Genomic DNA, 140,808 nt, shown 5'->3' with positions numbered 1-140,808 from the left:
CACAGACTCTCAGATCCTGGGCTGGTGTTTTCTACTCTTCCATCCCTTGGCTGGTTTAGGATAAATTCCCTTGTATATCTAGTCTACTGGGTTTTGAACAAGGCCTCTGTTGACATGGATAGGGAATAGCTACCATTGTGAGGCCAGGTTACTTCTCTCTCCTGCTCTCTGTCTAGCTCTTTCTCCTGACCCTGAACTTTTTGTTTCCAGGTAAATTCACCTTCAACGTCATCATGAATGGCTGTGCTTCCCAACCCGCCTGTGCTGCGAAAGTGGGCAAAGTGGCTACTGCAGGGGTTTATATTGATATTACAAAAGCTGAGTGCACACCAGCTCCCATTTCAGCTTGAATGAATCATCAGCCACCAGACTTCCTCCTCACTATTGATCCTTATTAGAGATTGTGTTATATTCTTCCTGTACTAGGTAGCAAGGATATTACTTCTAAGAAGATAAGAAGAGCCCCACTGAATTAGACCAAAAGCCTAGGGAGATGCCACAAGTTGTTCCCTATGTGTTTGCAATCTTCTCTAATGTAATTTCCTCCCAAAGAGGACATTGACTGCTGCTTTGTGATGACCAACAAAAACTAGCTAAAGAGCAATGCAAGATAATTTCTCTCTCTGTACACCTCAATCAGTTTATATAGGGAAATCCATTTCAGGCCAGCTGCATTGATATTCCTAATGACCTTTTTATAACAGTGATGTACCTTCTTGGTTGGCTTTGGGTAGTGCAACCTAAGGCATTGACTATCATTGAATACAAACTATGGCTTCATAGGGGTCCCTTGAAAGTGGACTGTCTGCACCAATCAGCTGATGGACACTAATAATGAGCCCTTCTGAGGTTGCCATCTGGCTTCATAATGATGGCAAGTGCTGCTATGATTTATTGGGCTCGAGACGTGGGTCATAATATAGAAACAGAATCATGGGGGAAACTGTGGAAATCAGATTTGGAATTCCCAGTGAGTTATGCTTCAAAGGAAAACTACATGAAAATGATTTTTAGGTGGTACCTAACACCAAACAAATTGGCAAAGATGTATAAATCAAAATCAAAATTTGCTGGAAATGTAGAGTAGCCAAGGGTTTTTTTTTTAAAAAAAATTCAACGAGACTCCCCCCCCCCCCGAAAAACCCAGAGGCTTTTCTTTTAAGGATAACTGGGACAGATGTACAACCCCCCCCCCCATATGAACTTATTTTTATATGTCACAACTGCAGTGAGGATAATATATGAACAAAAATGGCAAGATGAGGCAGTGCCCACTGAAGACGACTGGCAGCTTGAAGCTCATGGAATATGCTGAATTAGCAAGTCTAAGTAGTAAAATTGGAGATCAAGATGATACTGTGTTTAAGGAGGATTGGAAAATGTTTGCAGATTATTATTATTTAAATGTAAACAAGCTAAAACGCAAGTAGGTTTGGTGTAAGAACAGCAGTAAAATACATGTCTGAGAATGCTTTGGAGGACATAATGTATAGAAGAACTATAATATGCCGCGATATTAGAAAATGTGGGGAAACCATGGATGGGGATAGGGGAAGTCGAATACGAACTGAATGTTAACTGGAAAAAGTTGTATAATTTTTTTTATTTTCCTTTGAAAAAAATCTCTCTATATAAAAAAGCATAATGATGTCAAGTGACTGACAGATAGGTGGCCCTGCCCACTTGTCACTTGACACCTGGAGGGCCACAGGATTCCCTATCTCTGCTCTAGCAGAACAAGGGGACATCTTTCATCCAAGTTATGATTTATTTGTTTCACTCAAAGAGGGCATCATTCTACCCTTGGGAGGTAGAACTCATTTTTGGATGAAGTTGCAGATAAGTGATACAGCAGCACACAGGTGGATCAGAATAGGTTCTTCAGTGGCAGAAGCCCCCTAATCCTGAGAAGGCAGCTGATGAAGTCATCATTCTGGCCGCGAGGCTGGCACACATTCAGCTTTTGTGACGTGAGAGTAAAAGCCGGATATGGTGGTTTCGCCTAGTTTTAAGCCATCACAAAACCCCTTAGTGGCACAGCCCTTCTGAACAACCTTGACGATGACAGTTCCTGGATATGGGAGACAAGATGTATTTGATGAGTCCTGGATTCCACGAACAACTGCCCTCTCTGCCCAAGTCCCAAGACATTTTCCATCCCTTGCGCTATAAGAATTTGCAGATGTGGTCTGGCCTATAGAATTATCACAGGCTCTCTTTCTATCTCTTACGTTTCACAGCCACTTGACCTCAGTTGCAACAGACTAGCACAACCACACCTCTGGAATCTGTTACCTGATATTGCTGTTATTGATGCATAGCAAAGGCTAATTAATGAGTCTATTAACAGCAATCCTCTACATGGCTGCTCAGAAGAAACCCTTATTGAGTTCAGTGGGGATTATTCCCAGATGTATTTACAGCATTGCAGCATAACAGTGCAAAAACAAAAACATAAACAGACCAAAGGAAGTCTATATAAACTTAGCAATGTAGCTGGCTTTAGACTATGTGATCCCCATCTAGCCATTTTCTGAAATCAAGTGGGTCTTCTGCATCTTTATGGGGAAAATACATCTTTATAAAGTGTATTCTATATAAAAATGTATTCTGTGAACTGTCCTGAGACCTCCGGGTATAGGGCGGTATATAAATTCTAACAACAACAACATGCCAAGTCAGTTGCTGAAGGACCCCTGACACCCCCTTCCAATTCTCATGTATTTTACATATATTACAAGAAGAGATGTCCATATCCACTGACACAGATAGGTAGCCGTGTTGGTCTGCCATAGTCAAAATAAAAAAATTCCTTCCAGTAGCACCTTAAAGACCAACTAGGTTAGTTCTTGGTATGAGCTTTCGTGTGCATGCACACTTCTTCAGATACCAATTATCTGAAGAAGTGTGCATGCACACGAAAGCTTATACCAAGAACATATCCACTGAGTCTTTGCTCTATAATTTACTTAACCTAATGAGTAATTCAGTCCAGTAACCTAATAAGTAAGGAAGGATATCTCAGTGGGTAGAGAATGAGACTCTTGACCTCAGGGTTGTGGGTTTGAGCCCCACGTTGGGTAAAAGATTCCTGCATTCCAGTGGGGTTGGACTAGATGACCCTCATGGTCCCTTCCAACTCTACAGTTCTATGATTCTATGGCTTCTTTAGTCTCAGAGAGTGTATGTGGCATGAGCTCACTGAATAGGACAGATAAATGTTTTGGAGGGGCAGAAATCAGTGGCAAACTGTTCAGAGGGTTATGTAGCACCATGTAGTGCTGACTCCACCAAAGTATTTTATGCATATTTTTATGTGCATGCAACTGATTCCATCAGTCCCTTTGCAACCTGCATTTCAGTTTGCCTGAAGAGAATAGATATAGGACATTGACCCTCCTTCAATGGCACATTGTGTATGTGAAATTGGAATTACCATAAGAAACTGTCACAGCCATTTCAAGACAGTCGTTCTGTGGTCCAACACAGTCCACCGTCTCATTGGGATCACAAACACCAGAAAGCAAAGAATAGCAGGCTGGGCACCGCTTCCCATTGGGTTGGTTGATGCGTGGAGGCACTGAAACCAATTAGTGAAAGCCCATTGGTTGGGAGAGCAAAGAAAGCAAGGAAACTGATGCAGAGGAGAACATAGTTTTGAACTAGCAGTCCTCTATTTTACTAGGAAGTTGTAATAGTCCTGGGTCACACACCCACACCCCAAATGTCAAGGGCATGGCATGATGGATTCTGAGAAGGTGGCAGAATAGGCGAAGGAATTAATATCCTCATCAACTGCTGATGGCACCACTTTCCCAGAAGCCCTGGTGCATGAGGAATCCATATTGTCAGCATGTCCCCAGCCCAGAGGCATTTGAGCTGCCCGTTCCTCAGAGCCAGAGGGTTCCAGGCAAAAAACCACAGAGAACCCTCAGTCCCCCCATTTAGAGTCTACAGGTCTATTGCAGGTAAGGTCCTTTCAACAACTTCTGGAAACAGACATAGATAGCCACCAGGCTGAGCTACATCACTGTCATAGCATCTGGGCTGAGATTTCCAGACTTTTCTTTCCCCTGCCTCTTTCCCCAGGAAATCACAATACTTACCACTGAACTGGAGCAAATGACAGTCAGTGGAAAACATGAATTGCTGTTTGCTCAAATTCAGCAGTAAAGATTGTGTTTTCCTGGGGAAAGAGGCAGGGGAAAGAAAGTGCTCAAACATGGACTAGGAAAGTGTGGACCTGCATCAAGAAAGTGTGGGCCAAGAGCAGAGCACAAGCAAACCTCACATTTTGGAAGCGTAGACACAATTTCTGGAGAGTATGCAAATCCCTATTCCTCCCTTATTCACAAGTGCAAGGGGAAATTTTCTACATCTTCTCCTTCTGAATTCTGAGCACAATTCAAAGTGTTGGTGATGACCTTTAAAGCCCTAAATGGCCTTGGCCCTGTATACCTGAAGGAGCATCTCCAGCCCCATCATTCAGCCCAGACACTGAGGACCTCCTGGTGGATCCTTTACGGCAAGAAATGAAGCTACAGGGAACCAGGCAGAGGGCTTTCCCAGTAGATGTAAAGGAGATGAGGAACTAAATAACCTTTAGAAGACATCTGAAGGCAGGCTTGTATAGGGAAGCTTTAAAAAATTTAATGTTTTATTATGTTTTTATATACGTTGGAAGTCTCCCAGAAGGCTGGGACAACCTGGTCTGATGGGCAGGTACAAATAAATTGACATTGTTATTGTTCTGTCACATTGTCTTATACATGGCTTGGTTTGTTCTCCTACCTTCTGTCTCTGAAGAGCTGACCACTACCATGAGCCTGAATTCATGCCCCTAATTGTTAGGAACAGATGTGTGTGTAGAAATTTTTTAAAGGGAGGCTCCACTACGAAATTTCTTCATCAAGAGGCACAATTCATTTCACGTTGTTCTTAATGGAGACAATTGTTTCCTATCCTGTATTGGTGTTAATTAACCCCAAACTACCAAGTTGATAGTTTTATCACCTTTGTAAAGGATTATTATGCTCGTTTTGTATATGTTCCAGCTCTAACTGAATTGCCAGCACCTATAAAAAGGTAAAGGTACCCCTGCCCGTACGGGCCAGTCTTGACAGATTCTAGGGTTGTGCGCTCATCTCACTCTAGAGGCCGGGAGCCAGCGCTGTCCGCAGACACTTCCGGGTCACGTGGCCAGTGTGACGAAGCTACTCTGGCAAGCCAGAGTTGCACATGGAAACGCCATTTACCTTTCCGCTAGTAAGTGGTCCCTATTTATCTACTTGCACCCGGGGTGCTTTCGAACTGCTAGGTTGGCAGGCGCTGGGACCGAGCAATGGGAGCGCACCCCGCCACGGGGATTCGAACCGCCAACCATGCGATCGGCAAGTCCTAGGCGCTGAGGTTTTACCCACAGCGCCACCCGCGTCCCTGCACCTATACCTATACTTAATGCATAACCCAGCACCTATACCTATACTTAATGCATTCATTTCCCTCTGACCTCCCTGTTTATTATCCTCACCATATGTTAAGGGTAGCACAAGTTGAGTGCTTAATGTGTACAACAACCAGACATTGTGCACATTCACCAGGCCACCTCACCCTTCACCTCAGGAAGTACAATTTCTTGGGCTAGCCGTGGTGAAATATGCCTTACCTTGAGGAGTTGCAGTTTTGCAGGCATCCCCTACACAGCAAGCGATTCCTGTCCTTAGTTCTTGCCCTCGCCCAAAGTTGAGGAGTTGTGTTCTGTCTTTGCAGATGTTGGAGGAGTCACAGCTTTTAGCTATTATCTGAGCTTGCATTCCACCTGCAGGGGTGGGATGAAGGATGAAGGGTTAGGTTTTGCCTCTGCTAGTTTCCTTAGCCAGAAAATCCCAAACCCAGTTCTAATTTTAAAAGAAGATATAAAATTCTCCTATATTTAATGCATTCACTACAACCATTTACAAGGCTCATTTCCAAGCTCAAGAGGGCTTAAAACCACAGCTGAAAAAAAATATAAGACACCAAAAATAAGGGTTGTAGCTATCGTGGTTAGCAGCCATTGTTAGATGAAGATAAGGTTATCATTCACTGCTAGCCATAATGGCTCTGCCTCTGAGAGCCAGCTGCCAGGAATCAGAAATGAGAAATGTGTTGTTGCATTGAGGTTCTGATCACAAGCTCTTCACGGGCATCGGGTTGGCAATGGTGAGAACAGAGTGCTAGACAAGATGGTCTTTTGGCCTGACCTGATACTGCTCTACTTATGTTCTTTTTTCTCCCCATAAGATTTTTATTAAAGCTTTTTCATAATACAATGCAATTAAAGAAACTAATCTAAAGAAAAACAACATCAGAGAAAGAAAGATATAAGAAAATGCAGAGTCCTCTCTCAAAGGTAGTTCTTGATCCTTGTCTCGCACCGAAAATGGTGGACCCTTCCAGCTCTCACCGGGGAGCTTTCCTTTCTTCTCCCAGTCTCTCACATGAGGAAGTCTTTCCTTCTTTGCCTCTTAAGGTCCTTCCATCCAGCCATCCGCCACCTTCATGTGTGAGTAATCCTTGGACCCCAATAATGGCCCAGAGCAGAGGATACCAACAGAAAACAAAACAAAAGGAGAGACAGAAGAAAGAAGATAAAAAGAAGGGGGAAAGAAAAAGAAAAGAATAGAAAGGGGAAACAAAGAAAAATAAAAGGACTTCCTATTTTCCATCTTTCACTTGCATAAAAGAAATTATTCACTCTAGCCTGACATTCATCTGTTCTACTTTCTTAAGGTCTTAATGCTTGCCAGGGGGGTAAAAGCTTCACACAATTAAAAAAAAAAAGTTGCCACATGAAAGATTATTTGCTTTTGGAACTGAACCGTATGACTTGCCGCCTTTGGTACTGCTGCTGCTGAGTAAATATAGTGTTGCTTAAGTTATTCACAGGCTCAGATTTGCGGTCCTTTTCACTCACCTACAGTGGTTTCAGATACAGAGATGACGCAGGTGTCATTGTCACAGGTCTCCATGGGGCCAGAACAGTTGTTGCCGCTGCCCATACAAACTTCACACTTCAAAGATGCACCTGGAAAAGGGCCAACAGTTCATGCCATTCAGGAGGGTAGTAGCAAATTCAGAAGTGAAACCTCATATTTACGCCTCTTCTAAGGATGTACAACCTTCTATGTTTATACAATAATCTTATAACAATGCAACTTTTTTTTTTTTTAGGGACCCATTACAATGATCAATGCAGATCTCCAGGTGTTCCCTTTCAGCTGTGTGTACTATTTTCTGTGACACCCATGGGCAAATGATTTGGAGTGCTCCTGTATCTTTTTGTTTATAGTGACTTAAGTGGTCTTGAAGTTGCACTGTATGTAACAGAACTTGCACACCATTCTCTTGAAATTGAAGCACCAATGCTTAGCTTTGGAGTGGACAGAACAACTCCTCTTCAGTTTTCTTCCCATGTGCTTTCTCCAGAGTGACCATAGGAGCCTGACCTCAGTGACTGACAGAATAGAGACAGAATAGAGCAGGACTATTACTTTCCTTGATCGGGACACCATACTTGATGCAGCCTAGAATAACATTAGATTTTTTGCTGCTGCATCACACAGCTGATTTGTGTTAAGCTTGTGGTCCACCAAAACTCTTAGACCCTTTTCACTTGTACTACTAGTAAGCCAGGTGTCCCCCATCTTATATCTATGCAGCTGGTTCTTCCTGTCTATGTACAGAACCCTACATTTGTCCCTATTGCAATTCACTTTGCTAGTTTGGACCCAGTTCTCCAATCTCCTAAGGAAATTTTGAATCCTGATTCTATCTTCTGCGTCATTAGCTACCCCTCCCAGTTTGGTGTCATCTGCAAATTTGATGAGCACCTCCTCAATTCCTTTATCCAAGTCGTTTATAAAGATGTTGAACAACAATGGGCCCAAGATAGATCCCTGTGGCACCCCACCAGTCACTTTTTTCCAGGATGAGGAGGAGCCATTAATGAGTACTTTTTGGGTTCGGTCAGTCAACCAACTACAAATCAACCTAACAGTAACTTCATTCAGTCCACATTTCACCAGCTACCTGCTGGTGGAAGGGCAACAAGGAGGAACAGCTTCCAAGAAGGCCCTCTCCTGAGTCCCTACCAAGCTTGCCCTTCCACTTGAATAAAACATCTCCAGTTTGAACTGGTCCTACCCCCTCTTTGAAGGGGATCAGACTCAATTGTGGGGCTTGCATCAACCTCTCCAGTGACCCCCCTCTTGGTTGGAAGCTGGTGGAAAAGGGTCTAGCACTAGGATGGAGTGTGTGGTCCTTCAGCCTCTTATCAGCCTGAGCCAGCATGGCTGGAGAACCTCAGGTTTCTACCCCTGCATTATGTAAAATTCTCCCTTCCCCATCACACAGGAGCTATACTGGTTCCCATAACAATGTAGCACCAGATGGCATGACCACGGGAGCATTCCTGACCTTCAGGGATGGGAAAGAAATTTGCTTCAGTTCACTTTAAATAAAAAAAATGCAAGCCTTCTTCATTCATCACAATACACAAACTGAAACAGCTATCCTTCAACACTTGCACATCTCCAAATGTTGCAATGCAGTTTCCAAAGAGTGCGTACAGAAATGCAAGCATAAATATGGAAGAAACTGAAATGGACACATTCAGAACTTGGGAAAAACTGAAATCAACAGGTTCTCCCATCCCTACTTACCTATAGTCACAAGCAGAAAGCCAACGGCGAGTCCCAGCAGGAACTTCATGGTGATGCCAAATGCTGGTGAGTAGCTTCAGACAGAAACTGCCCCTGTAATTTAATTTGTTAGGTGGTGAAGTGTTCCAAATTTAACAAGCTTTGCGGGGGGGGGGGGGCAGGATGGGGAGCACATTCTCAAGTTACATATCTCTGAATCTAAAAAAATGATATCTGCTCTCTGTCATGAAATGTGATAGTGACATTGGGACAGTCACCTTCTCTCAGCCTAACCTATCTCACAGTGTTGATGAATGAGGAAAATTGGGGTGGGGAAATATTTATGTGCACCTTCTTGTGATTCAGAACACACATGATTCAGAAATAATAATTTCAAAGCATGTCCCTTTCATTACAGAGAAAAAACCAGAGGTTTTTTTTTTAAAATCCACAGAAGGCTGCATGACTTGTCTAAATTCCACCAGATACAGAAGTAACATAAAAGCATAAGAAGAACATCAGGTTTCAAAGGCACAGCTAGTCCAGCATCCTGATCTCACTGTTGAACATTTACAATGCCTGAACATGGCTAAATTAGATCAAACTGGGCAGATGACCTAGGGCTGTGTTCAACTAAGCATAGACACATTGAAATCGATGAACCTACATTTGCCATGTCCATTAACCTCAATGGGTCTACTCCAACATTGAATGCGGCCTCCAGACTCCAAGGTTCCATTCTACTTGGATGCTAGCTTAGATACAACTTTTGTAAGCTTAAATTCAAGGATTGGACTAGGAACATATCAGAGGATGATGGTGGCCTTACCAAGAGTTCTCAGGTGTTGTCAAGATGGTGTCTGTAGGAAGAGGAAGAGAAGACAAGCTTGGGATGTTTTCCTCTCTGTTTTCATTTGTTGCTCTCTTTATAAACAAGAAATTGAGGACGTATTTCCTAAGCTCCTCCTCCTATTACAGATTTCTGAATCCCATTCCTTCAGTTTCTGGGCCGGTGTCCTTTCACTTCCCTATTTTAGTAGTGCTGAGAATCAATTAAAAAAACTTGTAGTCCAATCCTTCCTTTACCTATTCAGCATCCGAAGTAAATATGCTTCTGAAAGCCATCTAAGCCACAGGTAGCAATGGATGCACCTGCTAATTTCAGTATCTCTTCTTTTCTTTTTTCATTCTAAAGGTCAGTTTTCTAAATTTTCAGCTCTTTTTTTTTTAAGAAGTCCTCATGAACCTATATCAACATTTTAGTGCAAATTTCTCCCAAGATACACGTTTGTATTTGCTTAACACACATTTTTTGCAAAGCCTTGTTCTGCAATATGATGCACTTCTGCCTGCTTTTAATTATTTACTGAATTCCTTAATTGGCAGAGCCTCTAATTTTGTTATATTTCAATAAATGGAACCTTTCTCTCTATCCAATAAATTGTGTTGAGACTTCTTTCAGGGTATGGAGGCAATTTGGGTTTCTGTGTTTTCTGCTATAGACTTCAGTGTTTTCAGACCATATTTTTTTAACTTACCTCATGACTCGGGTAGGAGCTTCAGTGTTGCGCAATGAGAGAGAATAGGGAAATGAATTATGTAAAGGCATATTTTTTTGCCAATTTAAGTAGACCTCATCCAGATGCAGGGTCAGCACTGGTTGTCCTAAAGAAAAATAGATTTGTTTTCAAGTATCTTACTTCCTCTTCTGATTTTCTTTTTAAATAGTTAGAACATTAGATGAACCTGCTGGGTCAGGTCAATAATGGCCAGCCAGGTCAAGCATCCCATTCTCTTCTCTGCCCTCCCGTAATTCCCAGCAATTGATCCTCAGAGACATATCGCCTCTGACAGGGGAGGTAGAACATAACCATTATGGCTGGTAGGCATTGGTAGCCATGCCCTCCATGGTTGTGCATGAAGGAAGACCTTGCAGGTCTTGGGAGAGGCCATGTCCCTCAAGCAGGGAAGGGAACTTAAGAACACAGGCCATTGGTTCCTCTAGTTCAGGGACGTCCAACTCCCAAGAGACTGTGATCTACTCACAGAATAAAAAACTGGCAGTGATCTACCACTGGGGAGTTTCAGGTCAAAATTGTTGAGCTGTTTTTAGGGAGGAAAGCCCCGTTTTTCAGAGGAAAATGTCAAAATAGAGTAAAGGGGAAGGGGCAAAAGTCACTCAACAAAGGATCACTAAGGAAAGAATGTACCTCACAGCGAAAACTCTGTCTTCTGTTCTAGCGATCAGGTGGAAATGGAGGGCAGGTCGAGAGGGTGGAGCAGGATGCTCTTGTGACACTGCAAAGGAAAAGGAGCAATCGACCGTGATCGACCAGAACCTCCCGGAGACTGACCAGTCGATCCCGATTGACCTGTTGCACATCCCTGCTCTAGTTAAATGTGTTCTACGCTGATCTCAAAGCAGATGCTCTACCACTTAGTTGAGGAACTTCCAGACTGGGCAGGGTAAGTCCAGCATAAGGCAGTCTTCTTTTTAAAAATTATTTATTTATTTATTTGGTTTTTCAGATTAACATTTTACAGTCACATAGCCAACATACAACATATAAACTAGATTCCAAGGAATCTCTTGGCCTTCCCTCCTCTTTGTGGGTCCTAGTGTTAATCATTTCCTCCTGCATCTTTTATGACAATGCAAATCTTTTACCTCTCCATTGTGTCCAAAATTCACCATTAAACTAAAAGTGATATTCTAATCCTACTAACAACTTTAACTGTTTACAATGGTTTTTAATATAAGTTATAAATTTATTCCTTATTTAAATTTTGGTCTTCCTGATTTCTGATTCTTCCAGTCATTTTTGCCATTTCAGCATAATCCATCAACTTGATCTGCCATTCTTTTCTGGTTGGGACTTTATCTTCTTTCCATCTCTGGGCCAATAACACCTGTATAGCCGTGGTCACATACATAAGTCTTTCCTGCTCCCTTTGGATTTCGGCACCTAGAATTCCTGAAAGGAAGGCTCCAGGTTTTTATTTAGAAAAGGTTATTTTAAACGTTTTTTTCCAACTCATTATATACAGTAAAGGTAAAGGTAAAGGGACCCCTGACCCTTAAGTCCAGTCGTAGATGACTCTGGGGTTGCGGTGCTCATCTCGCTTTACTGGCCGAGGGAGCCGGCATTTGTCTACAGACAGCTTCTGGGTCATGTGGCCAGCATGACTAAGCCACTTCTGGCAAACCAGAGCAGCCCATGGAAACACCGTTTAACTTCCTGCTGGAGCGGTACCTATTTGTTTACCGTACTTGCACTTTGACGTGCTTTCGAACTGCTAGGTTGGCAGGAGCTGGGACTCAGCAACGGGAGCTCACTCCATTGCGGCGATTCGAACTGCTGACCTTCTGATTGGCAAGCCCAAGGCTCAGTGCTTTAGACCACAGCGCCACCCATGTCTCATTCCTCAAAATTATTTTACTACCTTACATTTCCACCACATATGATAAAAAGTGATAAAAAGTGCCTTATTTTTCCTTACATTTCCAGCATACATTTGACCCCGTTTTATACATTTTTGCTAGCATAAGGCAGTCTTCAACATGCCCAGCTTTAGTTATGTATACCACAGCCCAGAAAATAAACTTGGTGCTGGAGGGCTGGCTTTCTCCGCTGGGCTTCAAATTAGAGATCATTGCTGCAGACAATGCCAGCAACATTATAGGTACATGGTAAAAGTTGCAACATGTAGGGTGCATTGCCTGCTATCTTCTAAATGTGCTAGTGCCATCGTGCTAGCAACCATTGATAGACTTATCCTCTATGAATTTGTGCAATTCTCTTTTAAAGCCATTTAAATTGGTGGCTATCATTGAGTCTTGTCGGAGTGAGTGCCATAGTTCAACTATGTGCATTGTGAAGGACTTTATTGTATCTGTCCTAAATTTTCTGTCATTCAGCTTTCAAGACCACTCGTGTACCCCACATGCCCCAGCAGACCATTGTTTGAGAATCAAGATCCTATTTTATAGCTCTGTTCTTTTTCTGTTGGTAATGCTTCCTTGCAAGCAAGAAAACTACTTGCTCAGTAATTTCACTAAATTTCGCTGTCAGCAATTTGGTTATTTTTTCCTGCTTGGTGTTTTGTTCCATACAGTACAATTTTTGTACATGGCAGCCACAGACTTTTTCATATCATGTCCAGTACTTCCCCATTATCCCCCTCCTACTTTTTGGTGTGGTGTGTGTGTGTTGCACATTTAGTACAATCAATGAACATTATCAGTCATATAGACTCAGATATTTTGTTTGCTACTGGGTTAGGGACAAAAAGGTGTCTGGAATTACTTCAGGAATGGGATGCACAATTTCAAGCTTCCTGCCTTCAACAACATAATTGTGAAAACTGCTTGGAGATGTATTTATTTTTAACTAAGCGGTCTGTACATTTTGTTAAATAAAGATTGTTCAGATTTTTTTTATTGACAAAAAACCCAGGATCGTATAAAGCTTTTTTTTTTATTCCAGAAGCATAGTTATTGAAACCCAGACAGCACTCACTCCAAACATTTAATGCACTATGATACCACTTTGAACAGTCACAGCTTCCCGCAAAGAATCGTGGGAGCTGTGGTTTGTTAAGGGTGCTAAGAGTTGTCAGGTGACCTCCTATTCCCTTCCCAGAGCTACAATTCTCAGAGTTCCCTGTGAGGAGGGATTGATTGTTAAATTGCTGTTCCCTGCCTTGACTTTCTGAAATAATGTGAGAACAGAAACACAGCCGTTCTTTGAAATTTTCACTTTACCAAATTTTGTGATGCAGTTCTTCAGTCAAACGATGTTTACAAAATTGCAGAAAGTGAGCATCAAAACGAATCTATTAGTGAAAATTAATAAATAGTGATAATCACATGCAGAAATGCATTATATTCTGGGGAGGGGGCGGTGCTTGCAAAATTTTGCACATTAGTCCAAAGTGCATACAAAAAGATGTTTATAAGGATAAATTTGCACAAAGGTGCAGGTGAATTTTCACAAGGATTTTAAAATAGTAATAACAAATTGGTGCAATATGCAGAGAACTGAACAAAAGATGGGAAAAATGAGAAATTGAGAGAACCTCAATGGACACATCTATCCATTTCTACCTGTACTGTAGGGTGGGCTGAATGCATCAGGGAATGCATGGTGCCTGTAATCAATATTAATCTACAGTAGCTTTGAAATAAAGGTACCTATTAACTCTTCTTCCTGTGTACACAAGGAGGAGCCAGAGCTTAATGCTGGAGTACATGAGGTTACTGCTTCAACCTGTAGCTAAAGCAGGACACTCTGTGGTCTTCCACACATCACTGAGCACCAACTCCCATTGTCCTTGCCCACTGGTCATGGTCTTTAGGGCTGACCATCATCTCATTTACAGACAACCTTTTTGTGCATAGCATAGAAACACAATGCAAAACCAAAAGGTTCCACCATTTGTAAGGCAGTAGTGCAACTCTATTCAATACTGATGATATCAGGCAAATCCTGATGTATGCAAGATGGTTGTTGATTGTCATACAACCTCCCCACAAATAAATTAGAATGGATGCTCCAAAATGGTTTAATAGTCCACCCCTCTTCCCAGGAAATTCTGGAAGTTGCAGCTCTGTTTGGGGGAATGGAGCCTCCTAGCTACTCTCAAAACCTTTAATAAACTACAGCTCCCATAATTCCTTGTGGGAAGTCACTACTGTTTAAAGTGGTATCATAGTGCTTTAAATCTATGCTGTGTGGAAATGGAAAGAGGGTACAACTCCAACCAAAGAAGAGTGGCAGACAAAATTGATGAACGCTGCCAAGATGGCAAAACTTACAGGAAGAATTAGACACCAGGAAGAGGAGGTCTTTAATAAAGAATGGGGAAAGTTTTTAATTTATTTGTATTGTAAACAATTACATACATGGTAGGATTGTCAGAAAACTTGCAGTAAAAATTAGAACTATGGATTGACAAAGGATTTATAAAACTAGAGTTATGAAAGAGATGCAGAGGGGAAAATCATTACATTAAAATCCACAATGAGGAGGGGGGAGAGGGAAGTCAAAAGGGATTACAGTGGTACCTCTAGATGCAAAAAGGATCTGTTCCGGAGCCCTGTTCGCATCTAGAAGCAAACGTAACCCGTGTCTGCGTGTGCGCAGGTCACGTTTCCGTGCTTCTGCGAATGCAGATGATGTCATTTTGAGCGTCTGCGCATGCACAAGTGGCGAAACCCGGAAGTAATGCGCTCTGTTACTTCTGGGTTGCCACGGAGTGAACTCGAAAGCGCTCATCCCGAAGCACATTCAACCCGAGGTATGACTGTATATGTTTATGTATTCATTTGCTTATGTAAAATAGAAAGTGCAAAAATAAAATTTATATATATTTAAATAAAAATTAAATGTATGGTGTGAAAGTAGCTTAAATCACACTGCCGCAGAGCAGTCCTCATTCTAGGATGTGGGGGACCCTTAGGCAAGTTGTCCTCAGTGGGGGGCCCCAAACTTGTCAAGACATTGCATGCCACCTTACTTGCCCTTTCTTTTTGAGCCCAATCTGTGCCCATTGGTGGCTGGTACTCCCTGGTACAGAGCCCAACAACAGGCGGAGCCAGAACCAATTCCCGAAGAGACCAATTCTCATTTTCTCCCACTATCCTCCTTGCTGCTAAGCTCTGCAAGGGAAACACTGAGCTTAATACTAATAATAATTTATTATTATTTTTTTTATATAAAATTTTTATTGGTTTTACAGAATTTTTTAAAGACAAACAAACACCTAAAAAGACATACAAACACGTATAGTTTCATAACATTTTTTTCATAAACCTCTTTCCCGGGACTCCCCCATACCCCCCCTTTCTGCATCCCAATGTCCATAATTTTTTAGCAACTTCTAAATATTCCTTTCCAACCTCTGTCGTCTTAATCTTTTCTATAATCTGGTCTTATATCACTGTATCCCTTTTTTCCTGAAAACCTCAACATTCTAGCATTCCTCAAGTTTATAATAGTCCTTAAGATAGCTTTTAAATTTTCTCCATTCTTCTTCCGCCGTCTCTTTTCCCTGATCACGGATTCTGCCTGTCATCTCAGCCAATGTCATATAGTCCATCACCTTCATCTGCCATTCTTCCAGAGTGGGTAGATCTTGTGTCTTCCAATACTTTGCGATGAGTATTCTTGCTGCTGTTGTAATATACATAAAGAAAGTTCTGTCCTTCTTCGGCACCAATTGGCCGACAATGCCCAAGAGAAAGGCCTCTGGTTTTTTAGGGAAAGTACATTTAAGTACCTTTTTTATTTCATTATAAATCATTTCCCAGAAGGTCTTAATCTTCGGGCATGTCCACCAAAGGTGATAGAAGGTACCTTCAGTCTCTTTGCATTTCCAACACTTATTATCAGGCAAATGATAAATTTTTGCCAGCTTGACTGGGGTCATGTACCACCTGTAAACCATTTTCATAATGTTTTCCTTTAAGGCATTACATGCCGTGAATTTAATACCGGTGTTCCACAACCATTCCCAGTCAGCAGACATAATGTTATGACCAATGTCCTGTGCCCACTTAATCATAGCCGATTTAACTGTTTCATCCTGTGTATTCCATTTCAGCAGCAAGTTATACATTCTTGATAAATTCTTAGTATTGGGTTCTAACAATTCAGTCTCTAATTTTGATTTTTCCACCTGAAAACCAATTTTCCTGTCCTGTTTGAAAAACTCCATTATTTGATGGTATTGAAACCAATTTTGTACTTTATGTTTCATTTTCTCATGACTTTGTAATTTCAATTTATCTCCCTCCTGTTCCAAAATTTCCCAATACTTCGGCCATCCAACCTCCATATTGAGTTTCTTCACTGCTTTAGCTTCCACTGGAGACACCCATCTAGGGGTTTTGTTTTCCAACAGATCTTTATACCTTATCCAAACATTAAACAATGCTTTTCTAACAATATGATTCTTAAAGGCACTATGCAGCTTAATTTTATCATACCATAGATATGCATGCCAACCAAATGCATTATTGAAACCTTCCAGATCCAAAATGTCTGTGTTCTCAAGGAGCATCCACTCTTTCAGCCAGCAAAACGCTGCTGCCTCATAGTACAATTTTAAGTCCGGCAGGGCAAAACCCCCTCTTTCTTTAGCATCTGTCAATATTTTAAATTTGATTCTGGGCTTTTTGCCCTGCCAGACAAATTTCGAGATATCTTTCTGCCACCTCTTAAAGCATTCCATCTTGTCGAGAATCTGCAAGGTTTGAAACAAAAATAACATTCTAGGCAATACATTCATCTTAATCACTGCAACTCGGCCTAACATTGACAATTTCAAATTTGACCATATTTCTAGATCTTTTTTAATTTCTGACCAACATTTTTCATAGTTATCCTTATACAAATTCAAATTTTTAGATGTCAAATAAACCCCTAAATTTATTATTTATACCCCGCCCACCTGGCTGGGTTTCCCTAGCCACTCTGGGCGGCTTCCAACAAAATATTAAAATACAGTAGTCTGTTAAACATTAAAAGCTTCCCTAAACAGGGCTGCCTTCAAATGTCTTCTAAAAGTCAGATAGGTGTTCATTTCCTTCACATCTGGTGGGAGGGCTTTTCACAGGGCGGGCGCCACCACTGAGAAGGCCCTCTGTCTGGTTCCCTGTAACTTTGCTTCTCGCAGTGAGGGAACCAGCAGAAGGCCCTCGGAGCTGGACCTCAGTGTCTGGGCAGAACGATGGTGGTGGAGACGCTCCTTCAGGTATACTGGGCCAAGGCTGTTTAGGGCTCTAAAGGCCAGCACCAACACTTTGAATTGTGCTCAGAAATGTAAGGGGGGGGGGGAAGAGAAGCTGACAGCCAGTGCTACCCCCTGCAGTGGTTGTAAGGTATGAGGGCAGGCAGGTGGAGAGCTGACTAAGGGCAGAGTGAACCCCTTATCTCATCCTCCAAATTCTGTTCCTGCTCAGTGAGTGAAGCAATATTGCTTCATTACATCAGTGAGGGGCATAATTCAGAAGCCAAACAAGAAAGGAAAGGAAAGGAAAGGAAAGGAAAGGAAAGGAAAGGAAAGGAAAGGAAAGGAAAGGAAAGGAAACAACAAACATACAAACAAGGACCTCCCCAACACACACACACAAATATTGGGGTTTCCCCTTCTGGTCTTTGGTTCTGATTAGGAGCAGACATAAAGAGGCTATGAAGTAGAATCTGAGAGGGGAAAAATCATCCTCTCCATGAAAAATCCTTTAAGGTAAGATGGTTCTCTGTGGTGGGTACATGGATGGGTTCCTCTTATGGCATCTTGCTCCAGAAGCCTCTCAAATCTTCCCTATGCAGACTAATAGAGTAGAGACAGGGTGGGAAACCTCCTGAAGTGCAGCCTGCTGGACCTTGATTTCCACATCAGCCATACTACTTCTCTCTACGATACACATCTTCCTTGAGATATGTTTTGGCCTTGCTTGACTGTATCCTTGACCTCCAATAATGCCTCATGTTCACCTGGTTAGAGCACAGAGAAGGGTGTGTGGGAATGTGTAGAAACTAACCTGCTGTACAAAGGTGAAATCTGCATTCCTTGTTCTGACCACTTTTGGCTCTGCTCCCTCGCTTGCCCCTGGCATGTGGCCCCTAATATATTGCTCAGAGGCGAATGTGGCCCTTGGTGGAAAAGTCCCCCACTCCTGGAGTGAAGTATTTGAGCTGGATTTTAATCTGAGCTGGACAAGAATTCAGGGGTCTAAAAGGCTTGTGTCTCAGAAGGAGACTTAAAAAAATATATTTTTCTGTACTTGAGGAAGATTACAGATACTCCTGGAGAATAATTTTACATGGTATGAAAAATGGGCACACCCTTCCTGCTTCTTGATAAAAGAACCTTGTTAATAATTGTAATAGTTTTTATTGTTCACTATCTGCTTTGGAAATGTGGTTTATTGAGGCTATCCATGGCCAAAGTAAATAAATTCAAGCTTATGTCACTTACAGCAACTTAACCACACCTCCATAGGGCTAGGGAATTTGAAAGCAGAGGAACATGGAAGGAACTAAATTCAGGTTTGCTCCATTATTTGGCACAGTTTTGTCCTCTAAAGAGAAAGAAATAGCTCTTAAGAAGAAGAAGAAGAAGAGTTTGGATTTGATATCCCGCTTTATCACTACCCTAAGGAGTCTCAAAGTGGCTAACATTCTTCTTTCCCTTCCTCCCCCACAACAAACACTCTGTGAGGTGAGTGGGGCTGAGAGACTTCAGAGAAGTGTGACTAGCCCAAGGTCACCCAGCAGCTGCATGTGGAGGAGCGGGGAATCGAACCCGGTTCACCAGATTACGAGTCCACCGCTCTTAACCACTACACCACGCTTAACTCTTCATGAAATGGATCCAAATTTTAACTCTTCATGAAAAAGAAATGGATCTAAAGCTTAACTCTTATATGGAAAAGTGCTAGGAAGAAGCTCTGGAATTTATTGTTTATCGTGTTCTGTCCATGTTCTCATCCTTTGCATGTGGCATTACCAGGAACATAAAATTTTATTGCATTGCGATAATAGAGGATTATTATATTATTCATCCTGCAGCATGTCTCATTTCCTGAAATGGAGTCATAAAACAGCATTTGGGATTAAAGGTCAGCCCTTTTACTTGCAGCGAGCAGCAGTTGGTTAGCCATATCTATCTTAATCTCCCTGGCATGGGCCTCCTGGAAACTTAATTAGGGAGTTGGGAGGACCTCCCACTGTCTACTGCAGATGACATCTGCCACTGGATTAATCTGTCTCACTCTGGCAAGGCAATCTTGGATGTGGTAAAACTGTCAGTCATGACGCATGGGAAACTTTGTTCTCAGAATCCCCATGAAGTGATTGATAAGTGAGAGATAAGTGGTGTAACCAGAAGGCTGAAAAAGTGCTGGGCAGCTTATCTCAAAGGCTCTCTGTGGCAACCTCCCTCCATAAAGGTGGGAATGAGGTAACATGGCCTGATATTGGTTTTAAAGCTTAGAGTCTGGGCTCATCCCCACTTATGTTTTGCCCTTTTTTTCTAGGCACAACTCTGCACTTTAAAGGGATGCACCCAAGTGCCTTTTCTTTGGTTCCAACACTTTCCCCATGAAAACCCGCTCTTTACTGCTGAATCAGAACAAACGGCAATTTGGATTTTCCATGAATTGCCATTTGCTCCAATTCAGTGGTAAAGAGCAGATTTTCATAGGGAAAGTGGTGGGGTGGGGTGGGGGGAGGACAGTTGGCAGTGCAGCTAAATTGCAGCCAGGAAACCAGACCCTTTTCTTAAAATTAAAACAATATCCAAATGCTTGTCAAAATATTCAAAAGCTTTTGCTGGCAGAACATATAGCTAAATAAGAATATATGCCAAGTGTTTACAATCACGTGCTAATCCAAGCATGGGCTTAGTTTTACTTAGTTGAAGATTGCAGCTTCTTCCTTAAATATTCAAAACCAACTGTGCAAGAATAAGGAGTGTCGCCTTTCAGGGGCACCAACTATAGGGGGCTCTGGGTGCCCGAGCAGCCACAAAAAAATTGTTGTGGGTGCTCAGCACTCACACCGCAACCCCCCCCCCAACTTCCAAGGTCTCGTGAAGTCTCGGAAATCATATCTGAGGCCTCGCTTTCTGAGGTCTTGGGAGGTCTTGGAACCTGACTTCCAGAGGCACTGGAAATCAGGTTCTGAGGGCAGGGGTGCGTGTGACGTCATGACATCACACACACTGCGCACCCATAACCTGGGGCCCAAGTCGGCTCCCCTGTCCCCTTTTTCTTCTACAGACACTGGAGAAAGAGATGGTGAAGTTGGAGGAAGGGCTTTTCTCTTTTTCAAAATGTAGTAAAGCATCTCTATGGGATGAGAGGTTAAGTGAAATATTTCCTCCCTTCCTTCATAAATAAGGAGCCTCTTCTTCTTTGAAGAAACTGGAGACAGGAGGAGGAGAAATTACTTTCAGAATATATGTGTGTGTGTGTGTGTGTGTGTGTGTGTGTCTGCAGAGAGGTTCAACTTTTTAAAAAACAGCAACAAACCATTCTAAATATAAATATATAGCATCCCCATGTTAGGTGGCTGGAAAGAAACCCAAACTCTCTTCTATGTTCCATAACTTGCATTTTTTTAAAAATCATAATTTTAAAAAATCAAAGTACGCCTAGATCAGGGGTCAGCAAGGTTTACCTCACATGGGCCGGTTCACTCCCACAGAGATCGCTCCTAGGGCTGAATCATGTTTGCGCAGACACGATTTCTGGGGATGGCTCAGGGGCCATTTAAATGACCCCCCGTGGGCTGCTTGTGGCCCATGATCTGTAGGTTGCTGAGCCCTGGCCTAGATAGCCTTTTCTTAAAATACAATACATCCGCTGGGGGAGTGGTTAATGGGTTCAATACTGGATTGAAGGAAAGGACTCAGGGAGTGCTAATGGTCCACAGGTTAGGAGGACACAATACTTGCTTTTCTCGGACTCTGGCAACCCACACTACGCCACTGCAGGCTGCCAACACATGTGACTCTTAACCTGCTATAGGACACTACATTCCAGCCACTCAAAATCAGAAGAGGAGGGGATTTCTTTTGGGGAGAGGAGACCCAAGGGCCAGATTCAGAGCCATGTGTCTAGGTGCACATATATAATAAAAAGCAACATAAGATGTATGAGGTTTTATTTCGTTTTTTTTTTTTTAAAGAAAAGTGTTTTCCTTACTGCAGTTAAGAGAAGGAGCTGGATAAGGAAAGCTCACTGGGTGCTGTATTAGTTAGCAGACCTGGCTATATCTTATCTTGCATGCAATAAATTTGCTACCACACAAGTGAAACCTTCCATTTTTTCCGTGTCCAAAGTTCTTTAGCATCACAGCTAGAGTGCATCATCGCAGAAAGCAGAAGTACGAGAATATTCAAGAAGTCAGGGAACTGGTGACTTGGTGCCTTTCCTTACTCAGTCCATTAGTGACCATTATTTGATGGCTCTATTTCCTTCCTTTCCTTTTCATTCCCCAGCCCCAGTGCTGCCTTCTGCCTCATCACTATGAGTTAGATAGAAATCATGTACAGTGGAGAGTTTGTTTCTGCAGGCTACCTGCAAGATAACCAACCCCAACACTACTCCTTTCAAACACACACCAGCTACAGGCGGTTGTCATCCACCAAGGGGGCGAGAGGCAAGGCCATTCGGCAGAGCTATAGCTCACTTGTTTGCACTTTCCCCACTAACATGCAGAGGTGCCGTGGTCCAGGGTCATGGAGGGGCTGAAGACCTGTTATGCTTTCTACAGCTGAGTCCCAGCAGGGTCCCTGTCTCCAGTATCCAGTCAGAGTGAATGGGGAGCTTTTTATCTACTGAGCAAAAAGTCTTGTCAACCTTTGAACTGACTGGAACCAATCAGAGATGAGTCAGCCACTGAGGATTGGCTCCTAGGGTCACTCTGGAAAATGCATGTGAGGACTACACAGTGTAGGAGTTATGTAAAGGTATGTAGGGATGCGGGTAGTGCTGCGGTGTTAACCACGGAAGGTCAGTGGTTCCAATCCCCACAACGGGGTGAGCTCCCATTGCTCTGTCCCAGCTCCTGCCAACCTAGCAGTTCAAAAGCACACCAGTGCAAGTAAATAAATAGGTACCACTGTGGCGGGAAGGTAAACACTGTTTCCATGTGCTCTGGTTTCCGTCACAGTTTTCTGTTGCTCCAGAAGCGGTTTAGTCATGCTGGCCACATGACCCAGAAAGCTGTCCGTGGACAAATGCCAACTCCCTCAGCCTGAAAGCGAGATGAGCACCACAACCCCATAGTTGCCTTTGAGTGGACATAACAGACCAGGGGTCCTTTACCTTTTACCTTTACCTTTAGAAGTTATATGCTGTGTTTCAGTTTTCATCATTTTTCAGAAAGTGCAAACTAAGTTGTTTGAATGTGAACTGAATCAAATTTCACTTCTATTCCTTCCACACACATATAGACATCTGCTGCTGCTCTCTGCTGTCTTCATCGGTTGCCTTGCATGAGCTGCTGGGGCTTTGTGTAGCTCAAAAGCGAGGACCGAGAGGAGTGAAGGAGCCTAGGAACTCCAGCTCTCAGAATGAGAATGTTCTTGAAACTTGGTAGAGCCAGCCTGCAAGAACACATTTTATTTTTAATACAACTCCTTTGTGCTTGACTCCACATAGGTGGGTCTCAATCCTCATGTAGGTGAAGCTTCAACTCATCCTCCTGAGGAGAGGAGGAGGAGAAGAAGAACTCCCTTCCACATCTCTGTCACCCTCTTCCTATCCACCCAGCCCTTTCCTGGAGGTTGCTTCTGCCTACTGCTTTTCTTCCTCTTTTGCTGCCATCTGTGTCCTTGCCCACCACGACCCACCAATTCATCAGCAGCAACCTCCACTGCCACCACCTCCTCCTCCTCCTCCTTTGCTTCCCCTTCCTCCTCCGGTAGCAGCTCCTTGGTGCCAAAGCATTATTTCAGGGGGAATTGGGTGGTGGCACAGCCAGCTGTGGCTGACAGCTCTCCCTCCCTGTTTTTCTCTGTCCCCGGCAAGTGTGAGGGAGGAGGGAACAGTTTTGCTGTCATGCCTGCAAGTGAGAGAAGGAAGCAAGAGAGGGAAGCGAGTGAGTGGGCTAAGGTGGCCTGAGCAGTGTCAGAGTGTATGCAAACGCCACCCTCAGGAATGGAAGCACCAGCAGCGTTTGGAGAACTCCTTTTGATGATGTGCACACCTGCAAACTTCTCTTGCTTGCCATCATGCTGGAAAATAGCTCTGAGCAAGGATCAGAATGCAATTCAGCTGGCTTCTATTGCAAGCCAGACTCAGCTGATCAAAATCTATCAGAAGAACAACCCTTTTTTAGTTTACGTGACATGTTTTATTGTCTGATTTTCCTCTCAGAACAGCAGGGTTTCATGAAAATCGGTCAAATCTTGAATTTACAAAAACATTTTCACCTCTATTTTTTACCTCATAGCATGAAGGGCGAGTAGAATAATAGCAACAACAAAAGCCAATTCCATTCATGGAAATGCATGCCTCTCACCTCCAGATTTCTTTTTATTTGTTTTTACTGAAGAAATATAAAACAACAATTTCCTCTGGACAGACACATGGTCAGGTCCAGGGAAGGTTGCATGGATATAAGAATGAAACTCTTCTTCAGTGCCAATTCACTGCATGTGGTTCATTAAAGGAGGATCTTCATCAACAGGAGCCCAGAGAGTGTCAGGAAGACGAATGGAGCTGCCTCAGAGGCCTTGTTACATTCAACCTTTATAAGAAGTCCCACCTTTTCAAAAACCTTCCCTATGTCTTCGGTTGCATTTCTGCATCCTGCCTCTGTAAGGCATAATTTCCTGAATGTTGTGATGTTGATGTTTGGTGCTGGATATACAACAAAACAGAAGGAAAAATAAAGACGAGTGATAGGTTGTCACAGTTCACAGCCATTATATCTCAAGAAAATTCACCCATTCAATTTCTATTTAGGTATGCTGGAGGTTGTCATTCCCGATTGTCACTTTCTGGGCTGATATGGAACTCAGAACCTATGGATCTTTGGGTTGTTGTTTTTTGCAACAGCTTTCAGCTCAAAAACAGGACAAAATTCATAGAAAAATGTGCATTTTAGGGTAAAAGGCAAACAAGAATGATGGTGCAACCTTAAAAAATGCTGAATCTTTGGAACCCAAATTAGTGCTCTCTCACACACAGGAGCCACAGGAGCCCTGTTCAAGTGATCATTTTGAATGTCTGAAAGATTAAATGGGAATTTGTGGTTTGAGCTCCTCTGGCTCAATGATACTATGCAAACTGGGTGCTCTCCTTGGCCAAAAGCAGAATTGACATTAGTCTGAAGCAGGCTGCATGACTAGTCGATTGGGGACTTGGTCCATCAAAGTGCCTGTTCATGTCTTGGAGACCTTACCCATGGTAGCCCGTTTCGGACCAGCACTCATCAGAGGACTTGGGCAGGGCACACAGTCCTCCTTCACATGTTCAGACTGAATGCTCTGCTCTCCCTCCACGACATATTCACAAAGAAGGATCTCAACTTTGCAGCTGAGCACATGCTTTGAAGGCTTGTTGTTTAAAGGGTCTCGGGCTGTAGGGCTGGTAAGAAGCTGCCTGAGACCTCAAGAAGGGGCTTTCAGTCACAGCAGACAGTTCCAGGCTGTGCCATATAAAGAGAGCTTCATATGTTTGTATGATTTGTGCAACTAGAATCATATAATCTTAGAGCTGGAAAGGACCCCAAGGCTCTTCTAGTCCAGGCTTCCTCAAACTCAGCCCTTCAAATGTTTTGAGACTACAGTTCCCATCATCCCTGACCACTGGTCCTGCTATCATAGGAGTTGTAAGCCAAAAACATCTGGAGGACCGAGTTTGAGGAAGCCTGCTCTAGTCCAACCCCCTGCAATGCAGGAATCTCAGCTAAAGCATCCATGACAGAAGGCCATCCAACCTCTGCTTAAAAATCTCCAAGGAAGGAGAGTCCACCACCTCTTGTGGGAGTCTGCTCCACTGCTGAACAGCTCTGTCAAAAAGTTTTTCTGAATGTTTAGTCGGGATCTCCTTTCCTGTAACTTGAAGACATTGGTTTGAGTCCTACCCCCCCCCCAAGAGCAGGAGAAAACAAGCATGCTCCCTCCTCCACGTGACAGCCCTTAAGATAGTTGAAGATGGCTATCATATATCCTGAAGACAGGAGTGCCTGGCGTGCTCTGGTCCATGGCATCACGAAGAGTCAGACACGACTAAATGACTAAACAACAACAACAACAACAATCATATTTCCTCTCATTCTCCTCTTTTCCAGGCTAAACTATGGAGCTTATTCATTCATCTGGCCTGGGTTATGATAATTCTCACTCACGTGAAGGTGCATACGAATAAGTGGCACAGGTATCTTCTCCAGCAGGGCAATCCACTTTATCACTGGAACATGTTTTCCCAATGGCACTGCAAACTTCACACTGCAAGGAGGCACCTGGAAGAGAAATTATGTTCAAATGTCTGTGTTATTTATTTGGGGAATAGGAGTAAATCCCACCTGCGTGGATAATGAGAATACCCTTGGAATTTTACTTTACCCACTGTGGAACAGGCCTTCAATTGCTCCTTATCAAAATATGAATGGCGCAGGAAGTCAGGAAGATCTCCTTTGCCTTAGATGGCCTTGAGTCCTTCCAGTTCAAAACATGCCTTTGTCAAGACAAGCTACTCCTTCGTGAAGAAGTTATACTTTATTTTTTCCTCATGTGAGAAAATGAGGGCTGCCAGCTTTGAATTTATCCCAAACTGCTAAGTCTTCCAGGACAATTCCTCTCTGAGGTGTATGAAGGAAATTCACTAGCAAGTCCTCACCTGTAGTGAGAAGCAGAGAGCAGAAGAAGAGTCCCAGGAGAGGCTTCATGGTGAAGGATGTACGCAGTCCAAGCCTCATGCAAGATGTCCCTTGTCGATGAAACAGATTTTCTGGGCTGAAGGATCTGCACAAATATTCAGAGAATCAGCATGTAACAACTTCCCAAGGGGAATTCATGGGAGTTTCTAACATGCCAAGATACTTTCGAGGTGATGGAATCAGGGCTGCCCAACTGGTGTTGCCCATCCCCCCCTTTTAAGCTGTAAAAGCATTGACATGGTGCAGGAATGATGCATGTCATTTCCTAGTAGAACTAAGGAATGGACAGTAACGAAGACTTACTCTTGAAACAAGTAATAAAACCAGTGGTTGTTGGTGCTCATTGGGATTGGTGGGAAGGACGGAAGGGATACTAGCAGAAGGTGGGGGTCAGAGATAAATACAAGAATAGACATCTCCTAACTGGGTGTAAGAAGGCTGGAAGGTGGCTGAGGGCAAAGTGAACTTCGTCTTAATGGACCAGCTTCTACTGAATAAACATTTGCAGGTGAAGGTCGCTAAGTATGAATCTGTTGCCCCTCCCAGAGTGCCTCAGAAAGGCTCATGAGCACCAACTCTACCTATCACAGTATTGTCCCTTCTGAGATGCCATGCTTCTCCAGGGTTTTTGGAAGAGAAACGCATTTCCCATCATCTGCTGTTTGATCCTTTTTACTGGAGATTTGAATTCTTGAGTGTGGGACTTTCTGCAGATTAAGGATGTGCTCTAGCACTGAGCTATGGTTTTTTCCAACTTGGGTGGATAGGTTTGTTTAAAAATGGAAAAAAATAGCAGGCAGACCAATTTCTGGAACCAGCAAGGCTCATTGCAAACTGAAATGGTATGTGTCTCCACATAGACTGAGGAAAATTTAAACAGTTTGTGATGGAAAGTGTTGGAGATGTGGACATGAAATATATTTGCTTGCGGATCTGTCCAATAATACAATTATTTTGGAGAGAGGTAGCAGAGATAATGTCATTCATAACACATTACACTTTGCCACTGGACCCCCTGATAATTTTTATAAGGTATTCAGACCTACAAATAAGCTGTAGGAATTAATGGAATAGTAACTTGCATACTTTTTGTGCAAAAATGGAAAAACAGATGATCACCAACAGCGGAATAGCAATTAACAAACATTTGGAAGGTAGCCGTGATGAAAGAAGGCAGACCACAAAGAGAAAATATTAAAGATAAGTGGAGTCCACTTATTGAATTTATGAAATATAAATATCATCTGAATATGGATGAAACAAATAGTTTTTTTATGTAATGCAACATTAAGTAGAATGTGATTGTAATGTTTTTATTACATGTAGAATGTTGCTGTTTCACACAATTATATATGAGATTCAATCAAGCTTGTTTTAAAATAGGGGAGGATGGTAGGACTTACCACAATCTTGCAGGGACTTCTGGTGGGGTGTTTGACAGTGCAAGGCACACGGGATGTCCTTCTTTAACTGCCTAATGGAATTTTGTCAGGTATGGCGCTCAGAAACCCACCTTTATAAAGGGCTCTGTGTGAAACAGGAACCATCCTCATCTCTTATCCACTCCATGCCTATTAATTATCCTAATATATTATTATGCCTATTAATTATCCTTATCCAGGTGCCTCAGAATGACAACTGCTGTTTATCACAAGTGCTCTTGTTCTCAGGTCCTGGTTTCATGTATCCAGCCGGAGGCTGCAAGGACTGGAATCTGGACTAAAATGGACCTTTGGTTTGATCCAGAAAGGCTATTATTGTGTTTTTATGCTAGGAGGGCTGTGGGGCAGGGTGACGAGAATGCCACAGAGTGGATCCTATTCATGTGGGGAAGTGGATGACGGCATAGATTTCTAAAGTGGGGTACTTGCTTTGGTGCCAGCCCACAACATTCCAGTAGAGTATATACGCCAACCTGCCAAATTCTTTTCAGTGTGCTTCACCCCGTTCCAAACCCTCCTCTTTAGCATTTCAGATCATGCAGATAAAAGGAGGCAGGAGACAAGAGGAAGACAGTTTAGATTTACAACAGGGGTTTGAGGGAGGTCACAGCTCAGAGGAAGATGTGGGGAGAAGTTGGGAAATAATGGGAGAGAAGGAGGAGGAGGAGGAGGAAGCAGGGGGGTTAGTTAACGGATACGGTGTCTTTAGAAAACATTCCAGACCGCCCCCCTCCCAGAACCCGGTGAGTCTTGAAAGTAGGAGACCAAAGAGCTCAAGGACAGACGGCACTTATCAGCACCCATAGGAGAGATGATGCAATTGATGAATGAGGAAGTGGGAGAGATGAGGGGGCGGAATTCACTCGGAACAACGCTATTATCCAAGAGGCTGGGTGCTATAGCCTCGCTCTGTAAATACTGAATAAAAAGCGGATGGTAAGAAACATTCCCTTGTCTTTGTACGTTCCTAGGCAAGCAGCCGGGAGTCACTGGCAGCAGCCTGACAGTCAGGTGTGCTCTCGTGTGTGTGTGTGTGTGTGTGTGTGTGTGTGTGTGTATGTGTGTGTATGATGATGTATCACTTCCAGGCCCTGTTGCACCTGGTGATTCAAGGACAGTCCTATCTTCTGCCCCAGATCATTCTTGCTCAAATATATCACCAGGGCCAGTTGACACCATTTGACACAAAGTGGGCAGCACAGTTGATTCTAAAGCACACATTCCCACTTCTCAGCCCGTTCCACACTAATCTAATCTCACAATACCCAGCTGCATCATGGTGATGAAATGCCATCTGCTCATGTGTACCCCGAAGGGAAGGGAATGGGCACAGAGAGTAAACCTGGTGGGCGAGGTTTAGCCGCATTCAAGTGGCTATGGCAGCACCATGCCCTCATTCAGCTGCCTGGAGTCGTTGGATCACCCGCCTACCCTCCCTTTACGTCATATTTATGCTTTTGACCTTGCTCTGGACTTTGCTTGGTTGTCTTGGTTGCCCAGGGGGCCTGGTAGGAATTTTTATCCATTTGGCTAATTGGCACCAGCCTATTGGTTTTTTGCCTACCTCATAGCAAATTGTCACAACTTTTTGGGCATTGGCGGTTAGGCACTGGAGTATGTGTCGTGTGTTGGAGGGAAGGTTGTGGCCATCACCTACCCCTCCCCTTGTTGGTTTTCCATTAAAGGAATCTGGCAGTCGTGGATCCTGTCCGATGCCCTGCTGGTGGCTAGGGCCATGACACGACCCCCAGTGACATCAGGGGAAGCTTCCAGTTGTATCTGCATCAACAAGCTCCTCCCACTGGTTGTTAACCTTTTGGATGACTCCCCGTGTCTGATCCAATGCCTAAGCCAATACCACTCACATGCTGTAACCAATAAAGTTGTGGCCTTCTTTAGCCCATTAACCTAAATACATGTGTCCTTGTGTTTTATTTATCCCTAAGCGGGTGGAGGTCTTCGACTCACAAATTGCTGTAGAGAGTATCCATTTGGATAGCACAGAAAGCAAATAATGCATCTCACATCACACAAAGCAACCAGGCCCTCACTCTAGGCACATGCGTATTACTAAAGCAGCTAATATCCATCCGCCTACTTACCTTTCACAATGTGTACATTAAGGGCTGGACATACATCTAGAGGGCAGACAGCTTCCATCTGCCAAGGCACATGATCCAATGCTCAGAAAACCCTCCCACAGTAGCACCTCCAAGCTGGAAGGCAGGAGAAGCAGAGCAACCTGACCTCCCCCCCCCCAAAAAAAAACCACAACCAGCTTGCAGGTGAGAATGCAACTCCCAACAGTATTGCTCTCTTCTCCAGATTTTACACTGCAGTTTCAGTGAGCAAAAGGAGTTCGCAAAAATGTGCATTTTACATAAAAAGAGTTGTACAAAGGACACCGTTTACAGATAAATGCATTGAAAAGCAGGGGAAAGTGTCTATTTTATGGGGAAGTTTAATATTTTAGGTAAGAAGTGTATACAAAATGCATTCCATTTAAAGGCAGATTTTTGTGTGTTCTTTCAACAAACAAGCAAAAAAAGAGGATTGAATTATGAATGAATGCCAGCAAGCCTGAAATTAGACTGCTTCAATCCAGCCCGTTGGCTGACTAAAATTTCATGATCAAGGTGTATTCCCTGCCAGGTATTTCTTTTGATGTAATAGAATATTTAGAAGTGAGAAATGAAAAACAAACATTAGGTAGGAATCAAGGCTTTAGTGTTTCAGGAAATTCCCTCCCCCTGAATAGTGGGCAGGTGCCAACACTTCCCCTTTCAACAAGGCTTTTATTTTGAAAACTTTCCCAGCCTGCATCTGCTTTGGAATTGTTTTAAAGAGGTTTTTTAAATTGTTTTGTCCCTCGTACTTTGCCATCCTGGGTTCCTTTGTGAGGAAGGGTAGGATATACATTTAATTTTCAAAAAGTCAAAAATAAATAAACAAGAAGTGGAGTTGTGCTGTGACCTAAGGGATGGGTTGCCATTACTGAGACATGGACATATGTGAAGAATATGACAATGAAATTGAAGAATAGTTATAGATAGGAGTTGGGGAACCTTTATTCAGGCTGAGGGCCACACTCCCTTCTGACTGACATTCTGGGAGCCACATGTATGCCCCCCAACATTTCACTGATGAAAATAGGGACATCTCATTCCCTGATAATAATCATTTTATTATTTATACCCCACCCATCTGACTGGGTTGCCCCAGCCACTCTGTGTGGCTTACAACATATATAAACACATAACAGAACATTAAACATTAAAAGAACCTTCCCTATACAGGCATGGCCAAACTTGGCCCTCTAGCTGCTTTGGAACTAGAACTCCCATCATCCCTAGCTAACAGGACCAGTGGTCAGGGATGATGGGAACTGTAGTCCCCAAACAGCTAGAGGGCCAAGTTTGGCCATTCCTGCTATACAGGGTTGCCTTCATCTCCTTGGCTCAAGGGTCGCATAACTGCTTATCTTCCAACATTTTTCCAATGAAAATAGGGACATGCTAAGGAAAAGTGGGACATTATGGGGTCAAATCATAAACTGGGATGGCTTCTGTAAATCTGGGACTGTCCTTGGAAAATAGGAACACTTGGAGGCTCTGCACATGCCGCTGGGGGACAGGAGCAGAGGCAAAAGCAGATGGAGAAGAGTCATTTCAGGACCAGGCTGCTCACTCCCCGACCCCCTCCCCCTGCTCAGGTGAACTACCAATAAAGGAGACCACACAGTTGAATGGGATTGAATCAGGCCACAACTTCATTGACTACAGGTGAAGTGGTTTGGCATAGGCACTGGGTAAGTATTTATTTCTGGGCTGCCTACAGGAAATGACATCAGGGCCAACCCGGCAGCAGGGATTCCTATGACTTAAGAAGAAGAAGAAGAAGAGTTTGGATTTGATATCCCGCCTTTCACTCCCCTTCAGGAGTCTCAAAGCGGCTAACATTCTCCTTTCCCTTCCTCCCCCACAACAAACACTCTGTGAGGTGAGTGGGGCTGAGAGACTTCACAGAAGTGTGACTGGCCCAAGGTCACCCAGCAGCTGCATGTGGAGGAGCGGAGACACGAACCCGGTTTCCCAGATTACGTGACTACCGCTCTTAACCACTACACCACACTGGCTCTCTATCAATAGGGGTATCCCCTCAGGGATCACTGCCTCTAGGAGTGCTGAGGCCCCAACCCCCCTATCTGGGCAAAAGGACAGAAGTAACTGCATCACGGACCCCTTTAATGGGATACCCTATTTCTTGAGGGGAAGGTGAGGCTAAAACTCCCCCTCCAACCAAGGCTAAGGTTACCCAGTGCCTAAACTGCCAAAGCTGTGACGATTGCTATGAGGTAGGCGAAACCTCCAGGCAAAAGCCAATTAAAGGAGTAAATGCAAAATTATTAGAGTGGGTGGGCGGGCTGATCTGATAAAGAAGAGCTGGGTGTCGGGAGCAGGCGTGGGCAGTTTTAAACATCCCAGGAGCGGACCTCAGAGAAGCCTGGTTGTTCCCTCAAGCCTGCCCCCAAAGAGCCCAGCCCTCCAGGCCAGCCTGCCATTGGCCAATTCTGCAGGGTGACACAGAACAGGATCAGAACCCGATGCACAGCCCTGCATCGTCAGTGGAATGGGAGGTGCTGGCCTTCCTGCAAAGCTGCAGCATGCCTAAAAATTTATACCCCGCCCATCTGGCTGAGTTTTCCCAGCCACTCTGGGCGGCTCCCAATAAAGTATTAAAAATAATACAGTGCTAAATATTAAAAACTTTCCTGAACAGGGCTGCCTTCAGATGTCTTTTAAAAATAGGATAGCTATTTATTTCCTTCACATCTGAAGGAGGGTGTTCCACAGGGCGGGTGCCACTACCAAGAAGGCCCTCTCTCTGGTTCCCTGTAACCTTACTTCTCGCAATGATGGAACCGCCAGAAGGCCCTCGGTGCTGGATCTCAGTGTCCGGGCTGAACAATGGGGGTGAAGATGCTACTTCAGGTATACGGGACCGAGGCCATTTAGGGCTTTAAAGGTCAGCACCAACACTTTGAATTTTGCTTGGACACGTACTGGGAGCCAACACAGATCTCTCAGAACCGGTGTTATGTGATCCCGGCGGCCACTCCCAGTCACCAGTCTAGCTGCCACATTCTGGATTAATTGCAGTTGCCGGGTCACCTTCAAAGGTAGCCCCACGTGGAGTGCATTGCAGTAGTCCAAGTGGGAGATAACTAGAGCATGTACCACTCTGGTGAGACAGTCCGCGGGCAGGTAGGGTCTTAGCCTGCGGACCAGGTGGAGCTGGTGGACAGCTGCCCTGGACACAGAATTAACCTGCACCTCCATGGACAGCTGTGAGTCCAAAATGACTCCCAGGCTGCGCACCTGGTCCTTCAGGGGCACAGTTACCCCATTCAGGACCAGGGAATCCCCCACACCCGCCCACCCCCTGTCCCCCCAAAACAGTACTTCTGTCTTGTCAGGATTCAACCTCAATCTGTTAGCCACCATCCATCCTCCAACCACCTCCAGGCACTCACACAGGAACTTCACCGCCTTCACTGGTTATGATTTAAAGGAGAGGTAGAGCTGGGTGTCATCTGCATACTGATAAACACCCAGCCCAAACCCCCTGATGATCTCTCCCTACGGTTTCATATAGATATTAAAAAGCATGGGGGAGAGGACGGAACCCTGAGGCAGCCCACAAGTGAGAGCCCAGGGGTCTGAACACTCATCCCCCAACACCACTTTCTAGACACGGCCCAGGAGAAAGGAGCAGAACCACTGTATAACAGTGCCCCCAGCCCCTCTAGACGGTCCAGAAGGATGTTATGGTTGATGGTGTCAAAGGCCGCTGAGAGATCCAGCAGAACTAGGAAACAGCTCTAGGCAGGCACCTAGAGAGGATGTGAAACAAGGACAGTGGCCTGTAGAGGTGTGGCCTGTAGGTGTGGCCTGTAGAGGATTTCACTTGGGGAGAGTCCAATGGGCCAGATTGAAAGGCCTGTGTCTAGATGCACAAATATAATAAAAAGCAAAATAAGATGTAAGATTTCTTTTGAAATGAAAAGTGTTTTCCATACCACAATGAAGAGTTAATTGAGGGATCAGGATAAGGAAAGCTCACTGGCCCCTGTCTCAGTTAGCAGACCTGGTGACATCTTATCTTGCATGCTTTAAATTTGTCACTTGTTCTTATCTTACACTCCTACCAGGCACAAGTGAAACTTTCCGTTTCTTTCCCTGTCCAAAGTTCTTTGGCATCCCATCTAGTGTGCATCATTGCAAGAAGCAAACATATGAGAATTTGTGAGAAGTCAGGTTGCTGATGGCTTGACATGGTTTTCCTTCCCTGGTTGAGTCAGTTGGTGCCTCATTATTTCCTGAATCTATTTCCTTCCTTTCCTCTTGACTCCCCATCACTCTTTATGGGTTACATGGAGGGGAGTCTACAGTGGGGAGTCTGTTTCTGCAGGCTCCCCTGCAGGATGTAGAAACCCAACTCTACCCAGGCACACCCATGTATGCACACTGCTGCTACAGATGTCATACGTCTCAAAGCTAAGCACCGAAAATGCAAGGTACTTCACTTTCAAGAGAATGATGTGCAAGCACTGTCACATAAAATGGAACTCAAAGGAAAACTCCACTTAAGTTACTCTGAAAGAAGATATTGGAACCCTCCTAATCATTTGTCCATGTGCATGCACAGAAAATAATCGTTCTAGCTGAAAGGCAACACATGGAGATCTGCACTGATCGTTGCAATGCATCCTGAATTAATTTATAATTACAATATTACATATTGCATAACCTAAGAAGGTTGTATAATGCTAGAATCTATCTTAATTCTCCTCCGAAAACATCAGCATTCCTTGAAAATTATGGATTTCCACAAACAATTTTACTTCTGGTACGTATCTAGTCAATCACATTGTTGGAAATACGTGCCTTGCTCGCCCCTCTCACCCTCAAAACAAGAGTAGGTTTATTTATTTCTTCCTCTTTATTTGTTCTTACTCAAAACATCAGAAATGACAACAGATCTCTCCAGTGAAACACGTGATTCGGTCTGAAGGTATTTGCATGGAAATGAGAAGGAGGCTCTTCTGCACTGCTGTCAGCGCTTCATTACAGGAGACTCTTCATCAACAGGAGGCTGGAGAAAGCGAGGAGGAGAGATGCAGCTGCTCCAGGGGCCTTGTTGCATTCAAACGTTTTAATTTTTCCATGCTCTGCAACAGTATCCCCTACCTTCATTTTTTCACAAACAGTCTTGTTAAGACATTCTTTAATTATTTTGCTGACAGTGACGCTTGGTGCTGGATATAAAACAAATCAACAAACAAACCAAAGTTGAATGACCAGCAGATTCAGTGTTCAGAGCCATTACGTCCCACATAAATTCACCCACTCGGCAGTGCTGTAAGATCTCCTTTGATCCATGTTTTAAAACAACTTACGCTGACTCTCATTCCCTACACTAATATGCAGAACACAGGGGTATTGGGGGGGAAACCAGCCTCATATAACCAACATGCTTAAGTCTAATTAATACATGAAGGGGTTAACGCCATAGAGCAAGCTCTCCTGCCAGGCTTAGCTAGGTCACGCCTCCTCGCCTTGGGGGGAAGGTAATCAAGCCTATCGTTCCCTCCCAGTTTACCTGAGAAGCTTAGCATGTAAAGAGAACTGAGCTGGTTAATCCAAGCTCAGATCACATGGCTCTAACAAGCCTTTCTTGAATTCCTATACCAATAACTTAGGAACTTTCACCACTGTAATTAAGCTAAATTTTACTGCCTGCATTTCCTCACTGGTGTATGGAGAAGCACATGAACCAAACCTTTGAAAAAAATGTAAGTAAAACATTTTAAATGTACCAAATGTGTGATCTTTTTCTATGCTAGAGGAAGAGGGTAACCTTGGAATGAACATAGAAGGGCATATTTTAAAGGTCTAACAGCCTATATTTGCTGCATATTTTGTGATTTTAAATCTCTCCTGGGGTTCTCTCACCAGAGAGAACTTCTGCAAACTTGGATATTGGCATTGAGGAATTCTCCTTTTATACCTATGTTTTCCTTGCCACCAATAGATATTTCAGTTTCTGCAATTTAACTTTCAGCTCAAAAACACCACAAAATTCATACCAAGATGTGCATTTTAGGATAAAGCATAAACAAAAATGATGGTGATTTGACTCAGATTCTATGGAACCCAAATTAGAATTCACACAAACCAGGAGCCATGGGAGCCCTATTCAAGCATTTGTTATGAATGCATGAAGTCTCAATTGGGGAATCTGAGGGGTGAGCACTACTCCTTTATTGATGCCCGTTCATGTCTTGGAGACACCTGAGAAATTGTGGTGAAGTGTTAGGCTGAGCACAATGCTCCTTCAGATGTTCGGTTTGTATGCCTGTAGGGGGCTCGAATATCCCTCCATAAATAATAATAATAATAATAGCTCAGGGCGGCTCACAGCAAATATAAAACACTGATTAAAATATGACTTAAAAACAGCATAAAATGCAACATAAATGCAGCATCAATGTCAATAAAATTCAGGGGTCATTTTAGGGCGCGGGGGGGGGAACCCCAGTCAGTAAACATCAAATGATCACCAGGGCTAACTGGCCAAGTTGGTCCTACTAGGGCCAGCAGGAGACCAGCGAAGAGTTTACATTTGGGGTCCCAGAAGGGTTTCTTCATAAAAAAGGAAAGGGAAAAGGGAATAGGGGATCAGGCTAATTCAAACTGAAGGCCAGGCAGAATAGCTCTGTCTTACAGGCCCTGTGGAAGGAAATCAAGTCCTGCAGGGCCCTAGTCTCATGGGACAGAGCATTCTACCAGGTTGGAGCCGTCACTGAAAAAGGCCTGGCCCTGGTGGAGGATAGTCTGACACATTCACAAAGAGGGACCTCATCTCAGCAGTCAGGCCCACGCTTTGAAATCTTTTGGTCAAAGGGTCTCTGGTTGCAGGGCTGGGAAAGAGAGTTGGCTGAGACCTTGAGCAGCTTCTGTTAGTTGGAGACAGCTTTGGACTATTCAACAGAACAAGAGTTTCATTTGTTTATATGATTTGTGCAACCAGGGACCCCATTCATTCATCTGGCCTGGGTAATGATCCTTTTCACTCACGTGTGGGTTCATACTGAACAACGGCACAGGTATCTAGTTGAGGATCACATTCCACATTATCACTGGAACAGGTTTGTCCGACGGCTGTGCAAATCTCACACTGCAAAGAGGCACCTGGAGTAGGAAAGAGATGCAGATGTTTGAGTTATTTGCCTGAAAAAATGGGTAAATCCCACCTGAGTGGATAATGAGATTACCTTGGAACATAAACTGAGTTGGGTCTCCCATGGGTGATGGAATCGGCATTCAATGGCTCCCCCCCCCCAAAAAAAAATATGAATTAAGCAAGAGGTCAGGAAGAACTCCCTCACCTTAGATGGCCTCTGAGTCCTTCCAGAGTTCAATACCTGCCTTTGTCAAACCAAGCAATCCTTGCTTGAAGGAATTATACTTGATTTTTTCCTCATGCAAAGTGAAAGGATTCCAGCTTTGAACTTGTTCCACCTTATTAATGCCTTCAGTACAATTCCCCTCTGGGGTGTGGAAAGAAAATCAACTACTAAGTCCTCACCTGTAGCAAGAAGCAGAGAGAAGAAGAGGAGTCCCAGGAGAGCTTGCATGGTGAAGGAAGTGCAATGTTGAAGACTCAGTTGATGAAACAGATTTTCTGGGCTAAAGGATCTGCAGAAACATTCAGAGAATCAGCAAGGAAGCACTTTCAAAATCAGAACTCACTGGAGTCTCTAAAATGCCAGTTCATCACTGAGGTGGTGGAGTGATGGTTTTGCTGACGTTTCCCATTTCCTCATCTTCTAGCTGTAAAGTATCCACATGGTACGGGTAGCGGTGCTTGTCATCTCCTAGTACAACTAAGGCACTCACAGAAATAAAAAAACAGTGGTCACTGGTGAGGTGAAAGGCAGGGAAACTAGCAATAGGTGGGGTCTGAGCCAAAGACAGGAAGAGCCACCTCCTGACTGGTTCTGAATAATAAGGCATGGACTCTGGAAGTGAGCTAGAGTTCCTCTCTGACATGAGAATTTATTAATTGTTTTAAAAATTAATTTATTAAATGTGTATACCACCCTTCTCCCAAAGACCTCAGGGCGCTTCATAGATAAAAATACAAAATACATAATAAAGGGAAGAACGAAAACAAAACAAACCCATAACCCTCCTCTCACAAACATATTTAAAAGGACACAGAATGTTAGACAGACCAAAAACCTGGCAATGTTTTTGCCTGGAGAGCATTCCACAGATGGGGAACCACTGCATAAAAGGCATGTTTTTGTGCAACCGCCCTCCAGACCTCTTGTGGAGGAGGCACATGAAGAAAAGGGTCACCCATGATTCATATGGGGAGAGGTGGTCCTTAAAGCACTTTGAATTGGGTTGAGAAACTAATTGGTGGTCGGTACAGTTGGGCCAGGATTGGTGTGATATGCTCAAACTGTCTTGCCTCGGTGAGCAACCTGGTGGCCAGAATCTGCACCAGCCCGAATTTCCAAGCCGCCTTCAGAGGCAGCCCCACATCTAACATATTGCAGCCATCTAACCTAGAGGTTACCAGAGCAGAGACAACAGAAATTACACTATCCCTGTCCAGATATAGGCACAACTGGGCCACCAGCCGAAACTGATGGAAGGCACTCTGCACCACTTAGGCTACTTGAGCCTCAAACCAACAGCAATGGATCCAGAAGGCTCCCGCAAGCTACATACTCACTCCTTCCAAAGGACGGCAACCCCATCAAGAACAGGCAACCTCCCATCCATCCAGGCTGGGGAACTGCCCACTAACAGCACCTCGGTCTTATCTGGATTGAGCTTCAGTTTGTTGGCTTTCATCCAGTCTATTACCAAGGTGAGACACAAGTTCAGCACATCCACTGCCGCACCCGTAGATGTACAGAAGATGCACAGCTGTGTGTTATCAGCATATTGTTGACAATGTACTCCGGATAGCCCCACGCAGTGGTTTCATGTAGATGTTAAAGAGCATAGGTGATAAAATTGAACCCTGAGGAACCCCACAGTGAAGGCTCCATGGGGCTGAAGAGCACTCTCCAAGCATCACCCTCTGGAAACGACCGTCCAAGTAGAACAAGAACCCAGCCCTAACTTGAACAGCCGTTCCTGAAGGATACCATGGTTGATGGTACAGAAACCCATGGAAAGGTCGAGGAGAATTAACAAGGACACTCCATGTGTGTGCCCCAAATGGGCCAAAACCTTGATTAAAATGGATCTAGAAAATTAGGTTTCTCCAAGAGTGCCTGGATCTGGTTCACAACCATTCACCACTTGGAAGTCATTCTGGACTCACAGTTGTCTATGGAGGCACAGGTCAATTCTGTGTCCAGGGCAGCTGTCTACCAGCTCCACCTGGTACACAGGCTAAGACCCTACCTGCCCGCAGACTGATTCACCAGAGTGGTGCATGCTCTAGTTATCTCCCGCTTGGACTACTCCAATGTGCTCTACGTGGGGCTACCTTTGAAGGTGACCTGGAAACTGCAGTTAATCCAGAATGCAGCAGCTAGACTCGTGACTGGGAATGGCCGCCGGGACCACATAACACTGGTTTTGAAAGACCTACATTGGCATTTCCGAGCACAATTCAAAGTGTTGGTGCTGACATTTAAAGCCCTAAACGGCCTCAGTCCAGTATACCTGAAGGAGGGTCTCCACCCCCATCATTCAGCCCGGACACTGAGGTCCAGCACTGAGGGCCTTCTGGTGGTTTTCTCATTGCCAGAAGTGAGGTTACAGGGAACCAGACAGAGGGCCTTCTCGGTAGTGGTGCCCGCCCTGTGGAACAGCCTCCCTTCAAATATGAAGGAAATAAGCAGCTATCCTAACTTTAAACAACATCTGAAGGCTGCCCTGTTTAGGGAAACTTTTAATATTTAATGCTGTATTGTTTTTAACACTCGATTGGGAGCCACCCAGAGTGGCTGGGGAAACTCAGCCAGATGGGCAGGGTATAAATAAATTATTATTATTATTATTATTATTATTATTATTATTATTATTATTATTATTATTATCATCATCATCATTCAATAACCTTGCCCAAGAACGGGAGATTGGCAAATGGCTGGTAGTTACTTAGATTTTCTGAGTCCAGGGACGGTTTCTTAAGGAGTGGTTTTGCCACAGCCTCCTTCATGTTCAGGAAGCAACACAATCTCTTTGTTTTAACACTGGAGAAAATCATTTCAAACTGCTCTATCTTTACATGTGTAAAATTTACACTGTGTGATTATTTAAGTGTTGAATAGGTGGATATTTGAAGGTGGACGTGAAAGATATTTCCTGTATTTGTCCAATGATTAAAGTTTTTAGGGGAGAGGTAGTAGAGATAATATTAGTAAGAACTTGCACATTGCCATTGGGCTCCGGTAATTATATTAGGGTATTTTGACCCACAAATAAAGAGTAAATGCAGAATCTAAGAGTAGCTGCTGGCATGCTCTTTGCAAAAATAAATAAATAATAATAATAATGGAAAAAAGTGAAAGGAAATAAAAATAAAAGGTATAAAAAATGGATAAGGTTACAGAACTGAATTATCGCCACAGAAAGTAGACAATAAAGATGCTGGTTTTTTAAAGGGATAAATGGAATCCACTTACTGCATTTGCAGAATATAAATGTAACTTAAATATGGACAAATATAATGGTTTTTCTATGTTGTACAACATTAAACAAATTATTATAATATATCAATTATATGTAGGTATTTTTCTCTTTTCTGTAATGATTGCATACATATATATATATATGCATATTTGCTTTCGTAGATTTTCACGGGTACAGGAATGCAGGTTTTGGTGTCTTCGGGTGTCTTCCCGTGTAAGAGTTGGGGTGTCTAGGCGACGTTTCGACGAGGTCTCACTCGTCATCGTCATTCGTCATGAAGATGACGAGTGAGACCTCGTCGAAACGTCGCCTAGACACCCCAACTCTTACACGGGAAGACACCCGAAGACACCAAAACCTGCATTCCTGTACCCGTGAAAATCTACGAAAGCAAATATCTCACCTCTACGGGGAGGAAACCTTCCAGCTGACAAGAACCTACGAGAAACTAGAAATTGAAGATGACGAGTGAGACCTCGTCGAAACGTCGCCTAGGCACCCCAACTCTTACACGGGAAGACACCCGAAGACACCAAAACCTGCATATATGCATATATATATATACAGAGAGAGAGAGAGAGAGAGAGAGAGAGAGAGAGAGAGAGAGAGAGAGAGAGAGTCATATAAAAGGGATGGTTGAACTTACCACAATTTTTCCGGGAGTGCAGGTAGGGTGTTTCTCAGTGCAAGGTAGACAGGATGCCTTTCTCCAACAGCCCAACATCAGGTACGGAACTCAGATGCCAACCTTTATAAAGTGAGTCATTGTGTGGCTGGTGATTCTTTCAGTGTCTTCCTATTAGCTATTCCCATACCTATTGTTAATCATTACACAGTTTCGTTTCCATGAAACTGGATTAAATCTTGCATGCACACATGCATGCAATAGGAATAATCTATAAATAGGGCCCTGGTTGCACACACACAGAGGAACATAACCCTTTTCCGCAGCTGATGTGATAACCGGGGAGGGGTCTCTTCTAGCTCCCCATCAGGCCACTGGCATTACTATGATTATGCATGTTAAAATGTTACTTTGCTTCCATGGGATGTGGTGATGGCCTTATAAGAGAATAAAGCAGATATGTGGAGGAAAGGCCTTTCAATGGTTACTTGTCATGACTGCAGTGGATTCCGTCCAGAATCAGAGGCAAGATCAGAGGAAGAACCACAACCAATTGCCCTCCCTGTGGGCTTTCCAACAGCATCTGCAAGCCTTCTCTGGAGGCTTACAAGTTAATCTCCATCAGGAGCAACAGCCAGGGTGTAAGTTAGATGGTCAATGAATCTTTCAACAAGTGTTTTACGTTGAGATCTTTCCCAGTCTGCATCTGTACTGGAATAGATTTTTTTATGATGCTTTGAAGATTGTGTTCTTCTTGTCGTTTTACAGTATCACTTCGCCCTAATGTCCCTGGGCAAGTTACAACAATTTAAGCACAACATGAATATTAAACCACAATGTTACATAAGATCAGGGCCGGATTTAGGTTTGATGAGGCCCTAAGCTACTGAAGGTAATGGGGCCCTTTATATGTACTGTTGTCCCTTTTCAACAACAAATTGTTGCTGTTTTTTGTGTTGCATATATGCTATATGGTAATTTATGGACCTAATAGGTATCTAAAGCCATTTGCACATAACAAAATAGGTATTTTATCAAAGTAATTGTTGAACTGAAATACAGTTTTGGAAATGTACATCCAGTTTTTTTTTCCCTTTTTTTGGGGGGGGGGGGCAAGAGAGTGGGGCCCTAAGCTATAGCTTGTTTAGCTTATATGTAAATCTGCATAAGATTAAAACCGGAGTTTTTTTATTAAAAAAATCAAAGTACAGAAATAAGGTGGGTCCTTTGTGGGGAAGGAGTTCCACAGTTTAGGGGCTGCTACAAAGAATGTCCTCTCCCTGACCACCACTCCCTCAAATTTCTGAGGGTAGTGGAACACCCAAAAGGACACCCTCTGCCAGTCTTAGTACCCAAGGGGGTCTGTCAGGAAAGAGGCAGCTGAGGCCCTGAGCCATTTGAGGGTTTAAACATTAACATGAGCACCTTGAACTGGATCCAGAACAGTGTGGAAACCAGGGTGGGGCTTTGCAACAGTTTTGACCTCTGATAACTATTGGATGATAAAAAGAAAATGTTATTGAAAATATATAAATTACTATTGAAATGGCACACTAAGAATGAGGAGGTTAAAGGGGTGATGATACAATGGGCTAAAGATTTTGGATATAATGTTCAGTTAGAATCTTGGGAAAGGTTGTGGAAGGAAGGCATTAATTTTACTGCATGCAGTGCACTTAAAGAAAATGTTACGAAAATGATGTATAGATGTATAGAAGCTAAACTTGCTAAACACCAGCCAAACTCTTGAGAGTCCCATGGACTGCAAGAAGATCAAACCTATCCATTCTGAAGGAAATCAGCCCTGAGTGCTCACTGGAAGGAGAGATCCTGAAGCTGAGGCTCCAATACTTTGGCCACCTCATGAGAAGAGAAGGCTCCCTGGGAAAGACCCTGATGTTGGGAAAGATTGAGGGCACAAGGAGAAGGGGACGACAGAGGATGAGATGGTTGGGCAGTGTTCTTGAAGCTACGAACATGAGATAGACCAAACTGTGGGAGGCAGTGGAAGACAGGAGTGCCTGGCTTGCTCTGGTCCATGGGGTCATGAAGAGTTGGACATGACTAAACAACTAAACAACAACAAGGCTTGCTAAAATGTACAAGACAAGAAGCAATGAGTGTGGGAAATGTAAAGAAAGGGAAGGTAACTTTTACCACATGTGGTGGACTTGCAAAGAGGGAAAGGCTTTCTGGGAAATGGTATATAATGAGTTAAAGAAAGTGTTTAAAAATACTTTTGTTAAAAAAACAGAAGCCTTCCTATTGGGTATAGTGGGTGAAGAGATGCCAAGGGAAGATTGAAGACTGTTTATGTATGCAACAATTGCGGCAAGAATTCTTTTAACCCAAAAATGGAAACAACAAGAAGTACCAATGAAAGAAGAGTGACAGATGAAGATGATGGACTTTGCAGAACTGGCGAAGCTGGCAGGAAAAATCCAAAACCAGCACAATCAAGTATTCAAAAAAGACTGGAATAAATTCATATAATATCTGAAAGATTATTGCAAGCAATTAACATCACTAGCAGGGTTGTCTGAGGCAGGAGGGAAGGAAGTCGAGAGGCTCTAAGAGCCAAGGTGGTATAGTGGATAAAGATGATGTGAATGTATAATATTAAATGAAAAATAAATTAAAATTATATATATATATATATATATATATGTATGTTGTGACATCTGATAAAATCAACAACTCAATAGCACTGACAGAGTTAACTTAGAATGAAAATCTTTGTCTCTGTCCAGACCCAAATGCACTTCCTGATTTAATTGTAACTGCAGTTTCGTGCTGAATCTGTCCTTTGAAAGCCCTTTATTCAAGAGGCCCACCTTTAGGTCTTTGGCGGTGCCCTGGTAGATTGTAATGTTTGGAGTTGTACCCTAGTGGTACAGCGCCTCTGCTTTGCATGCGGAAGGTCTCAGGTTTAATTTTCAATGGCATCTCCAGGTAGAGCTGAGTGAAAACCTACTCTGAAACCCTGGAGAACCTGGGGCTGATGGAAGTTGAAGTCCAAGAATACCAAGAGGACTACAGTGGGGTTTTTTTCTCAGTCCAGGCACAGGCAACGCTAAGCTAGATGAGCCAATGGGTGGGGCTAATGTGCGCATGGGTTGTATGGAAACACGTGTATATTGATAAGAAGAAGCTCTTTTAATCCGTCTGCAGGTATATTGCTAATGCTTTCATAACCCGCAGCAATGTTTCTGCAGTACTACCTTGATGAGCAAGGAAATAGGGTCTACACTCTCAAGTAGGTGGATCCCACTGGCCAGCCAATGTCTTCAGCCCATCCTGCCTGCTTTTCTCCAGATGACAAATATTCTTGACACAGGATCACCATCAAGAAACGCTTTGGAGTCTTGATGACCCAGCAGCCTCGACCTGTTGTGTAAACTGTTTGCCAGCTGTTCTGGTAGGGACCTCTGCAGCCCATGGAGATGAGACAAGCTTCCAACTCCAAAGCAGCCTCAAAGATGTTGACATAGAAAACAAAAGCACCAGATCTGCATTTCTTTGTTCCACTTTATCACTAGGACTCCTAGTCCTAGTGATGTGTGAGGAAACTCCTGCAATCTTCAAATGAGCTTGAATTCCTTCCGTTGCACCTGCTTGCCCCCTTGATTCTGGAGTCAATGGGTGTGGCCAGTGGCATAGCTAGCTCCTCAGGTGCCTGGGGCAAGCCAGGGCAGGTTGCACTGCATGGAGCCAGAGACTGCATGGAGTCTGCTCTGCTGCCGCCTCCCCCTCAGCTGCAGACACCGCACTACCTGAAAAGAAGTGAGCCCCACACTGCCTTTTCAGGTGGGCGGTGCCTGCAGGCACCAGAGCTACGGCGTCACTCCCATGAGAGACATGTGGCTCGGGCGCACTGTAAGTGGCCACCCAGTGCACCCCACCCCCTAGCTATACTAGTGGGTCTAGCTCAGTAAGAGGCAGTTAATTTCCTCTGAACCTATAAAACATGAATATCCGTGAAGGTAGGGCAGGGAATCAAAGTTCTACACAGTGTTTCTCAAGCATAGGTCACCATTTCTTCTTGGACTACAACTCCCATCATCCCTAGCTAGCAGGAACAGTGGTCAGGGATGATGGGAGTTGTAGTCCAGCAACAACTGGGGACCCAAGCTTGAAAAATACTGCTCTACTCAGGCTTCCAGCTAGTTGCCACAGAAGATGGCTGAAATTCCATAGTCTCCGTTTCACACAGGCAATTGGAGGCTGAGATGGGAGTAATCAGCCTCCCAAATTCCTCCAGGGCCGGAGGAAACAGTCTCATCCGCAGTCGCCCAACACCTGGCCCCAAATCCAGGAGGAATAAGGGGCTGGAGGGCACTGGTTGGAAAGCCCCCATGCGATTCTGGCACTCTCCAAAGCTGTCTCCGCGAGCGACAAGTCGCCATTTCTTATGATGAAAAATTGGATTTAAATAATGGACATGCTTTGAGCAAAGAGGGAGGATTTTTTCTGCTAATTAATTCAGCCTCTGAAGACCTAGAAGACCTGATTGGAAAAGGGACTATCATCTGAGATGCCGGTTTGACGGAACGGAAAGGGGGGGTTTGAGCCTTTATTTACTTTCCTTTGATATTTGCCTATGTGATTACATTTGGCGAATCCCCTCTGCAAGGAACGACTGCCGGACTTATGAAAGCAAATGAGACTAAAAATTTTGCATTTGTTGATATAATAAGGTTTTAATAACTCTAATGATTACTAACTGTGTGGAAATGATGGGGGGGAGGAATGGGAAAATCAAGGCTTTTGGCTCTTGGCTTCCTGGAGGAAGATCAAAAGACTCCCCTGGAGTAGGAGAGACATCTCATTATCTGGACTGTGTGCCAATGTGGCAGCTATCTGCAGTGAAAGGCTCCTGGACTGATTCGGCAGAAACACCAGTTTGTGAAGAGAGGATGTGAATTTACAGAGGGGAATCTTGGAGTACAGATTTGGACTATAAAGAAGAAGAAGAGTAAAGATGTAAAATCCACACAGAAACATTTTATTTGGACTTAAACTCACTTGCAGAATGAACGCAGAGGCTGTCGAAAATGCAGAATGTATTAAGGGAATTATTGTAATATTTTGAAATGCAGTAGAACTATCTGATGATTACGATTCCCTCCGATCTCTAAGCATGGGAAGTCAGCTAAAAATAAAAATAATTTATAATTAGGCATAACTTTGGGATTTGTTTGATTATTGGATAATTTGTATAATTTGGAATACCGTATTTTTTGCTCCATAAGACACACTTTTCCCCTCCTAAAAAGTAAGGGGAAATGTGCGTGCGTCTTATGGAGCGAATGCAGGCGGGAGGCTCTGAAAGGGAGCGCTGATCCCAGGCTCTGCTCAGCGCTCCCTTTAAAGAATTCCCCCCCCCCTTGCATTCCCCCTCTAAAAACTAGGTGCGTCTTATGGTCAGGTGCGTTTTATGGAGCAAAAATACAGTGTATAATTTGGTTTGATTGGAAAACTTCAATAGCTATTATTTCTAAAAAAGAGAAACACTGCTCTACTGTTTAATGAATACAGTATTCCCACTCTGGGTGGTAACTTATTTGTATGCATTGGTTCGGTTGCAAAGCGATTAGTGTGTTTGTCCTATGCAGAATTGCAGAAGTGGACCGCTTGCAGATTATGGCATTTATTACACTGGAAGAAGAACAATGGCCTGTGAAAGGGGAGGGTATTATCCAGGATCGGTTGCAGATTCTGGATGCTAGAGTCATAGGCTGGGCTGGACAGCTCCTGTCGAATTGCACAGAATGTCAGAACAGCCTACTGTAGCAACTCATCCACCATCCTCAGAGACGCCACCTACTGTAGATGTCTGTGGGAAACCCTCGAGAAGGGCCCCAGTACAAGAGCACCCCCCGGTGGTTTCCAGCAAACAATATCCAGAGCATTACTGCCCCTGACTTTGAAGGCAGAGCATAGCCACTGTGGCTAGTAGTCACTGACAGCCTTATCCTTCATGAATTTATCTAGGGCTCTTTTAAAGCCATGCACCCAATAATTCTTCCTTTAGCTGATTCTTTCAAGTTAGAAAAAGAGAGAGTTATCTCTAAAGATTGTTGCAGTCGGCATCCATCTGTCTCGGGAGACAACTGAAGAGTGAGACTTCGGGAGTGAAGTAAACCGTTGGGAGAGTTTACAGTGTTTGCCATGGCTGCAGAGAGCAATATGGGAGAGACATGTTTTGTTGCAGCTGGGGAAGATGTAAGCATTTGGTTGTGGTGATGCAGATGTATAATGGTGTTTCTTCTTTCGGCGCTCCTCCCAGCGGCCGTTCCTCCTCTGGTTAAGCCAAGCCCAATTCCGACTCCTCCAGATTAAAAATAAATAAATTCAAGTGTTGTGATTTATGTTGTTCTAGGATTGGGGTTGGGCAGATGCCCTCTGGGTATCCCTTCCAATCTTATAGTTTTACAGCTATAAGAGTTGAGTCTGCAGAAGAGAATAGGTTGTGTTGTGTTGTGTTGTGTGTGTGTTTTTTTTAATGGTCAAGCCAGTGTCTTTTTTTCAAGCAGATAGTCTGGCACATAGGTAGCCCGGCACATTCCGTTTCATTTGAGAAGATCCCTGTGCTTATCCTGTCTACGTGGTAGCTCTAATTTGAATGGTCACAAACTGCATTTCAGGCATTTCATTTCATAGTATCATAGAATTACAGCATTGGAAGGGACCCTAAGGGTCACCTAGTCCAACCCCCTGCAATGCAGGAATCTCAGCTAGAGCACCCATGACAGATGACCACCCAAACTCTGCTTAAAAACCTCCAAGGAAGGAGAGTCCACCACCTCTTGTGGGAGTCCGTTCCACTGCTGAACAGCTCTTAGTGTCAGGAAGTTTTTCCCGAATGTTTAGTTGGAATCTCCTTTCTTGTAACTTGAAGCCAGTGGTTCGTGTCCCACCCTCCGGAGCGGGAGAAAACAAGCTTGCTCCATCTTCCATGTGACAGCCATTAAGATATTTGAAGATGACTATCATACCTCCTCTTTTCCAGGCTAAACATACCCAGCTCCTTCCAGTGCTCCTCATAAGGCTTGGTTTCCAGACCCTTGATCATCTTTGTCTCCCTCCTCTGCACACGTTCCAGCTTGTCAACATCCAACTTAAATTATGGCGCCCAGAACTGGACACAGTGTTCCAAGTGTGGTCTGACTAAGTCAGAATAGAGTGGTACTATTGCTTCCCTTGATCTGGACTTCTGTTGACATGCTGAGCATTGTGCTGTAAGGCTATACATGCAATACAGTGGTACCTCGGGTTAAGAACTCAGTTCGTTCTGGAGGTCCGTTCTTAACCTGAAACTGTTCTTAACCTGAAGCACCACTTTAGCTAATGGGGCCTCCTGCTGCCGCCGCGCTGCCGCTGTGCGATTTCTGTTCTCATCCTGAAGCAAAGTTCTTAACCTGAGGTACTATTTCTAGGTTAGTGGAGTCTGTAACCTGAAGTGTCTGTAACCTGAAGCATCTGTAACCCAAGGTACCACTGTATACATTAACTAGACAATAGCTAGTGCAATGTGTCAGCACGCCTGGCTGTTAACCAGAAGGTTGATTATTTGCGCCCACCTAGGGATGGCTGTGGGCATAGCAAGGGATTGGCTGGATGACCCTCAAGGTCCCTTCCAACTCTATGATTCCATGACTCTGTTTAACAGTGGGACTAGATGTGCAAAGGCTCAGCTGGGAGTAAGCCCCACTGATTCAGCGGGACACCTCTGAGCAGAAATAGTTAGGTTTCCAGCAGATGGAGGCTTTGCCCCATCCCCATACATCCCCTGAGGGGCTGAAGCCCCTTCCCATTCCTGTGATTGTAATCTGTTTTAACTGCTTTAATTTCGATTTTCACATTGTTGTCATCCACCCTGCTGGCGAAGGGTGAGTAATAAATATGATGATGATGAGGAGGAGGCACACCTGCCTTACAAAATGAAAGCATGCTGACATTGTGTAAACACCTGCTGTTGGATGAAAAATCCAACGCAGATCAGAATGTGTTGCTTTTAAATGTGGATCGTGAAAGCAACCAAACAGGAGAAAGACCTTTCTTCAACAAATTTGCAACTTTGCATACCGATTTGTAGAAAAATTCCTTGCTCCCCACCCTCCACCCCACAAACCAAGACTGAACTCAATGTATTTCCAATGTATTTTCTCCATTTTGTTTTAATGCAAGAATGCAGGTGACAAGAGACCCAGCTGATGAGCTCCCGAGAAGGTTGCATAGAAATAGGAAGGGAAGTTTCCCTTGGTGCTGTGTCTCCACATTGGGTTCCTTACAGGAGAATCTTCACCCTGTTGCCTCGTAGGGATCACGCTGAGGGAACAGCCCTGCTGGCTGGCTGACATTCAGCTTTTGCAAGAGAAACACCAATATTGGCCAAGTTCACCTTGCCACTTTGTATTGCAGTACAGAAAGACTCAGTAGTACAGCCCTTCAGAGTGGTGCTCATAGACTGTCCTAAAGAGGAAAAACAAAGATCAGGGTAGAATTAGCCCTTCAGTCTTTTCTGCCCAAACAAGCTCATTCATCCCAGTTTATAGGCCCCTTTTCCATTGCCATGCTCACAGTGGCGAAGAAAATCAAAATACATTGAAATGATGCCAAAATGCTCAGCTTTTTCCTTGAACAAATGCCTAAAACAAACAAAAAGAAGGAGGGAAACACCTGACTAAAAAAGCATACATGTAAAATGAAAATGTTAAGGGGAAACTTAAATAAACTTAATAATCAGTCTGCATATGCACAAAATTTTATCGCTGCCCATAAATAAGCTAACATATTTTTCTACATAAAAAAAAGGACTTGAACCTTGGAATAAAAGAAGTTAGGAAGACACAGCAACCCAGAAAACTGAATATCAGCTACAAAAATACTGTATTTCAGTTACTAAATGGGATAAAACAGAACATATGTCAAATAATATTTCAATAACATGTAAAGAGCCATGCAATTATTTGGATACAGATAAACCCTCTGTACAGTTGCACTCTTGGTTCTTCAATGTTTTCTTTAAATAGCTAAAATGCCAGGATGGGGTGTTCTTAATGTTCTGATTTTCTGGATAGCTGGAATGCCAGTGCCAAATATGTTTTGGCTCATTTGCCTTCTTCGGTGGCCCCTTTTGTTATGCAGCATCCTTTATGCAGGAGTCCAGCCAAAATATATCCAAATCTCACTTGAGTGAAGGTTAAAAGCCAATTTCCCCAGCTGGCAAGGGTCTGCAAAAATTTGCAACCATCTGTGTAAAATGCTAAGACTCAATATTCAGGACAGATTCCTTACTAGAACAGGTCCCCCATCTGTTGCCGTTGTCTCTGCATAAGCAGCAACAGGAGGAGCATGCTAGGAATCTGCAGGGCTTCACACTTGGCAATGCCTTCCTCATCAAAACAATAATGATAATAATAATAATAATAATAATAATAATAATAATAATAATAATAATAATAATAATTTATTATTTATACCCTGCCCATCTGGCTGGGTTTCCCCAGCCACTCTGGGCGGCTTTCAACAGAATATTAAAATACAATAGTCTATTAAACATTAAAATCTTCCCTAAACAGGTCTGCCTTCAGTTGTCTTCTAAAAGTCTGGTAGTTGTTTTTCTCTTTGACATCTGATGGGAGGGCGTTCCACAGGGCGGGTGCCACTACCGAGAAGGCCCTTTGCCTGGTTCCCTGTAACTTTGCTTCTTGCAGTGAGGGAACCACCAGAAGGCCCTTGGAGCTGGACCTCAGTGTCTGGGCAGAACGATGGGGGTGGAGACGCTCCTTCAGGTATACTGGACCGAGGCCATTTAGGGCTTTAAAGGTCAGCACCAACACTTTGAATTCTGCTCAGAAATGTACTGGGAGCCAATATAGGTCTTTCAAGAACGTATGCTCCTTGCAGAGTGAGGTAAGGTGGCCCCCAAGACTGCCTGTCCTGTTGCTGCTTCACCACTGTGCTAGCCAATGCTGTTTAAACTTTATAAGCAGCAAATGGCTGACCGTTAATGTTCAAGAGCTTACTGCTGTTAAACTTTAAACCATATTTGCTTTGTGAAAGGGGCAACAGCAGGGGTGCTCTCGAGGGTCACCTCGTCCACAGTGCCTCGTTCTCAGAAAGGACCCCTCCTCAGAATGAGGCATGGATGACTCAGTACCATCAGCCAACCTGGGAGTCAGCTAAACAGCCGCAAATAAAACGTTTTAAGTGCAATACAGTCATACCTTGTGTTACATCCGCTTCATGTTGCATCTTTCCAGGTTGCGTCCTGGAAGTACCGGAATGGGTTACTTCTGGGTTTTGCTGCTCATGCATGTGCAGAAGCGCCAAATCGCGCCGCGCGCCTGTGCAGACTTCAAGTTGTGGGCTTTTCATGTTACGAACGGGCCTCCGGGACGGATCCCGTCCGTAACACGAGTTACCACTGTATACAGTGTGACACCAGATGGCGATGGTGAGCCTTATGGCAAATTCAATGCATTTTTAAAAATGCTTTAAAAAAAAGCATTTTCAGAATGGTTTTTTATATATGTGTAGATTCCACCCTGGAAAGGGTCTCATGGCAACTTTGCAGCAACCCTAGGGTGCTAGGTAGTGGTCGCTGGGAGAGGGGGTGCAAATCTGCTACCCTTCCCAATCTGGTGAGTGGGGTAACGGTCCCAGGGTGGCCACCAGGTGGGTTCCCAATCCCAAAGAGGAGAGAACTCATAAGCAATGCTTCATATTAAATAAATTACCTGCCATGAGTTGCGTGACCACCTCAAAGCAGTAGTCCTCAGAGCCAGTACAATCTACCATTTCTGAGTTGCAGCTTGCCAAAGAAAAGCAGGCAGGGCATTGTTTTCCATTGGTCGTGGTGTTGACTGGTGGCACTGGAAAGCAAAGGGAGACCAGCAGTTTAAGTGTAGCACGGGTGGCATGAATCTGCACTGGGATTCAGGAAGTCCTGGGTTCAGCTTTCGATGCTGCCGTAAAATTCTTGGCCAGAGGGCAAGGTATTCTCAACTTCAAGTCTCCCCTCCCCTTCCAGGGGGTGGGGAATTGGACCTGGCTGGTGGGACAGTGTCAGGCTTTGGGGAATCGGCTTGCTCCCCCGTGGCAGTAAATAAGAAGATGCAATGATAGAAACGTCTTACCAGTTAGATGTTTTAATAATCACAGAAAAGAACATGTCTCTAGAAATAGTGGTGCTCCCAATTAAGGTTCACTCCCCCCTCCGTCCCTATTAATCTACGTCACTCCTGTGTCTTGTAATCTGAGCTTGTACCCTCTGCGCTTTCTGTTCTGAGACTTTCTGAGCTCTTTTTGACCTTGGGGAGGGCTTCTTCTTCTAGCTGTTCCCCATCCAGTATTTCCCAGCTTCTGCCTTCTGAACTATGCCCCTCTGCAAACCACTGTTCCAAATCTACACTGCCCTCTTGCTCCTGGCAAGATTCAGGATCAGGGGGAGGGGGTGGCTCCCACCATTCCTCCTCAGCATGGTCCCTGACAGACAGGGTGTTTACCTTCCCCTGCACACCCCTTGTCCCCGCCCCCCGTTGGCACCCCTGCTTGAGAGCCACTGACAGCCAGTCTAATAATACTGAGCTAGATGGCATTCAAGATGGGCCATGCCCACTTTGGTTCTACTCGTTCAAGCAGGGGTGATTGTTAGAGCAAGCATCCCTAGAGCATCTGCTTTGCATGCGGAAGGTCCCATGTTGAATCTCTGGCATCTCCAGGTAGGGCTGGGAGATACTCCTTGTCTGAAACCATTGAGAGCCACAACCGGTCAGTATAGACAGTGCCAAGCTTAATGGACCAATGATTTGATGTAAGGCAGTTTCCCATGTCAAATGTATACAGCATGCCCAATTTCACCCATTGACCCACCTGTCATGCAGGTATTTCGGACTCCTAAAGTTGGCAGTGGTTGACCAGCCTTCCTGGGTACTATTTGTTATTTGAGGTTTAGATGTTTAGCGATTGCTATTAGAACTCCCACCCCAGACTGCATCCTTCTATTTTACGTCACAACACCATGATGTAGCCCTGCTAGCACTGAGTTAGAAGAAGTCAGGAGAAAAACAGCAGCCCTGTACTTACACTGAGGAGAAGCTGTGATACAGGCATCTCCTGTGCAACAGCCGCCATTTGCCTGGATTACCCTATCCTTGCCAAAATGCATATGAACTGGTGCCAAAAGATTGCAGATGTCCGAAGACTGACAGGTTTTCACTGAGCTCAGAATGCTTTGTCCATCTGAGGACGAGGAAGAAACACAAGCACTTTATTAGAGATGTTCACCTGCCCAATTCTTCCTAGCAGCTTCCTTTGTAAGTCAAGAAGACTATACCAACGCTGGCCATTTAGTTTTTAAGAGTCCTGATTGAGTCCCTAGCCTGGGATTCTCTGGTTCTGCTCATGGTCCTCTAGTTCATGTTGGGCTCTCTGCAAGCCACCCCCTCTCTTACCAAAGTCACTTTTATAATAATAATAATGATAATAATAATGATAATAATAATGATAATAATAATAATAATAATAATAATAATAATAATAATAATAATAATAAATACTACTACTACTACTACCCCATCCATATTACTGGATTGCCCCAGCCACTCTGGGCAGCTTCCAACATACTGTATATAACAACATAATGAAACATTAAACATTAAAAATACTTCCCTGTTCAGAACTGCCTTCAGATTTCTTCTAAAGGTTATATAGTTACTTATCTCCTTGACTTGGGGCCCTCAAGCTCCATACCCCCTAATATTTGTCTGATGAAAATAAGGACGTCCTACCATACCCTCCAACATTTCTCCAATGAAAAGAGGGGTGTCCTAATCTAAGGAAAAGTGGGACATTCTGGGATCAAATCAGAAACCGGGATGACTTCTGTAAATCTGGGACTGTCCCTGGAAAACTGGAACACTTGGAGGATCTCTGATGCTGCCTAGTAATTTTCTTCTGCTCTTCTTTTTATAAATATAAATATTGCATATCCATGTATTTGGACTTTTAAAATGCAAATCACCTGAAACTGTGTTCATTGTATTTTTATGTACTTTTGCTTATTTCTTTGAAAGGAATTCTTTATTTCTTCAAGATCTGCGGGCACTAAGTGATCTCTAGATGGACCAAATAAAAATAACAACAGTAACAACAACAAAAGAAAAGCTTTATTTTTTTTTTTTTTTTTTTTTTGCATACGTAATTTTTATTAATTTACAAAGGTCACAGTACATAACAAACTTTATCAAAACTCATATCTATTCACTTAAAGAAAAGGAGTTGACTTCCTTCAGTCGTTCCACGAATCGTCCAAAATAACATTTAAACAATAAATCCGCATTTCCATTTTTGTAAAGCCATAAATCATTCTCATCCATCCGTTTTTGTTTAGCCTTACCCTTTACCTCTTACAGAACTCCTTGGAAACCTACTAGTGTTGTCTGTTCATCAATTAAGCTTTCCAGATATTTCGTAAGACTTTCCCAATTTTCAACAAACCTCTGATCTTTTGTATATCTGATTTTACATGTCATCCTGTCCATCTCCACATAATCTAATAATTTGCTTCTCCATTCCTCCGTTGTTGGGATACCCTCCTGCTTCCAATTTTTTGCTATTAGGACCCTTGCTGCCGTTGTTGCGTATTGGAACAATTTATAATCTTTCTTCTTAATTTCCTTTCCTACCAAACCTAGCAGGAACGCCTCTGGTCTTTTATTAAAGGTATATCTTAGCATTTTTTTCATTTCATCATATACGCTTTCCCAGAACCCTGTAACCTTTGGGCATTCCCACCACATGTGGTAGAAGGTACCCTCCTTTGCCTTACATTTCCAGCATTTATTGCAGGATCCATACATTTTGGCTAGCTTAACCGGGGTCAGGTACCAGCGATAAAACATTTTCATTAGGTTTTCCTTGAGTGACACACAGGCCGTAAATTTTAGGTGTTGTTTCCAGAGTTTTTCCCACTCTTCTAGATAGATATTGCGGCCAAGATCTCTAGCCCAATGGGTCATTACCACCTTAATCTCTTCATCAGCCAAGTTCCAATCCAATAAGTACTTGTACATTTTTGACAATATTTTTATGTTACTTCCCAGAATCTCAGTTTGGAACCTAGATTTTTTGTCGGCATAGCCTTTATCTTTTGCATCTTTCCTAAACATATCATTTATTTGGTGATAGTTTAGCCAGTCATATACTTGAGATTTCACCTGATCATAGGGCCTCATTTTCCACTTTCCTTCCTCCTTCATGAGCAGTTGTTCGTAAGTTGCCCAGTTGGTTCCCATATTAACCTTTTTGATGGCCATTGCCTCTGATGGGGATAACCATTGGGGTGTTCTAGGTTCAAGCATCTCTTTATATCTTTCCCAGACCTCTAATAGAGGGCCCCTGAATATATGATTCCCAAATCCTTTGTGGCCCTTCTTCCGCCCATGCCACAGGTAGGCGTGCCACCCATATCTGTTGTCGTGACCCTCTAAGTCTAGCACTTCCCCGTCTTCTAATTTTATCCATGTCTTTATCCAGCATAGACAAGATGCCTCGTAATATATCTTCAGGTCAGGAAGGGCAAAGCCTCCCCTTTCTTTCGTATCCGTCAAAATTTTGAACTTTACTCTCGGCTTCTTCCCTTGCCAGATGAATCTGGAAATATCTCTGTGCCAGGCTTTAAATGTCTTACTACCCTTAATGATCGGAATATTTTGGAAGAGGAACAGAACTCTTGGAAAAACCGACATTTTAATTGTGGCTATTCTACCCCAAAATGACAATCTTAGCCTACTCCACGTTTCTATGTCCTTCTTGACTCCTTTCCATACCGTTTCATAATTGTTTTTAAACAGATCTATATTTTTTGGCGTTACCCATATCCCTAGGTATTTCACCTTCTTTGTTACCTCTATTCCTGTTTCTCTTTGTAATTCCTCAATTTCAGGTGCCCGCATGTTTTTGGCTATTATTTTTGTTTTTCTTTTGTTTAGTTTAAAGCCTGCTACCTCCCCAAATTGGTCAAATTCTCTGATTACCTTTTTTGTTGAGTCTAGTGGTTCTTCCAATGTTACGACCAAGTCATCCGCGAAAGCTTTGGTTTTATGTTCATGTTTACCTACCCTAATACCTTTAATTTCTTTATTGTCTCTAATAGTTTTTAATAGAACCTCTAATACTGTTATAAATAGCAGTGGGGACAATGGGCATCCCTGCCTTGTTCCCTTAGTTACTATTATTTCTTCCGTCTCTACGTTGTTTATTATTAATCTTGCTTTTTGTTCCGTGTATATTGCTTTTATGCCGTTGAAAAATTCAGTGCCCACTTCCATATGCTCCAATTGTTTCAATAGAAATTCCCAATTTACGTTGTCAAACGCTTTTTCAGCGTCCACGAATAGCAGTAAGCCTTGTTTGTCACACCTTTCTGTTAAATATTCTATAATGTTTATGATATTTCTTAAATTGTCCTTCATTTGCCTACCCGGCAAGAAACCGGCTTGGTCTCTATGGATACTATTTATCAAAGTGGCTTTAAATCTTCTTGCCATGACTCCCGCGAAAATCTTGTAGTCTACGTTTAATAAGGAAATCGGCCTGTAATTTTTAATTTGTTCAAGTTCTGAATCTTGCTTTGGAATCAATGTGATCAGTGCCTCCTTCCACGTCTCCGGAATTTCTCTTTCCTTCAAAATGTTGTTCATTACTTCTTGTAGCGGATGTACCAGAGCCGATTCCATCTCTTTGTAATATCTGCTAGTGAATCCATCTGGGCCTGGGGCTTTCCCATTTTTTAAATCTTTTATTATTGCTTTTATTTCCTCTACCTCGATCGGAGCATTTAATTTCTCTTTATCTGCCGTGGGGATCTTGTTTATGTTCTTAGATGTTAAATATCTCTCTATTTCCCTCTTCTTACTTTTTTCTGTATTTCTAAAAAGTTTTCCGTAAAAATCCAAAAAGGCTTTCCTTATTTCTTTGGGTTTGTTTATCTCTTCTCCTTCCACCACTATCCTATTTATCGTATTCTGTTCCTTTCTTTTTTTCAATTGCCAAGCTAGAATTTTCCCCGTTTTATTAGCATGTTCAAAATTCCTCTGTCTCAGTCTTTTAATTTTCCATTCTATCTCTCTGTTTATCAGCATTGTGTATTGGGATTGTAAAACTTTTATGTTCTCTTTTATTTTCTTATTTTTTGGGTTTTTGATTAGTTTTTGCTCATTCTCTGCTAATTGTTGCATGATTTCTTTTTTCCCTTTTTCCCTTTTTTTGTTCTTGATTACATTCTGTTGGATGAAAAAACCTCGCATCACCGCCTTTCCTGCGTCCCATACCACCTTAGGCTTTATGTTATTACCCAGATTATCTTCGAAATATTCTTTTAATCTATTTTGAGCCTTTTCTACTACCTCTTGGTCATCTAGCAGATAGTCCTTCAGTTTCCATCTAAATAGTCTGCTTTCCTGCTCTTTTAATTCCATTTTTATTGAGTTATGGTCTGAAATAGTTCTGGCCTGAATCTCAACCTGTGGCGATCTTAGGGCTAACTCTTTCGAGACCCATATCTGGTCTAGTCTTGATGATGAATCATTAGGTTCAGAATAGAAGGTATATTGCTTTTCTAATGGGTGTTTAAACCTCCAGATATCTATTAAGTTACAATTCTGGACCAAAGAGAAGAAAGTTCTTGGAAGCTTCCCCTCCTTGCCTTTTGTATCCCTCAATCTGTCCAATTCTAGCGACACCACGCCGTTCATATCTCCTAATAGTATGATTTTTTCGTCGGCGTAGTCAGATAACCTTTCTTCCAACCTTCCATAGAATTCTGCCTTATTTATATTGGGTGCGTATATTCCGACTATTATAATCTTTTCTCCTTGCCAATTTATTTGTACTGCTACTATCCTTCCTTCTTCGTCTTTGAAGAGGAGTTTCGCTTCAATTTGTTTCTTTATATAAATAACCACTCCTCTCTTTTTGTTTTGGTCTGAGGATATAAACTCATTCCCCAATCTTGGATTTATCAGAGTTCTTTTGTGTTTCCTCGCAATGTGAGTCTCTTGTATACATATAATATCTAATCCTTCCTTCTTCAAAATGTGCTCAATTCGATTCCTTTTCCCTTTATCATTCATCCCATTTACATTCCAACTATATATCTTTAACACCATTACGATTTAATTGAGGGAGAGCAAAAGAAAACAAAAAGAAAGAAAAAAAGAAGAAAAGGAAAGAAAGGAAACGACTGTTGGTTCTTTTTAAACTTCCTCTTCAGACCCTCTTCCTTCCCCCCCCTCCCCCTCCGCCTCCCCCCCCGAATCCCCCCCCAGCCCCGCCCCCCCCTCCCCCACCTCTCTCTGCGGTTTCAACTCTTTATATTTCCTTAAGAATTTGTCTGTTTCTCCTGGGTTTGTCAGTTTTTGCCTTTTACTCCTATATGTGAAGGAGACGCCTTCCGGAAACTCCCACTTAAACTCGATATTATTCCTTTTGAGTATCTGTACTAATTCTTTGTAGTAGTCTCTGCGCTTTAAAAGCCTAACTGGAATATCTTTGAAAATTATTATATTATTCCCTCCAATATTTAACCTTTTCTCTCTGCTCTTGTGTAGAATCTTATCTTTTATTTCCTTATCTTTGAATATAATTAAGCAGTCCCCTGTGAATTTTTTATTCTTTGGGAGTTTGGCTTTTAGCCTGAAAGCTGATTGTATTGCCTTTTCTACATCTTCTCTTGGTAATTCCAACCAGAGGGCTAATTCTACTGTTATTTTCTCCTTTATATTTTCCCCTTGGGCTTCCGGTATACCTCTCATCCTTAGATTAGCCTCCCTCTGTCTTAGTTCATTCATCGCAATCCAGTCTTTTAAATCCTCTTGATTCTTATTTAAACCCAGTATCTCAGCTTTAATTCTTTCTTCCTCACGTCTTACTTCCTTCAATTCTACTTTTGTCTTTTTCAGACCTTCCTCCACTGTCTGTGTCCTCCTAAATACCTCTTTCATTTGACTTTTCAATTCACTGACTGTTTCATCTAACTTCTTATCCACTTCCCCAATTCTATGTTCTACTTGTTCTAATTTACGCTCCACATTTTTTTCACTCTCTTTTATCTCCGCAAACATTCTCAATATCTCTGCTCTGAAGTCCCCTTCTTGCTTTGATCCCTTCCTATCCGCTGGCGTTCCCCCTTCAGGTCTTTTCCCAGTGTTTGACATTCTTAAATTGGAGGATAGCCCAAACTTAGAAAACAATATACTTATAGCGCTCCTAGAACAATTACCTGTATACTTTGTTAGTCCCAACCCTTAATTAACAGTCTTTGGATTACACAGAATTCAACTCAGTTAACAGTCCCTTCGCAGTCTATAAATTCCAAAAAGATTGTCTTATTTCATTCCACCATGCTGCAGCCTCGGGGGTATCAATAATTATCCTGAGTTTCAAAATTCAGGTTAGTTCAAAAAGTTAGACTCCAGAAAGTTCAAAAAGTTCGGGAAGTTGGAAATCTTATGTTAGCGCTGGTGTGAGGTATAAATTCTCCTATCTGTGCAGTGAGTTCTTGGAAATTTTGTCAGGAGGATCTATTTTGTAATTAACAAGTGGCAGTTGTCATATGGGGAAATTCCCCATCAGAAGTCCTTATATCTTTTACCTACAAGAAACCGTATAGAAGAAAGGTAGTAGGGGATGGGAGGGAGGGGAAAAGGGGACACAAGGGGGACGGAGAAACCAAGGGAGACCGGGCGGGGGGAGGGACCGCAAGGGCAAAAAAGACAGATAGAGAAGGGGATGTCAAAATAGAAAGTCTGGTCGCAATAAATACTTTGACCACTAGATGGCTCTCTCTGCTACTGTCTGACTATGAAGACAAGCACGCTGCACAGGCAGTTCGGGCAGTCCAGCAACCCGAAGAGGGAGATTATTGCCTGTTCGTTTCCGATTATTGAGTAGATGGACAGGAACACCTCCACAAAGTTCTCAGATCAGGTATATTCGCAGAACAGGTACGTCCGTTTTAATAAGTTATAGATTGTATGTTCCGTATTTTCTGTTCTCTCTAATGGCGCTTCTGGCGCTTCCCTTCCGTTTTCCGCTTTCCGCTAAGCGTCCTGCGGAAAAAAAATGGCGTTTCAGCGTCCCTCTGTTTCAACGATTGGGTTTTAAAGTAGTAGCTGCATCTTCTGTTCCCTGTTAAAACACCTCCTTTTGGGGGGGGTCAGCTGTTTATTTTTGGAAGTCTTTCAGGGAAACAAAATAAACACTGGTGGCAGCTCAGTATATTTGTCTATGCTCTGCAGTTTATTTGCGGTTCTGCCGACCCCTGGTAGCGGCTGAACCTCAGAGGCTTCGCTTTTTCTCTCCCCGGGTTTTGTTTTCCAGCTTACAGTTTCTTCCCTGCTTTTGAGCTTGTTGGACCAACCCTTGAATCCGTTCCCGGGTTTCTTACTCTTGGAGCGGGGCGCTAATCTCCAGCGAGGACTGGGCTGTCCGCTGTTCGGGTGGGAGGAAATGGCTGCCTAGGACCTGCTGCTCAACACCGCTGTCTCCTCACCTCTCAGGGTTACCTTGCAGCGATGCGAACCGGTCTCTGCTGGCTCCCTGTAACTCCGGACACCCTCCGGACGTGTTTCTGGGGTGCTCTCGCCCTCTAGCACCCCCCTTGCCACCCGTTTACCGGACTGGGTTCGTGCTCCTGGCCGAATCCCTTCTCGCCTCGGAGACGCGCACCACCGGAAGTCCCAAAAGAAAAGCTTTAAAATTAGTGGTGGTGGAAGAAACCATCATTAAGACAGTGTTCCAGCCAATTACCGGAATGTGGACTGAAACAAGAAAGCCCGCAAGGCCTTCCGAAAGACTGAAAAAAAGATGATCATATGTATTTCCTTGGGGAGGATATTCTAGAGATGTGGGTCCCCCACAAAGAAAGGCCCTGTCTCTGGCACTCACCAACCTAACAGTTCCCACAGGTGGACCTTGGAGCAGGGGGATAAGGCACCTTCAGCTCACTATAAGGCATCTTCAGCTCTTAAGCCCATGTAGCTTGCATAGGACCTGTGGCCAATTCACTGTCAGGGCCTGCTTATGATCTCTCTCACCCACCTACTGAGGTTTTGCTCACACCAACAACACAAGTATCTTGCCCAGCGTCACAAGTCTTCTTCTGGCACGCAATATTGTCGGTGTTGAAGACCATGCAAGTTTCACAGTCCAGCGAGGCACCTGGATGCGGGAAGCAAAAAAAAGCAAGCTAAAGTATATGGGACAGATAGAATTCTAAATTCAATAAAAGGGCAAAACCCACCCATTGGCAGCTAAAGTGATGTCCCTCTAAACCACCTGTGGCTGTTTCTAGACATCAGGAGCCTGTGCCTAGAAAGAAGACTCTGTAGAAAAATCTGCTACACACAGACAGACAGACAACTCCAATTCTGTGATCAATAGCAGTTATGCAAACTGAGCAAATGTGTACAATTTCTTTTCCATTCTGCATTCTGCAATCCAGGCATGTCCAACAGGTAGATAGTGATCTACCGGTAGATCACTGGCCACCTGTGGTAGATCACTGGCTCCCCCCAAAGAAGCTCAACAACTTTGGCTCCCCTAAGAAAAGCTCAACATTTTTGCCCTGCACCCCCCAAAAAAAGGGGGCTTTCCTCCCTAAAAAAAGCTCAACAACAACTTCGGCCTGAACCCCCAAAAAGGGGGTAGATCACTGTCAGTTTCTAGCTGTGAGAAGATCACAGTTTCTTGGGAGTTGGCCACCCCTGCTGTAATCATTTCGCACAATTTATTCTGGTTTAGCTGGCCATGCAGAGGATCGATGAACAATGCAATGCACTGAATCCCAGTGGTGCCCGCTGGAAATCTGACCGAAGCCTTTTGGAAGCTTCTAAGGGACGCGGGTGGCGCTGTGGGTTAAACCACAGAGCCTAGGACTTGCCGATCAGAAGGCCAGCAGTTCGATTCCCCACGACGGGGTGAGCTCCCGTTGCTCGGTCCCTGCTCCTGCCAACCTAGCAGTTCAAAAGCAAGTCAAAGTGCAAGTAGATAAATAGGTACCACTCCGGCGGGAAGGTAAACGGCATTTCTGTGTGCTGCTCTGGTTTGCCAGAAGCGGCTTAGTTATGCTGGCCACATGACCTGGGAGCTGTATGCCGGCTCTCTCGGCCAATAAAGCGAGATGAGTGCCGCAACCCCAGAGTCAGTCACGACTGGACCTAATGGTCAGGGGTCCCTTTACCTTTACCTTAAGCTTCTGTAGACATTATCTAAACACCTTCAAGGGATTCCAGCTGATCCCTGCCCTCAGGGAACTTTTGCAAACCACAACTATCACCAGATGGTTCATACAGGCGAAAGCAGGTCACTTGATGCCATTGTGATATCAGGTGATAGGCAAGTGGGGAGCCCTGTCTGACTTGGCCCATGTGGTGGAGGTAAGGATCCAGCTAACCAGTCATATCCAGTAGCCCACCCATCTTGTGAAGCTATTCTGGATATTCACACCAATGAGGTGGCATCAAATGACATCTAGCTTGGCCTCCATTGATCCTAATGGAACAATTCCCTTTCCTATGGGACATTGAAACATTTCTTACCTATAGTAAGAAGCAGAGTGAAGAAGAAGAGTTCCAGGACAGCTTTCATGGTGATAGGAAATACACGGTGCAAGAGTGGTTGGACAAAATATTTATCCGTGTTGCCTGAGGTAGCCGCAAAACCATTCAGAGCAATAAACAAGAAGAGTAAGCTTGTCAGCAGGAGCACAATCCAAAACATGACCAAACAGTTATATTGCCCATCTGGGAAAGCAGTGACTGTAGTTGCCATATTAGAATCCCATATGGCTATTGTGAATTCATATTTGGGGCAAGATTTTAGCTCCGAGCTCAGTTAGAAAACCATTTCTAGTGACAAAACCAACACTAGATTAACAAAGGTGGCATGCCATAGCATTTCTCTCATCATTAGATGCAAAAGACATGTCGGGAATTCAGAGTTTGGTTTTTGTTCAAAAGGGTTCAAAATCACTACATCAACTTTTGCTTTATGTCAGATTACTGCAGCGTGAAAACCTCCAGTGGAGTATCATTTACTTATTTATTTACACTGGTACCTCGGGTTAAGAACTTAATTCGTTCCGGAGTTCCGTTCTTAGCCTGAAACTGTTCTTAACCTGAAACACCACTTTAGCTAATGGGGCCTCCTGCTGCCGCTGCGTCGGCGCTGCGCAATTTCTGTTCTCATCCTGAAGCAAAGTTCTTAACCTGAGGTAGGATTTCTGGGTTAGCAGAGTCTGTAACCTGAAGCGTCTGTAACCTGAGGTACCACTGTATTAATTTAAATATATATATATATATATTGCTGTATCATGAATATATATCACAGCAGTTTACAATGATATAAAAACATAAAATCATAAAAAGTTTATGATAAAAAGTTAACAGATTAAAGACAAACATCAATTTGTTTGCTGGGGGGGGGGAGAGTTGCCCATATGCCACTCTCCAGGTAGGGCTAGGACTACCCCCCTTCTGAAACCCCCAAGACCTGCTGTCAATCAATGTAGACCAGGGGTCAGCAACCTCTGTCCTGTTGGTCTGATTCTGTCAAGCCTTCCAATCTCACCTATGATGCTGTTTAGACCAAGCCATGTCTACTTGCCAAGGCATCTTATATGAGACAAGGCTGGAGCAAAAGCAGTTTGCAGGCACTGCTGATCAGTGATGTCTTCCAAGCACAGTTCTTTGAAGCACCAATGATCAGCAGATCACCAAGGCTTGCATAGTCTGTTCCTATGCCTGTATGACCACATCCAATTCTCTAAACTCAGTGTAGACAATGCTAGATGGGCTAAGAGTCTCTCTTTTTATTATTTGACAGCTCTGTATATTACAGTGGAGCCAAAAGCCTGCCAGAGTTCAGGGACATGGAAGAAGGACAACAGGGACCTCTCAAGGTGGAGCATGTGAAGATCTGCAGTGAATGATTAGCCAAAGTAAACTTTCTGGGAGTGTTTGAATAAACACGGAACTCATTCAACTCACTGTGGCACATTTTATAATAATAATAATATAATATTTTTTTTATACCCCACCCTCCCCTGCCAGGGCTGGGCTCAGGGTGGCTAACACCAAATATGAATTACAATAAAATGTAATAGAAAAAAACAAAACAACAACAACAACCAGTTAATTAAAATATGGCTTAAAATACAGCTTAAAATGCAGCCTCATTTTAGTAGTAGCCCATAAAACAAGACCATAAAGGGAGGAAACATCAGATATTCACCCGAGCCAGCTATCCTACATGGGCCAGCAAAAAAAGCCAAGGGAAAATTTATATACCAAATCCCATATAAGGGGTCAGAGTGAGTCAAAGCTGAAGGCCGGGCGGAACAGCTCCGTCTTGCAGGCCCTGCAGAAAGATGTCAAATCCTGCAGGGCCCTGGTCCCTTGTGACAGAGTGTTCCACCACGTCGGGGCCACTGCTGTAAAGGCCCTGGCCATAGTTGAAACCAATCTATCCTCCTTGAGGCTTGGGACCTCCAAAGTGTTGTTATTTATGGACCTTAAGGTCCTCCATGGGGCACACCAGGAGAGGCGGTCCTGTAGGTACGAGGGTCCTAGGCACACAATACACATGCATTTCTGCTTTACATTAAACCCTGGTGAAACACAAGAGATTTCCAACTAGTTTGCAGTTGCACATCCTGTATTTGGACAAATTTTGATGAGAGCATCCTCTGATAAATTCCTGAAGTTGAACAACACAGCAATCATAGTGGCGGGTTGGAGGGTGGAATTTGTTTGTCTTGCACCAAATTCCTTCCTGCTTTCTATTCATCATCTCACAATGAAGTAGAATTTTCCAGATAGCCCCCTGCTACTTTGAAGTTGGTCAAGTAATAAGAGTCTTACAGGGGACTCTGTAACACGAAACACTACGTTCCTATCTACCCCTAATTCCTGCTCCTTCTCAGTGCTCCAACAAGCCTAGAACCCATGTTTTTTAGTGCTGTTCATGTCTTTCCAGGGAGGTGTGTTCCCCCCTCCTCCTTACCTTAACTTTCCTCTGCCCAGATCCAGTCCAGAACCTCATGTAACAAAAGTTGGCAAGACCCCATAGTTTTCCTGGCACTCAGCCAGAGTCTGTGGGTCTTGCCTAATATATGGATTTTTCTGCATGCATGTTCTTCAAATGTAATATATGTTTGAATAGCCATTTCACTAATATATTATTTCCATGCATATTTTCCCCTAACGTTATTCAACTTGAGAACTGCACTGCAAAATTCAGATGAGTTGCAGATTTTGAAGGGTGGCTGTACAGTGGTGCCTCGGGTTACAGACGCTTCAGGTTACAGACTCTGCTAACCCAGATATAGTACCTCGGGTTAAGAACTTTGCTTCAGGATGAGAACAGAAATTGCATGGTGGAGGCGCGGCGGCAGCGGGAGGCCCCATTAGCTAAAGTGGTACCTCAGGTTAAGAACAGTTTCAGGTTAAGAACAGACCTCCAGAACGAATTAAGTTCTTAACCAGAGGTACCACTGTATTTCAGTTCAGAAAGTGTGGATTTGATAGGTTCAGCTGCAAATGCAAAATGGGTCAAATTTCTCATCCATCCCTACCTGAAGGCTTTGTACTGTGAAAAGTAGCATGTACTCTACATCAGGGATTTAAGGCTAGCATGCAGTTGACACTTCAACCCAAGGAGTATAGACATATTGATAGCACAATGGTATAAATTAGGCTTGCCATACGTCAGGAAAATTCCTGACATGTCCTGGCTTTTGGGTGTAAAAATGGCATCGGGGGAACTTTGCCAAATTGGCAAAATGTCAGCAGAAACAGCTCCAAAATCTATCTTTCTTTTTTTTGGGGGGGGGGCTTCCTAAAAAAAGCTCAACAACTTCACAAGTGTCAGGAAATATTGCAACCCTAGTATAAATGAGCTTCCTCGCTGTGATCCCTCCCCCAAGCTCTTTCATAACTGGAACAAGCCAAAAGCATAGTGCAAATGACAAACTGCAGAGCTTCCCAGTTTGCCAGGGTATAGGGGCAACAATACTACAATGAAATTGACATGTGCCTTTTATTGCCCTATGTTTAAAATGTTTAAAATAATGTACTTAAATTAACTTGTGCCCAAACCAAATCAGGCTGTTTCGGAGGATCCAGCTTTGGGCCATGTCAGGACAAGACAGTCCCAGATCAGGTTGCCCAGGGCTGTCAAGGTGGCACAGATTTCCTTAACCAGCATTTTCCTCATAGGGAAGGCATTGAAGAAACCAACTCCTGCAGGATTGAACCCTCCTACTCTTGGAGGCATAGTTTCTCCTCCTTTCCCTGCCCCCATCCCAACCACATGTTTAATTGGGATTTTTTTAATATATTAAAAAAACCCTCAACATTAGCCCAATTCCCAGATTAATTCAGGGATAGTTCCAGGGTGGGCCAAGTGTTCCTAAGGATTAGCAATTATTGATTCCCCAAACTATTTAATTTCTTTTTCTCCCCCCACAGTAAGATTTCAAAAAGGCATCCGAAAGGGCTTTTGAAAGGCCCCAGTGACATCTGGAATCCTATACTAATCAGCCCTAAGATGACATACACAGAATGCTTTTCTATTGCTTTCTTCACCATTTTAAAAAGCATTGGTTTTGCTCCATCATACTGGAAACTCTTGAGAGTCCCATGGACTGCAAGAAGATCGAACCTATCCATTCTTAAGGAAAACAGCCCCGAGTGCTCACTGGAAGGACAGATCCTGAAGCTGAGGCTCCACTACTTTGGCCACCTCATGAGAAGAGAAGACTCCCTGGAAAAGACCCTGATGTTGGGAAAGATGGAGGGCACAAGGAGAAGGGGACGACAGAGGATGAGATGGTTGGACAGTTGGCAAATTAAATTATTTGAATATATACAATTGGCAAAAATGACGCAGAATATCAGACAGCAGAAAGGGACAAAGTTTATTGACGATTGGACCAAATTTATAACATATATGGAAACAAATTCTAGAGATTTAAAAATCACAGTGGGTTTAACATAATCCTTGTGATGTGTAGATGATACAAAATGAAAACTGCAGAATGGAACTATTATTTTACATAACCTAAAACCGAGATGGAGGGAAGTCAACCATTATTTGTTGTTAATTAATGTCTGTCTTTTGGTCTGTTTATCCTTTGTGTTTTGATTGATGCTTTCTTTTTTCTTTGGTGTGTTTATTTGTTTTTCTTTTTCTTTGTTGTTTGGTTACTGAAAATTAATAAAAAGAATTGGGGGGGGGGGAGAGATGGTTGGACAGTGTTCTCGAAGCTACCAGCATGAGTTTGACCAAACTGCGGGAGGCAGTGGAAGACAGAATGCCTGGCATGTTTTGGTCCATGGGGTCACGAAGAGTCGGACATGACTAAATGATTAAACAACAACATAACAACAACAACAACTTCAAACATGCATCTCCATAGTCTAATAATCGAACAACTTTGTAAATATTAAGTAACATATCCCACCATAGCACAAAACCTTACTAGACTGGTGGATCAAGCCAGTTAGTAGGCAACTTCTTACCAGAGCCTAAAGCTGTGTGTAGATGGTCTCAGATGGTAGGAGAGCCTGAGGATTAAAAAGATGAGGGAGCGAGAGAGAGAGTTCCTGCACAGACTAACATGGGACCTTTTATAGGACGTTTATCCTAGGATCCCTACCAGTCATGTGTTGACATTTTCCTATACCAGCTTGCACTGTTACAAAACCACCCTTACACTCCTTGACCTTAGCTTTTACTCTATAAACTTGTTGACTATTCTAAATCCTTGAACTATGAAAAACACATTTATTTAATTTTTGGAAGGCTCTCCTACCATCATAATATGCCTGACATGCTATAGCTTTCCTTTTCAATCAAACCAGTGGGCAACTCTATCAAGAGGCTTTCCTTTACTGCATGTGTAGAGAACCATTGGCCCTCCAGTTGCTGCTGAACTGCAAATTGCAGGGGCCGATGGGAGTTGCAGTTCAAGAACATCTGTAGGGTCAAAGGTTCCCCACACTTGATTTACAGAGCTTTTTCTTTTTCTTTCAAAAATGCCAAAAACCACAATTTGCCAAAGATCCAGGACAAAGTGCCACATTTCAGAAATTGTCCCCTGAAGTCAATCCTGATAATGTCCGGACGTATGGTAGCTCTCGCATAATTCTAGGGTTTTCTCAGCACTGTGAAACAACTAAGTAAAGAAACAGGGACTCCCAGAGGGTCTAGGGCTAGGGTGGGGAACCTCAGGTCTGTGGGGCCAAATGTGGCCCCATAAGGCCTTCCAGTCTGGTCCTCAGAAATCTCCCCAAGCCGTAACATGGGTGGACTTTGGTAATCTTTTGCATACTGCTCTATCATCCTGATTTAAGTGGGACATCCCGGAATTGCAGAAGCTTCTGACTGGATCCCAGAATTTCCATTTTTTGGTCTGGCACTCTGGTTCGAGTCCATTGGCTTGCACCAGAGCACTGGACCAAAAGTCACTCATTTCTTGGTCACACACTCTTGTGGGAATCAGCTGGCTCCCACGAGAGCTCAGGATCCAAAAAAACCCAAGCGTCCCGATTTTGATCAGTGGGACGGTGGAGGGTATGCTTTTGTAATATGGCGCTTTGTGCGAAGCCAACATTTGGCGCCCCCAAATGGATCTTCTCAGTTATGGATCTTCTCAATTTTGGGCCCACTCCACTCAGCACAGTGTGTAGGGGAACTTCCTACATTGCCACAAATCGCATTGGCCATACCCTCATTGGCCCAACTTCACCTCTTCCCAGGCTGGAGGACAGAGTGTAAGATAATATGTAGAAACTAGCCTACTGTAGGAAGATAAAATCCACATCCATTGCTTTGACCACTTTTGTCTCTGGCTACACCCACAAACTGGCATTTGCCAGAAGGTTGCCCAGAAGAAAATAAGACCCTGGGACTGGAAAAGGTTTTGCACGCCTGATCTAGGGTCTCATAGGGAGGGATTTTTGAGCGGAATGGTGATTCTGAGAAAGATTAGAACTAACAGTGGACATTTCCCTATTCTGAGTCTTCTCGACTAATGCTTGTAATTGCCATGCCAATCTGGATACAGCCTGAAAGAGCACACTCGGATCTAGTACAAAGGTAGTGTGGGTAGCAGTTTTTATTAGGGTAAGTAAAATCTAGTTCTCAGCAAGATCTATATCTGGTCTGAGTACCAACCCAGATTAAAGGCGGAAACTCACACGAGCAACTTCATTTAGAATACTGTTACTCTATTTTCCTAGTCAGCATTGGGTGCAGGCAGAGAGTTCAAGCTGCAGGGAACAAACACATTAAAATGTTCAAACATTAATTCAACATTTTTTTTATTGGGGTGAAAATCAAATCCATTTCCTGCCTAGAAAATTAGTGCAAACAGTACGACTGCATTTAAAATCCATTAGAAACAACTTGTTCCAATGGGAGTGTATGTGGTGGGTACTTTTTAAGAGGTCCAGGAGTAATAGAATCATAGAACTGTATAGCTGGGAGGGACCCCAGGGGTCATCTAGTCCAACCCCCTACAATGCAGGAATCATAGCAAAAGAATCCCTGACAGATGGCCATCCAGCCTCTGTCTATAAACCTCAACAAAGAAGACAACATAACAAGACTACAGAAAGGGTCTGGATTAATAATAATAATAATAATAATAATAATAATAATAATAATGTTATGTATTGAAATTCTCACCCTGGCCACCAGGAGTATCGTGTATATAGTTTTCACTCAGGTCCACATAAGTTAATTTAGGTGGGAAACCCTGGGCTGATGTTGTTAAAATGTTGACAGCCGGCTGCCTATAAAAGCAGGCCGGCTGAGCTGTTCAGTTCAGTTCAGTTCAGTTCAGTTCAGTTCAGTTCAGTTCAGTTCCAGCTTACTTATAAAGGACTACTTGGAGAATTCTCTGTGTTGTCTGCTATGTCCACCCACTACATTATTATTATTATTATTATTATTATTATTATTATTATTATTATTATTATTACTTCTGCCCCACTCATCTGGCTGGGTTGCCCCAGCCACTCTGAGTAGCTTCCAACACATATAAAAACATCATAAAGCATAAAGTATTAACATCTTCCTGATATAGGGTTGCCTGTAACAACAAATTGATTTTATTTCAGATAAATCCCCAAACCCATGTTTGTATTAATTTTTGTGTCATGCTTGTTTTATTTGTTGCGAGCTGCTTTGAGTCCTGGTTCGGGGGGAAAAACAGGATATAAATAAAGGTAGCAACAACATCATCATTTTTTGGCTCTGGCTCTGGTCGTTATCAGCCCTGGTCATTGCTGGAGTGCGGCCCCTCACAGATTCCTGAGGGAATATGGCCCTCAATGGGGGCAGGTAAGGTTTTCAACCCTTATTTTGACAGTTGTGGAGGAAGAGGGAATTCCAACAGTCATGTGACTGACTGCCTGACCATCTCTCCCGCAAAGCTGCCAAAGGCCTAAGAAGCCTGCTTAACCTACACACTGTGTCGTCATAGCGATGATGTTGCTATGGCGCCAACAGGTCTTTTGCAGTCAGGATTCAGGTTCATATATTGATTGCTGCAGCCTTCTAGGGCACAGTAGATATGGACTGATTTGCTGATAAGTAAAGAAAAGGCAGGTAGGGCTTTCTAAGACTTTCTGATTTCATTTTATGAGAAATGTGTTTGTTTGTTTGTTTGTTTGTTTGTTGCTTATGGAAGGGAAATAGAGGTTTTGGAGGTCCCTAAGGTACCTTTGACCTACGTTGTTCTGGACTTTGTAAATGAATACAGGCAACAACCATTTTAGGCGCGTCTAATATGTTCTTGAATGTGCATGTATGCATCACGCCCACCCTGGAAGTGACCCAAAAAATCACAAAAACGGGCAGGAAGCGGAATGAGGTGTTTTCAGGCTTTTTCAATAGGCTTTCCAATTATTCGCAATTTCACTTAAGTGCATGGTGCCTGTGGAACTGAAGCGTTCAATAATTCCCAAAGAAGAGGAATGACACATCCTCCATGGAGGTTGCTACTTGCCATTTATCATTCCCTCCATTTCTGACATCCACATTGTGAATGGCATTGGTTACATGGTCAGGACGGCAGAGCCTAGAACACCCACCAGTAACATAAGCTTAACTGTCTACACCACCAAGCTGATCTGTTGGACTCCTCCAAAGAAGGCGTCACAATAGGACTTGCCTCACAGTAGGAGCCCCATAGATCTGGCACCTTTCAAAGCTGGGGCTTCACATGGAGCTGGCAGCCACTATATAGAGTTGTCATATTTTGAAGAGCAAAAAAGAGGACGCTATGGTGACTCCAGGGACGCGGGTGGCACTGTGGGTTAAACCACAGAGCCTAGGACTTGCCAATCAGAAGGTTGGCGGTTCAAATCCCCGCAACGGGGTGAGTTCCCGTTGCTCGATCCCTGCTCCTGCCAACCTAGCAGTTCGAAAGCACATCAAAGTGCAAGTAGATAAATAGGTACCACTCTGGCAGGAAGGTAAACAGTGTTTCTGTGCGCTGCTCTGGTTTGCCAGAAGCGGCTTAGTCATGCTGGCCACATGACCCGGAAGCTGTACGCCGGCTCCCTCGGCTAGTAAAGTGAGATGAGCACCGCAACCCCAGAGTCGTCCGCGACTGGACCTAATGGTCAGGGGTCCCTTTACCTTTACCTTATGACGACTCTCATTTTAAATACCCTACTATATGTAGGCTATAGAAGCTGTGATATATTGCAGAGGGGGACAGGTGAAGAGAAGAGGAAAGCAAGTCTTCAGCCATGTCTCACCCAGAAAGTATAGCCTGAGACATTTTGGAAAATTTTAAAAATCTACCCACACAGAAATTTTACTCCAGAAAAAGAGGATGTGCCCTGGAAAAAGAGGACACATGACAACCCTGTATAGCAGGCAGGGACTGAAGCAGGCATTGATGAGGGCTTCTGCAACTTCTGTCTCCATTTGCTCTCTGCCCTAGCTCCATGTCATAGCTGTCAAGGTTTCCCTTTTTAAAGGGAAATTCCCTTATTCTGAATAGGATTTCCCTTTAAAAAAATGGAAAAGTTGTCAGCTATGCTCCATGTAGCACTCCCTCAGAGCTAGGTGAGGGGGAATTATTTTGTGTAGCCTCAGTTTGCGTTCTGATTTAGGTCAATGTCAGGAAGGGCTGGTGCCATGAACCTGGATGGTGCAGAGGGCACAGTAGTGGAGAGGTTGGGTGGCATGGCTACATTGGCACAGCCAATCCAGTGCTCCTTTTGGTATGCCTGTTGCAACCACACCTTGCTGCTGCAATGCCCTGAATGGTACGACAAAACCTTGCTATGGAAAAATGTTGGCTGCCATATTGTTGAGGCTGGGTAGGAATTTTTCCACTTGGTGAATTGGCTCCAGCCATTTGGTTTTCACCTACCTTGTAATGGTAACAACCTTGTGAGGTTAAGCCTTCATTTAATGGAGGGGAGGTTGTAGCCTCTGCCTGCCTCTCTGCAATAAGGTTAGCCTGTTAAAGGGATCTGGGGTGTGTGTGGATTCTGTTCAATGCCTGGATGTGAACTAGCCCTATGATATAAATCAAGGGCTCCCCCTATTGTTGGTTTACCTTTAGTTGGATGATGGACAGGAGTTGAGATATAGCCTGGCTTCACCCAATGCCTAAGCTGAACTGCTCACTTCTGTAACCAATAAAGTTGTGGCCTATTTTATCCCATAAACCTAAATACTCGTGTCCGTGCGTTTATTAATCACTTGGGAACTGCTGGGCACACAACCACACTGTCTGGGTAAGTGTCAGTGATATTGGTGCCAAGAAGTTAAGTCCATGCGGTCAAAACCTCCCCACCGGCAACTCCACATCACCCTGCATCTTACCAACCCCCCCCCCCCGCTTTCCAATCCTACATCAAATCTAAAGCAGAAATTCAATCAAACTGATTTATCTATTACATGCTTTCCCTTTTTCTTCTTGTTGTTTGTTTTTTGCTGCACTGTATAACAAGCTGTATCAGCCCAAATTATCTCTTTTGCAAAATTACCAACAGCCCAGAAAACCTCTCCATTGATGCATTATCTCACCCTGCGCTGGTTCAATATAGGAATGCTACTATTCCTGGCACGTAAAGGTAAGCAAAGCAGGACCCTTACATTATTAAACCAGGGCTCTGAAATGTAATATAAAACAGGGCAGCTAAAAAGCTAATTGTGCTAAATGACATTTTTATGAATGCGAATAATTGGAAATGATAGTTTGTGGGTCACAAGGTGAACAACTAGGCATGGTTCTATACATCACCATCACTCCCTCTAATAGGAGCTATGTAATGTTGAGTGCAACTTTGGAAAAAATAAAACCCTGGAAAAGGGACAAGAGTCAATTAGTTTGCTTGACACTCTCAGAGCTTATAATTATATAAAGTACTAGCAATCTCTTACACAGCATTGCTCAGGAAACCCAGATCGGTGCAGTTTTTAAGTTAGCAGTTAGAATTAGTGAAGTTTTGAAAGGTGTACCCCACCATCTTGTTTCAAAGCTGCATCAGATTGTACCCAAGCACTGACCCCCCCCCCCCCGCTTATCTCAAGAACCCACCATACAAAATTTGGGTGCTGTCCTACTGCAAATGACACTAAATTCAGCAGTCCCAAATTCACACACAGGGGCAATCAAAGAAACCAAGTTCTGGTCATGGTCCAAACTCAAAACACAGGAACAACACAAAAGGCAAGGTCCAGAAATATTCTGATGTGGGGAAACCCCACGTAATGTTAATTGCACAGTTGAGTCCTTTACTCACTAGCAATGAGGTGTGATGCCTGAGAATTTTCCAAAAGCAAAGTTTTATTTCTTGCTTGAGCAGGAAAGGTTACAGCAAGCAATAAGGAAAGTGATCAGAGGCTGGAACCCTGATCTCTGTTTACACACCATTTTTATAGTCATATAGTCTTGCAAGGCACCCACTGATACTGTCTTACTGCCAGCTTAACTGTGAAGACAGATCTTTCCACACCTCAGCTAGCTAGGCATTTCCCTGTTTAAAGGCCATGCCTTAGCATGCTTCTAAAACTTTCCTTTACGCCTTTTATTGCAGCCTGCTCTTTTTATGTTCCTCTCGTAAGATTGCATTTCAGCATGATTACAATAAGAATAATTGGTTATGATATATCAAAACAGTGTCTGTCTGGGCAACGTTTGGTGCCCCCAAATGAATCTTCTCAGTTATGGATCTTCTCAATTTTGTGCCCCCTGCATTCAGCACCATGTGTAGGGGAACTGCCTAAAGAAAAAGGGACTCCTGCCTGTTAAGTCCAGTTGTGGACGACTCTGGGGTTGCGGTGCTTATCTTGCTTTACAGGCTGAGGGAGCCGCCGTTTGTCCGTAGACATTTTTTCCAGGTCATTTGGCCAGCATGACTAAGCCACTTCTGGCACAATGGAGCACTCAAACCAGAGCAGCACACATGGAAACACCATTTACCTTCCCGCTGGAGCAGTACCTATGTATCTACTCAATTTTGTGCCCCCTGCATTCAGCACTGTGTGCAGGGGAACTGCCTAAAGGTAAAGGGGCTCCTGACAGTTAAGTCCAGTCGCGAATTATTCTGGGGTTGCGGTGCTCATCTCACTTCAGGCCAAGGAAGCCAGCATTTGTCCTCGGACAGCTTTCTGGGTCATGTGGCCAGCATGACTAAACAGCTTCTGATGCCATAAGACACTGACAAGTGCCAGAGCGTATGGAAACATCATTTACCTTCCCTCTGCAGCAGTACCTGTTTATCTGGTCGCATTGGTATGCTTTAGAACTGCTAGGTTGGCAGGAGCTAGGACAGAGCAACAGTAGCTCACCCCATCGTGGGGATTCGAACTGCCAACCTTCTGATTGGCAAGCCCAAGAGGCTCAGTGGTTTAGACCACAGCACCACCCGCATCCATGGGGAACGGCCTACTTGGCCCTAAATCGGCCATGGCTATACCATCATTGGCCCAACTTCACTTCTTCCCTGAATGGAGGACAGAGTGTAGGATAATATATAGAAACTAGCCTGCTGATTACAATAAGAATAAATGATTATGATATATCAAAATGGCAGCTGTCTGGCTCAAGATGGCATTCGTCAGTTACAATGGAAGCGGAGGTCTTGCTTCGGTTACAACAAGCCCAAGGTCAAAACACAGGAAAGCTCAGTCACATGTCTGGCAACTTGTGCAAAGATATTGTTCCAACACTCCGGCAACTGGAGTTCTTTGGCCATGAGCCATCTGAGCCCCACCCAGAGCAAAGCAACTAAATGGCAGCAGATGGCAGCAGACAATCCGGATGATGGTTGTTATTAATTTCTAGCCACTTTCTCTTGCCCGAAGCAACTTACAACAAACCGGCCAATCATAGAAGCATAGAATTCTAGAGTTGGAAGGGACCCCAAGGGTCATCGTTCAACCTCCTGCAATGCAGGAATCTCAGCTAAAGCATCCATGACAGATGGGCATCCAACATCAAGGAAGGAGAGTCCACCACTTCTCATAGGAGTCTGTTCCACTGCTGAACAGCTCTTACTATCAGAAATTTTTTCTTGATGTTTAGTTGGAATTTCCTTTCTTGTAACTTGAAGCCATTGGTTTCAGACCTACCCTCTGGAGTAGCAGAAAACTAGCCTGTTCCATCTTCCATGTGATAGCCCGTGAGATATTTGGAGATGGTTATCATATCTCCTCTCAGTCCCCTATTTTCCAGGCTAAACGTACTCAGCTTTTTCAACTGTTTCTCCTAAGGCTTGGTTTCTAGAACCTTCATAATCTTGGTGGCCCTCTGCGCAATTGACCAAAACAAAGGTACACATCACCTGTGGAGTTTGATCTACTCATGAGGAGGAGCTTCCCTCAATCCCAGGGAGACCCGGTTCTTTAGGCTGGCACTTCAGTGGCTGGCACCTCACTGTGCCTGCACTTTTAGGAGCTATTGCTCACCTGGACTTGGAAGCAGCTTGCTATTAAAATATAAATAATGTAATGATGCTATGTGGCTAAGTACTGCCAATTCAAATATTAACCTTAGAAAAGGTAACAAACAACAATAATGGATCTTGATGATTCTTCTTCCTCTCCTGCTTTTAGGGCTGTCTCTGGAGTGCTGGATTTGTAATGGCATTGAACTGGATTGCACTGGAACTTTGAAGAAATGTTCATCTATTTTTGACAGTTGTGCCATTGTTCAATCATACAACATTAGAGGTATGTGCAAGAGATCAACAACCACTGACAGGGTTCAGTGACCACTGGTCCTAATTCTGCAGCTGTGATGTTAAAGGGTTTTTAGCTCACAGCTTGGGACTAAGATACCTTAAAGATAGTCTCATCTATAATATACCCAATGCAACACTGCACTCTGCAGAAGAAGGCCTCCTACAGATACTGTCTTATCAGAAGGTCTGTTCTGCAGAATATAAGAATTGGGCATTCAGTGTGGTGGCACTTTGAAACGACACCTGAGCTAGATATGGCTCCTTAATTATTATTATTATTTTAGAAGTGTCCAGAACAAAGGCCCCTGAACTTATTTGCCTGTACTTTGGCAGGCTTTTTCCCTTCAGAAAGGGCTATGATGCCAGCAAATTTCATCCACTTCTGTCAAATGCAGGAAAGTCATAGCCATTTTTACTTCCCAATAGTAAAAGTGGGAGATGATTGAGCAGATCTCAAAGGTATAACAGTGGCCCTTCGGGGGGGGGGGGGGGACTACTGCAGATATCCTTCCAAAATTTGCTAGGATTCATGCCCTTGGAAAGGGCAGGCTTTGCCTGCAAATTCCATCCAGTTCTTCACAGAAAGAAAAAAGATATAATCCCTTTTAAAATAGGAAAGGAAAGGAAAGGAAAGGAAAGGAAAGGAAAGGAAAGGAAAGGAAAGGAAAGGAAAGGAAAGGAAAGGAAAGGAAAGGAAAGGAAAGGTGTGCAGCACAAATGTCCCCAGACTTATTTGCCTATAATTTGACAGGCACTATCTGCTCTGCAGGAGCGACCATACCTGCAAATGTTACCAACTTCTGTTGAAAGTGAGATGTTATTGCTGTGTGTGTGTGTGTGTGTGTGTGTGTGTGTGTGTGTAATTGGGGAAGGCAAAATGAAGTGGATTCAGATAGATAAGTCAAAGCAGGCAATCTATGGAACACCTTTAGCCAAGGCAGCCTGTTCGCAAAGTGCCTAGATTTGAACCAAAGCTCAGTGCCCCCCTCCCCAATATATAGATAGATAGATAGATAGATAGATAGATAGATAGATAGATAGATAGATATATTAGAACAACACAGATGCCTGCCTTTGGCATTATGAGCTCCTGCACTTAAACATTTAGCACTACACCACTGATCAGAGCCTGTCCACATCATGTTCTCCCCTTCGATTTAAAATTCTCTCTCTCTTCCTCTCTCTCTCTCTCTCTCTCTCTCTCTCTCTCTCTCTCTCTCTCTCTCTAAAATCCTTGCAGGACAACAATACGTGCTGAAAACCTGCAAGCAATCCACTAGCTGCTATGAAGGCTTCACAGCCATTAAATTTGCTGAAGGAGAAACAGTGTTCACCAAGGTTTCCTGTTGCAAGGGGAATGGCTGCAATAAGGCTGCTCCACCATGTATTTTATGCATTTATATACCCTTATGTTGTCCAAGCTGTGTATCATATCACCTTAAACTGCATCATTTGTTACCCTCCAACTCCTCTCTGTATTTAGGAGGGGTGCCAGCTAATGTTTTGAGGTGGGAATTTATTTGTAATGCTATTTTATTCCCTCTGCATATGCCCCTGGTAGTTCATCCTGAAACCCAGAAAATAAAGATTATCATATCGTATCATATCTGAGGACAAAGGGCACTTGCTACTGTATATTTGCACATAAACTCCTGCATTCTAGTTGTAATAAGCTGTATAGCTCTATCTTGAGATCAAGCAGGCAAACTCACTGTATTCCTGACAGTGCCTGCTGAAAACAGATGCTTAGAAAGTTGAGGTAGTTTTAATCTGCTTTAGTTTGTTTTAAAGTAGGGTTGTATCCCCCCCTTGATTTTATTGCTTTATCTTTTTGTAAAGCACTTTTAGGTCCTGTTCCCCCCTCAACCAAGTGGTGCAATATTTTATGAGATAAAATACATCAGCAGAAATATGCACTAAAATGAAAGATTTTTTAAAAAAAAAACATTTGCACATTTTATTTGAGAATGTGTAACAAGGAATTTTGGTAGATTTTATTGTGGTTCTACTGCATATGTAGTGACTGCTGATTCCTCCCCCCTTTTTTGTTTCCCTTTCTTTGAGTGATGCCATGGCCTTTGGCTAGCGCAATAAAAGTTTATGCATTGCCCAAATAAATTCAGAACTGATGTGGACATGGGGGGAACTGAAATGAAGATTGGAAAAATAAGAAATAGAGATAATTTGAAATTAACAGCTACACTCATCCTTATTCAGAGCATGCTGCCTTAGACAATAGGTGCAATGCAAAGTTATCAGAAGTAGCAGCCGTTAAAATCTCTGAAAGCAGCATTCTGAAAGGCAATGTGATGAGACCTCTTCAGGAATTTAGGTGGATACATATGTGCATGGGGACTGTGGCATGCACAATGACATGGCCCCCAATGCCTTCATGTGTGTGGCCCCATTACTTTCCCACCACAGTGGTACCTATTTATCTACTCAAGAAGGTATGCTTTTGAACTGCTAGGTTGGCAGGAGCTGGTACAGAGCAACGGGCGCTCATCTGTTGCATGGATTCGAACCGCCAACCTTACAACCAGCAACCCAAAGAGGCTCAGTGGTTTAGACCACAGCACCACCTGCACCCCAAATTCTAACCACATTAATGAGTGCAATAGGAGTTTCCCGCAAGGCTGACAAGGCTGCAGCCCTATTCCTGCCTCTGACAATGATATGAGGACTCCAAGTGTGTTAAGGTCTGGGAGAGAGCTAGCTCACCAGCACCTCCAGCAAGGACCCCCATGTGCACTGTTCCAGTGTGTCCTCTCTCAACCTCCACAAAGTCAGTGCAAATGTCTAAAGGGGGCTCACATGGCATTCAACTGAACCTAGCTAGAAACTTCCTGGCAAGTAGAAACTCTACATAGGATTCTGGCTGAAGGGAGAATACTCACTATCCTGCTATAGGAATAATCTCCCTCAGACATTTGTGGTCTAGGCCATCATGCCTGCGAATGTTGGGACCACAGTTTGAGTCCTCTCACATTCAGCCAGTTCCCTGAAGAGGTTTAACCTCAGAGACTATAGGTAGGTCATTGCCACTCTTGTGCAGTCATGGACTCTTCTCTGTAAAACACGGTTTGTGGCCTTGTGGCCCTTCAGCTGTTTCTGGGGTGCTGCAAGTTTGAGGGAGACCAGTTCCCCCATCCCTGCTATGAATGCTGTGATATTCCCAAGTAACAAAGCAAGAATGATCATGGACATAATCTCTCCTAGCAGGGAAGGGACTGAGAAAGGAGTCTGGTTGCCACTTTTGCCTCTTCTCCTTCTAACCTGACTCTCTCCGTTTACCCCCTTCACAGTGCCAGATGTAAACATGACAGCCAATGGGAGGAAATGTCAAGGGTGCTTTGCTGTCAACAGAAATCGATGCTTTGCTGAAGTGGTTGCCAATTGCGAGGGAGACCAGCACTATTGTACCGATGTGTCTGGCTTCGCAGAGCTTCCATCGCCTATATTTGCTGGTAATTCATCTCTTCTTCATTCCCACCTCCTTTCACCCAGACCACACTCAAGTCCAGAAATTTCATTGCTACAGAACTTATCTACCAGGGTGTTTGTGAGGATCTGTCTTGTGGAGCTATTCTGGTCAAATACATAGGGACATCAGGTGTACATGAGGCTATTAGTGTGGCATGTGCCTTCCCCAAATCCCTCCCAAGCTCTCTTCCAAAATTCTCAAAAAACAAAAAACCAAACCCCCTCCCCTTGCCACAGATTGTCTGCCTCTCTTTTACAGAATTGAACAATCAAAACTTGGCAGTGCTAAGCAAAAACAGAAGCCAAACTCAGTGAATCTTGGGAGAGGAAGAGGCTAGGCTGGCATACATGGGAATGTTGGGGCCACAGATTGAATCCTCACACATTCAACCAGAATCTTGAAAAGGGTTCATCTCAGACCCCTGTAAGGCAGGGCTGGGGAACTGGATTTGGCTTAAGGGCTGGATCCAGAAATGGTCAGCCCCTCAACAGGTCACTTTGATGGGTGGGTGGAGTCACCCATCTGTCATATTGCCTGACATCATGTGACATGAAGTAACTTCAATCTGTGGCTGAAAAGGAAGAATCTTCCATGCTTGAATTCAAGCTGCAGGAAGAATCAGGAGGGCACTGCATGTAAACTTGCAGTTCTTCATTTGCAGGCAAAGTTGAGTCCTTTTTAAACATGGCACCTTTTTCTGTTGCCATGCATAGCAGGGACTAGGCACTCTCCAGTTTCCCCAAGCGAGATGACATAATGTCCTTAACGAGCTATTTCAGGGGAATGGATTGGGTCCATTTCCATTTTGGGTCTACATTTCGGGTTCATTTCCAATCTGCGTGTATTTATTCTTAAGGCTGTCTCTTTCCGCATTGGTCTGTTGTTGTTTTTTAAATGCAAATAGTGATAATTGAATGCATATTATGAGGAGATTTCAACCCTACCATATCCAAGAATCTGCTGATGAGTCTGGTGATTTTCCAGAGAGGAGGGGCAGTGTTCTGCTCTCTACTTATTCCGCTCCAGCCTAACATCAAAGAGTCAGTCAGTCAGTGTGTCGGAGAGAGAGAGAGACTGAGTGTTAGAGATTGTGTGTATAGATAAGGTTGCTGCTAAGAGCAGCTGCAGGCACTCAGTGCAGTTCAGCATTCATTTTGCTTAGACCTCATTTAGTTCTGTATATAGTTGTATATTATAGTTGTAGATAGAATAAAGAAGATATTCTACAGAGCTGCTCTCCGAGTCGTTTATGCTCTGCTAGACTCTGCTTTACTCTGCTGTGCGACAACTGTCTTCTTGTGGGAGTGAATCCTGTGCTCACAACTCTAAGCTGTGAGTCCACAGCACTTTGACCTGTTCCTGTGCAGAAGGTGGTCTCTGGAAGTGCTACCCAGCTCGCCTAGCCCAGTCGGGGCTGAAGTGGATGAGTCCAGTTGGTGGCACTGGCTCAGGGGCGATGCTGATATATTACATTTCACTCACAATGCACACACTTTTAAATTTCATTAAACAATGTATTTTTAAAGTGTGCTCCCCCCACCCACATGTTGATGTGTTTCTCTTAGATGAGGCCTGTATCACAGCTTTTTGAGAATTGCAAAATTTCCAATGGGGAGTGGGGAACTGGCGCATGTACAAACAGGACTCCTCAGCAGCCTCCATCACAAAGGGAACTGACCCTGCCCCTCTGGTAGCAGAGACAGGATCCTTCAAGCAGAAGGAAACGACTCCTCAGTTTTCCAACCGGCCGCGATTAAGCTTTCAGGGTTCGCCAACTGGGATAGGTGCAAATTAATTTGGCTTGCTGAATAAGGTGGACTGCAGCAAATTCTTCCTAATCATGGGATGCTGTGATTCCTCTGGTGCTGACTGCCTTCTCCGTCCTTTGTCTCTGCAGGATCTCCTTTCTTGGTGACTGTAATTGCCTTCAAGGGCTGTGTGAACAAAGCTTTCTGCGATGCTCATTATGAAGGCGTTTTCCATACTTCCATGCTTGTTGTGACTGCAAGAGGTCATTGCCAGCTTGCTTCTTTCATGGTTCGTGCCGCTCCGCAATTCTTTGGACTCTTCCTTCGAGCCTTGGTTGGGCTCCTCCTTGCAATGAACTTTGCTTGATTTCCCTCCAGCAAAAGGGTCCAGGGGAACCACACTTAAATAGTCCTTCCTTCCCATGTGGCTAATGAAAAGCCATAAGCAGACCAAAGGCTTTACAGGGAAGAAGACCTCAGATCTCCCAAAGTGTACAAGTGCCCATGTGTTATTTTCCACTGCGGTGTCTAGCAGTATCAGAACATGGCAACATCAAGCAGGAATCAATGGAAGCTGGAACTGGGAGTGATTTTGTTTTTACTATTTTATAATATTATTTTTTTGCATTTTCTGTTTTACATAAACAAATGAATTATATTCATTTAAACAAAAAGGATAATATGTTTGTGTATTTAACATATAATCCTTTTTGACTCCCCCCCCCCCATTGTGGATCTTAATGTAATGATTTCCCCCTCTGCATCTCTTCCATAACTCTATTTTTATAAATCCTTTGTCAATCCATAGTTCAGTTTTTTTACTACAAGTTTTCTGTCAATCCTACCAATGTATGGCATTGTTTACAATAGCTTTTCAAATAAATCATAAACATTCCCCATTCTTTATTATAGACCTACTCTTCCTGGTGACTAATTCTTTCTGTAAGCTTCATCATCTCGGCATATTTCATCAATTTTGTCTGCCACTCTTCCTTGTTTGGAGTTGTACCAGCTTTCCCTTTCTGGGCTAACAGAGTCCGTGCAGCCATGGTCTTGTACATAAATAGTTTCGTCTGGTCCTTCGAGATCTCTGGTCCTATAATACCTAAAAGAAAAGCTTCTGGTTTCTTAGGAAAAGTTATTTTCAACATTTTTTTCCAATTCATTAAATATAATTTCCCAGAAGTCTTTTATCATCTTACATAGCCACCACATATAATAGAGGTAAAGGTAAAGGTAAAGGGACCCCTGACCATTAGGTCCAGTCATGACCGACTCTGGGGTTGTGGCGCTCATCTCGCTTTATTGGCCAAGGGAGCTTGCATACAGCTTCTGGGTCATGTGGCCAGCATGATTAAGCCACTTCTGGCGAACCAGAGCAGCGCATGGAAACGCCGTTTACCTTCCCGCCGGAGCAGTACCTATTTATCTACTTGCACTTTTTGGCGTACTTTTGAACTGCTAGATTGGCAGGAGCTGGGACTGAGTAACAGGAGCTCACCCCATCACAGGGATTCGAAACATCGACCTTCTAACTGGCAAGCCCAAGAGACCCAGTGGTTTAGACCACAGGGCCACCCAAGTCCTTTATGCAAACTTACCTAAGTCTATATTTTCAGGGGAGCTGTCCAGCTGTAATTCACTGTATGATTAGGCTGTACCCAACAATTTCCACTCAGAGTAATCCCACTGAGATGAACGGACCCAAGTTAATCATCCCATTAATTTCATTTATTTTAATATAAGATATTTATTAAAATTTTTAAGATATAACAGTAAAAATGAAAAAAGAAAAAGAAAAATACAAAATAAAAACAGTTAAAAACACCTTAATTTTCCGTTGCATATTTTTCTTACGCTTATTTCCCCGGACCTCCTCATACCTCCCTTTTTTGTATTCCACTTCAATTTGTTAGTTCAACAAATCCTTGCCATTAAGCTTTTACCCATTTATAAACCTTTTTTCATGTCTCTTAAAGCATTGCAGCTGGAAACCACTTAATCATCCCATTAATTTCATTGGGTCTGCTGTGAGTAATGACCCAGTCAGATGGGTGGTGTACAAATTATAAATTATTATTATTATTATTAACATTGGATATTGTCTGTGTGTGTGTGTGTGTGTGTTTCTTTAGCTTTTATATGCAGTTCCCAACCTCCCAACCAGTTTGCCACACCCACTCCAGTTAACCTTATAAAATCATGTAATATGGGTCAGCTTTACTGTCATCTAGTAGCTATGTGGCCACAAAGCAGATAATAGCCTTGGTTTGTTTGTCTCAGTGCTTTTCTATCATCTCCTTCCTGCATCCTCAGTCACAGAGTGGCTAATTGCAAAGTACAAATAAACCACAGAACAAAGGGCATTTTTAGAACTACAATATCATAATAAAAACTACGGCAAAAACCAGCTGTGATTATGTCAATCAAACCACACCCAAATGTCCGTGGCCCAAACACCTGAGCAAATAAAAAGGTTTTAACCTTGTTTGCGTGTTGAGTCCCACAATTGCCACCCCCCAATAATTCACACTTCACACATCAATTTTTGTTTAGGTTTTTGGCATAATTTTGGCCACAACTTTATTCAATACAAAAATGTGAGTGGTTGCTTAGGCATTGGTTATGACTATCTGTCCATGCCCTCAGGGACAGAGCTGGCATTTCCGGACACCAGCGGAAGCCAGAGGCATTCCGGACACCAGCGGAAGCCTTAGTGGGAAACAAGTATTGGGTGAGAATGAAGCTGGGCATCAGTCCCTCACTTCTCACCCTCATGTTCCTTTGGGGCTTGCACGGCCCAAGTCCGATGCCAGGGACAAGGACGAAAGAATGGCAAGCCCCTGGATTCCTTTAACGGAATTCCCTTCGCATCATTTGGAGGGATAGGCACTTACCCCTCCAAGCACCAATTTAACCAATGCCTAACCGCCATGGAGCCTCCAGCTCACCGCCAAACCACTCACAGCCCCAACCAAGACCTCAGCTTGGTCACCACCGCACCAATCCAAGCCTCATTCCCTGAAGCAGAAAGGTGCACGCCATCAGCTCGGAAAAAGGATGGCCTCTTAAAAAGAATCTCGGGATGGGAAATTGCATCTCCACCCAGCTCCAAAACTTTTTTGACCACAGCAGAATTGATGCGTTTTCTGGCCCTTTCAGTGGCAGCCGGGCAACGACTGCCCTTCCAAACGCAGCGTTGCAAAGCTTTGACCAAATTTTTTTCGCTGTCGGCACCATTGCACGCAGCGTCTCCAGGTCACCCAAAAGTGCAGCACGTAGTGACAAACAGTCCATGGGCACCAGGTCGTTCTCACCAAGCTGCACCACAATAGCAGCTGGCGGCCCCTCCAGGAGCAACTGCCTCCGGATACTTGGCAGGAACTCCGACCAGCGCATCCCACGTCTGGACAGCCAAGACAAGCGAATATGTAGAGGAAAGCCGGAATCTGGACCCAATCCAGATTGCCGTGCTGTGACGCCAGCCCAATGGACAATACTGTGCTCCACAATCCAAACGGGTCACCACTAAACCTGATAAAAAGATAAAACAAGCAAAAATTGTAAGACACCAATAATGTTAACGAACATAATCTTTGAATGCATTCGATTTCCAACGACCTGTATTTTATTTCCACTGCCTTATTAACATGCTTTCCGGCCTTCTTGGTGGTACGTTTGTCTAGGCATTGGTTCCCGACTAGCTGCACCTGACCTCAGCAGGGCAGCACTGACGACTGGGCCCCACCATATCGTCAGTACCAGCAAACATTGTGGGGGAGCAATGAATCCCAAGGCAATCGCATCCCACCAGGTGTCGTTCCCCATAGGGGAAAGATGCACCCCATCTGCCCTAAAGAGGGCAATAGCCTTGAAGAAAATTAGGAGGGTGCAATATTACAGAACCACCTAAAGCAAGGAGCTATTTTATTTATTTGTTATTTTATTTACTTTATTTATTTTATTCTATTATCCACCGCCTTATTAACATGCTTTCTGGCCTGCTCGGTGGTAGTTTGTCTAGGCATTGGTTCCCGACTAGCTGCACCTGACCTCAGCAGGGCAGCACTGACGACTGGGCCCCACCATATCGTCAGTTCCAGTAAACAGCATGAGGGAGCAATGAACCAGGATCAGACTCAAGCTCACCAAATGCTCCCAGGGACTCTTGCATGGCTCTACCCCTCAAAAGGGGTCGACAAAAGCATGGCGAATCCTTGGATTCCCTTAATGGAACATCTTTGCGCATTGGAGGGGACAGGTGCTCCAACCCCCCCCTCAAACCACCTTGAACCAATGCCTTAAATTATTTTGAGTCCAGGGAGAGCTGCCATCAACTCAATCCAAGCCCTCTTGCATGCAGGAATGCAAACTTATGCTGGAGGAAGACAGCAAACATTCTCGCCCAGCTGTACCACCAGCCCTGCGGGAGGACCTGCACAGGTCACACTCGACCGCACCAAAGGAAGGATCTCCTCCCAAAGCATTCCCCATCTGGACATCCAGTATATGTTCACATGGGCAGGAAGACTGAGATGGCGCCCCAGTCCAAACTCGTCAACATGCTTGCCAGCCTAGTGTACAATGCTGTGGCTCAAATGTGCACAGCTGCTCCTATGAAAAAAGAAAAAAAAAGGAAAAGGAAATAACAGACAAGCATCAGCACAGACATCATTGTGACACTTCCTGATATAACCCTTGTCAGCGTCAGACTTCCAATGACCCGTATTCACAATCCTGTCTACTGACAGGCCCCCAGTGTGCAGCCTTTGCAGCAGCACCTAATCGTAAGGAATGAGGAGTGTTCAGCGGTAAGCAAGCCGCAGGCTGTAATAACTGGTGCACGACGTAAGCACATTGATGCCGGGCTAACGGGAACCCATTTTCATGCACTAGGAGCGGGCCAGCCCCCAGGGAATAAAAAGCCAAATATTCTGTTATCCATAACCGGGCAAGGGCCCTCCTCACCTGTGGCGGGAAGCCTGATTGTGGCACTCCTGCCCACTAAGTCTGTTTTAGAGTTACCAACTCTAGTGACAAGCTCCAAAGGATAAGGAAAAGTCCTGAAGCAATAAGCCTCCAGACTCTCAGCCCCGTGCTGGCTCCAACAACCATTTTCCCAACCCTCAGTGCGAAAATGCAATGGACTACTGAAAGGAGTCTCACCTTGATCTTTAATCCGCAGACAAGTTTTAACTTGTTGCAGATACTGCATAGGTAAAAATTGACCGACTTCCTGCCCACTGTCCTATGAGGTTGGAGCCTATTCCAACCTACCAAGGCCCTGCGCACTGCAAACTTTATACAAGGGTCTCTGAAAATAAAGCTTCAATGTAACAGACATTGCAGCGGACTGAATTCGGATAGTTATAACCGCATGCCCAATCTGCAGCAGGTGGACCAAATACTGCAGGATCTGCTCAGAGGATGGGGGCCAATTCTTCTGAATGGCCGAGAACTGCCAGCTTAAGGCTAAGAAATCCATCCAGGCCTTCCCATAAGAGGTAAAAGCAGAAGGGGAAATGGAAGCTGCCGCTCTCTGAAATTACTAATTGTTGTCAAAATGCCACAGGTCTGGAAAAGTCTGGCAATAGCTGAGTCTGGAGCCCAGGATCTGAAGCGCTTCATCTGAAAATCGGATAGTGTCAGCGTAATTTGGAGAGTAGAAAGCACAATAGTAAACCTTAAGTGGCGCAGCTCGAAAGCATGAGCGGAGGGGCAGAGACTGTGCTACAGCATGAGGACTGTTTTGCCAAAACGCTCACCACTACCTGGTTATCAGACCAAAAGCAGATCCGATGGTCACTGAACTCCTCGGGCCACATGTGAACTGCTACTACAATGGGGAAAACTCAAGAAAAGTTATGTCACATGATTGCCTCACCACACCAGGCTTGAGGCCGTAGCTTTGCACACCAGCAGCCCTAGAAATAAAAACCAAAGGACAAAGATCCAGCAGCACCAGCATGAACCTGAAAATCCCTGAGCGGGTTCAAGGTATCCTGCCATGGCGAACTACTATTGCATACATTCAGGAATTGCTACCATTGCCTGATATCTGCCTTCACCACACTTGGTAGGCATACACAAAGGTAAGGGGACCTCTGTCAGCATCGCCCTTGAGCCAGTGCCACCAACTGGACTCATCCACTGCAGCCCCAACTGGGCTAGGCGAGCTGGGTAGCACTTCCAGAGACCACCTTCTGCACAGGAACAGGTCAAAGTGCTGTGGACTCACAGCTTAGAGTTGTGAGCACCGGATTCACTCCAACAAAAAGACAGTCGTCGCACAGCAGAGTCTAGCAGAGTATATAAACAACTCGGAGAGCAGCTCTGTAGAATATCTTCTTTATTCTATCTACAACTATACAAACTATATACAGAGCTTAATAGGTCTAAGTATAAATAAATGCTGCACTGCACTGAGTGTCTGCAGCTGCCCTTAGCAGCAACCTGATCTCTACACATGATCTCTAAGACTCAGTCTCTCTCCCTCTCCGACACTGACTGACTGACTGACTTGGTGCTGGAGCAGAATAAGGAGAGACCAGAACACGCCTCCTCCTCTCTGGAGAATCAGCAGACTCCTCAGGAGATTCTTGGATATGGGAGGGGTGAAATCTAGGCAGCCTGGCCTAGTGGGAAGATTAGTTAAGTGACCCAGCAAGATCGGATCTGGTGAAGCATCACTTGTTACAGAGGAAGTATTACAAATTAACTTCCTTCAAGGCAGACAGCTTCTCCATAGCCAAGTGGTATGTTTTAGCAACGATATCCAACTGGATCCCTAAATAAAATGGGAATATGGGCAAAAGGTATTGAGCTATTGCTTGCCAGCTTCCAGCCCCCGCTTGGGCAGGGGGCATCTTGTGCTGCCATCATGATATGTAAATTTACAGGGCCGATGCTGGCCAGAACCCCTAAAGAAGTCCCAACCAAGCTGCCGCCAAGCCAGCTTCCTTTTCAGACACACACTCTGTGCAATGCAAAAAACACACTCCGTGCAGTGCACACTCTCTCCATGCGATGCAACTACACACTCCGTGCAATGCAAAAAGCACGCTCTGTGCAATGCAACTACACACTCCGTGCAATGCACACACAAACCCTCCGTGCAATGCAACTACACACCCCGTGCAATGCAAAACACACTCCCTGCAATGCACACACCCTTCATGCAATGCAACTACACTCCATGCAATGCAACTACACACTCCATGCAATGCAACTACACACTCCGTGCACTGCACACCCTCTGTTCAATGCAACTACATATTCCGTGCAATGCACACACACTCCGTGCAATGCAAAAACAAAACAACACACTCTGTGCAATACAACTACACCCTCCATGCAATGCAGCTACACACTCCCTGCAATGCACACACCCTTCATGCAATGCAACTACACTCCATGCAATGCAACTACACACTCCGTGCACTGCACACCCTCTGTTCAATGCGACAACAAACTCCGTGCAATGCAACTACACACTCCGTGCAATGCAACTACACACTCCGTGCAATGCACACACACCCTCCATGCAATGCACACACCCTCCGTGCAATGCAACTGCAAATCTCCTAGCAATGCAATGCAATTGCAGCCCGTGCAGCGCCGTGCTCTGCAACGCACGCAAAGGTGCTTTCTCCCAGTTGCATATTGCAAACATGGCGCCTGTTACATCCCTCGCAGTGAGGTAACCATCAAAAGGACTTAAGTGTCCAGGTAGAGCAATGGGGGAGCATGCAGCTGTCCCATACAGGGACCAATCCTGCAACCTAGGCATTACCGGCACTATCCGCTGACCCAGTGAAACCAATGCTTCATGGACCACATGGGGACACTATTGAGGCCGGAAACGCTTCCAGGCCATCGAATTCTAGGGCAAAGCCCTAGGATCACCTGCTAGGCCAGGCATAAATGTTTCCAGTGAAATAGCAGAGTTGAGGTAGCCCACAGCTTGTCCAGGTACCCCTGCTTGCCCTTTTAGAGGGAAGCACCCCTTCAAGAAACCCAAAGTTCTTTTATCACAAATGGGCCGAACTACCCAGCAACAGAATAGCCCATAAGGAGCAGTTTGTTTTGTTTTGTTATAACAATGGCTAAGAGGGGTATATGAACCCTGTCTCCCAGGTCCTAGTCCTACACTTTAGCCACTAAGCCACAATGGCTCATCTCAAAAATGGCAGTCGCCTCTATCAGGGCAAAACAAACTTAAAGAAAATAAACTTGTTCAGAAACAGCATAGTTCAAGAGAATATACAGAGTGCTCATAGTCCTTGGAGGCACAGGGAGCCATAAAGCCAACCTTCAGGGATACTATAAACGAAAGTGATACCAGCTAAGCTGGGAACAGCCCTGACTAGCCCCACAATTTCAACAAGAGAAATGGGGAAAACTTTTTGCGAAAGAAAGCCCCTAACGGGGGCTCTCTCCCTATTGGGAAAGGCAAGCCACAGATACAGGGAGAATCTTCCCACAGGGCAGGGTAAGGGGTGGGGTGGGAAATTGAACAGGAAAAGGGGGGAATTAAATTATTTAAGGGACTAGAGAGGATTAAAAAGAAGGGGAAAATAAAGAAATAAAGAAATGTAACCAGACAATGAGAAGATTGTCCAAGTGCTCCATGTGATCCGAAGCAAAACGGCCAAGAGGAATTCCAACCTCTGGCCCCTTATATTTATAGACTCTAACCCCTCCTCTGAATTTGGCAACATACAAAACTCCCCAGCAACCCAATCTTAACCCTTTAGAAGGCTTGGGTTCTCTCCAAATCTGCCTAGTCATGGCAGGGTGGCATGTTTCCCCAACCGCAACACGTGCTCTCTGGCTAGGGAGAACACGCTTTATAAATTTATTGCTGTTATAAAGGAGACACATTTTAAAATGGAAACTTTAAGCATAGAAACATTTGGTAAATGAGGCTCCCCTCCACAGGAACATAGAAAGCTGCCTTATAACAGGTCAGATCATTGTTCCGTCCAGTTTAGTGCTGTCTACACTGATTGACAGTGGCTTTGCAGGGTTTTAGACAGAGCTTTTCCCAGCCCTATTTGGAGATGCCGAGAACTGAATCTGGAAACTTCTGCATGCTGAGCAGAGGCTCTGTTCCTGAGCTGCAGCCCATCCCTAGTTGAGTCCTGAAAACCGCAGTGACCAACACCACCATCTTGCCCATAGACTCACTTATGCACCTTTCCCCCAGGACCTTTGTGTAAGTTCGATGGATTCTAAGAGTGGTCAATCCTTCATCTGCTGTTCTGTGGGGTCACTGTTTTGCAACTAGCTTTTGGGGCTTCCAGCACATATCACTCACCTGGTATAAGTATTCAAGGCCCACCCAGGGAGAAAAAGGCATTTGCTGGATCAGTCATGGGTGGGGAGTTAGAATGGGGCAGCTAGGGCTTCTGCAGTAAGGTTACCAGATTTTTTTTTTCAATGAATCTGGGGACTTCATTGAAATGAGTTGGAATCATAGGATTTTGTAAGGGGACCGATTTGTAAATCTGGGGACTGTCTCCGGGTTCTCAAACTTAATCCATTCCGGGAGTGCAATCGACTCCTGAAACCATTCAAAAACCAAGGCGTGGCTTCCGATTGGCTGCAGGAGCTTCCTGCACTCAATTGGAAGCTGCCTTGGATGTTTGGCTTCCAAAAAAAAAAAAAAAAAAACATTCACAAACCAGAGCACTTACTTCTGGGTTTTCGGTGTTTGGAAACCGATTTGTTTGACAACTAAGCCGTTCGAGAATCAAAGTACCACTGTACCATTTAAAATTGCCAGTTGCTTATTAACTGAAGGTTTCCAAGTGACTTATGGCATGTTTAAAACATAAACATAAAGAAATTCTACCATAAAGACAGAACAAAACAACCCTCCCCTAACCGCCACAGGCTTGGAAGCATGCTAGTAACAAAACTACATCACCTTAGTCTAGCAAAAGATAAATGTTGTCAATGTTGCAACCCTAACAACAACGAAAAAATTCATTAAAGGATTGCACCACATGTGAAGAGGAAGTACCTTTGAGGATGAAAGGTGGGGAAGATGGTTAGATGTAGAAAGATTCGGGGGAAGAAATATGTGGTGGGGCTTAGGGGTTGCACGAGGATAGATGGTTCAATGTCCAGTGAGATAGGCTAGTTTCTTGGTCGTAAGGAGCAGAGAGAGATGAGTCTGTATTGGCCAAAGAGTGTTGCCCAACCTTATCCAACTTGGAAGCCTCCAGATGTTTTGGATTGCATTTCCCATCACCTGTGCTGCTTGGGGCTGATGGGAACTATAGTTCAAAGCATCTGGAGGGCTTCAGCTTAAGCACTTGTCCACAGCAGCAGATAGATATGGCCATAGATGGTCACAATAGTCCGCCCCATTTTAGACATCTCACTAGCAAATATGCAGTGTGTCCACATGTCTGCCTTCATAGAGGCAAGTGTAACAATGCGTGGTAGTCTATACTCTTTACATGGTTTATTTCTATGGATCATGGCATTAGTGCAGCTGACAAGTTTAATATGAAAGGCCTCCCCACATGAACTATCTGTGACCTTCGTACAAGCTCCTATCTCATATGGACCTGGAAAGAACAGCTAACTTCCTGATCCTAATAGTTGCAGAGAAGATCAGAACACAAATGTTTCTATTTTTCCAGGAAGGTCTGTTTACTCTTTATTAACCTCCTATAAGCAGGAATCAGACTTCAGACAGTGAAGATCGCTTCTAAGGTAATCTCAAGGACCTACATATTGCTGGACTAGGGACCAAATGAATGGATGAGAGACCTTTGTTTCCTTGCTGGCACAGATTTCTGAAGGGGAGAGCTTAACTCTTGCAGAAGCCACATGTCTTAAATTCTTGATTTTGTGCACTGCTTTGCTCCAATATAATGTACACCCCTTCATTATTTTGCTTTCCTATGTAATGAAATTGTGTCAAATATCCAATAGCAAAACATTCACACCTCCTCTAGCACAAGGGAGATAAGAACGTATTCTTACACTTTCATAATGTCTCTTACTTGCATCAATGGAGGATGAAGATTGTGTGTCTCTGTACATAGAAACCTCTGACTTTCCTATGGTTGGAAGATTGCCTACTTCACAAAAGAAAGTATTTGTTCCACAAACATTGGCCTTTGGCCCTGCCCACCACTGGCTGGTGACCCCCCCCCCCCCGAAGACTGTCATGAAGAAATACATCACTCAGGCTGAAAAAAGGTTCTCCATCTCTGCTAAGTCTCATTGACCAACAGATCTTCAATGGACAAGCTTGTCCTCATTTCTTTTTGTTTTATTTTTCCCCACGATTCATTACAATTCAGTAAAATAACTCTGAAAACAAATTATTCTGAAAAACCAAATATAGAGAAGAACATGGAAAGGAAGGTCTCCCATGGTGCTGACTAACAGGAGGGGGTTCATTAGAGGAGAATCTTCACTGCCAGAAGCCCCAACAGGGCCAGAAGGGGAAATCTCGATGATGGAGGTGCCTTATTGGCTGGTTTGCATTGAGCATTTAGTGTTTCAGAAGCAGTAACATTGAAGGTCATTCTCATCATTTCTTGCACAGCTGCACAGTAAGACTTGGTAGTGCAACCTTTCACGATGATTTCATCCACCCCTGGAGATGGAAAGCAAAGACTACAGTTTAAACCCACAAACCAGGAAAAGGGAAAGTTCTCAAAATTAGGAATTCATTCAGTTCATTTCTCACAATGGGCCAGGCTAACCTGATGCTCCTGAACGTTTTATTATTATTAGAACCAAGAATTAAACACAAACTTCTAACAGATAAAAAACATAGAGGTGGACTGGCGCTACCTGACCTAAATTTATATTACGACGTTGTCTGTTTAAATTGGTTAAAAGAGTGGATTGTATTAAAAGAAAGTGATTTGTTAGATCTAGAAGGATTTAACAATCGTTATGGTTGGCATGCGTATTTAGCTCGCCTCTAGAAGCAATTACAATAAAAAAGAAAAACATGGAATGAGAATGTCGACATATAAAGATCTGATTAAGGAAAAAGATAATAAATTGGTAATTAAAGATTATGAGGAAATTAAACAACACCTTACGGGTTGGATCCAATACAATCAATTGCATGAAGTGTTCAGGACAGATAAGAAAAAAGTTTCTCAAATGAACCTTCATTATTAGAAAAAGTGTTTTTACAAAACAAAACTAAGGTAATACCAAAAATGTATGATACCTTATTGGAGTGGGAGGTCAAAGACGAACAGGTCAAGGAGGTAATGATCAAGTGGGCTTTAGATATTGGGAAAACCATTAACTTAACAGCATGGGAAGAACTATGGAGAAAGAACTGGAAATTTACAGCCTGTGAAGTATTGAGGGAAAATCTAATCAAGATGTTTTATAGATGGTACTTAACACCTACCAAAATAGCTAAAAGTTATAAGACAAAAACAAATCTGTGCTGGAGGTGTGGTAAAACATAGGGAACACTTATACATATTTGGTGGACCTGGGGAAAAATCAAAAGCTTCTGGAACATAGTATATGATGAGCTTAAAAAAATGTTTAAGTATAACTTTATGAAAAACACAGAAGCTTTTCTATTAGGGATAATGGACACAGGTATAGCAAGAGAAGATCAGAAAATATTCCTCTCTGCCACAGGAGCAGCAAGGATCCTAATTGCTAAAAACTGGAAAAAAGAAATTGTGCCAACAAAAAACGAATGGCAAGACAAACTGTTAGAGTATATTGAACTAGCTAGATTAACAGAGGCAATTAGAGATCACACTAGAAAAGAATTTCAAAAAGCATGGGGAAAATGCAGAGAATACTTCACAAAACAGTGCCCTAAAATACATACCTGGACTTGTTTCGATGAATGTCTGTAGGAGACTTTGTGGATATTTAAGTTATAATTAGAAAAATCTTAATAATTATTCATAAAGGAAACAGCTTATAAGAAGTAATTAAGGAGGCCAGATACAGGATAAAGGAAGTCTTTTATTTGGTTGTTTGTATTGTTGTATGTTATGCTTATTGTATGTGATGTTCATGTTTAATGAGGGTGGATTTCTGTATTGGGGGGTGGGGGTGTATGTTATGTTGTAAATAAAATTTCCAATAAAAATTTTAAAAATAAAATAAAAATAGAACACACCTCACAGGCAGATTTTATGCATTTCTCTGGACTTTGAATGGCATTTGCAACACATGCAAAATGTGCTTCTTGCTGGTGAACTCATTGAAAAGCATGCATTGTTTCCAAGGGGATTCTACTCAGGGTAGACCCACTGAAATTAACAGAACTAAGTTAGCTGTGCCCATTCGTTTCAATGGCTCTACGCTGTGGTTGATACAGTGGTACCTCGGGTTAGTTCTTAACCTGAGGCGCGCTTTTGCCTTCCGCTGCCACTGCGCCACTGGCGCACGATTTCCATTCTCATCCTGGGGCAAAGTTCGCAACCTGGAGCAACTACTTTGGGGTTAGCGGAGTTTGTAACCCAAAGTGTTTGTAACCCAAGGTATCACTGTATTGGCTACAACCCTGAAGAGTTACATAAAATGTGCACATTTCAGGTAAAAAGTAAACACGAAATTGGTTTAAAAAATGCAAGCAGATGAACAGAGCAGCATGGAACGGACCCCTGTGACTGATTGCTAGCAAGACCAAAATGGGACAGGACTTGCTGCTCAGCCAATCCCTGCTCATAATCAGCAGTATCAACATAGCAGATCTTAACAGAATTACCAGATTTGAGGGTAGCATCCAGACAGTGGTCCTCATCTCCTGTACATTCTACCTCCTCTGTAGAGCACGGGAAATTTTGAGTGAAGCAGGCTGGACATTTTTCCCCGTTGGCTTTACTGCTGATTGGTGGCACTATGGGGGGGGGGGGAGGAAGCAGAGACACTGTCAGAAAAGGAAATATACTGGGACCATTCTCCAGCCCACGGACCATGTTCTCACGTGGGGTGCACATGCCAGTCGTAGATGGGGCCTGAAGCAGAAGTGCGTGGAGCAATGAATACTAAGCCTTACTTTCATACAGTAGGCTAGTTTCTCTATCTTGGCAAGTGAGAGATGTCATCACAATTCACATTCTGACCAGGCAAAAACATTCAGTGAGGTTTGGGCCTCTCCTTTGGAGGTTTTCAAGCAGAGGTTGGATGGCCATCTCTCGTACATGGTCGGTTCAAATGGGGACAGGTGGTCCTTGAGGTATTGGGAAACATTTTTATGTTCCTATGTTCACACACACCCACACACCCACACACCCCATGGCACAACCTGGCCTCTGGAACACAGAGCAGGAAAAGAGGATGAGAGCTAAACTATACCTACCTTGAGGAGAAACAGATGCACAGTCATCCCCCTTACAGCAGACAACCTTTCCTCTGCCAGTAAACATCTTGCCCAAATTCAGATAAAATGGTTCAAGTCCACAGATGCCAGGAGATAGACAGCCTTTCATTATTTCTTGGTTTGGTCTGTCAGCTGCAGAGAAGGAATAATAATAATAGTAGTAGTAGTAGTAGTAATAATAATAATAATAATAATAATAATAATAATAATAATAGTAATAATAAAGCAGAGACTAGAGGGTGAAGCAAGGCAGGTGGAAGGAGGCCTTGCCTAAGTCTCTCCCCTCACAGTTCTTCTTCCAGGACCAGCTCCCTTGTGAGGACTCCTAGATAAGCATTTAGGGCAGTGTCCTACAATGCATTGTCCCTCTGGCATTGCTGGGCTACAGCTCCCATTAGCCCTTGCCAGCACAGTGAAGGGCCAGGAATGATGGGAACTGTAGTTGAAATATACTCAGAGTCGCAAAGTGATTTCATGCTCTTTATTCAGCTCATAGTGGTGAGGAGGAATGAATGAATGTCCCCTCACAGTATCTGCTTTATATACATTATTTACACAATAGGCTGCACATGATTGGCTAATTCCGGAATTCTACTGTAAGCCAATCAGGTTGTGGATTCACTTCTATCTGGAGCAGGATTGGGTGGTTCCTGCCAACCAATCATACTGCTGCATTGTTCTAGGACCAATCAGACTGCTGCATTCTGAATCCTATTGTTCTAGGACTAATCAGACTGCTGCAATTTGGATCCTATTGTTCTAGGACCAATCAGACTGCTTCAGTACATAACACCCCTCCCCTCTAAGTTCCAGTCCTGCCCGGGAGGTCGCATTCATACTCCTCAAGGTATGCCGGCGGCCTACGTGTGCGTTGCGGCCTGGGGTGTTCCCTGGTCCGGGGTTCAGGTTCTGGCTCGTGTTCCAAGGATGCTGGCTGTGATGGGGTTGTTTGGTCTGGTGCAACCGGCTCGCTCAGTCGTGGTTCTGGTTCTGGTGTCCTTTCGGCCTCACGGGTCCTCTCTGTATTTACTGATTCTGCCTCTCCTGCTGGCCCCTCCTGCTCTATGGGCCTCACTGCCCCGCTGTTCCCTTGGGACTCCTCTGACCTGTCCTCCTCCTCGGTTTCTCCTGGGAATGGACGCCGTATCTGGTCGCAGTGGCGGCGCCAGCATTGCCCCCCATCCGTTAGCACCTCGTACGACACTGGGCCAGTGACCCTGGTGACTGTGGCGGGTACCCATGCTGGGCCTGCCCCAAAATTCTTTGCGTACACTGGGTCCTGGGCCTCGAAGGTCCGGGGGTTCCTGCCTTCCCCCACCACTACCTCATCCTGAGCTCTATCGGGGTGAAGGCGATCCAATCTGATTGCAAGGCGCCGACCCATTAGTAGTTCAGCGGGGCTCCGGCCAGTCGTTGAGCTGGGGGTGCTGTGCTGTGCTAGAAGGAATGTGGCAAGGCGGTACTCCCAGTCCCCTTGCGTCATGTGGCGAAGGGTGTCCTTGGTGGTCCGCACCATGCGTTCTGCTTGGCCATTGGTGGCAGGGTGGAACGGCGCCGAACGGATGTGGCGGATGGCGTTCTGTGCTGTGAAGGTTTGGAATTCTCCTGACGTAAATGCAGTCCCGTTGTCTGAGACGAGAGTGTCAGGGAGCCCATGGGTTGCAAACAGCCTGCGTAGTACCCGGATGGCTGCGGACGTGGAAGTGGACGGTACCAGTGCGACTTCCAGCCATTTGGTGTAGGAGTCCACCACTATGAAGAATGTTTTCCCCTGAAAGGGGCCAGCGAAATCCACATGCAGGCGTGACCATGGTGCTCGGGCGGACTCCCAGGACTGGACTGGGGCCCTTGGGGGATCTGGGCGGGATTCTTGGCAGGCGTGGCAGTGTTTGACCCAGGCCTCTATCTCTCCATCGATCCCCGGCCACCACACATAACTCCTGGCAAGGGCCTTCATTCTTACTACCCCTGGATGTGTCTCGTGTAGGGCTGTGAGGACCCTTTTGCGGAGGGGCTGGGGAACAACGACTCTGCTTCCCCATAACAGGCACCCCTTGTGGGCCGACAGTTCATGTTTGCGGGTTGTGTAGCCGGCGAATTCTGGCCCGGGGCTGCTGCTGGGCCATCCCCTCCACACCCAGTCCAGGACCCGGGAGATGACCCTATCTTTCTTGGAATGGTGTGCAACTTCTTGTGCCTGAATGGGGCGGTCGGGAAGCAGCTCCAGGCTCATAACCTCTTGTGCAGGTGCTGGGTCAGGGCCTGTTTCCGGTAGTGGTAGCCTGCTGAGGGCGTCCGCATGGCCCATCGCCTTCCCAGGTCAGTGAATCAGTGCATACTGGTAGCTGGCAAGGAAAATTGACCACCTGAGGACGCGAGGAGACAGCACTTGGGGGGTCTGCTTTTCGGGGGCAAACAAGCCAAGCAACGGCTTGTGGTCAGTCACCACGGTGAAGGGCCGCCCGTACAAGAAATCATGGAATTTTTTTACTCCCTTCACGATTGCCAGACCCTCCTTGTCAATTTGCGAGTAGTTCCGCTCGGTTGCGTTGAGTGTCTGGGAAAAGTACGCCACCGGTACCTCCCTTCCATCCGGGAGTTGGTGCCCCAGGACAGCGCCAATGCCATAGGGTGAGGCGTCGCATGCTAGCACCACCGGCAGCCTCTCGTCGAAGTGTGCCAAGACAGAGTTTGAGACAAGCAAGTCCTTGACTGCCTGGAATGCGGCCTCCTGACGCTGGCCCCACACCCAAGGGGCCCGCTTGTCCAGGAGTCTGTGTAGGGGCTCTGCTACCGCCGCCTTGTGGGGAAGGAAGGAATGGTAAAAGTTCAATAGTCCCAAGAAGGCCTGAAGTTCCGTCTTGCTCTTGGGCGCTGGGGCATCACAAATGGCCCGTACCTTGTCCCCAGTCGGGTGGACCCCTTCTGCGTCCACCATAAATCCCAGAAAGTCCACCTGAGGCACTCCTAGTAGACATTTTTCCCTCTTCACCTTGAGACCCGCCGTCTGGAAACGGTGCAGAACGGTGCGGAGGCGGTCCTCAAACTCCTCTGGTGTGGGCCCGGCAATCAACACATCATCGAAGAAAGGGGTGACACCAGGAATCCCTTTAAGGAGAGAGTCCATTAGATTCTGGAATGTGCCTGGTGCCACGCTGACCCCGAATTGCAGCCGCTTTACCCTGAACGCTCCTCTGTGCGTCACAATCGTCTGTGCCTCTGCTGTGGCCTCATCTACTGGCAGCTGTTGATATGCTTGGGCCAAGTCCAGCTTGCCAAAAATTTTCGACCCAGCCAGGGTGGCAAGGACATGGCTGACCACTGGCACTGGGTATGCGTGGGCCGTGAGGGCCTTGTTTATGGTACATTTGTAGTCTGCGCAGATGCGGACCGAACCATTAGGCTTGACGGGTGTGACGATTGGAGTTTCCCAGGGGGCATTAGGCACCGGCTCCAGCACTCCTTGCTCCACGAGTCGGTCCAATTCCTCGTCTATACAGGGTTTCAAGGCGAACGGGACCCGGCGGGCCTTGAGCCTGACCGGTCGTACTGCGGGGTCAAGCTGTAGCGCAATGGGGGGGCCTGTATACTGTCCCAATTTCCCGTTGAAAACCCCTGGAAATTCCTTGCATATGGCGTCCACGTCCACTTGTAAGCTAGTGTGGTTCACCCCGGTGACAGCTAGCCCCAGTGGTCTAAACCATGCCAATCCCAGTAAGCTAATGTAGGGGCCCTTGACCACAAGCAAGTCCAGTTGCCGCGTCCGCCCTCGGTATTGCACCCTGAAGGTCCCCACCCCCATTGTGGGGACCTTACGTTTCTGGAAGTCCCGTAGGGTGAATGGGGCCGGCCTGAGTTTGGGACCCCCAGTAGGACACAGTTTCCTTAAGGTCTTTGCCGAGATTATGGATAGAGTTGAACCCGTGTCAAGCTCCATGCGGCATGGGGCCCCCTCTATCTGTACCTCTACATAAATTTTCTCTACGTTGGGGTGGGGCAACTGGTATACCTGGCAGTCCGTGAGCTCCGTCGAGTTGCCTTGGTGCGTTGGGCCCCGGGACCTGGGGCTCTTGGGTTGGTCCTCTGATGCCTGGTGTCGGGTGGGCCGAGCCCGACACACCCGGGCGATGTGTCCCGATTTTCTGCACTGCCTGCACTCTGCGTTGCGGAAACGGCAGGTCCTCCTCTTGTGACTTTCCCCGCAGCTTGCGCAGTTTCCTCCTTCTCGTCGAGGCAGCTGTGGTCTGTGCGCTGCTTGAGTGCGCTGCTGTACTCGGTGCACCTCCTCCCTGTCGGATCCTGAGTCGTCGGTGAGGTCTTCGTGGTGGACCCTTGGTTGGGATGGCAGGCTCGGCCGTGCCTCTTGCGTCGACCTCTCGGCAGCTTCCGTTGCCAGGGCCTCCTCCAGAGCGACCTGGAACGTTAGGTCCTTCTTGGCGTAGAGGCGTCGTTGCAGCTTCTCATCCTTCAGGCCACCGACGAGGCGGTCACGAAGCATGTTCTCCAGCTCTGAGAAGTTGCAGAACCGGGCGGCTTGGCGGAGAGAGGTCACAAACCCTGTTATGGTTTCCCCAGGGGCTTGTCGCTTTGCGTAGAAGGCATTTCGACGAGCCACCACTGAGGGCTGCAGCGAAAAGTGCCCCTTCAGCTGTTCCATTATTGTTTTGTATGGAACAGTAGCGACGTCTTCAGGCGCAAGGAGAGCCCGGGCGATTTCAAACGTCTCCTCTCCGCAGACGCTGAAGAATATCGCCCTCTTCTTGGCGTCTTCTTCGTCGGTGACCCCTTTGGCTTCTAGGAGGAAGGTGAAACGGGAGGCGTACGCTTCCCAGTCTCCAGATGCTGGGTTGAATGGCGAGAAGCTGCTGTTGGCTGCCATTCTGAGTTCCTTGTGTCCCGGAGCTGAAGCCTGGATACACGGTGCGAGGCAGCGGTGCGGCAGGTGGCGGTGCTGCGGTGCTGTGTGTGGCAGTCAGCTCAGCGGGATCCCATCCTCGTCGCCAGTGAAATATACTCAGAGTCGCAAAGTGATTTCATGCTCTTTATTCAGCTCATAGTGGTGAGGAGGAATGAATGAATGTCCCCTCACAGTATCTGCTTTATATACATTATTTACACAATAGGCTGCACATGATTGGCTAATTCCGGAATTCTACTGTAAGCCAATCAGGTTGTGGATTCACTTCTATCTGGAGCAGGATTGGGTGGTTCCTGCCAAGCAATCATACTGCTGCATTGTTCTAGGACCAATCAGACTGCTGCATTCTGAATCCTATTGTTCTAGGACTAATCAGACTGCTGCAATTTGGATCCTATTGTTCTAGGACCAATCAGACTGCTTCAGTACATAACAGTAGTCCAGCAACCTATGGAGGGATGCCAGCCCTTGACCACAGTGCCAAGGTTCCTCAGGCTGCAGAGGGCTGGAAAAGTGAGCTCTCTGCTTGAAAACTTAGAGGCCGTGTTCTCCAGATGTTTTTGAGAATACAATCCCCACCAGCCACAACCACAGCCACAGTCTGCACTGCCAATGGTGAGGGGTGATGGGAGTTGTAGTCCAAAGCATTTGGATGGGATGCATTTAGAGAGCTGCTAGCAATCTAAGTAGTCACCGCTGCAGGTGAATGAATGAATGAATGAATGAATGAATGGCCTGGTTCCAACGAGGGCATCTTGATATATCTTTTTGCAAACCTATGGCCTATGGCCTGGCCTGAATTTGGTGGAGATCCTTCTCACTCACCTACTGTGACTTCAACAACAGCAACAGCACATCTGTCTTCAGCAGCACTGCAGTTCGCCATTGTGCCCGTACAGTTCAAGCCTGGCCCTGTGCAGGTTTCGCACTCCAAGGAGTCACCTGCAGGAGAGAAGATGCAAGGTTTCCTAAGCAGGGTCCATGTGCACACATCATTCTACGTTATCATCTGCAAAAGGGGCCAGGATCCCACAAACGTGTGTCAAGCAGTGATGGAGCTTCATGCTCCAGGACAGCGGGGTGGAGAGCAGGCGGGGGCGGGGCTGGCATGCGTCCTAGGGGCATGGCACGCCATCCGCAGGGATGTGATGTGCTGCCAGCAGGGGCATGGCGTGCATCCTGGGGGCATGGTGTGGCGTGCAGCGTGGGCAGGGGGGCACTCCACCAGGCTCGCGCTGCCGGGGGCGGTGCACTCCCCCTGCAGTCCTCTTCCTCCGCCAGTGGTGTCAAGTGCAACGCTGTTCCTGCTCTGTGTAATGCGACACTCACCAGCTTGAAGGTGATACAGTGGTACCTCGGGTTAAGTACTTAATTCATTCCGGAGGTCCGTTCTTAACCTGAAACTGTTCTTAACCTGGAGCACCGCTTTAACTAATGGGGCCTCCTGCTGCCGCAGCGCCACCAGAGCCCGATTTCTGTTCTTATCCTGAAGCTAAGTTCTTAACCTGAAGCACTATTTCTGGGTTAGCGGAGTGTGTAACCTGAAGCCTATATAACCCGAGGTACCACTGTATATTGGTTTCCACCCCAGTCAGCCCTTCCAGATTTCCCAGCTTGGATCTCCTTTACTCCCAACCATCCCACTGCAACACACACCTGCCCTAGAAGATTACGACTGCTTACCTGGGGTTAGAAGCACAGAGAAGAGAAGAAGTCCCAAGAGAGCCGGCATAGCGCTGGGGAAGAAATGACAGGTGGAAATGAGTGCAAAAGTATTTTTCAGCCTGGTGTGAATTTTGAAGGAGAGCTGCATTTTTATTCCTATCGCTTCAGGGAATGTAAATTAGGTAAACTGGTCTCTAAACACGAACTGAGTAGAATTTCACCCCTGTTGTTACAAACTGTAGATACAAATCTCCTGGCCAATTAATCCTTTGAGAAGTTCATGGGATCAAGTATACATATTGGGGGTTGGGTGTGTGTGTAGGGGTGGAAAACTAAATTATTCCCCCCCCCCATTTCAACAAATAGTTTTTAAAAATAAATAAATCCCAAACTTAATAAGCAACCAATTTAAGGAGCCAAATCCATCCAGGGAGGCTGTAAGGCTCACCTCATATTTTATCAGAATCCTGCTGTCATGTGGAGGTGCTCAATGTATGTGCCAGTGGAGATCATAGCAGTCAGGTGCGCTGCCATTTTCTTCTCAGTTCCATCTGAGAGTGGTGTGTATATGTGTGTTGCACACATGTGCACGTACACACACACACACACACACACACACACACTCCTAATAACTAGAGGCTGGCATGACTAAACCAAGTGAGATCAACCTTATCTCCTTTTTAGATAGTGTTACTCATGTGGAACACCTTGATTTCAGCAAAGTATTAGGTAACTGTGGTATGTTAAAGTTTTCCTAGCAATGCTCAACTCCCTTAACAAGCTATAGTTGCCAGCATTCTATGGGAGAAGTGTGCTTTACATGTGTGGTTGTGAGCTTCCTCCCAAGTAAGTATGGCAATGAGCATAGCCCAGCAAAAATTGTCTGACCGGCTTCTCTGTCTTCAACAGACAGACTGAGTGTCCCCTCATTTTGAGGGTAGCAGCAACAGAAGTGGTGGCCCCCTTTCACATCCAAAGGGCATGGCACCTACCCTCCTATTCTTCCAGGGCTGTAACATTTAATGTTGTTTTAACACCATTTAATTTTAATCTGTTTATACCTACGTATTAGTTTTAGCTTTGTTTAGTTTTTATATATCACCCTAGGTTCCTCATTCCTCTTTCAGTGGCACAGGAAATAAACATCTTTTCTTAAATAAAATAAATAGCAACCTAACCATGAGAGCGGTAACCCCTCTTCCAGAACATTGCCATTTCTCAGAAATACAAACTAGTATTATTTCTAGATTTAGGCCACATTCACACCATCCATTCGAAGCCCTCTGATACCACTTTAAACAGTTGCGGCTTCACCCAAAGAATTCTGGGAGCTGTTGTTGTTTGTTAACGGTGCTGAGAGTTTTTAGGAGTGCCTCTGCTGCCCTCCAAGAGTGACACATCTCAGAGTTCTCCATGAAGGCAGATTGATTCTTAGCCATTCTGAAAACTGAAGCTCCCAACAACTCTCAGCACCCTTAACAAACCACACCTTCCAGAATGGTTTGGTGGCACCCATGACTATTTAAAGTGGTATTGAGAGTGCTTTAAACAGATGGTGCAAATGTGATCTAAGAGTTTGCCAAGTCTAGAGCTCCAAAACGGATGTAGTATGTGACTTACCACAAGTTGTAAAGGACTGCAGGGCAGGTGCTCCTCAATCAGGATGTCTTCTTCTGGCTGCTAAAGGTCACTTATGGCACATCTATTCTGGAATACTTTGCCTTATGTAGGAGCCAAAGGCTTTGGAACGACACACAAGAAATATTTGCATTTCATGCTATATATGATAGCACCAATTTGATGTTCCCCACGATTGCTCCACCCATTCACCACTCCAGGTTTTTAAATATACATACATCCATAAAAAATATGGTAGAACAAAGTTCAGTTAGGTCAAATAGCTTTTTTAAAAAATCCCCATAAAAATGAAGTGCAACAACGAATAAGGATCAAGGATAGAACAATGAAATAAAATGAGACAATAGTGTGGGAGGGAACCAAGGTACAAAAACCAGATGTCATCAAGGTAGAAAGATACACCTTATTCTGGATATATCACTTCCAGGTTCGTGTCAAGATTGGGATAGATGAATCTGTAGATTTCTGATTCTGATTCTCATTTTTGCCCATATCCCCATAACGAAGAATGGAGAGACGTTGCATTGGATGGATTACTTATATTCATTATATAGCAAAGGAAAAGAGCTACAACAAATTGAACTGCTTTGTGAGTTTAAGGGCTGGTGGAATTTGGATCAGCTGGTGGGAGGCAAAAGAAAGTACAGTGGACGCTCGGGTTGAGAACATGATCCATGTGGGATGCACGTTTGCAACCCACAGTGTTTTCAACCCTCATTGGCGCGTCTGCACACGTGCGGGTTGCAATTCAGCATTTCTGCACATGCGCGACCGCCAAAACCCGGAAGTAACCTGTTCCAGTACTTCTGGGTTTTGGTGGGTCCATAACTTGAAAAAACGCAACCTGAAGTGTCTGTTACCCGAGGTATGACTGTACTTCTTCACACAGCAAAGTGTTAAATGATGGAAATCGCTTCCACAAGACGCAATGATCGCCACCAGCTTGGATGGCTTTAAAAGAGGAATGGGCAAATTCATGGAGGAGAAGGCCACCAATGGCTACAAGTCATGATGGCTATATTCTGCCCTGATGATCAGAGGCAGTAATACTTTTTAAGACAAGTTATTAGAAGACACAGGAGAGGGAGAGAGTTCTAATGCCTGAATCCTTCTTGCAGATTTCTGAGCTAGATGGGCCACTGAGCTAATCCAGCAGGACGCGTTTCATGTCCTGAGGTTCTCAAGCTGTGTGAATGTGTACATGTGCCCACATATTCGTAACATGATGTCTAAAACAACGCCCCTATAAACACTGTCTTTCATTTCCAGGCAGTCTTGAGGGTCAAATGCTGGCTTCCAGGCCTCATTCCTGGGTCCTCAGGACTCTCCTTAGTTTAGGCAATAAACCTGGTCGAGACCATGGTCCTCTTCACAGGCCACTCCTCTTGCTGGTTCTCCTTCTCCTCCTCTTCAGGTGGTTGTGCCTGCCAATAGTGCATCCTTTAACTGTAATAATGTCTCTTGTTTCCATCACTGGAGAATGAAGAGGGCGTGTCTCTTGCAGTGCTATTTTTTTCTAGAAAAAGAGGTGAAGGAACACCATAAACACTTCCCTTGTTCTCTTGCAATGGCAATGGCACCCACCTAAGAGGTGCCGGAATTGAGATCTGGTGAGTTCCGGTTGAAAGGCTAGCCATTGCACAAACTCCATTGGGCTTATGTGAATAAGGTGTTAAGCATTATAACTAACCCCTTTTGAGGTTCTAAATAAATGTTTGTGTTAGGCTTTGAAGCACTGCAAGGGTGTGAGTGTTGGGGTCACCATATTTCAAAAAGTAAAATTCCTGACACCCACAAAGTTGTTTTAGAAACCCACCCAAATTGTTAAGCTTTTCGAGTGATTTTAAGCTTTTCGAGTCGTTTCCATTGCTTTTTCCATCACGTTGCCATCCATCTGGGTTTTACCTGACATTTTGCTGATATTTTTAAAAGTGAAAATCCGTACACCAAAATTCTCCCGTTTTCAACACCCGAATACTGGATGCCATTTTCGACATCCAAATCCTAGATATGTCTGGGGAAACCTGTACGTTTTTCAGCCCTAGTGTGCTGTCCAACTGAATTCAATTGCTAGGAGGCAGGCATTGTACCTGAGCTGTAGGTGTGTTGCCTATGTTAATCCCGTGTGTGTGTGTGTGTGTGCGCACGCACACTCTCCATCATCATGTATATAAACGCAAAAGTAACACTGAGCATGTAAACATTCCTCTTTAACCAGGCCTTTGGCTGATTGATATCCAGTGCCCTTTTAAAAAGTGTTGACATGGGGGGTTATTGGGTTGTTTTTGTTTTTATTATATATTTTGTGGTTTTATGTTGTGGCTGCTGTGTACAAATTTCAATAATAATAATAATAATAATAATAATAATAATAATAATAATAGACTAGACCCACCCCCAGGACTGGCATAGTTAGTGTCCCTTTAACAGGTAGGCAGATATTCAGCAGGTCAGAATAAGCATTTTGAGTGTTATTCATTGGAAGTCCATGGGATTTAAATTCCCACTTTTAACAGTTTAAGAGGGTTGCAGATTTCTGTGTGTGCTCTCACCAACTGGACTGGGACAGCATATGTGTAAGATTTCAGACCTGATCACACTTGGATGAGCTTACAGTTTAAACCATGCACATTTTGATCCATGCGTGTTTGCTTAAAAATCAGTCCCACTGAGTGTTAGGAAAACATTCTTTAAGAAACAGATAAAAGTTCCTGGAAGCTTTAAAGAGGGTTCCAGAATTTTTCTTTAGTGTGTAGGAGTGGCACTCTAGGCTTGATTGGTGTCAGCAGGAGTTGCAAATAAAGGGAGGAAGTTGCAATTTCTGCACAAGTAAGGCACACGAATACACTGTACGCATACACTGTGACAACAAGGTTGGAAGTAAGACAATGTGTGCTGCTGATACTGTGAGTTTTGCTGTGTCAGGATTGTTAATTACAGGACTGAGATTATACCGTGCTGGAGAGGTAAAGAAGGAATGTAAATAGCTTGTATATAAAGGTAACAAAAATGCTCGTGCAACCAGTCAAGCAATAAAGAAGCTCTTGACTCTGAATTTGAGTATGACTCCTGTTCTTGTCCTCTGCCTCCGGGGAAAACTCTGCTACAAACAGTAAGAAGTGGTTTTGCCGAGGTGCCACCACACAAGCAGAAAAGCGCAGGAGAAGTGTGTGGGCAGTAACCTGTAACGCTGCGGCAGCTCAGCCAGCCCTCCCCTTTTCCCGTATTCCACCAGCAGTGTGTGTATATGGGGCACGGAGGGGAGGATGTCCCTGATGTCCCTATTTTCATCTGAGAAATCTTGGCAGCCATGAAATGCATTCCGCAGGTTGAAAAAGGTCCCCTGTTCTTCTCAGGATGCTTGGCCAACAGATCTTCACAAAAGCATTTCATTGTCATTTCTGCAAAAGAACAAACCGGCTCTTTGTAAGTCAGTAAGATATCTACATAGGAATACAAATCCCTCTGGAGAAAAACCAAACCGAAAGTAGAGACGGACATGGAAAGGAAAGTTGTCCTCAGTGCCGAGTCGCAGGAAGGAGTTCATTACAAGAGGATCTTCACCAGCAGAAGCCATGACAAGGCCAGAAGAGGAAATCTCAGTGATGGGGGTGCCTTACTGGCTAGCTCACATTTACCATCTAGAATTGCAGAAGTAACTGCCCTCAAGGTACTCTTAAAATTTTGTGGCAAAGCATTTAGTTGTATAATATCGCAGTAAGTCTTGGTAGTGCAACCTTTCATGGTGATTCCAAACCCTCCTGCAGATGAAAAGGAAAGATGGGAGGTCAGGGGGGGCACTATTCCCAGTATTCCCCAATGCAAGTTTGATTTGTCTCCCACCATGGTCAAACGGGCTAACAAAATAAATAAAAAACAAAATAAAGATAAAAGCAAAATGAATGAATAAATAAAACTTTCAAAAATGTCCCACATTGTGATATATGAGGTGCATGTGGAGCCATGTCTGTTGATTTCAATGAATATACTATGATTAAGAGTAGTCTTGGATATAACCCATTGATGGGGATGTTCCTATGGATTGAAACAGTATAGGACAAAGAATGTTCTTCTTCCAGGCGCCACTCATGTCGACCTCAAGTGTAGCCATTTTTCTGCCATAGATTTAGGGTGAAAATGTATTTGACCTGGCAAAGGACAGTCCTCTATTTGAAGGTCTATCAGAAGCTCTAAGAGACAAGCTCTATTAATGGGCCTGTCTGGTCTCCAAAGCTCCTGATGAAGTATTGCTCCAGATATTGTGGGATATTATTATTATTATTATATTATATTATATTATATAATCAGCATCATCTTTAAAAGAAAAAAACACACGTTTGGAGGGTGGCAACACGAAAACAGGTCTTTTCTGTGGTGGTTCCTTGACTGTGGAATGCTCTCCCAGTTAGGCTCACCTGCCACCATCACTACATGTATTAGGGTGGCAGGCAAAAGCATTATTCTTTTCTAGGCCTTTGGTCATTAAATAATCTATGGCCTGCTTGGTACCTTGGAAGTCAAACAGAGTCCATTCAACTTCCAAAACGTTTGGAAACCAAAGCTGTGCCGGACGTTCGGCTTCTGAAAATCATTTGAAAACCGGAACACTCACTTCCGCATTTCGATCGTCCAGGAGCCGATTTGTTCGGGAGCCAAGGAGTTCGGGATCCAAGGTATGACTGTCTTATTATTATGCTGCCTGTTAATATGTTTTTTTTATTATATCTGAAGTTCCCAAACTTGCTTTTCAATTCAAATGCATCTCCAGACTGATTGTGCACTTTTCTGGTTTGGTAAGGTGTTTTAAATGGTGTAAAAAAACATGCAGAAAAGGTGCTTACAAAATATGCTTCTGACAGATGAATTCATTGGAAAGCATGGGTGTCTCCAACTAAAATTGGCTCAGAGCACACCCACTGAAATTAACAGACCCAAGTTAGCCCTGCCCATTAATTTCAACTTGTCAACACTATGATTAACATCAGCTAAAACCCAGCATACGTTACCTAAAAAGTGCACATTTCAAATAAAAAATTAACCCAAAATGCATTAAAAAACAAAAACAACTAGACAGAACAGGGTGGAATTAGACCCTTATGACGGAGGGCCAGCAAGACCACAATGCAACAGAATTTGCCAGAAGAACATAACAAATTAGAATTACCAGTTTTGATGCTAGCATCCAGACAGTGGTCCTCTATTCCTGTACATTTTGTCACCTTTGTAGGGCACGTAGGAGACAGCGAATAGCAGGCTGGGCATGTTTTCCCATTGGCCTTTTTCATCACTGGAGGCACTGAAATAAAGCAAAGAGGCAGTGTATACTCACACATTCCTCTCAATCCTCCATCCAGGCAAGCCAAGAGACATTATCACAATTTAAGGACCACAGATCTCACCAACCAAAAACATTCAAGGGGATTGTGGAGTAGGACTGCTGTTGGGTGTGGCCTGGAGAGATGGGGCATGGCCGAGGAGGGAGTGTGATCTAGGCTAGTGTACTTCAACCTTGGGTTCCCAGGTGTTGTGGGACCAGAACTCCCATCTTCCCTGACCTTTGGTTGCTCTGATGAGGGATGATGGGAACTGTAGTTCAACAACACCTGAGGACCAAAGTCAGAAAACCTTGGTCTAGAGAGAACGCAGGGTCCAGATAGAGAGGAGGAGGAGCAAGAAGGAGACAAATTGAAATTGCAGAGTTTTGAGAAATTAAAAGATAGAGTGCGAGATTGGCTTCATTATTACCAAATAAGAGAGGTATACAATTTAGATAAAAAAATTGGCTTCCAGGTGGAAAAATCAAAGTTGGAAACAGAATTGTTAGATCCCAATACTAAGATACTTTCAAGAATGTATAACTTGCTGTTAACATGGAATACTCAGGATGAAACGGTAAAATCTGCTATGATTAAATGGGCACAGGATGTTGGACATAACATTATGTTTGCTGACTGGGAACAGTTGTGGACCACAGGTATGAAATTTACGGCATGTAATGCCCTAAGAGAGAATATTATGAAAATGATATACAGGTGGTACATGACACCAGTCAAGCTTGCAAAAATCTATCATTTGCCCGAAAATAAATGTTGGAAATGTAAAGAAACTGAAGGTACATTCTTTCACCTTTGGTGGACGTGCCCAAGGATTAAGGCGTTCTGGGAGATGATCTATAATGAAATGAAAAAGGTATTTAAATATACCTTTCTGGAGAAACCAGAGGCCTTTCTCCTGGGCATGGTCGGCCAATTGGTGCCAAAGAAGGATAGAACTTTCTTTATGTATGCAACAACAGCAGCAAGACTACTCATCGCGAAGTATTGGAAGACTCAGGAGCTACCCACACTGGAAGAATGGCAGATGAAAGTGATGGGCTACATGGAATTGGCAGAAATGACTGGCAGAATTCGTGACCACGGAGAAGAGTCGGTGGAGGAAGACTGGAAGAAATTTAAAGACTATTTGCAGAAATACTGTAAAATTAAGGAATGTTAAAATGATGTCTGATTGAAAATAAGTGGTATTGGTAAAAAGATTTTTAAGAAAATGTGAATGGGGATCGATAAAGGATAAATGTTAGAGGGTAAGGATTTGCTGAATTTAATATCTGAACTGGAATACAAAATGGGAGGTGTGAGGAGGTCAAGAAACTAGCGAATGAAGTATAAGATATGAAAATATTAATCTATTTTCTGTTTTGCTTTTTGCTTTTGCTTTTTTTTCCTTTTCCCCCTCCCTTTTTTTTTGTTAACTGTTTTTTATTCTGTATTTTTTATGTGTTTTATTCTTGCATTTTTTCATTTTTGTAGTTTTCTTATGTTTAAATCTTGGAACTTTTTATGTCTGTGAAACTTTAATAAACATTACTTTAAAAAAAAAACAAAGTCAGAAAACCTTGGTCTAGAGAGAACGCACGGTCCAGATAGAGAGGCCCAGAGGGGGCACAATTGGCTCCCAGATATGATGTTGCCCTCCACTGTGCTGCACAGTGGCAAATGATAAATCTGTGATTCAGGAGCACCCTGATGAAATCAGTGGCACAGCCTGACCTCTGGGGCATAGAATGAGGTGGGGGAATGAAAGAAAAAAACTATACCCACACTGAGCTGAATCAGATGGGCACTCAGCACCCTCGCAGCAGATAGTCATTCCTCTAGAGGTAAACATCTTGCCCAGATTTACATAAAATGGTCCCAAACTGCAGACTAGAGCTGGTGCACAGCCTTTCATGATCCTCTGATATGATTTTCCAGCTGCAGAGAATGAAAGAATAGCATATGGATTTAGGGCAGCCTTCCACATCATGAGGCCCTCCTGGTTTTGCTGGGCTACAGCTCACCTCAGCCCCAGAGAGCCCAGTGAAGGCTCAGAAATGACAGGAATATCTAGAGGAAGGGACATTGGTCCTTCACCACAGAGTTACGGTATCTCAGACTTCAGGAGATTGGGAAAGAGAGATTTTTTGCTTGGGAAGCTAGAGGCTGTGTGCCCCAGATGTTTTTGACTATGACATACACTCCAACATTTCTCTGATGAAAACAGGGACGTCCTATTCCATAACAACAACAACTTTATTATTTATATCCTGCCCATCTGACTGGGTTGCCCCAGCCACTCTGGAGGGATTCCAACATCCATAAAAACATAATAAAGCATAAAATAAAACATAAAAATATACCCTCCAACAGTTATCCAATGAAAATAGGGGCGTCCTAAAAAAAAGCAGGACATTCAGGGATCAAATCAGAAGTTGGGACTGTCTCTGGAAAATAGGGACACCTGGAGGGTCTTCAATGAGTTTATGATCCATATCAGCCTGTTAGCATCGCCAATAATAATAATTTATTCTATATATGCCGCCCATCTGACTGCCACTTAAGGCAGCTTCCAACCAATTAAAACACAGTTAAGACATCAATATATATATATTGATATGCCTTTTGCAATCCTCTATGCCTGGACTGCATTTGGTGGGGATCCTTCTCACTCACCTATTATGCTTTCACTCAAAGTGACAAAACAGGTGTCGTCATCAGTGCCGCACTTTGACATGCTGCCCTTGCAGCTGGCGCCTGCCGCTGTGCACGTTTCACACTCCAGTGAGTCAGCTGTAGAAGAGAAAATGAAAGGTGAGCCAGTGTGGTGTAGTGGTTAAGAGCGGTAGTCACGTAATCTGGGGAACCGGGTTCGCGTCTCCGCTCCTCCACATGCAGCTGCTGGGTGACCTTGGGTTAGTCACACTTCTCTGAAGTCTCTCAGCCTCACTCACCTCACAGAGTGTTTGTTGTGGGGGAGGAAGGGAAAGGAGAATGTGAGCCGCTTTGAGACTCCTTCGGGTAGTGATAAAGCGGGATATCAAATCCAAATCCAAAGGTTTCATAAGCGGTGTCCAGGTGCAGACACCGGTCTGCAAAAAGGGGGCAGAGCTCACAAACGTGGGTCAAGCGCAACATGGTTCCTGCCCTATGCAATGCCACACTCACCATCTTGAAGTCAGTATATTGGTTTCCAGCTCAGTCCAGGGGCACCAGATTGCCCTCCAACTAGAAGGGGCCCAGCAATGTGTGACATCATACGCACATCATGTGCCACTCCACACATCCTGGTGCACGCATGACGGAGACAGGGGATGGAGTGGGCAGAGGGCAATCTTCAACCTCCACGTGTTCTGCCCCCACCCGGCATGTGAGTGTTGGTATCAAAAAAAGGGAGGCCCCTCAGTACTGGGGGGGACTCAGCCCCCTACTCACAAATATTGAGGGGGCTGAAGCCCCTTCCACCTCCTATAGTTGGTGCCCCTGCCTCAGTCAGTGCTTCCAAAATCAACAGCTTAGATCTAGTTTACTCCCAGGTATCCCACTGCAACACACACCAGCCCTAGAAGATTACTACTGCTCACCTGGAGTTAGAAGAACAGAGAAGAGAAAAAGTCCCAAGACAGCAGGCATGGTTCGTGAGAAGAAATGCGCAGCGGAAGCATGTGCAAAAAGCTTGGTTCCTCCTGAAGCCATTTTTTCAGCCCACTGTCTGCAAAATTAACAAATCAAAAGCCAGATTGGAAGCATGTATGATTTTTTTTAAAAAAAGTCCTGATTTCTCAGTACAGTGAGATGCTAGAATCTGGACACCATAGATACAAACCCTCCTCTCCCGTGAATCTTCTGAGAAATTCATGGGATAACGGAGGGATCTCATCTGGTGATGAGGCAAACACGTATTAGCAAGGTTGGGAAGCTAATTCATCCTCGGCCCAGTATACCTGAAGAAGTATCTTCACCCCCATCATTCATCCCAGACACTGAGGTCCAGCTCCAAGGGCCTTCTGACGGTTCACTCACTGCAAGAAGGGAGGTTGCAGGGAACCAGGCAGAGGGCCTTCTTGGTAGTGGTGCCCCGCCCTGTGGAATATCCTCCCATCAGATGTCAAGGAAATAAATAACTATCTGGTGTTTAGAAGACATCTGAAGGCAGCCCCGTTTAAGGAAGTTTTTAATGACTGATGTTTTAATGTATTTTTAATCTCTTGTTTGAAGCTGCCCAGAGCGGCTGGGGAAACCCAGCCAGATGGGCAGGATATAAGCAATAAATTATTATTATTATTATTATTATTATTATTATTATTATCATCATCATCATCATCATCATCATCATCATCATCATCATCTGACCTCACAGTTCAACAAAAAGCTTTCTTTGCTCCAAACTTGATTATAAACCAGGAGTCAGAAACCTTTTTCAGCCGTCCCTCAGACCATGTGGTGGGCCGGACTATATTTTGAAACAAATGCCCCACAAATAACCCAGAGATGCATTTTAAATAAAAGGGAACATTCTACTCATGTAAAAACACGCTGATTCCAGGACAGTCTGTGGGCCGGATTGAGAAGGCGATTGGGCCACATCTGGTCCCCAGGCCTTAGGTTGCCTACCCCTGTTATGAACCAAAGCAAGGAGGGAGGGGTTAAAATTCAAGGCCGAGAGGCTGTAAGGCCCACCTCATGTTTAACCAGGATCCTCCCACCCCCATGTAGAGCTGTGCCGTTCATGTTCCTCAACTTGTACACAAGGTCACTTTGCACATGTGCTGGGTGTGTGGCCAGTGGGGGCCAAAACTGTCAGATGCGTTGATCGTGTTGTGGCCTGTGCACCCTGACAATTCCTCCACACATGCCTTCAATGCAGGCATTGGGAATTCATATGTCTTCACATGTTGAATTCCAACCCCATAGCCCCTGACCCAGATGAGAAACGTGACCCATTGATACATCCACTCACCAACCCCCCTGTCACCCCCCTGTGTTAGCCCCCTAGAGCTCCCCCCTTTTCAAATATCCCAGTGTACGGGACCTCTGCTATGGTTTAAAGCTGCAATTCCTCGCCGTTGCCCTCCATCCCTGCTGGACTCAAACTTCTGCTATCATTTAAAACCATCACTTTCCCACTGTCCGTATCCTTCTCTTCTCACTCGCATGCTATGGCTACTGCTGCTGTCCAACGCGTCTTCTCTTCTGCTCCCCTGGCCCACCCTGACTTCATCCAAATCCACGATTGTGATGCAGCACTGCAAATCCTCCAATGGGGGCTGCGTGATAACAGCCTTCATTTTTTATGTACATAGGAAGTTTCACTGAACTTGGAGGAGAGGAGTGAGTTTCTTGCTTCTTGCTGGGTATCAGAGGGCATGTTGCCTGGGCCAATGGTGTGGTTCACACAGCTGGCTTTGTAGTTTGACTAGTTTCTCCTACGTGAACCTACGTAGTTATTAAGATTGGGCTTGCTTACATGCCACTCTTCCATTTGAACTAAGTTACACCGTAAAATGTGTAGAAGACACTCTTCACAAAGATCTGCCTGGCACCAGCCAGTTTTCCTTTTTGGCACCGTGTGTGTGTGTGTGTGTGTGTGTGTGTGTGTGTGTGTATACACCCATCCACACCCCTATATATTTGTTATCTGCTGCAGCCTTTTTTGTGCCTTTGTATTATGGCTAGACTAACTGCTTGCCAAATGTTTTATCTCTTAAATCCAGTGCTTTTTTCGGGAGGGACGCAGCGGTAGGTATACCCCTAAACATTTTGTGAATCTACATGTGTACCTTTGTCTATTTACTGTATTTATTTTTCCAAATTTGAACTATAAAATGGTGATTTTCTCGAGTCAAAATGAGAATACCCCTAAACATTTTTATTATTACTATTTTTTAGGGGAAAGTACTGGTTTAATTATACTGTATATGTATCTTGCAAGCTTCTAGGGCAGTGGTTCCCAATTAGCTAATTACTGAGGCCCCCCTATTTTTCAAATGCCAAGTCATGGAACTGCAACTTTTGGAAATTTTGCTAACTCTATTGTGGTAGTTACCTCTGCAAAGCAATTTTTTGGGGCAAAATATGGAGTAGCCCCTAATAAGCAAAATTTTTTAGGTATATTAAAAAAAGAAAAGAAAAAAGATTTGTGATATTACAATGACAAAATGACAAATAATTACTTGGGAGAGGAAGACAAGGAATGGGCCCCCCCAGACTCCTAATTGGAAACCACTGCTCTAGGGGATGTGGCTGAAGAAAGGAAAATAAAAGTTTGAATAAATAAAAACATAACATAATGATATTTTTAAAATTTTATTAGGCACTGGATATGCACTAGGACTCTATATCTATCTTCTCCCCACAATTCTCTCCATAATATAAAGAAGGGAGTTTCAGGGGGTTGGACTAAATGACCCTTTTATTTTCCAACTCTACCATTCTATGATTCTATGTGAAGAGTTGCACTGGTGATCAATGTTGTTGTTGTTGTTTAGTTGTTTAGTCATGCCCGACTCTTCATGACCCCATGGACCAGAGCACGCCAGGCACTCCTGTCTTCCACTGCCTCCCACAGTTTGGTCAGACTCATGTTGGTAGCGTTGAGAACACTGTCCAACCATCTCATCCTCTGTTGTCCCCTTCTCCTTGTGCCCTCAATCTTTCCCAACATCAGGGTCTTTCCCAGGGAGTCTTCTCTTCTCATGAGGTGGCCAAAGTACTGGAGCCTCAGCTTCAGGATCTGCCCTTCCAGTGAGCACTCAGGGCTGATTTCCTTAAGAATAGATAGGTTTGATCTTCTTGCAGTCCATGGGACTCTCAAGAGTCTCCTCCAGGAACCTCCAGGCCCGTTCACTAGATGTCAGTACTGGGCAAACTTATCCTACAGATTATTAAGCTATCAGTGAACATCTAGAAAATATATAAATTCACAGCTAAGTAAGTAGTAGAGCTATGCCCTGGATGCTGCTAGAACTTGAGCCAAATCTGGAAGACTTGAGATCCCCTCTCACACAGCTTCTCCTAACCCAGTCCCCTCCTGATCACATAAGTAATTGGAGGCTGGGACAAGCAACAGTGGTATTGTAGTGACTTAGATGGATGGTGTGAAGGTGACTTTGTGGGTCTAGAGCTCCATAATGGATGGGATACATGACTTACCACAAGCTGCTATGGTCTGCTGGCTGGGTGCTCCTTGGTGAGATTGTCTTCTCCTGGCTGCTAAAGGTCGCTTACAGCACACCTATCCTAGAATACCCTGACTTATGAAGGACCTGAAGGCTTTGGAATGATGTGCAAGAAATATTTGTGTTTCAAATTACATATGCTAATACCAGGAACTTTGATTTTCTCCTGCTTGCTCCACCCATGCAGCACTTAAGGTTTGTAGATATAATAAAATAAAATGTGGGTATACAAAGTTTGGTTGTGTAAAATGGCTCAAAATGAATAAATAAATCTGTGAACTGCCCTGAGACCTTCAGGTATAGGGCGGTATATAAATTCAATAAATAAAAACCCCCGAAAGGGCACAGAAGATAAGGACCAAACATAGAACAATAAAATGAAACCAAATAATGCTGTGGGAGGAACAGAATGGTGTGGGCAGAACCAATGTACAGAAACCACACATTATCAATGTAGGCCACTTCCTGGTTCATGTGGAGATTGGGATAGATGAATCTGTACATTTCAGTTTCTCTGTTTCTCATCCCCCCCCCCACCCATAATGAAGACTCGAGAGACATTGCATTGCATAGAATAGCCATATTTATTAAATAGAAAACAAAAAGATCTGCAAGAAAATTCAGTTACATTGTGAGGTGGAATTCAAATCAGCTGTTGGAGGAAAGAAAAAATTTGCTACGCGCATATTTGTAACATGCTGTCTAAAAGTGCACCATGGGTGTAGCCAGAATTTTTGTTGGGAGGGGGCAGGACTTGGGGGGGCAGAACTGACGTGATTGGTCAGTTAGTTAAGTATTTCTATTGTTTTACTTGATCTAGGGGGCCAGCTTCCCGCCTGCCCCCCCGGCTACGCCCATGAAGAGCACGCTTAAAAACTCTGACTTTCATTTCCAATCAGGCTTGAGGGCCAAATACGAGCCTCCTGACCTCCTTCTCAGGTCCTCAGGACTCTCCCTAGACCATACACTCAGCTGATACGATGGTCCACTCCACAGGCCACACCTCTCATTGGTTCTGCTATTTCTCTTCCTCAGTCAACTGTGCTGTCCAAAAGTGTATCCTTTAACTGTAATAATGCCTCTTGTTGTTGGATATTCTCTCTGTGTGTGAGAGAATCATTTGTTCCAGAAACAGAGAAAAATAGAGAAGTTTCAAGAAGATAATGATGATAATGCTGTTGTTGTTGATGATGATGATCCCCAAGCCAGCTTCGTTTTGCATGGCTGGATCACTCATGTCTTACAAAGTGCCTCGGAGCTGCTGCCACTTCTGGGTGGCTCTGTTCTCCCTTGGCACCCCACTCCCAATGGAAAAGCACACTCCGCCACTGGACTGAGTGCCAGCAAGACCAAAATGGAACAGAATTTCCATTGCTCAGCCAATCCCTCCCCAAAATCCCCAGAACATAAATGAGAAATACCACTTTTGACGCTAAGATCCAGACATCGGTCCTCAGCTCCTGTACATTCTGTCACATCTGAAGAAGAGCATGGGCTTAAAATAGAATAGCAGGCTGGGCATTTTTTCCCATTGACTGTGTTGTTTACTGGAGGCACTGGAAAAAAGGCAAAGAGACAGTGTACACTCACACATTCCCCTCTATCCTCTATCCAGGCAGGTAGGAGACGTTATCACAATTTAAGGACCACAGATCTCGCCAGCCAAAAACATTCAAGGGGATTGTGGAATATGACTGCTGTTGGGAGAGATGGGGCACTCTGGTGTACCTCAGCTTTGGGTTCCCAGATGTTGTGGGAGCAGAACTCCTATCTTCCCTGACCCTTGCTTGCTCTGACAAGGGAAGATGGGAGCTACAGTTCAGCAACATCTGGGGGCCATAAGTCAGAGAGCGTTGGTAGATTGACAGGTCTGGAGGGCCACAATAGGCTCCCAGACATAATGGTTCCCTCCACTGTGCTGCACAGTGGCAAACGACTGATCTGTGATTCAGAACTCCACCATTGAAATCTATGGCACAACCTGACCTCTGGGGCATAGAAAGAGGGGGGGGGGAGGAAAACTACACTCACGTGGAACAGAAATGGATGAGCAGTTAGCACCCTTGCAGCAGACAGCCATTCCTCTGGAAGTAAACATTTTGCCCAAATTTATGGAATATGGTCCCTGTCCGCAGGCCTTAGTGGATGAACAGCCTTTCACTATATTTTGAGTTGATATCTGATCTGCAAATAATGAAAGAAAAGATAAGCATTTAGGGCAGCCTTCACAACACGGTTCCCTCCTGGTGTTGCTGAGATACAACTCCCACCAGCCCCAGAGAGCCCAGTGAAAACTCAGAAATGACAGGAACTGGAGTCCAGCAACATCTGGAAGGACATTGGGGCTTGATCCCAGATTTAAGATAGCTTAACTCCAAGGGGCAGAGCTTTCAGCTTGGAAAGCTAGATGCAGTGTGTTCCAAATGATTTTGACTATGATTCTCTGATCCCTATCAGCCCCAGATAGCCGTCAGGAAGTTGTCAGGCATGTCAACTCCCCAGAGCCACAAGTGCTCTAGACCTCACAACATTTTAATGGGGGCACAGGGCACCCACATAGTGCAGTGGCCATGTGCACATGCCCCCAGCAGTCAGTTGATGAATCGAATGACTCCCAATAAGGCATCTTGATATGCCTTTTACAAACCTCTGGCCTAGACTGTATTTGGTGGGCATCCTTCTCACTCACCTACTTTGCTTTCAGTAAGAGAGACAGCACAGGTGTCTTCATTAGCACTGCAATTCATCATCTTGCCACTGCAGCTGTCGCTTAGCGCTATGCAGGTTTCACACTCCAGTGAGTCACCTGTAGAAGAGAAGGTAAAAGTTTTCATAAGCAGAGCCCATGTGCAGACGCCATTCTAAGTCATCTTCCTGTGAAAGGGGATGGATCCCACTAATGTGGGTCAAACGCAACACTGATCCTGTTCTATGTAGTGTGACACTCACCAGCTTATAGGCGATATATTGGTTTCCACCCCAGTCAGCCCTTCCGAAATCAACGCCTTGGATCTGGTTTACTCCCAGGTATCCCACTGCAGCACACATCACCCCAGAACATTACGGCTGCTTACCTGGAGTTAGAAGCACAGAGAAGAGAAGAAGTCCCAAGAGAACCGGCATGGTGTGTGAAAAGAAATGCGCAGCGGGAGCACATGCAAAAAGTTTGCTTCCTTGTGAAACCATTTTTTCCCAGCCTGGTGTCTGCAAAATAAATAAATAAAAATCCAGATTGGAAACATGCACATTTTTTTAAAAAACAACCAAACAAACACACCACCAAATTTCTCAGTACAGTGAGATGCTTGAATCTGGACACCACTGATACGAGCCTTCCTTTCGCATGAATCTCCTGAGAAATTCATGGTATAACAGAGGGATCTCATCTTAACACATATTATTAGCAAGGTTGGGAAGCTATTCTACCCCTGCCCCCACTGTTCGGCAAAAAACTTTATTCCAAACTTGATTATAAAGCAAAACAAGGAGGGATTCAGGGCACAGAGGTGGTAAGGCTCACCTCATATTTAACCAGGTTTGCACACCCTCATGTAGAACTGAGACATAGCTGTCAGGTGAGTGAATCATGGTGGGGTAGGATTACACTGCACACCAGTACAGCTCACACATGCTTCTCAAGAGCCTTCCCCAGCAGGGCAAACCAACTGTTCTCTTCCAGGTGAGAAATATTGGAGAGAGGCTACATCTCTTTGTTTCTTCCTCCTGCCCACAAAGCTACAATTTCTGAATTCCCTGGAAAAGGGGTTGATTGTTCAACCAAGTTGGAAACTGGAGCCCTGGCAGGGCTCAGTGCCCTTAACAAACTACAGCTTCCATAATTATTGGGGGAACCCCTAACTGTTCAAAGTGCTATCCTAGTGCTTTAAGTGGATGGTGTGAATGTGACCTAAGAGCTTGCAGGTCTCTAGCTCCATAATCGTTGGGAAATGTGACTTACCCTGAGTTGCAAAGAACTGAAAGGTGGGCACTCCTCAATGAGAATGTTTTCTTCTGGCTGCTAAAACTCACTTCTGGCACCTTTGCTCCTGTATATGTGGGCTTATGAAGAAGGCGGCGGCAGCAGTAGCATGACACAATATATAGATTAGATTATCATATCACTTCTGCAAATTTGATTTCCACCATAACTGCACCATCAGCTTGCAACTGAAGTTAGATCCATTTAGACATGTGACCTTCGTTCACCATAATTGTGCTTCCTGAGTTTTTGTTTGGGGTGTGTCTTCAAAGTTCTGTGGGTCAAAGCAGCTCAGACACAGCCCCATAATGGCACAGAAGATAAGGGCCAAGTATAAAACACTAAAATAGAAACAGAAAACAGTGTAGCCGGCGGGGGGGGGGGGGAATAGAATGGAGTTGTTGGAACCAAAGGACAGAAATCATTTTTTAAAAATATTGTTATAAGGTGTTTTTTGGTGGTGACAGATTCCCCAAAGTTCTTAAATGTATCAAATGCATGGAGATGTTGAAACTGGCAAAGTGCTAAAATACAGGTGAGACCAGTTTTCTGGGTCCAGGAAGCCATTTGGCAAAGGGGCCTAGTAAGAGACAGTGAGAGAAGTGATCCATATAACTAGGGCTGTGTGCTGGAGAGCAACTGGCTGAGTACATTTGGAAGACAACGGGAAAGTTTCCCATCATCTTATTGATATTAATGGATATGGATCTATTAGTTATTATTGTATTTTAATATTTTGTTGGAAGCTGCCCAGAGTGGCTGGGGAAACCCAGCCAGATGGGCGGGGTATGAATGAATGAATGAATGAATGAATGAATGAATGAATAAATAAATAGTATTCTGCAGGTGCATTCTCAGAGTTCAATTCAGAAGGCAAATCTGTATGGAGGGGTGGAATCTGCACTTCAGCTCTCTTTCCCTGTAATAAATGCAACAAAATCCAATGGGGGGTGGGCACTGCTGGAGATGATCACTGGATGTTGGAAGGTCTGAAGCAGAGAGCCTATTCTGCACAAAGACAATCCCCTTAGTATTTAGAACTTTGCACCACGAATGTTCCAAATTATGGGGTGTGGAGGCCATGTCTATGGAACACTCCCTTCACTTAAAGGGTAAAGGTAAAGGGACCCCTGACCGTTAGGTCCAGTCGCGACCAACTCTGGGGTTGCGGCGCTCATCTTGCTTTATTGGCTGAGGGAGCCAGCGTACAGCTCCCTCATGTGTCATGTGGCCAGCATGACTAAGCCACTTCTGGCAAACCAGAGCAGTGCACTGAAACGCCGTTTACCTTCCCGCTGGAGTGGAACCTACTTGCACTTTGATGTGCTTTCAAACTGCTAGGTTGGCAGGAGCAGGGACCGAGCAACGGGAGCTCACCCTGTCGCGGGGATTCGAACCGCCAACCTTCTGATCGGCAAGCCCTAGGCTCAGTGGTTTAACCCACAGCACCACCCAAGTCCCTTTCCCTTCACTTAGAGACCTTCAAACCTGCCCCCCACCTGCTGATAAGGTGGAGATGAGTCAACTGTGATGCAGCAAAGGAGGCAAAGTCAGTCAGTGAGCACCAACCATACCGTTTTTCTCACAGATGAGAAGCAAAAGCCTGAACAGAGCTTCGGTATACAGTAAGGACACTGGAATTTGATTGCCTTTTTGTTAATTTACTGTTTCATTTGTCCTACAGCTTCATGGTGGATGTCAGCTGCCCTGGTGATCTCACTCAAGGAGGAAGAGTACATTTACCATTTATTACATGTAGTTATCACTTTTAAAAAAAGAAGTATTAGAGTGACTTCAAAGATTTAAAATATGAAATTTTGTAAGATCTTCTTTCTTCCTCGGCAATCACTCATTGCCAAGTAAGATTGTCTTCTATGAATATGGTCTTAACGGTGTGTCCGTAAGTGGCCATGGAGGCCAAATCTGGATCCACACGTCCTTCCACATAAGATCAGAGGGCAATGGAAACATGCATAATACTAACAGTGTTCAATGATAATATAGCAAGAACAATATCTAGATCTGGATTTGGATCCAGATCTAGACAGACAGACAGATATAAAACCTTCCCATGCTACAAAAAGATGAAAACCAAAATCACATTAGAATCACATCATGTATCTCATCAGTGACTGTGCTGGATGCAAGCAGACTGCTCCTCTGTCAAGTTGTACAATGGTGGAGGAATATCACTCCAGCCTGCTCTTTTGCCATTGGGTCAAGAAAAGAGGGGGGCAGGGAGGATGCAAACCCTGTATGCCTTCTCCTATTATCTCTTCTTCTGTGTTGGAACACAATTCAAAGTGTTTGTGATGCTTACCTTTAAAACCCTAGACAACTGGAGGCCTGGGTACAGTTCAACCTGCCCAGGAACTGTGGTTCCTGATGGAAAGAGGGAAAATTGTAGAAAGTGGAGTTTGGGGTATAGGTTTTGGGGAGATAGGTATTGAGACCTGTGCTTTTTAACTTGTTCATAAACAACATGGAGTTAAGAGTGAGCAGTCAGGTGGCCAAGATTGCGAAGTGCTCCAAAAGGACTTATCCAAACAGTAGTAAAATGGCAAAAGATTACTGCATTGCAGGGGTAGGACTAGATGACCCTCGCAGTCCCTTCCAACTCTACAATTCTATGATTTTTTAATGGCAAATGAAATTCAGCATAAACAAATGTAATGTGATGAACGATGGGGCAAAATATCTTAATTTCACAAATACATTTAAGGGGTCTGAAATGCCTTCATTCAAATTTCAGATACAGTGGTATCTCGGGTTACAGACACTTCAGGTTACAGACTCTGCTAACCCAAAAATAGTACCTCGGGTTAAGAACTTTGCTTCAGGATGAGAACAGAAATCATGCAGTGGCAGTGCAGCGGCAGTGGGAGGCCCTATTAGCTAAAGTGGTACCTCAGGTTAAGAACAGTTTCAGGTTAAGAACGGACCTCCGGAAGAATTAAGTTCTTAACCTGAGGTATCACTGTACTGTATGCAGTTGTGGTTGCCTCACCTAAAGAGAGAGAGGATATTGTAGACTTAGAAAAGATTCGGAAAATGGCAATCAAACTGGACAAGGGGACAAGGGGATAGACTGAGAAGGTGGGAATGCTGTAGTATACTTAGTTAAGACTTAGTTTAGATATAATGTGAGTAAGAGGCCACATGATAGAAGTTTGTAGAATTATGCATGGCATGAAGAAATCAGATAGAGAAATGTTTCTCTCCCTCTCTCGTAACTCTACAATTCATGGTCATCCAATGGCAACGAATGTTGGAAGATTCAGGACAGAGAAAATAAAGTACGTCTTCAAGCATCACATTAAGCTGTGGAACTTCTTGCCACAGTGATGGCCACCCACCTAGATGGCCTTAAAAGAGGATTAGACAAATTCAATGTAATAAAGGAATCTTTGTCCATTTTCTGCTGTGTGAAGTTCTTTATTAGGCATAAAGGTCAAATGTATAAAGGCATTTTTAATGAATGCACATCCTGAATCTATGCAGAATGTACAGCTCCTCTCAATAGTGGAAGACATCAGGTCTCTACATGTAGTAGGCACATAAATGGGTTCACATGTGCACCTTGTATAAATAGTCCTCTATTTGAGTGGGCTGTCAGGTGGGCCCACCCATGAAGCAAGATGAGGTAACCGCCTTGCGCAGTGGCAGCCCACAGCCGTCATCACCCATGGAGAAGTGGCACTGGCAGCAGTACCAGTTTCTGGAGAGATCTCACAGGACGTCACCCACTGAGATTTTGGTGAGATCTCATGAGCTCTCTCTGGAAGCCGGTGCTGCTGGCAGTGGTTCATAAGTGCTGCCATGGAACACAGGGAAGGGACACCTCAGTGGGAGAGTGGGGCAGCAGCAGGGAAGGGTGGTACATTTCCGTTTCACCTCAAGTGGCAAAACAGGACACGCCATTCCTGGCTAGAGGACAGCCCTCTGTTTGCAGAAGTCCTCTGTTTCATTGGCTATACAGGAAGAAGTCGTTGTTCCACAAACTTTTGCTGTTGGCCCTCAGAAGGTCAACATGAGGGAATGCATCCCTCAGGCTGAAAAGGTTTCCTGCTCCTCGGCCAACCGACCTCCACTACAGAACTTCATGATTTCTTTTTAAAAGATGATTTCTAATTCAGTAGAATTTCTTTCTAATTCAGTAGAACAACTAGGAATACAAATCCCTCTGGAAAATGACAAACTGAAAGTAAAGAAGGACACTAAAAGGAAGGTCTTCCTCGGGACTGAGTCACAGGAAGGTCTTCATCACCAGAAGATCTTCACCAGCAGAAGCCATGACAGGGAAACTCATAATGATGGAGGTGCCTTATCTGCTGGTTCACATTTACCAACTACAGATCCAAAAATGTTGGCTGGGCCGAATTTTTTTTCTAAAGTAGCACAGTAAGACTTGGTAGTACAACCTCTTATGATGAAGTCAGACCATCCTGGAGCTGAAAAGCAAATATGGGAGATCAGGGACCCACTCTTCCCAGTAATCAGCACCCCAAATAAGTTTATTTGTCTCCCACCATTGCCATGGGTCAAGGTGACTAGAAAAATAAAGAAAAAGCAAAGCAGAAAAGAACAAATGGACAACACACATTGTGAAATTATTATTATTGATTAGATTTTCCTCAACAGTGGCAAAAAAAAAAGACCTCCTCTGAGAAGGACTAGCTTTGGATATAACCCATTGATGGGATGTTGCGGTAGGCATTGGCAGGGGTATTGTCATGCAGATGAGATGGGGGGGGAGCGCCATCACCTCCCCCAAGGCTTGGAGGGTAGTTCGTTCCGAGGGGCGTCGCCTCGTCCGAAACCTACGGAGGCTAGGGCCTAAAGCGCGCCCCCAAGCGGTAACCCCTCGGGGAGCGCCTGGGGATATGCATCTCGGGTGGCTCCCCCTGTTGGTGCTTAACCCTCACCGGTTAGACCGGTTAGTCTGGTAGGGCCAATGCCTAAAGCCAATACCTCTCTTGCCTGTAATCAATAAAGTTGTGGCCATTTTCGCCCAATTAACCTAAATTCTGGTGTCCTGTGTCTTCATTTATCCATCTGTGGTGGGGGAGGGAATAGCCACGCAATGACCCCAATGTTGGCATTTATGTAGGTTGGCCATGTAGGAATGTCCTCTATTAGAAGGGCTATCAGAAGCAGCCCACTTTTTAAGGTGTCCTCTTTGAAGGCCTGTCAAGTCTGCAATGTTCCTGATATGACATTTGTCCATTATTATCCCCATCTGTGGAGATGATGATGATGAGGCATTTTTGTTGCTTGCACCTGCAGCTCCTCAAGCTACTTACAAGATGTTCTAAAGCTTGAAAAACTGTTATGATGTACCATAAAATGGAAAACAGCACCCATAAGAGCATCAAACATTTTGCAACATACTAGGAATAAAACTACATCAGCTCAGCCCATCAAAAGTTTGGGGAAATGTAAGTTTTTACCTGGCACCGAAAAGGTGCCAACAAAGGGACAGGGTAGACCTTGCGACAGAGAGCATTTCTCAGCCAGAAAAGGCTCCTTTCCCCTATTGCCACCTCCAAGCTTCTCTCAGAGGTGTGACCTGGAGAAGGGCCTCAGAAGATCTGAGCTTTCAGCTAAGTTCGTGTCAGGAGAGGTGCTCAAGAAGTCATTGGGGTCCTAATTGTAATGGTGACACCCCAGTATTGGGTCCGTGAGCCACCATTTTCATTTCCCACAATGTTGAAGCTGGCAATGACTGCAGGTAAAATCAATTATCATGCCAGGAGAAAGAACCACAAAATCAGTGGTAGGAGAGAAATTCATTTGGTCCACTTTTCATAATAGAGCCACGCAAACTGCTGCACCTAGACTTAGATTTCAGTTAGAATGCATCTCCCAGACGGATTGGGCCCTTCTCTGGGTTTTGTAAGGTGATTTAAATGTGAAGAAAGCATGCACAAAATGTGCTTCTTACGGGTAAATTCATTGAAAAGCATGCGTTGTTTCCAAGTGAATTCTACTCAGAGTACAGTGGTGCCCCGCAAGACGAATGCCTCACAAGACGAAAAACCCGCTAGACGAAAGGGTTTTCCGTTTTTTGATGCGCTTCGCAAGACGAATTTCCCTATGGGCTTGCTTCGCAAAACGAAAAAGTCTTGCAAGTCTTGCAATTTTTTTCGCTCCCCCCCTTTTTCTAAGCCGCTAAGCCGCTAATAGCCTTTTAGCCACTAAGCCGCTAAGCCTTTAATAGCCGCTAAACCGCTAATAGCGCTAATCCGCTAAGCCGCTAATAGGGTTGCTTCGCAAGACGAAAAAACCGCTAGACGAAGAGACTCGCGGAACAGATTAATTTTGTCTTGCGAGGCACCACTGTACACTTTAGCCATACCCATTAATTTCAATTAGTCTATGCTATGCTCAGGGCCGGCCCACACATGGGGCAAGGTGAGGCGACCACCTCAGGTGGGCAAGAATTCACAGGGGCATCAGATCCCCATGCAGATCTTTATTGCCCACTTATTCCTGATGTAGATCATCACTCGCATCTTATTCCTTGGTAGGGAGGCAAATGCCATTCTGCGGTTCGTTTCAGGTGCCAAAATGTCTTGGGCCAGCCCTGGCTACCATTAACATCGGCTACAACTCTGCACACAAAAGGTGCACATTTCATGTAAAAAGTGAACCTGAAATGGATTTAAAATGCAGACAACTGGACAGAGCAGGATGGAACAGATCCCTCTGACTGAAAATGGGACAGAATTGGCTGCTAGACCAATTACTTTTCAAAATCAGAAGAGCATATCAAATCAGAATTACCACTTTTGAGGATTCCATCCAGGCAATAGTCCTCTGCGCCTGTACATTCTGCCAGCTCTGAAGAGCAGGGGCCCATTAGAGACAAGCAGGCTGGGCATTTTTTCCCATTGGCCGTGTTGTTTATTGGGGGCACTGAAAAAAGCAAAGACGCAGTATAAGAAAAGGGGAAGAATTGTATTCGTACACACACTGTGGCACAACCTGGTCCCTGGGGCACAGAGCAGGAAAAGAGGATGGGAGCAAAACTATACCTACCTTGAGGAGAAACAGATGCACAGTCATCCCCCTTACAGCAGACAGCCTTTCCTCTGGCAATAAACATCTTGCCCAAATTCAGATAAAATGGTGCGAGTCCACAGGCGTGAGTGGATAGACAGCCTTTTATTATTTCCTGACTTGTTACTTCAGCTGCAGAGAAGGCATAAGGTAAGTATTTAAGCCAACCTTCCACAACATGGGGTTGGCTGGGCTACCAACTCCCATCAGCCCTAGCGAGCACAGTGAAGGGTAAGAAACATCTGGAAGTTATGATGGGGTGGAAAGTTCACAAGCTATGAAGGACTTGCTCACACATTTATTGACTGCTGCACAAATTATTATAGCTAGGAAGTGGAAGGGGCAAGCAGAATATAAAACAAAAGAATGTTATAAAGAGGTGTGGTATACCTATTAATGATAAATTAACATGTACCATTGAGGTAAAATGCGGAATATGCAGGAGAAATGACTTTGAGGAGATACGGAAAGGGGTCAAACCATCGCAAGAGGTTTGGAAATTTTGGGAGGCTGGATAGTTACAATGGAATGGTCTTGGTGGTGGAGTGCACATTTTTATTTTTATTTATTTATGATCATTACTCTGTCAAAATAAAATAAAAAATCTGTTACATAAGAAAGAAACACCTGGAAGGTCACCAATCCCTCACCTCAGAGTTAAGGTACCTCAGGTAACAAGAGGCTGGGAAATATAGCTTTCTGCGTGGGAATCTAGAGGCAGTGTGCTTCTGAAGTTTTAAACCAAGCATGTCCAACAGGTTGATTGTGATCTGTGAGTAGATCGCAGTCTCTTGGGAGTTAGACATGCCTGCTTTAGACCAGTGTTTCCCAACCTTTTTTGGGCAAAGGCACACTTGTTTCATGAAAAAAATCTCGAGGTACACCACCATTACAGCCCCGTGACGTCAGCGCGCAGCGTCACGCCGGGAGGGACATGAATTGCTAGCAAATTGCATAATCACCTCCTTGAGGGCTGGCTCATCTTCTCCGAAGGCAGAACCCCATTAATTAACAGGACAGACTCACACCATAGCCAAGACGAGGGGGGAAAACCTCAGTCATGCACAGTCATGCACATGTGGGGGCTAAATGAGGACGAAGACCGGGCAGAGAGCAGGGTTCAAATCACCCCACCTGGCCAGGACAATCCCTGGGTGCTCCCTTGGGCCACTCGCCTGACCCACCTCGCAGGGCTGTTGTTGCGAGGATAACACGGGGAGAACCACGCGCGCCCCTGGGAGCTCCTTGGAGGAGAAAGCGGGCGATGAATGCAATGCACGAAATATATGAGAGGCGACCAGGTTTTGCAGGTGAGGGGCCCCCGCCAGCCTCCGCTTCCAACACCCGGCGCAACGACGCCGAAGTTTCCCCCCGGGCTCAGCTCGGGGAGCAGCGCTGCTCCCCCCCGGCTCCCCTTCGCCCTCCCGGCTCTCTCTGCCGCCCACTGGGGACCCCCCTCACCTGCCAAGTCCGGAGCGCCGGTGGAAGTTGCATGCATGCATGCAGGGCGCCGCGTTGCCATTGCATTGCACTGCACTCCATGCAACACCTGCACGCATGCATTGCCTTGCACGCCCGCCAAGGGGTCTCCCCGCGGTCTGATGCGTCTCCTCCGGCGCGGATGCAGCATTGCAAAAATAAAAAACCCCCGACGCAGCCCTACCTGGGGGGCAGCCTCCGCCTCCGCCGCTCCACCTCCGCGGGGATCCCCGGGCTCCATCCTGCCGCCCGATCTCCACGGGGGCGCAGGCAGGCTGCACGGGGTCTGCGCGGAAGAGCCCCTGCCTGCCCGGCCGCCGCCGCTGCGCTCATTCCATGGCCGGGAGAAGAGCGCTTCAAACAAAACGCCCGGCCCGCCAGGCCACGCTGGGAAACGTAGTTCGCGCACCCCGCGCAGGCGCGGAGCCCAAGGGCGAGGGGACTACAGATCCCGGCAGCCCCCGCGCCGGGGACGGAGGGGGAGAGGCCGGGTGCAGGGATGGAGGGACGGGTGGGTGAGCGAGTGAGTGATTGGCAGCCGCCAAGCCTTGGCCGAGAGCCAGGAAGGGCCTCCCCGGACGAGGAGGAGGAGGAGGAGGAGGAGGAGGGAGGCGCAGAGCGGGAGGGAGGGAGGGAACCCCAGGGGTCATCTAGTGACGGCGCCCCAATCGAAAATTTGACTTAAAAAAAAAATCTTTCGAATTTTTTAATTTTTCCCGCGGCACACCAGGCAACATCTCGCGGAACACTAGTGTGCCGCGGAACAGTGGTTGGGAAACACTGCTTTAGACTATAATCTCCATCATCACAAGTCAGCGTTGCCAATGGTGGAGGATAATGGGAGTTGTAGTCCAGTGCATGTGGAGTCTAAACAGTCACTACTGCAGGTAAATGGATGGATGGTCTGACTCCCAATAAAGCATCTTGATAGACCTTTTGCAAGAGGTAGAGGTCCTTCTCACTCACCTACTGTAGCTTCCACAAAAGTGACAGAGCAGGTGTCTTCATGAGCACTACAACGCTCCATAGTGCCATTACAGTTGCCGTCTAACCCTAGGCAGGTTTCACACTCTAATGAGTCACCTGTGGATGGGAAGACAAAAGATTTCTTTAGAAGGGTCCATGCACAGACATCTCTCTACATTACCTGTCTGCTGGATCCCAAAAAAGTAGGTCAAGTGCAACACCATTCTATGCCTTCCCCAATGTAATGCAAGGTTCAACAAGCTTGAAGGAGATACAGTGGTTTCCACTCCCAGTCAACTCTTCCAAAATTTCCAACTTGGATCATCCACCAACCCTAGAAGATTGCTGCTGCTTACCAGGGGTTAGATAGTACAACTTGTACAGCACGATGGCGACAAATATTCACACAGTTGTTCAAGAATATTTTTACATCATTTATCAAATATGTGAGAAAGAGACAATTATCCGATTTCACTAGATTCTTACAAATTCTTGATTCAGTTTTTCATTTTTTCTTGTTTTTTAAATAAGTTCAAGAAAAAGGTAAGTTCAACGTTGTTCCTGGTAGCTGTGAGGTGCTGATGAACCAGCGTATGAAATTATAAAGAAGACAGGGTGCCGCCCAGAGTGGCTGGGGAAACTCAGCCAGATGGGTGGGGTATAAATAACAAATTATTATTATTATTATTATTATTATTATTATTATTATTATTATTATTATTATTATTATTATTATTATATCCCCGTTTTGCCCTAGCAGTCCATACAGTTGAGAGGCTGCTGTTTCGCCCCTGGTGGGGCCAATTTGTTGGGATTGGCGGATAGCACACTCCCTGAGCACAGTTTTCTGAGGTTCTTCGGTTGTCTCGTGCCATTGATGCATCTACTAGTGCTGAATATCGTCGAAGAGACAATTTCTTGGCTTAAGCATAAGAGACTGAATAGCTTACTCCCAAGTATCCCACTGCAACACACACCGGCCCTAGAAGATTACGATTGCTTACCTGGGGTTAGAAGCACAGAGAAGAGAAGAAGTCCCAAGGGAACCGACATGGCGCTGGGGAAGAAGTGTGCAGTGGGAATGAGCCCAAAAAGTTTCAATTTTTTGTGAAGCAATTATTTTAGCCTGCTGTTTGCAATAAATAAATAAATCACGAGAGGAAGCATGTATGATTATTTTTTTTTTAAAAAAAAACCCAACTCTCTCAGTACAATGAGATGTCTGCCACTTCCTGCTGGGGTCTGGGCTCCATCAACACAAATGCCCCTCCCCTCTGAGTTCTGTTAGAAATTCACGGGACGGCACATGGATCTTGTGTGGGGATGAGCCAAACACATATTGCAGGTGTTGGAAAGCTCCCTGCCCATCTCAGGAAAAAGCTTGTTTTATCCCAGACTTATTTATAAGCCAAAACAAGGAGGGAAGGGTTAAAAATCAAGACAGAGAGACTATAGGACTCGCCTCCTGTTTATTCAGGATCCTCCACCCCCATGTAGATCTGTGTTGTGTATGTTCCTTGGGGTGTGCTACTTTCCTAGAACTCCACCAACCCATTGACACCAACCCAACCCATCTCTTTGCTCTGACCATAAAACTACACTTCTCAGAAACCCATGTGAAGAGGGCCGGATTGTTCAACCACCTTGGCAATTAGAGCTCTGGTGTAGGAATAGGGTTTCCCCAACAACTCTCAGCACACTTAAAAAGGAGTCTTTGGGGGACCCAAGACTGCTTAAAGGGGCATCACAGTGCTTTAGATGGATGGTGTGGATGCAACCTGAATGTGCTCAGGTCTGGAGCTCCAAAGTGGATGGCATATGTGACTTACCACAAGGACTGCAAACCGGGCGGTTATGTCTTTTCCTGGTTACCAAATTTCACTTGTGAAGCATTTGCTCAAGCATGGCCAGGCTTAAATAGAAGACGGCGACATTAGCATGACGCAAAAGAAAGATTAGCTTATCATTTATATCAATACCAATTTGATTTCCCCCATTCTCTCACCAACAACATACCACCCAAGTCTGAACAAAGAACAAGTTAGCTATTTCACAATTCTGTCTCCTGACTCTGATTTTGGGTGCGCTAGCAAAGCCTCATTGTGCACAGCGGCTGAAACACTGTAGCAATTCAATGGCACAGAAGATAAGGACCAAACATAAAACAGTTAAATAAATATTTAAATTTTTACTTTGGTTAAAAAAATATATCTTGCACATGAAGGAAGACCTGAGTTGGAGAAGGCCTTGGAGCCAATTTTTGCTCTCTCAGCCCTACAGTCACTGGCTCAGATAACACACACCAAAGATATACTACAGCGCTTGGTTGCAGGAAACTGCTTGCTACGCTTTTCTTTCTTATATACTAGCACATCAGCACAGACATACCACACCATTGTTGTGCATAGTAAGGTCACTTGGATTTGCCATCACTTCTCAAAATCCATGTCCTCCCGCTCTGTAATTGAATGAATAAAGGGACACGGGTGGCGCTGTGGTCTAAACCACTGAGCCTCTTGGGCTTGCTGATCAGAAGGTCAGCAGTTCAAATCCCCACAGCGGGGTGAGCTCCTGTTTCTCTGTCCCAGCTCCTGCCAACCTAGCAGTCTGAAAGCAAGGCAAGCAGTTTGAAAGCATGCAGTGGGAAAGTATACTGTGTTTCTGTGCGCTCTGGTTTTCATCACGGTGTCCCATTGGGCCAGAAGCAGTTTAGTCATGCTGGCCACATGATCCGGAAAGCTGTCTGTGGGCAAATGCTGGCTCCCTTGGTCTGAAAGTGAGATGAGCGCCGCAACCCTATAGTCTCCTTTGAGTGGACTTAACTGTCCAGGGGTCCTTTACCTTTTTTACCCAGTGCTTTTTTTTCTAAAAAAAAATATATTGAGGGGTACTCTCATTTTGACTCAAGAAAACCACCATTTTATAGTTCAAATTGGGGAAAATAAAGACAGCAAATGGACAAAAGTACAAAGATTCACAAAATGTTTAGGGGTATGCGCACCCCTGCATCCCCCCAGAAAAAGCGCTGTTTTTACCTAATTGAATAATCCCACAAACATCTAAATTCTCATTTTCTTCTGTACCTTTGTTCAAGGCACATTCTTCAGAGAGTGATTACTATTTTCTTCACCATTACACACACACACACACACACACACAGAGAGAGAGAGAGAGAGAGAGAGAGAGAGAGAGAGAGAGAGAGAGAGAATATGTCTGGAACTTTCTGGACTGGAGTTGCCTCAAAAAGTCACCAGCAAAGAGAAAGAATTCAAGATGGTATATAAAGATGTTTTTGGTGTCTGCTTCTGCAAGAGAAGATCTCATTTACTACCTATGTTTACTATAGTGGAACGCAATAGGTTGCATCTAACATTAGACCTATTCAAACTAAACCCACTGAAATTAATGGTAATATTAATTTCAACGGTTCTACTCTGAGTAGAGCGTGGTGGACTGTAACCCAAAATGTTGGAATCTCTTATTATTCTGTAGGTGCCTGTTCAGAATCTAAGTCAGAAGGCAAATATATGCAAAAGAGGGGAATTCCTACTATAATAATCTTTCCTTCCCTGTCAACAACCAAACAAAAGCTAGTAATAAAAAAAAATGGAGACATTCACTGGACTTTGGAAGGTCTGAAGGGCAGATCCTGTTCTCCACAAGGGCATTCCTGATATCATTTAGAACTTTGCACGGTGAGGGTTCCAAATCATGTGTGGTGGGGCCTATGTCTATAGAACACACCTTCTGCTTAGAGACCTTCACCCTGGTGCTGATAAGGTGGAGTTGAGCCAATTATGATGCAGCAAAGGAGGCACAGCCAGTGAGCACCAATCACCCTTCTCCCTCACAGAGGAGAGGCAAACGCCTGAACACCTGTGATGCTGCTGCAGTTGCATAGCTTTATTGTGCATTTCCTAATTTGTTTGTACTATTAATTCCTGATAGGTGTCAGCGGCCCCGATAACCTCACTCAAGGAGGAAGGGTGCATTCATCATGGGTTTATGTAGTCAGCACTTTTTTTACAAGAGTCTCAGAATAATATGATTCAGCATAGTCCAAGCAATGATCAGATAGTTTTTAATAGGCATTTAATAAGTTCCATAATGAATGAATAATGCGTCAGGGCTGCATGATGGACACACTGGCAGAAGCACTAGGGTGGCACTGCAGGTGTTTCTGCACAGCCCCGATCTCAACATCACCCAACCTGGCCACAGCCCCATCTAGGTGAACCCACTGGCGGAGGAATGGGGGCGGGGCAGGTGGAGTGCACTGCCTCCGGCACCATTGGGAATGGGGGTACCATTGCAGCCACCCACCCGGACACACGCTGCATAACCCCCACCGCGCTGGGCGCCATGCTCCCGGATTCATGCCATGCCCCTGCGGGTGACATGCCATGCCCCTGGAACCACACCCCTGCGTGTGGCATGCCACGCCCCCGGGACACATGCCACACCCCCGCAGGCAATGTGCCACTTGCCCGGGACACGTGTCATGCCCCCGCCTACTCTCCACCCCCAGTGCCGGAGCATGCAGCTTCGCCACTGTGTAAACCTGAGAGGGTATCAAGGCAGCTCTGTCCCATCACAACAGCCACTACTTCTCTGCTATACCCCCACCCCATGACTAGCTCTGTAATTTCGGCTGTCAGGAGGAGGGCAACAGCAGTAGGAGCAACAGCAAGCAGGAGAAGTCACTCTAAGAAAGGGGGTCTACTGCAGGCATCATCCCCAAGGCCCCAAAACCAAAGCCAGCTTGCACCTAATGCATCTCCAAACAACCAGCCGACTGGCTCACCAGAGAGAGGGCATCACAATAGAGGGCATCACATCAGAATAGGAGTTCATGCTCATCAGCTTTTTTCAACAGAAGCTTAGGAGTGCTTAGGAGTGACAGCCACTACTGGCATGCGGATGCTAAAGCACACCTGCTGAGGGCTTCTGCTGCCTCTGGCCCCATGTGCTATTTGGCCAAGCTCAGCCCACTCAGCTGCCACCACTTTTCAGGGCTATGTGTGCCTGCTTATCTCGCTTGAGATTTGTAGAGGGGCTCGTCCTTCCGTCGGCTTCCTTAGTGCTCACCTGAATGATGCTCGCATACATAGTCCTTCCCATGCCCAGCAATGGAGAAAGGAGGAGCTAAATATCCGGGCACTTTGGACATGGTAAAAATAAACCTTCTTTATTCATTTATACCCCACCTTTTCCCCTAACAGGACTCAAGGCTGAACACAGCACCAGGACCAGATTTAGATTTGATGAGGCCCTAAGCTACTGAAGGTAATGGAGCCCTTTATATGTCCATCTGTCCTTTGTCAACAACAAAGTATATTAATAGTGAAATACAATAGTGAATAATACATCTAGGTTTTTTTCCTCTTTAATTTTTTTTGGGGGGGCCCACTCTCTTGGGGCCCTAAGCTATAGCTTGTTTATCTTATACGTATGTAAATCTGGCACTGCACAGCACAATTCTTGAAGGAAAAGATGGGGAGGCAAAGAGGTTGGAGGGGGTGAAACGAGGGGGCAATGCCAGTAAATGTGTATTGTGTGTGTTATTTGCATAAAAAACAACAAAGAAATGTAGTGGACACTTGCTCAGTTCCATGTTAATTGCTTTCAGAAAAAAATATCCATTTGCAATCCTATGAGGTAACTGGGCCCCTGAAGGATCAGGTGTGCAACCTGGGAGTCATTCTGGACTCGCAGCTGTCCATGGAGGCACAGGTCAATTCTGTGTCCAGGGCAGCTGTTTATGAGCTCCATCTGGTATGCCAGCTGAGACCCTACCTGCCCGCGGACTGTCTCGCCAGAGTGGTGCATGCTCTGGTTATCTTCCGCTTGGACTACTGCAATGCGCTCTATGTGGGGCTACCTTTGAAGGTGACCCGGAAACTACAACTAATCCAAAATGTGGCAGCTAGACTGGTGACTGGGAGCGGCAGCTGAGACCATATAACACCGGTCTTGAAAAACCTACACTGACTCCCAGTACGTTTCCGAGCACAATTCAAAGTGTTGGTGCTGACCTTTAAAGCCCTAAACGGCCTCGGTCCAGTATACCTACCTGAAGGAGCGTCTCCACCTCCATTGTTCTGCCCGGACACTGAGGTCCAGCGCCAAGGGCCTTCTGGCAGTTCCCTCACTGCGAGAAGCCAAGTTACAGGGAACCAGGCAGAGGGCCTTCTCGGTAGTGGCACCCGCCCTGTGGAACGCCCTCCCACCAGATGTCAAAAAGAAAAATAACTACCAAACTTTTAGAAGACATCTAAAGGCAGCCCTGTTTAGGGAAGCTTTTAATGTTTAATAGGTTATTGTATTTTAGTGTTTTGTTGGAAGCCGCCCAGAGTGGCTGGGGAAACCCAGCCAGATGGGTGGGGTATAAATTTATTATTATTATTATTATTATTATTATTATTATTATTATTATTATTATCATCATCATCATCATCATCATCATCATCATCATCATCCCAGAAATGGTGGGAGTAAATTTACAAAATTTGAGGCAGTATACTGCTATATGATTCTTCCCAACTGTTTTAATGGGTAAACAGAAGCATGCATGTGTGGGAAAAGCGGAGGGGAGAGGTAGGGTTGTTCTTCAATGAGGGTTATCATTGTGTCATACGACAACGACTGGCATGAATGGAATTTAGCATGACATGGCTGTTTATTGGTTAAAAAGGCTAGCCAATTCATTACGGCATAATTTAAAGTGCCAGTGGAGGGGTGGTCCACTGTGGTGGGCTGTAGTGATCAGGTGCTGGTAATTTCAAGCATGTGTGCCTCCTTTAATCATTGACAGAAGTGGAGTGTTTGTTGAGAGGGTGGCAGCAGCCACACAATCTGAGAACCTGGCTGCAAAGCTGACATTTTAATATCAGCCCAGCTCTAGGTCAAAGTAAGTCAGACTGATTTTTGAGTCCATGGTTTCCGTTTCTCCATATCTACTCCCTCCCCACTAAATCGCAGAGGGAACCAAAGCAATTTATCACTGGCATGCATCTCTGTGTACCTTGCCTTTACTCCTTGAAAGGTGAGCCATGCCTGACCTCTCTCGCAGCGCTGTGATCCCACAAGCTCCCAGAGACTCACCTAGGGAACTGGGCTTCTCTGATGCATGTTTTTGCCCTCTGCTGGTTTCATGCAGGAATGCTACTATTCCTGACAAGGAAAGGTAAGCGCAGGTGGAAGCTGGTGTTATTAGAATCATAGAATTGTAGCATTGGAAGGGACCGCGGGGATCATCTAGTCTAGCTCCCTGAAATCCAGGGATCTTTTGCCCAAGGTGGGGCTCAAAACCACGACCCTGAGATTATGAGTCTCATGCTGTAACAACAGATCTATCTCTAAATCATGGATCATCCAGGGATTCAAATTAATGCATATTAACATTCTGAAAGCTTCCTTGTGCTAAACAAAATGTGTTCCAAATCTGAGGGCAAGGCTACTGACGGCTCCTTAGCCATGATGGGTATATTTGACTTTTTCTTTGATTTCTTTAAAAAGCAATTTTCTGCTTCAAATGAGAATATCCTAAAACCTCAAGGACAAGGTCCTTCCTCATTTTTATAAATAAATAAATAAAAATGATCCTACCCCCCACCCAACAACAATAATTATTGTTACTTATCATAGGAATTGTGAACGAAATTACCTCAACTGGCGTTTTTAAAATTATCTGTGTGTCTGATTTTCATTCAGCTGCATTAGCTGCATAGTTTTCTTTTTTATTTCTTTAGATTACTATGTAATTGAATTATATGTTCTTGATTAAATAAGTCAAAAGAAATATATACAACTCCTAAACCAATGGTGGGTAACCAGCAGCACATGGACTTTCTAATTAGGTTTAGCAGGACTCTCCGTTGGCCTATGAGGTCATCTTCACCTGCCCCATATAGGTCATCGGCTGTAGGGTAGGTAAAGATGCAGCAAAGAGGGCTGCTGAAGAGCGATTTCCTTTGACGGTGTTGCCCGACAACATAATGATGGCAGATGACTGACAGGTAGGCAGCCTCACCGCCTGTCAAAATTGTTTCATGGGCAGTGGGGAAGGTAAGGATCTGGCCCACTGGCAAGATCCAGTTCTCCATCCCTGTCCAACATGACACAAAAGGTGCTGCCTGGGGCTGGTGGGAATTGTAGCCTAAAACTACAATTGGTAGGTTGGCGACTTGTGCTTGCATCAGGTAGACAATTGTGAGAATGGAATGCCTTTCTTCCAGCTCTTACTTGGGTTTTCACTTACAGCAGCCTTTCTCAAACTTGGTTGCCCAGATCTTGTTGGATTACAACTCCCATCATTCCTGACCACTGGTCCTGGGAGCTAGGGATGATGGGAGTTGTTGTCCAACAACATATGGGGACCCAAGTTTGAGAAAGGCTTACTTACAGCAAGGATGGGGAGCCCAGGACTCCCCTGGTGTTTTTTAGACTCCAACTCCCATCAGTCTCAGTAAGCACAAGGAATAGTCAGGAATGTTGGGAGTTGGAGTCCTCTACCACCCACCCATCCAATGAGTATTGTGTTGGCTCTTAGGGTTAAAAGATGCCCTGCAGGGGTCCTGGCCACAGTGAATATGCCATTTGTCTGCTTTTACTTGCTCCTGCTTTAGGGGGATGTCTGCCATGTGAGTCATGTTCAGCTGCTGGGGACAGTTGTAGTGGCAGTAAGATCATTTGCCCTGGTGGGCTCATCAAATGTGGCACAGCACAAACCGTGAACACAACAGGTGAGTTTCATAAGATGTCACACACCCACAGGTTCCAGCAAATAGGGTGGATGGCAGGAATGAGGCAAGGTTATAGTTTTCTTTTCCATGGACTGGGTGGTCTTACTGGCCAGGCCGAAGCAGATTTACTCAGAAGTCAACCATACTGAGTTTACCGAGGCCACATGAACACCATACATGCTATGAGAACCACTTTAAACTGTCAGTTTCCTCCGAGAATTCTGGAAGCTTTGAGTTTGTCAAAGGGGCTGAGAGTGTTGTTAGGAGTCTCCTATTCCCTTCACAAAGCTACAATTTCCAGAGTCGTTTAACAGTCAAACCTTCTTCATAGGTAACTTTGGGAATTGTAGCTCTGTGAAGGGAAAGGGTGTGTGTGTCTCCCAACAGCTCTCAGCCTTAACATACTACAGCTCCCAGAATTCTTTGACTGTTCATAGTTCTTTACATGTATGGGGTGAATGGGACTTGGGTCAACATCCACACCATACATTAAAAGCACCATGATGCCACTTTCAATCATCCTGGTTTCTCTCAAAGAATCCTCGGAACTATTGCTGATTGAGGGTGCTGAGGGGGTGCTTATGCTGGAGTTTGGTAAATATATTACAGCAGTATGCAGAAAGAAATAGGCTGGTAAGACTGTTGGTTGAACAGATAAAGAAAACATAAGGCTTATTACTCGTGGCAACCAAAAACATTGAGTTAAGATTTTACCTGTTGCCAAGATGGAGCCAAGAAGTTAACACCAGCACATGGAAACTCGCAATGAATGAACTTGGAGAAGGGTAGGAAGGAAGTAAAGACTGGAAGGAAGGGATCTCTTTTACCAGAAAGCAGTTACTAAAAGAGAATGAATCAGGGAGGAGGAAGACCAGACTGCCTTTCTGTCTGCCACCCCCAACTGGATCAAGTTACTTGTTGCAGCCATTGTTGCCTTACTCTCAACAGTTTGTGGACTTACATTCCTCTCACAGAGCTGCAATTCTCAGAGTGGTTTAACAATCAATCTCTCTTCCCAAGACGCTCTGGGACATGTAGTTCTGTGGTGGGGATAGGGGTCTCTTAACAATTCCCAGCATGCTTAAACAAACTACAGTTCCCAGGATTATATGGTGGAAGCCATGGCTTTGAAGGTATATTCCAAAATGTAGCATACATCTTCTCTCCAGGTCAGTATAATTTGGATTACAGGGCTAATCATTTATGCCAGGGACCTCTCTTCTGATTAAAACTTTCTCTTCCTTGATCCCAACAGGACCAAGGACTATTCACAAGTTTTGCTTCCTCCCCAGCGACTGCATCTACAAAGGCCCTTCCACATTTAACGTGGGCAAGTCAGGAATTGTATCAAGCAGGCTTTTCTGCTGCAACGAGGATGAGTGCAATCATTACTTTCCTGATGGTAAGTCACTGATGTATCCCTTTGTCTTTGCCCATTCTATCATTCCACATTCTACGGTGTCATTTTTTTAAAAAAACCACCAGCTTTCTACTTGGGCTGGGGAAGAGTGATTTGCAAAATGGATGTCGGTTCTATCACCGAGCCACTTCCTTACTTGTGCGTGTTGGTTTTAACAAGGCCCAGAGAGCACTGTTGAAGAGCTGGTCACTGAATCATAAGACCATAGGAAGGTGTCTTCTACTGAGTCTGACCATACTCAACTGTCTAAAACACGGGTGTCAAACACAAGGCCCGCGGGCCGAATCCGGCCCGCCAGACCTCGTTGTGTGGCCCGTGTAGCTGCCGCCGGCTGCCAGCCTTCACCTTTTATTCTCACTTTTTTTTTTTTGACACAAGAAAGCTGCCTCTTCAGCGCATGCGCAGCAGCCTACAAGCCAGAGAACGTCTGCCCTCTAGCGGCAGTGACAATAATTTATGATAATAAAGAGTGGACACATAGTCCTACAGATACAACCGGCCCTTTGAGAGTGACCAAATTGCTGATGCGGCCCCCGATGAATTTGAGTTTGACACCCCTGGTCTAAAATATTGTCCACCCAACTCAATATTGTCTAAAATGACTGGCATTGCAGGGGGTTGGACTAGATGATCCTCGGGGTACCTTCCAGCTCTATAGATCTATGATTCTATGAATCAGGTGTCTGGATAGACTTTCCA

The 140,808-nt window shown here is 44.6% G+C and overlaps 7 protein-coding genes and 4 long non-coding RNA genes across 21 annotated transcripts in view; 3 read left to right on the top strand and 8 right to left on the bottom strand.

The window, feature by feature from the left end:
• The window catches only part of LOC308590154 (phospholipase A2 inhibitor NAI-like), a 7,911-nt gene extending 7,307 nt beyond the window's left edge, over positions 1 to 604 (top strand). Inside the window, exon 6 of the mRNA XM_081199916.1 lies at positions 211 to 604. Coding sequence (XP_081056042.1) covers positions 211 to 350 — 140 coding nt within the window. The 3' untranslated portion in view covers positions 351 to 604. The remainder of the gene's footprint in view (positions 1 to 210) is intronic.
• Positions 605 to 1,584: 980 nt separating this feature from the next.
• Positions 1,585 to 9,635, bottom strand: LOC308592174 (phospholipase A2 inhibitor and Ly6/PLAUR domain-containing protein-like). The gene is made up of 6 exons (XM_081203468.1): positions 9,511 to 9,635; positions 8,703 to 8,795; positions 6,956 to 7,066; positions 5,666 to 5,818; positions 3,437 to 3,580; positions 1,585 to 2,071 (listed from the first exon to the last, which is right to left on the bottom strand). The coding sequence occupies exons 2-6, from the start codon at positions 8,749 to 8,751 to the stop codon at positions 1,929 to 1,931; spliced, it is 600 nt and encodes a 199-aa protein (XP_081059594.1). The 5' UTR covers positions 8,752 to 8,795; positions 9,511 to 9,635; the 3' UTR covers positions 1,585 to 1,928.
• A 13,916-nt stretch (positions 9,636 to 23,551) lies between these two features.
• LOC308590822 lies at positions 23,552 to 28,192 on the bottom strand. Its single transcript, XR_014009919.1, has 4 exons — positions 27,487 to 28,192; positions 26,044 to 26,168; positions 25,553 to 25,666; positions 23,552 to 24,060 (listed from the first exon to the last, which is right to left on the bottom strand). It is a non-coding gene; the product is annotated as an uncharacterized lncRNA (long non-coding RNA).
• A 6,316-nt stretch (positions 28,193 to 34,508) lies between these two features.
• Positions 34,509 to 41,024, bottom strand: LOC308590170. Its single transcript, XR_014009698.1, has 4 exons — positions 40,900 to 41,024; positions 37,177 to 37,286; positions 36,666 to 36,779; positions 34,509 to 34,843 (listed from the first exon to the last, which is right to left on the bottom strand). It is a non-coding gene; the product is annotated as an uncharacterized lncRNA (long non-coding RNA).
• An 8,055-nt stretch (positions 41,025 to 49,079) lies between these two features.
• LOC308590151 (phospholipase A2 inhibitor gamma subunit B-like) lies at positions 49,080 to 69,168 on the bottom strand. 3 transcript variants are annotated; one of them, XM_081199912.1, is made up of 6 exons: positions 69,150 to 69,168; positions 62,487 to 62,591; positions 60,988 to 61,107; positions 52,972 to 53,127; positions 51,624 to 51,758; positions 49,080 to 49,353 (listed from the first exon to the last, which is right to left on the bottom strand). In XM_081199912.1, the coding sequence occupies exons 2-6, from the start codon at positions 62,533 to 62,535 to the stop codon at positions 49,205 to 49,207; spliced, it is 609 nt and encodes a 202-aa protein (XP_081056038.1). In that variant the 5' UTR covers positions 62,536 to 62,591; positions 69,150 to 69,168; the 3' UTR covers positions 49,080 to 49,204. The 3 variants fall into 3 exon arrangements, with proteins under 3 accessions (XP_081056038.1, XP_081056037.1, XP_081056039.1); XM_081199911.1 differs by lacking the exon at positions 69,150 to 69,168 and adding an exon at positions 67,470 to 67,560; XM_081199913.1 differs by lacking the exons at positions 62,487 to 62,591; positions 69,150 to 69,168 and adding an exon at positions 62,135 to 62,240.
• A 787-nt stretch (positions 69,169 to 69,955) lies between these two features.
• On the top strand, positions 69,956 to 82,300 carry LOC308590141 (phospholipase A2 inhibitor and Ly6/PLAUR domain-containing protein-like). Of its 2 annotated transcripts, XM_081199884.1 has the most exons (6): positions 69,956 to 70,563; positions 72,972 to 73,052; positions 76,039 to 76,155; positions 77,407 to 77,550; positions 79,472 to 79,633; positions 81,548 to 82,300. In XM_081199884.1, the coding sequence occupies exons 2-6, from the start codon at positions 72,992 to 72,994 to the stop codon at positions 81,763 to 81,765; spliced, it is 702 nt and encodes a 233-aa protein (XP_081056010.1). In that variant the 5' UTR covers positions 69,956 to 70,563; positions 72,972 to 72,991; the 3' UTR covers positions 81,766 to 82,300. The 2 variants fall into 2 exon arrangements, with proteins under 2 accessions (XP_081056010.1, XP_081056009.1); XM_081199883.1 differs by lacking the exon at positions 69,956 to 70,563 and having other exon boundaries at positions 72,917 to 73,052.
• A 10,499-nt stretch (positions 82,301 to 92,799) lies between these two features.
• On the bottom strand, positions 92,800 to 95,445 carry LOC308591404. The gene is made up of 3 exons (XR_014010153.1): positions 95,350 to 95,445; positions 95,131 to 95,262; positions 92,800 to 93,021 (listed from the first exon to the last, which is right to left on the bottom strand). It is a non-coding gene; the product is annotated as an uncharacterized lncRNA (long non-coding RNA).
• Positions 95,446 to 101,522: 6,077 nt separating this feature from the next.
• Positions 101,523 to 104,024, bottom strand: LOC308592192. The gene is made up of 3 exons (XR_014010420.1): positions 103,949 to 104,024; positions 102,347 to 102,399; positions 101,523 to 101,605 (listed from the first exon to the last, which is right to left on the bottom strand). It is a non-coding gene; the product is annotated as an uncharacterized lncRNA (long non-coding RNA).
• A 2,535-nt stretch (positions 104,025 to 106,559) lies between these two features.
• On the bottom strand, positions 106,560 to 120,791 carry LOC308590117 (phospholipase A2 inhibitor and Ly6/PLAUR domain-containing protein-like). Of its 7 annotated transcripts, none has more exons than XM_081199823.1 (7): positions 120,418 to 120,791; positions 119,534 to 119,663; positions 111,958 to 112,074; positions 111,067 to 111,219; positions 109,131 to 109,262; positions 107,605 to 107,727; positions 106,560 to 107,367 (listed from the first exon to the last, which is right to left on the bottom strand). In XM_081199823.1, the coding sequence occupies exons 2-7, from the start codon at positions 119,643 to 119,645 to the stop codon at positions 106,901 to 106,903; spliced, it is 1,104 nt and encodes a 367-aa protein (XP_081055949.1). In that variant the 5' UTR covers positions 119,646 to 119,663; positions 120,418 to 120,791; the 3' UTR covers positions 106,560 to 106,900. The 7 variants fall into 7 exon arrangements, with proteins under 7 accessions (XP_081055949.1, XP_081055945.1, XP_081055948.1 ...); XM_081199819.1 differs by lacking the exons at positions 119,534 to 119,663; positions 120,418 to 120,791 and adding exons at positions 112,866 to 112,989; positions 113,962 to 114,259 and having other exon boundaries at positions 106,563 to 107,367; XM_081199822.1 differs by lacking the exons at positions 119,534 to 119,663; positions 120,418 to 120,791 and adding exons at positions 112,866 to 112,989; positions 114,401 to 114,768 and having other exon boundaries at positions 106,574 to 107,367.
• Positions 120,792 to 123,852: 3,061 nt separating this feature from the next.
• LOC308590157 (phospholipase A2 inhibitor 25 kDa subunit-like) lies at positions 123,853 to 132,131 on the bottom strand. The gene is made up of 6 exons (XM_081199919.1): positions 131,775 to 132,131; positions 130,950 to 131,002; positions 129,946 to 130,062; positions 127,480 to 127,632; positions 127,225 to 127,356; positions 123,853 to 124,889 (listed from the first exon to the last, which is right to left on the bottom strand). The coding sequence occupies exons 2-6, from the start codon at positions 130,996 to 130,998 to the stop codon at positions 124,744 to 124,746; spliced, it is 597 nt and encodes a 198-aa protein (XP_081056045.1). The 5' UTR covers positions 130,999 to 131,002; positions 131,775 to 132,131; the 3' UTR covers positions 123,853 to 124,743.
• A 2,693-nt stretch (positions 132,132 to 134,824) lies between these two features.
• Positions 134,825 to 140,808, top strand: part of LOC308590091 (phospholipase A2 inhibitor and Ly6/PLAUR domain-containing protein-like) — an 8,620-nt gene continuing 2,636 nt past the window's right edge. Inside the window, exons 1-4 of one of the 2 annotated variants that reach the window (XM_081199751.1) lie at positions 134,825 to 135,116; positions 137,018 to 137,131; positions 138,573 to 138,689; positions 139,945 to 140,091. In XM_081199751.1, coding sequence (XP_081055877.1) covers positions 137,071 to 137,131; positions 138,573 to 138,689; positions 139,945 to 140,091 — 325 coding nt within the window. In that variant the 5' untranslated portion in view covers positions 134,825 to 135,116; positions 137,018 to 137,070. The remainder of the gene's footprint in view (positions 135,117 to 137,017; positions 137,132 to 138,572; positions 138,690 to 139,944; positions 140,092 to 140,808) is intronic. The other variant, XM_081199752.1, reaches the window with a different exon arrangement.

This window comes from Podarcis bocagei (genome assembly GCF_964188305.1).
Source record: "Podarcis bocagei genome assembly, chromosome: 7".
Taxonomy (NCBI): Eukaryota; Metazoa; Chordata; class Lepidosauria; order Squamata; family Lacertidae; genus Podarcis; species Podarcis bocagei.
This window is presented reverse-complemented; position numbering and strand designations above follow the sequence as displayed.

What these genes read in the sequence shown, in the direction of transcription:
- LOC308592174 (XM_081203468.1), bottom strand. Translation starts at nt 8,751, where the DNA reads ATGAAGTTCCTGCTGGGACTCGCCGTTGGCTTTCTGCTTGTGACTATA. An exon ending in CTTTCTGCTTGTGACTATAG is followed by an intron (nt 7,067 to 8,702) that starts GTAAGTAGGGAT and finishes GCCCTTTTCCAG; the next exon opens with GTGCATCTTTGAAGTGTGAA. An exon ending in GGCTGTGACAGTTTCTTATG is followed by an intron (nt 2,072 to 3,436) that starts GTAATTCCAATT and finishes TCCCATATCCAG; the next exon opens with GAACTGTCATCGTCAAGGTT.
- LOC308590151 (XM_081199912.1), bottom strand. Translation starts at nt 62,535, where the DNA reads ATGAAAGCTGTCCTGGAACTCTTCTTCTTCACTCTGCTTCTTACTATA. An exon ending in CACTCTGCTTCTTACTATAG is followed by an intron (nt 61,108 to 62,486) that starts GTAAGAAATGTT and finishes TCCCGCATCCAG; the next exon opens with GTGCCTCGCTGGACTGTGAA. An exon ending in TATCACAGCTTCTCCTCAGT is followed by an intron (nt 51,759 to 52,971) that starts GTAAGTACAGGG and finishes TTTGCTTTCCAG; the next exon opens with TGCCACCAGTCAACACCACG.
- LOC308590141 (XM_081199884.1), top strand. Translation starts at nt 72,992, where the DNA reads ATGCATTATCTCACCCTGCGCTGGTTCAATATAGGAATGCTACTATTC. An exon ending in TCAATCATACAACATTAGAG is followed by an intron (nt 76,156 to 77,406) that starts GTATGTGCAAGA and finishes AAATCCTTGCAG; the next exon opens with GACAACAATACGTGCTGAAA. An exon ending in CAATAAGGCTGCTCCACCAT is followed by an intron (nt 77,551 to 79,471) that starts GTATTTTATGCA and finishes CCCCCTTCACAG; the next exon opens with TGCCAGATGTAAACATGACA.
- LOC308590117 (XM_081199819.1), bottom strand. Translation starts at nt 114,012, where the DNA reads ATGAACGGCACAGCTCTACATGGGGGTGGGAGGATCCTGGTTAAACAT. An exon ending in TTTGAGTGAAAGCATAATAG is followed by an intron (nt 111,220 to 111,957) that starts GTGAGTGAGAAG and finishes CATTCTCTGCAG; the next exon opens with CTGGAAAATCATATCAGAGG. An exon ending in CCCATCTGATTCAGCTCAGT is followed by an intron (nt 109,263 to 111,066) that starts GTGGGTATAGTT and finishes GCTTTATTTCAG; the next exon opens with TGCCTCCAGTGATGAAAAAG.
- LOC308590157 (XM_081199919.1), bottom strand. Translation starts at nt 130,998, where the DNA reads ATGTCGGTTCCCTTGGGACTTCTTCTCTTCTCTGTGCTTCTAACCCCA. An exon ending in TGCATCTGTTTCTCCTCAAG is followed by an intron (nt 127,357 to 127,479) that starts GTAGGTATAGTT and finishes TGCTTTTTTCAG; the next exon opens with TGCCCCCAATAAACAACACG. An exon ending in GGATGGAATCCTCAAAAGTG is followed by an intron (nt 124,890 to 127,224) that starts GTAATTCTGATT and finishes TTTGCTTTTCAG; the next exon opens with CTCCAGGATGGTCTGACTTC.